Below are 144,179 nucleotides of genomic sequence, written 5' to 3' on the forward strand. Positions count from 1 at the left end.
TATGAGTAAATTCTATTCTTACGTTATTTTTCACAGATGAGAAAACTGAGGCACACCGAATAGTTAAGTGACTTAGGCAAGGACACAAAACAACTTAAGTCACATGAATCTAAACTACGGTACTAATATTACTGAGTCCTTCTTCCCCCTAAGTCTATTGATTTGAAGATACCCTAAAGAATCCTATGCCCTGATCCTCTCAGCCCTGTTCAGTAATTATAGTTCTAATTACTGTAATTAGTAATTTTATTGTCTTCCTCACTGAACTCTTTGAGGACAGGGACATGTCTTGTTTGTCTCCATACTGCCAGTGCCTACCTAGCGTAATCTCTGACACATGGTAGGCATTCAATAAATGTTTATAAAATAAATATTAAATAAAACCCTACTTTACAAATGAGGCTCTGAGATATTAAGAGTCTTGCTTTAACTCACCCAGAAGGTAATTGTCAGAATTGGTGCTCCTGCTAATGCACCACTCTTTAGTTCAACTTGTAAACGAGTGCTCGAAGAGCAGTTTTTATGAGATGAGTCTACAAACAGTGCAACAGGGATTCACGTGTATAAAGTCCTACCAAAATATTGTATTTCTTTGCTTTCTGCCGAAATGTTATCATCTCAGTGTGACCGTACAGATCATCTCATGTTGATTAGATGCTGGAATCTCACATTTGTCTCTGATTAATAACAAATGGAAAGCTTTAATTAGTAAATGCAATTTCTGACAATGTTTTGAAACACTGGGAAGTTACTACATACTTTCCTTGGTATTAAAACATTTGTAATGCACTTCTCTTTACCCATATAAGTAGAGCTTTACCCATATAAGGTTCTTTTTTTTTTCTTTATTATAAGGAGAAATGAATGTTACATAAATATTTGGGCATCAGAAAAAAAGTTTAAAATTTTACATAGAAGTTAAAATTATGAAAGGAAAGAAGGTAGGCTTGGAATGGTTTTCCGCTCCTGAGATAGATACTCATACAGCAAACAATATAAGGAAATAAAATAGAATAAAATAAGCAACCTAAAGAGACGCATCAACCAAATGCAAATGTGTGAACTCTGTTTTGATTTTGAATTGAACCAACTGATATAAAAGACATTTTGAGCCAATCACGGAAATGTGAATGAGGATAAGTAATAGATTATTATGGAAAGAAATCCTTAACTTAGAAATATATATTTACGTATTTATGTGAAATAACAAATTGCTTGAGATTTACTTTAAAATTCTCCAGGGAAGGTGAGTATGGGTGGCAAATGTGTGTCTGTGTGCACTTTCATGTGTGTCCTGATGAAACGAGATTGGTAAAATGTTTATAATTACTGAAGTTTGTGCTGAATACATGGGGATTTATTATACTCTACTCTCCACTTCTGGACATGTTTAAAGTTTTCAGCATAAAAAACTTAAAAAATGGCTAATTTTCCCAGTGTTGTACTAGGTATACAAAGCACCTGATCATTCACACATATACTGGCTACAAACGCAGTATCACAACCCAAAGCAAAAAATTATTCTCATCTGTGTATAGACTCTAAAATTTAAGAAAGCAGTTACTTCTTCTTCTGGGAGAATTTTATGCAGTCTCTAGCTGAGAATCAAGGAAGCTTTTTCCCAGTTGTCCATCTCTTCTGTGTGTATTAGAAACCTCAAGTTTTCTGCTAATGAAAGGACTCTGTACCACACTGGGCAGAGTGTGGGTCTTCTCTTATTCACTCCTGCTTCTCCTAGATTGGTTTTTTACAGAGTACCAGGTGATTCATTAAGTGCCAAGCCATCCTTTATTTTAGTAAGATAAATAGCCCCAAGAATCCTTAAAGTGAATATCTCAATTATAAGACACATATTCCTTTAAGGACACAGAATATGTCCTTATGCAATTTAGATTAAAACACAGTATAAAATATGCTTTATATTAAGCACTTTTTATTTCTGGCCTGCTTCCTGGGTATTTATTTAAGCATGACTTTTTCTCTCCTGATAACATGAAAAATCCTTCCAAAATGTGAAAGAAAATGTTAATGATCTTCAGGACCAACTAGTTTTACTGTATCTATACCTATACCTTTCATCTGATTTTAAGCTGGTAAAAAGTCAAAATGTGATATGCAGCAAATAACAAGGGTCTCAAATACTGAACAGGAAACAAGCCTCAGATTACAATGTCCTGTAGACGCACTAACTCAGAAATGTAGGTCAAATCCTTTTATAGTATTTTCATGAGTTCTTAATTTTTTTTAAATTAATATATGCTTTGACAATGGAAAATGGATTAAGGCATTCTGTTGTTAGCTATTATTTTATTGCCTATTTAAAATATATTGCAATGTTTTTCAAATATTTACGTAACATGGCATTAATGTTTAGAAAAGCAAAATTAGCAATTGATTCCACAAACAGATACATCTAATACCTTGCTTCAATGAAATCACTGCTGCTTCTTCAGCGCAATAATGGCATAACATCTGGGAGATTTCACAGGATCAAACAACTTCACAAGTGCAGACCACGCAATATCATCCTGCAAATTGGTAAGTGATTTAAATAGGCAACTACTTGTTGAAGATAAATATGAGAGATGTTAGACTACATACTGGAATATAAAAACTACATGAAAAACAAACTATATAAAAGAAAATTATTCTTTGTTGAATAAAATTAACATTTAGAAATTCACCTTCAGGAATTTATGTTGAGGAAATAATTAAAGATGTGCATAGAGAGTGAACCACAAGGCTACTCCTTGCTGCAATTGTGAAAAACTGGAAGTGGCTAGAGACAACTGGGTATTACTTAAATAAATTATATGATGAAACATTATTCAGCTTCTGTAGTACATTTAATGAGATGGAAAAATTCTAAATAAAACAAATGAAACAAATTAGATGCAAAACTGCATTTACAATTTGATTCCAACTTTAATTAAAGTAGAAATAATATGCTCATACACATACATGCAACAAACATATATTAGAAGCTCTAGAAAACATATCAATAATTTAATAGCTAATGCTGAAAGGTGAGATAATCATTACTTTTAATTTTCTTCTTTATATTCTTCATTTAAAATTTTCTAACATAAGTGTGTATTACTTTTATAATAGTAAAATATTATTTAAAATATTAACAAAATGAACAATTATATGATTTCTATCACTTCATTACCAATCTGTTAAACTTGGTGCATACTGTTTTGCCTACCTATTTTATTTAGGTCACTGGAAATTGTTTTGAAAGGGAAATGATGAGTACCTAGTAAAATAAGGCTGATTCTGTGACCTAACAAGTTGAGAACCAAAAGTTTCCAGTGATTTTGAATTAGTTAGTAGCTTAGGAAAGTACATAATTATCTAAATATTTAAAAATTGCCTTTCTCCATAAAAATACCATTTATTAAAATCCATTTGTTCCAAGTAGTTTGCTGAAAAGAAGTAAAGCTCTCCATATGATAAAACAAAATTATTAAAATAAAGAGTTTATACTGGAAACAAGGCTGAATCCACAAATGGGCTTAATTTTAAATAGCTCAAAAACATAATTTTGATCATAGCTTAGAGTAGAATCTGAAAAACACATTTTTCCCAAAGATAACAAAAAATCATATTTTTTGGTCATTCAACAAAGATAAAACAAATAAGACTGTGAAAAAAACAGAAGCAATTATCACTGATGAGAAAGAAATTTCTACACTGCAGAGTGCATATGTCCGAAAATTCAAAAGTGAATTAAAAGGTGATTCTTACAAAATGAAGCATATAAATGATATCTTTTACATCTGGCCTTTATTAATTTTAGCTATACAATATGTCATATATGATGGTTTGTGTGCATTGTCTACTGTATAGTAATTACCATAAAATTAAAAGAATGTAAACTTTATCATAGTAGCTTTGCTGGAAACATCTGTTGTACATATGTTTTTGTTTCAAAAGAGATGGAAAGAATATTTAGACTTGGAAAATATAATGAGAAAAATTATCTTACTAGTTTTATGTGAAAGAATGTTATCCTAGTTATAAGCAGATCTGTATTACTGGGTTTAATAAAGATATTTGTTATGCATTTAAAATTAACATAATTTACCTGCTCTTTCAGGTAGCAAAGTCGATCCAGAAGAATCAATGTCTCTATGCAAGGAGCCAGAACAACTTTCAACTAAAAGAAAGAATAAGATAGGACAGTGGTACTTTAAAACAAACAAAAATACTAGCTTAACACTTGCTTAAGAAAATGTATCTACAGAAACTCATATAAGGCCAAATCTCCAATACCCATTGTACATCTTCAGAAAATAAATACTTCAGAGATCAAAAGTTTTTCTTTAATAGTAAAAGGAAAAGGATGTCCTTTGAGTGACTTTGGGGTAGAATCCAAAAGCAATCATACATATGTGATAGAAAGCTTTTAAAGGGGTACTAAGAATGAAATTCATTAAAAGGAATGCTTGTGAAATAACTGCATTGAGACCAATATGTGTTCAAAGAACTCTAAAACTTCTTTCCATGCATTTATAATACACTTTAAGAGAAATCTACCACGTGTTCTCTTTATTACATTACTGACACCTAATATAGTTCTAAAACAGGAAATGATACAAAACGGTTTTTCTACATTAAGAGAAAAACAACACAGATTGGTTGGCCCCATAAAAAAATTTAATAGGATCTTACTCAACTCTAGCAACATATTCAACTTAGTATGTTTAATTCTGAGATTTACCATATTAAAAGCCTCCAGCTCATTCATTCTAGGCTTATACTTCTCGTAGTAGTCCATTATAATTTTTTCTGGCAGCTTCAAGATAAAACAACAATAATAAATTTAATAACAGTTAAAAATATTTTTTTCTAATCAAACATACCCTAAAGTAAAACAAACATAACAATTTAAAACAACCTTAGGTGTCTGAAAAGCTCTAAGAATATTCATGAAGCAAGTCAATATAATTAAATTCTTTCATTTAAATCTTCTGTACCAATATAGGTTATTCAGTATATCATAAGTAAAACCACCAATAACAACCTATTAACTTTGTTTGATTTCAACAAGTAGTGATGAAATACTTACTTTCACTTGTTTCTATGCTTGGGGTGCACAGTAGGTAGGAGCTCAATAAACAGTTCTTGAACAAAATTAAAATTTAAACAATATATCTAAAACTATATATCCTAAAGAATAACTCAAAGGCAAAAGGAATACAGTAAGGACATATAGTCATATTTAAGGTAATTTCTTCTAACATCCACTTAACAAATCCATCAACAGGCATTACTTTCTGTTTTTTCTCTAAAACATATGACACCCATAGTACACTGAACCTTTGCGGTTAGTAGGCCACTTTCTAGATCATTTACATGTTTCTCTTCCCACCAGTTGAGCTTTATGCCTACTGAATTAATTGTATTTGTTCCTAAACTTGTTATTCCAGTTATATTATTATAATATGACATGAATAAATATTACAAAACCAATGAGATATAAATGCAAAAGGAAAAGTTGTTTCTCTATAAGTTGAATGCCTCTGTGAAAGGCCTGATAAAGGAAAGTCACCAGAAGAAATTGCTGTCAAATTATATGTGGTCAAAACAAATGAAAGACTGAATAAAAAGAATCCAAAATCTGAAAGGATTTGTATTCAGATTTCCTTGAAAATAACTAAATATTTTTTCAAAGCCCCTATTATTTTTCTATTACATGAAATTTCTTTTGAATTCAAAAAATACAAAAGGGTAGGTAACAGTGACAAGTAAAGCTTTGTCTCATCCAATTTCTAGTGTAGCTTTCCCGAAAAGATCTCCCCTTTGGTATAGAACCCAAGCAGATTATGGCCTTCTCTCCAACCCTTTTTAAAATTTTGCCCATCTTTGAATCAAATGAGTACCTCCTGGACCAAATTTTTGCAGTAGAGTATATTGGACTAGATCTAGGTCTGCACTTCAAGCCAGCAAAAACTCTCATCTCAAAAAAATTGTGTATGTGTTTGAATTATAGCCTTTAGTCTTCACTTCTGTCCTGTCATGTGAGATCAGCAGTTACAGTACAACTCAGAACTCACAATCTTTTTTCAATCCTGCCTCATCAGCATACTGCTTCCTACAAACATGGTTTTTCAATGTGATTCCTTGGGTTCTCCAATATTCTGTCTCCCCTTTATGTCAAACTGAGAAGCACCACCCTGGTCATCAATTGCATTTGTTCCAAACTAGGAATTGTTGATTTTTTTCCTCAGGATATGCTACTTTAAAGAACTATATTGTTGGTTTTGTTGGTGATCTGTAACCCTGGGCAATTTCTCTTGGCATCTTTCTGCATCCCTCTTTACCTTCACTGTACTTCATAATGCACATGGTTTGAGATTTAATATGCTTTTTGATTTTGTCAAAAAAGGAGTTTGTGTTTCTATTTCTCTTTTTGTTGCTTTTGTGTAATTCTGAAGAGAAAAAGTGAGAACATCACCTTTACTTTCCTATTTAAAAAAAAAGTGGAAGTCTTTTGCTTTACTTTGAGTAATCCAAAGCTGGATACTGTAAACTATGCATTACAGGTATGATTGATGGACAGAAGTTAAGGTAGAAATCCAACTAGTAAAACTATATGCAAAGCTGTGTGCAAAAACCATAACAAAATAAATGGCCTTGTTCTTATACCAAAAGTTTGGTGGATATAATTATATTAATATGTTTCTAAGTGAAAAATTCAGTGTTTAAGATATGATTTCATGCTTTAATCAACTTTTTCAATCAAATGCTCAACCATCAGCCTCATAAGATTAGATCAGAGAATCTATGGAAATTTTATGAAGACATTGTTTTTTAATTCTAATATCAATTTGTAACATATGTATATTCATGCTCTTATTTTACAGATGACATTATTGAGTGTTAAATCCAGTAAGAGCCAAGATAGGGCAAACATCCTAGAGATAAAGGAGGCGTCAGAATTGAGGAAGTGCCTGAGTGTAGATCATACTTAGGCAAGGACATACATGGAAACTTATAAGATGAAGTGCACATTGAATGGCAGCTGGGAGTTCTGGTCATGAATTCCATTGCTCCCTGCTGCCCATCTCCTAGACTCCAGAAAAAGGGATTAATATTAGTTAAGCTGTATAACAGGGCCCTAGCTCAGTGAGCTGTCATTTAGGTTCAGGGAGATATCCAGTCCTAAAGAGAAACTGGGTGAGAGACAGTAAATGAGCAGTCATGATGAGGAGCTTTAGGTTTTTTCCCTTACTTTTCTTACAATTTTTTTGACATTTTAACTCCAATACAGCTTACGTGTTAGATCAGCGGTCCCCAACCTTTTTGGCACCAGGGACCGGTTTCAGGGAAGGCAATTTTTCCACGGATGGGAAGGGGGGTCGGTGGGGGGGTGGATGGTTCAGGCGGTAATGCGAGCGATGGGTTAGGTGGTAATGAGAGAGATGGGGAGCGATGGGGAGCGGCAGATGAAGCTTCGCTGGCTCGTCCGCCACTCACCTCCTGCTGTGCGGCCGGGTTCCTAACAGGCCGCGGACCTATACCGGTCCTCGGCCCGAGGGTTGGGGACCCCTGTGTTAGTATATGTCCTACGATTCAACACACTTCAAATACTTGATCAACTTCATCCTGTCTGCAAAAGCTTCAAGAATCAAAGTTCTGGATATAAGCATCTCTTCTTTAAATGCTTCAGTAAGATTCATCATTCCTTGAGTTTCTTCTGCCTTTATTTCAAACCTCAATTCTTCAATCTGCTTTAGAAGTACATTTATTTTGTCTGTTGGCAAGCACAGAGTTTTCTCTTTATTCTTCCTCGTAGGCTTATTTGTCTGATGAACACTAGTTTTAGAAAAATGCTAAGCATTCTTCTTGAGCTCAATGTCTGTTAATAAATTATATGAATATGACAAAAAGGAGCATTGGCTCTACAGTTAGACAGACTGCATTGGAATCCTTCCTCCCCAATTTCCTAGATTTGAGCTTTAAGAAATCCACTTAACCTATGTCTCAATTTCCTTACCTATAAAATGAGGATAACTATTCATTTCATAAAGTCATCCTTAGCATTCAGTGAGATAATATAAACAAAGCTTTTAGCACAATGTTTGGCACAAAACAAAGGTTCAATAAACATTAGCTTTGCTCACATTATTTTTAAAAAATAAACATATTTTAGAAGTTTTAGATTTACAGATATTTTGAAGATAACAGAGTTTAGATATACCCTATATCCAGTTTCCCCTATTATTAACACCTTACAATACAGTTATTTGTTATAGTAAATGAACCAATAATGATATATTACTATTAGCTAAAGTTTACATTTCATCCAGATTTTCTCACTTTTTACCTAATATCCTTTTTCAGTTCCAGGATCCCATCCAGTTTACTACATTGTATCTAGTCCTATTGGTTGTGACAGTTTTTCAGACTCGCCTTTTCTTTTCTTTTTTTAAAATTTTTATTGGAGTATAGTTGACTCACAAGACTTGCCTTGTTTTTGATGACCTTGACAGTATTGAGGAGTACTAGTCAAGCATTGTGTAGGATATTCCTTCACTGGGATTTGTCAGATGTTTTCCTCATAATTAGACTGGGGCTATGGGTTTTGAGAGGAAGACTACAGAAGTAAAGTATGATATTCCTCACATCATATTAAGGGTACGTACTATCAATATGATTTATCACTGTAGATACTGACCTTGAGTACTTGGCTGAGATAGTATTTGTCAGGTTTCTTCACTGTAATGTTCCTCCTTTTCCCCTTTCCACATTGTATGCTTTGGAAGAAAGTCACAACTTGCAGCCCACACTTAAGGAGTGAGGAGTTATGCTTAAGGAGTGAGGGTGCAATATCCAAATAAATTATTTAGAATTCTTTTCCATGGAAGATTTGTCTCTTCTCTTGCATTTATTTATTAAAATCATCTTTTTATAGATCTATATAAGGGGGCCCAGGTACGCAAAGGTGGACCATACTTCAACTGCATGGGGAATGGGTCGTATGATTGGATGAGAGATACATAGTTGTTCGGAGATTCTCCCCACACACTACCTGATCAGAAGATAGGTTAGCAATTGACCTTATTTTCACCAGTAGATGGTACGACTGAGGCTGCTGATATACCCTTGGCTAGAACTCAAGGTAGGTGGATGTGGTACCAAATTGAGAATGCAAAGGAAAACTTCTTAAAGGAAATTAAAAGTGCTACTCTAGTGAACATATGAATGATATGAAAACAAAAGTCTTATTGCTGATACTGAGAAAGTTGTAGTGGTCTGGATAGAAGATCAAACCAGCCACAACATTCCCTTAAGCCAAAGTCTAATCCAGAGCAAGGCCCTAACTTTCTTCAATTCTATGAAGGCTGGGAGAGGTGAGGAAGCTGCAGAAGAAATTTGAAGCTAGCAGAGGTGGGTTCATGAGGTTTAAGGAAAGAAGCTGTCTCTGTAACATAAGAGTGCAAGGTGAAGCAGCAAGTATTGATGTAGAAGCTATAGTAAGTTATCCAGAAGATCTAGTTAAGATAATTAAAGAAGGTGGCTACATTAAACAACAGATTTTCAATGTAGATGAAACTGCCTTATATTGGAAGAAGACGCCATTTAGGACTTTCATAGCTAAAGAGGAGAAGTCAATGCCTGGCTTCAAAGCTTCAAAGAACAGGCTGAAATCTCTTGTCAGTTAGGGGCTAATACAGCTGGTGACTTTAGGTTGAAGCTGACCTCATTTACCATTCCAAAAATCCTAGGGCCCTTAAGAATTATGCTAAATCTACTCTGCTTGTGCTCTATAAATGGAACAACAAAGCCTGGATGATAGCACATCTGTTTACAACATGGTTCACTGAATATTTTAAGACTATTGTTGAGACCTACTGCTCAGAAAAGAAGATTCTTTCCAAAATATTACTGCTCATTGGCAATGCACCTCAAGAGCTCTCATGGAGATGCACAATGAGATTAAAATGCTGTTTTTATGCTGCTAACACAATATCCATTCTGCAGCCCATGGATCAAGCAGTAATTTTGACTTTCAAGTCTTATTTAAGAAATACATTTTGTAAGGCTATAGCTGCCATAAATAGTGATTCATCTGATGGATCTGGGCAAAGTAAATTGAAAACATCCTGGAAAGTATTCACTATTCTAGATGTAAGAACATTCATGATTCATGGGAGGATGTCAAAATAACAACATTGACAGGAGTTTGGAGGAAGCTGATTCCAACTCTCATAGATGACTTTGAGGGGTTCAAAACTTCAGTGGAGGAAGTAACTGCAGATGTGGCAGAAACAGCAAGAGAACAAGAATTAGAAGTGGAGCCTGAAGATGTGACTGAATTGCTGCAACCTCACGATAAAGCTTTCACAGGTGAGGAGTTGCTTCTTACAGAGGAGCAAAGAAAGTGGTTTCTTGAGATGGGATCTACTCCTGGTGAAGATGCTGTGAAGACTGCTGAGATGACAACAAAGGATTTAGAATATTACATAAACTTAGTTTATAAAGTAGCAGCAGAGTTTGAGAGGATTGACTCCAATTTTGCAAGACATTCTGCTGTGGGGAAAATGCTATCCAACAGCATTGCCTGCTACAGAGAAAATGTGAAAGGTCAATCTGTGGGTCAAACTTCACTGTTGCCGTATTTTAAGGAATGGCCACTGCCACTCCAGCCTTCAGCAGCCACCACCCTGCTCAGTCAGCACCACCGACATAGAGGCAAGACTCTGCACCAGCAAAAAGACTAGGACTTGCTGAAGGCTCAGATGATGGTCAGCAGTTTTCAGCAATAAAGTATTTTTATTTATTTATTTTTTGAATTTTTGAATTTTATTTTTTTATACAGCAGATTCTTATTAGTTATCTATTTTATACATACTAGTGTATACATGACAATCCCAATCTCCCAATTCATCCCACCACCACCCCTGCCACTTTCCCCCCTTGGTGTCCATACATTTGTTCTCTATATCTGTGTCTCTATTTCTGCCCTGCAAACCGGTTCTTCTGTACCATTTTTCTAGGTTCCACATATATGTGTTAATATACGATATTTGTTTTTCTTTCTGATTTACTTCACTCTGTATGACAGTCTCCAGATTCATCCACGTCTCTACAAATGACCCAATTTCGTTCCTTTTTATGGCTGAGTAATATTCCACTGTATATATGTACCACATCTTCTTTATCCATTCGTCTGTCGATGGGACACTTAGGTTGCTTCCATGTCCGGGCTATTGTAAATAGTGCTGCAATGAACATTGGGGTGCATGTGTCTTCTTGAATTATGGTTTTCTCTGGGTATATGCCCAGTAGTGGGATTGCTGGGTCATATGGTAATTCTATTTTTAGTTTTTTTTTGTTTTTTTTTTTTATTCATAGCTTTTTTTTTTTAAACATCTTTATTGAAGTATAATTGCTTTACAATGGTGTGTTAGTTTCTGCTTTGTAACAAAGTGAATCAGTTATACATATACATATGTTCCCATATCTCTTCCCTCTTGCATCTCCCTCCCTCCCACCCTCCCTATCCCACCCCTCTAGGTGGTCACAAAGCACCGAGCTGATCTCCCTGTGCTATGTGGCTGCTTCCCACTAGCTATCTATTTTACATTTGGTAGTGTATATATGTCCATGACACTCTCTCACCCTGTCACATCTCACCCCTCCCCCTCCCCATATCCTCAAGTCCATTCTCTAGTAGGTCTGTGTCTTTATTCCCGTCTTGCCACTAGGTTCTTCATGACCTTTTTTTTTTTCCCTTAGATTCCATATATATGTGTTAGCATACTGTATTTGTTTTTCTCTTTCTGACTTACTTCACTCTGCATGACAGACTCTAACTCCATCCACCTCATTACAAATACCTCCATTTCACTTCTTTTTACGGCTGAGTAATATTCCATTGTATATGTGTGCCACATCTTCTTTATCCATTCATCCGATGATGGACACTTAGGTTGCTTCCATGTCCTGGCTATTGTAAATAGAGCTGCAATGAACATTTTGGTACATGACTCTTTTTGAATTATGGTTTTCTCAGGGTATATGCCCAGTACTGGGATTGCTGGGTCGTATGGTAGTTCTATTTTTAGTTTTTTAAGGAACCTCCATACTGTTCTCCATAGTGGCTGTATCAATTTACATTCCCACCAACAGTGCAAGAGTGTTCCCTTTTCTCCACACCCTCTCCAGCATTTATTGTTTCTAGATTTTTTGATGATGGCCATTCTGACCGGTGTGAGATGATACCTCATTGTAGTTTTTTTTTTTTTTTTCCCCTTTCCACTCAAACACTCAGTAACTTCATTTCCCTTTGGCTGGTTTCTCAGGAGGGGATGGGGCTGGCAGCAGCCTGGGCTTCATGCGCCCTCTGGTGGGCCTCAGAGGCAAAGACCAGAAAGGACTTGACAGTCTGGAGGCCACAATCAATACAGTCTAGGGGAGGGTTGCAGTGTTCCTCACCACTGCACCCCGGAACCAGCTTCAGGAGTTGGGGCATGATGGGAGGAGGCCCTGAACCTCTGGCTCTCATACTCGCCCGTGTTGGATGCCCGCATGTTCTGCAGAGCCTTCATCTGCTTCAAACGGTCCTTGTCCACTTCCCGCTTGGTAAGGATGAAGAGGAGGATACCACAGGGGAAGCCGATGGCCCAGGCTAGTCCCACAGCTTTCATTGGGTTCTTGCCCCTCTTTCTGGGAATGTATTCCAGTTCAGGGGATAAGGGCTCAGGCTCCTCCTTGCACTCTGGGGAGCTGTGGCTTTGCAGTGCCCGGGTCCTGTTCTGAGAAGCCTTGTTAGCTGTGGCTCCTGAGAGAATCCCCCGGAGGATGCAGGCATTTCTCACCCCCCGGCCCTTCAGCGCCGTAGCAGCTACCACCGCCGCCATGTTCAGATCCCACCCTCATTGTAGTTTTGATTTGCATTTCTCTAATGATTAATGATGTTGAGCATTCTTTCATGTGTCTGTTGGCAATCTGTGTATCTTCTTTGGAGAAATGTCTGTTTAGGTCTTCTGCCCATTTTTGATTTGGGTTGTTTGTTTTTTTGTTATTGAGCTGCATGAGCTGCTTGTAAATCTTGGAGATTAATCCTTTGTCAGTTGCTTCATTTGCAAATATTTTCTCCCATTCTGAGGGTTGTCTTTTGGTCTTGTTTATAGTTTCCTTTGCTGTGCAAAAGCTTTTAAGTTTCATGAGGTCCCATTTGTTTATTTGTGTTTTTATATCCATTTCTCTAGGAGCTGGGTCAAAAAGGATCTTGCTGTGATTTATGTCATAGAGTGTTCTGCCTATGTTTTCCTCTAAGAGTTTGATAGTGTCTGGCCTTACACTTAGGTCTTTAATCCATTTTGAGTTTATTTTTGTGTATGGTGTCAGGGAGTGTTCTAATTTCATACTTTTACATGTACCTGTCCAATTTTCCCAGCACCACTTATTGAAGAGGCTGTCTTTTCTCCACTGTATATGCTGGCCTCCTTTATCAAAGATAAGGTGACCATATGTGCGTGGGCTTATCTCTGGGCTTTCTATCCTGTTCCATTGATCTATATTTCTGTTTTTGTGCCAGTACCAAACTGTCTTGATTACTGTAGCTTTGTAATATAGTCTGAAGTCAGGGAGCCTGATTCCTCCAGCTCCATTTTTCGTTCTCAAGATTGCTTTGGCTATTCGGGGTCTTTTGTGTTTCCATACAAATTGTGAAATTTTTTGTTCTAGTTCTGTGAAAAATGCCAGTGGTAGTTTGATAGGGATTGCATTGAATCTATAGATTGCTTTGGGTAGTAGAGTCATTTTCACAATGTTGATTCTTCCAATCCAAGAACATGGTATATCTCTCCATCTATTTGTATCATCTTTAATTTCTTTCATCAGTGTCCTATAATTTTCTGCATACAGGTCTTTTGTCTCCTTAGGTAGGTTTATTCCTAGATATTTTATTCTTTTTGTTGCAATGGTAAACGGGAGTGTTTTCTTAATTTCACTTTCAGATTTTTCATCATTAGTATATAGGAATGCAAGAGATTTCTGTGCATTAATTTTGTATCCTGCTACTTTACCAAATTCATGGATTAGCTCTAGTAGTTTTCTCGTAGCATCTTCAGGATTCTCTATGTATAGTATCGTGTCATCTGCAAACAGTGACAGCTTTACTTCTTCTTTTCCGATTTGGATTCCTTTTATTTCTTTTTCTTCTCTGATTGCTGTGGCTAACACTTCCAAAACTATGTTGAATAATAGTGGTGAGAGTGGGCAACCTTATCTTGTTCCTGATCTTAGTGGAAATGGTTTCAGTTTTTCACCATTGAGGACAATGTTGGCTGTGGGTTTGTCATATATGGCCTTTATTATGTTGAGGAAAGTTCCCTCTATGCCTACTTTCTGCAGGGCTTTTATCATAAATGGGTGTTGAATTTTGTCGAAAGCTTTCTCTGCATCTATTGAGATGATCATATGGTTTTTCTCCTTCAATTTGTTAATATGATGTATCACGTTGATTGATTTGCGTATATTGAAGAATCCTTGCATTCCTGGAATAAACCCCACTTGATCATGGTGTATAATCCTTTTAATGTGCTGTTGGATTCTGTTTGCTAGTATTTTGTTGAAGATTTTTGCATCTATGTTCATCAGTGATATTGGCCTGTAGTTTTCTTTCTTTGTGACATCTTTGTCTGGTTTTGGTATCAGGGTGATGGTGGCCTCGTAGAATGAGTTGGGGAGTGCTCCTCCCTCTGCAATATTTTGGAAGAGTTTGAGAAGGATAGGTGTTAGCTCTTCTCTAAATGTTTGATAGAATTCGCCTGTGAAGCCATCTGGTCCTGGGCTTTTGTTTGTTGGAAGATTTTTAATCACAGTTTCAATTTCAGTGCTTGTGATTGGTCTGTTCATATTTTCTATTTCTTCCTGGTTCAGTCTCGGCAGGTTGTGCATTTCTAAGAATCTGTCCATTTCTTCCAGGTTGTCCATTTTATTGGCATAGAGTTGCTTGTAGTAATCTCTCATGATCGTTTGTATTTCTGCAGTGTCAGTGGTTACTGCTCCTTTCTCATTTCTAATTCTATTGATTTGAGTCTTCTCCCTTTTTCTCTTGATGAGTCTGGCTAATGGTTTATCAATTTTGTTTATCTTCTCAAAGAACCAGCTTTTAGTTTCATTGATTTTTGCTATTGTTTCCTTCATTTCTTTTTCATTTATTTCTGATCTGATCTTTATGATTTCTTTCCTTCTGCTAGCTTTGGGGTTTTTTTGCTCTTTTTTCTCTAATTGCTTTAGGTGCAAGGTTAGGTTGTTTATTCGAGATGTTTCCTGTTTCTTGATGTAGGCTTGTATTGCTATAAACTTCCCTCTTAGAACTGCTTTTGCTGCATCCCATAGGTTTTGGGTCGTCGTGTCTCCATTGTCATTTGTTTCTAGGTATTTTTTGATTTCTCCTTTGATTTCTTCAGTGATCACTTCGTTATTAAGTAGTGTATTGTGTAGCCTCCATGTGTTTGTATTTTTTACAGATCTTTTCCTGTAATTGATATCTAGTCTCATAGCGTTGTGGTCGGAAAAGATACTTGATACGATTTCAATTTTCTTAAATTTACCAAGGCTTGATTTGTGACCCAAGATATGATCTATCCTGGAGAATGTTCCATGAGCACTTGAGAAGAATGTGTATTCTGTTGTTTTTGGGTGGAATGTCCTATAAATATCAATTAAGTCCATCTTGTTTAATGTATCATTTAAAGCTTGTGTTTCCTTATTTATTTTCATTTTGGATGATCTGTCCATTGGTGAAAGTGGGGTGTTAAAGTCCCCTACTATGATTGTGTTACTGTCGATTTCCCCTTTTATGGCTGTTAGTATTTTCCTTATGTATTGAGGTGCTATGTTGGGTGCATAAATATTTACAATTGTTATACCTTCCTCTTGGATCGATCCCTTGATCATTACACAGTGTCCTTCTTTGCCTCTTGTAATAGTCTTTATTTTGAAGTCTATTTTGTCTGATATGAGAATTGCTACTCCAGCTTTCTTTTGATTTCCATTTGCATGGAATATCTTTTTCCATCCCCTCACTTTCAGTCTGTATGTGTCTCTAGGTCTGAAGTGGGTCTCTTGTAGACAGCATATATACGGGTCTTGTTTTTGTATCCATTCAGCCAGTCTGTGTCTTTTGGTGGGAGCATTTAATCCATTTACATTTAAGGTAATTATCGATATGTATGTTCCTATTCCCATTTTCTTAAATATTTTGGGTTTGTTATTGTAGGTGTTTTCCTTCTCTTGTGTTTCTTGCCTAGAGAAGTTCCTTTAGCATTTGTTGTAAAGCTGATTTGGTGGTGCTGAACTCTCTCACCTTTTGCTTGTCTGTAAAGGTTTTAATTTCTCCATCAAATCTGAATGAGATCCTTGCTGGGTAGAGTAACCTTGGTTGTAGGTTTTTCTCCTTCATCACTTTAAGTATATCCTGCCACTCCCTTCTGGCTTGCAGAGTTTCTGCTAAAAGATCAGCTGTTAACCTTATGGGGATTCCCTCGTGTGTTGTTGTTTTTCCCTTGCTGTTTTTAATATGTTTTCTTTGTATTTAATTTTTGATAGTTTTATTAATATGTGTCTTGGTGTGTTTCTCCTTGGATTTATCCTGTATGGGACTTTCTGTGCTTCCTGGACTTGATTAACTATTTCCTTTCCCATATTAGGGAAGTTTTCAACTATAATCTCTTCAAATATTTTCTCAGTCCCTTTCTTTTTCTCTTCTTCTTCTGGGACCCCTATAATTCGAATGTTGGTGCGTTTAATGTTGTCCCAGAGGTCTCTGAGACTGTCCTCAGTTCTTTTCATTCTTTTTTCTTTATTCTGGTCTGCAGTAGTTATTTCCACTATTTTATCTTCCAGGTCACTTATCCATTCTTCTGCTTCAGTTATTCTGCTATTGATCCCGTCTAGAGTATTTTTAATATCATTTATTGTGTTTTTCATCGTTGCTTGGTTCCTCTTTAGTTCTTCTACGTCCTTGTTAAATGTTTCTTGCATTTTGTCTATTCTATTTCCAAGATTTTGGATCATCTTTACTATCATTATTCTGAATTCTTTTTCAGGTGGACTGCCTATTTCCTCTTCATTTGTTAGGTCTGGTGTGTTTTGACCCTGCTCCTTCATCTGCTGTGTGTTTTTTTGTCTTCTCATTTTGCTTATCTTACTGTGTTTGGGGTCTCCTTTTCACAGGCTGCAGGTTCGTAAGTTCCCGTTTTTTTTGGTATCTGTCCCCAGTGGCAAAGGTTGGTTCAGTGGGTTGTGTAGGCTTCCTGGTGGAGGGGACTAGTGCCTGTGTTCTGGTGGATGAGGTTGGATCTTGTCTTTCTGGTGGGCACGTCCACGTCTGGTGGTGTGTTTTGGGGTGTCTGTGGCCTTATTATGATTTTAGGCAGCCTCCCTGCTAATGGATGGGGCTGTGTTCCTGTCTTGCTAGTTGTTTGGCATAGGGTGTCCAGCACTGTAGCTTGCTGGTCGTTGAGTGAAGTTGGGTCTTGGTGTTGAGATGGAGATCTCTGAGAGATTTTCGCCATTTGGTATTACGTGGAGCTGGGAGGTCTCTTGTGGAACAGTGTCCTGTAGTTGGCTCTCCCACCTCAGAGGCACAGCCCTGATGCCTGGCTGGAGCACCAAGAGCCTTTCATCCACACGGCTCCAAACTCCGGAACTCCACACTCCACAGGCCCTCCTTTCCACCTGCTGCCTCTCCCCTTCCCTGCAGATCCTCGATCTGGACTGGAGGGAGAACCAGGAGGTGGTGCCGGGCTCCGTCCCTACTGCTTCCCCGTGAGGACCAGTGCACATACGTCCTCTCGCTGCCTCTGCTCTTGGAGGGGCAGCCTGCAACACAAAAGGGGTGTGTGGGTGTGGGTGTGTGGGAGGTTTTCCAGGGCCACCAGCTGGTCCCAGCTGGCGGCCCCCACCCTACACACACCCCTTCGGGCACTGAGCCCCCCTCTCAGTTGAGCACCACCCTGGGTGGGGCTTGCCCCGGGCGCAGTCTCAAGTTGCCGCTGCCAAGCGCTGCTGCCGCCGCTGCTTATTTTTAGTTTTTTAAGGACCCTCCACACCGTTCTCCATAGTGGCTGTATCAATTTACATTCCCACCAACAGTGCAAGAGGGTAGCAATAAAATATTTTTTATTAAGGCATGTACATTATTTTTTTAGACATAATGCTACTGCACACATAATAGACTAAAGTACAGTGTAAACATAATTTCTATATGCACTGGGAAACCAAAAAATTCACGTGACTCGCTTTATTACGATATTTACTTTATTGCAGTGCTCTGGAACTGAACCCACAGTCTGAGGTATGCCTGTGTTATTACAGTGGTTGTAAAAAGCAGCAGGAACTTACTTATGGGAATAATGCACATGTTCTTTGCATATCACCAAAGATGACAGGCTTCCTATATATTTAAACTGTATCAGGAATTCGCTGTTTCTTTAGGGTCAGATGACCTCATTTAACGTAGATCATTTCTGGATACAGTCAGTCCTCCATATCCATAGATGTGGAACCCACAAATACAGAGGGCTGACTGTACTATACCATTTTATATAAGGTACTTGAGCATCCTTGGGTTTTGTTATCAGTGGGGGGTTCTGGAACCAATTCCCCACGGATACCGAGGGACCACTGAATATTACTACATGGAAGTTTATGAGCTCCTTGTATTTTTTGTTGCCCTCCCACTTGTATTGAAACCACCAAGTGATTATGATTACTACTAATTAATCTTTGATCTAATGTCCAAAGATCAGTTTATTTGGTCTCTCCACATGTGCCTAGTCCTTTGGCCTCATCTCTCACCACTGTCTCCTCTACTTGCTTTATCCTCCAGCTGTGCTGAGTCCAGAATCATGTTTCTTACTCTCTGTGGTTTTGCCCAAGCAATTCCCCCCACCACACACATCTGAAGTTCCTTGCTCCCTACCTTCCCACCTTGTTTGCTTAATGAACTCCTATGCATCCTTCAAGACCAAGCTAAGGCATCAATGTCCTCTGAGAAACCTTACAGGCAGAGTGAGTCACTCCAAGCGTACATACTTTATATATGTCTAATGTTGTAAGTTCATGCCATAATTACTTGTTTTCTTTTCTCATGGGTTATGTCTTAATTATCTTTGTAGCTCCAGAGTTTCCACTCTTCTTGGCACATGGGAGATTCTTCAAACTGTTTGCTGGTGAATAACTAAATGATTTTGGTCTAAAAAGTTTTGCTTTTGCTGGCCTGTTTTAGAGAAATATTTAAGGATAATTTTCTGAATTATCCTCTATCCCTTCCACTAAGGTTCTAGCTTAGTGATTTTCAACTTTGTCCATTCAACAGCACACACCCCACTCCCATTAAATCACCAGTTTTATTGTCTATTTCATTCTCAATATCTGAGAGTAATATTTATTTGAATATTCATCATACGTATACAGCACACAAACACACATACATGCAAGCTCTAGAACATAAGCTCCTTTTATTTTCCCTTCTTATGGACAAATGCTCCAGCTCGTTCTTTGTCTAGCAAGCAATAGTAGTTTTGCTGCTTTTAAAATCTGATGCTTTAAAAATTTACGGATGTGTGTGTGTGTGTACGCTCATGCATCCGTGTGTGTGCAGTACATGCATGTGGAAGGAGAAAGAGAGAAAATTAATACAAAAGAAGAAAAAAATGCTGTGGACCATGAATATGAAACCCTGAATACAATTTTAAAGGTTTTCTGAAATTTGGTGAGATACCAAAGTTTGGGACAGAAGATAAAATTTACAAATACCTAATTTTTTTAAGGACTAGGTAAAGTTAATCACTAGGATTTTGTTATTTTAGACAACTGTAAAGTTCTATTAAAATATTTTACAAAGAAGTAATTGAACTTTACTCAATTACAAAGAATATTACTGTAAAATTTCATTCTAAGCAGTCCATCTATTATAAACAGTATACTTGCTGATATAAGGTAGCTGATGTTCTGCCACAATTTATTGTTTTCAGTGGCTTGGCTTTACTGTGAAATCTAAACACTCTTCTTAAACAGAACTGTATCTTATGCAGGGGTGAAACAATATCACCCTTAAATGGTTAAGGCTATAAAAAATTAAAAATCAAGGAGGGGATCATTTTGATAAAAAGTCTTCAAAATATAAGAACAGAATCACTGCTTTTCCCCACTTCCCCACTCTATGTTTCTTGGTGTAACATGGCATTTTAAGATAATATGGGGTCTATAATGGGAATGTTAATGGAATCACTAAAATGACAAATGCTTGAAGACAGCGGATCTTAACTGGGGGTGATTTTGACCCCCAGGACATTTGTGGCAATGTCTGGAGATTTTTTTAAAATTTATTTATTTTGGATTGTTACAATTAGGGTGCTACTGCGGACACCTAGTGGGTAGAGGTCAAAGATGTTAAACATCCTCCAACGCACAGGATAGTTCTCCACAATAAAGAATTATCCAAATGTGCTGAGTTTGACAAAATCCTGCTCTGAGAGGAAATGTCCAATGCTGTCTGTCACAACTGACTACAGGACTTATGGATTGATATTTTAAGCTGTGTATGAACCACTTATATATCCAGCACATGCTGTTCTGGTCTTTGGAATGATGATTTGTCTGGGAATGTTGTTTTTCTTCATGTTGACATGATTTCTTGTGACTAAGAAAGTATCAGAGCACGTTAGGGGATTTCTAGGCACTTCACTTGCTTACATAGTTTTGAATATGAAGAGATGTGCTTTGAGAGATCAGAAACACATCAGTGGTATTCACCACACTTTCAATTATATATAAAAGTTTGTTAATAAATGATTATAAATTTAGTCAAAGATCTTTTAAACACTTTGGTATATCTAATACTTTAAATTTAAGTGGTTTTGATACTTTTTAGTAATTAGAATCTCGTGAAAATTAATTTCATTTTTTAAATAAAACTATTCATAAATCTCTTCTTATTGTGTTTGTGGTCAAAACCTTCATTTTAGCACTGATATTTCATAATGTGGGAGAAAAATAATAGGATTTTGTATTATATCAGAAATATAAGCTTGGTTTTAATAACTTATCCTATTTCCAACCACTCTGGCCTGACAGACACAACTCTCAATTCCTCTTGTTTAACATAAAAACAAACAAAAAACCTCTCAAAACACGTACTCATCTATTTGCTTCCTCCCACCCCACTACCTTTGAAATGCCTTATTAGGTTCTGTACTTTCCTCCCCTTCCAGCTTGGGTTTCTTGTTCCTTTTCTTTTCCTCACCCATTTTATTCAACATATTTATCTTTCAATGAACTTAAATAGTTTTAAGAGAAAAATCAGCAGGGCACTATTAATTGTCTTTACTAACTAATAAAGGTAATCATTTAAGACTGATATTTTATGGTGATACTTATCTACATTAGTCTTTTTCCTTTTGTTTTTAATTTCACTTCTCAATACAGTGGTGGCTGACAGTGGAGGTTCTGATGTAAGTTGAATCTGCATTCAAGTTCCAGCTCTGCCACTTGCTCTTCAACTCTGAGAAAATGACTTGCCTTTTTGTAAGCCTCTCTTTCTAGATCATTACATTGGGAATAATAATAGTATCTTACTCTTTTAGTGAAGAGTAAATGCAATAATGTTATGATGTCTTTAGCATAATAACTATAACATAGTAAGTGCTTAGTAAATATTAGCTATTATTAATATTCTAATCAGTAATATAATAAGCATATTAAGAAACATTTACTATGGTTATTATTAGAGACAAACCTGGGAAGAGAAAGCCATCACGAAAAATAAGTAACATTCTTTCTGGATTTTTACAGTTTGGTTTTTGACAAAGGATAATACATTTTTAGTTTAAGTAAAAACTTAGCTCTATATTTGTAAGAATTATGCTTAGGTTTGTGTTCTTGATAGTAAATGTAAGACGTGGAATTGAGACATGAAGTAAATATATGCACTAATAAAGACTAATTGGAAGGAAGACCAGTCTGATTAAAAATATTTTAAAAAAACAGAAATAAAATAACTAAGATATACTGTCTATTCTTATTTATTTATGCAAGACTAGAAGGATCTTCATTTTGGTGACTAAATAAAAATGTTTATAGGAGTCATATCAATTGTATTATTATAAGCAGTACATATACAAAGATAAGAATCATAAAAACTAGTATTATTTAGTTAGCACTTACTATGTACATTTTATTGAGCATTTTATGTCTATTACCGACCTCATTTAATTTTTCTTAAATCCTATGAATTAGAAATGCTTTTTCAGAGCTATTTTACAGAGGAGGAAACTTATTAGTACCAGTCTAATTGCTTTAAGTAATAAAGCAACTGGGGAGTAAATGGATAACTGGTACAATAAACAATAATACCCTCTAGCTTTGATATAACTTAACCATATCTGTGTAATTTTTCTCTTTCAAGAAGAAACCTTAACCACCTTAATCACCATTCCTTAACCAACTATTTTATGCTTTATTTCAATTTATAATCAATTCAAAATACACAAGTGATCCAGATTCAACTTAATATTTTAGTTAATAACTCATTTGAATCATGTTGAGTTATTTTTTTCTCAGTGTTAGACTATTTATTACCACTAGTCCATCAACTTACCTTTTGTGGCTTAACAATATGTTCTCAATTATTACCTTGGGCTTTCTATGACATTACCACTTTCCAGGATTCTCCCATTCAAAGGGTTTTTGAATTTAAGATTTTAAATTTTAATGCGTTATACAGCCTTTAAATACACGCAGTTTAAAATTAAAACCATCGTCTCCTGCTGTACTTACAATTCCCATTTGTTCTTGCTTTTTAAGTCTATTTTGATTTGAAAATTGGCACATTTTTACCTGAATAAACCTGAAAGGGGAATCACTCTGGAGGTGTACAACAGTAAACTATCCGTATAATATTGACAGAAAAGGTGAACTGGAATAAAGGTAACTGAAGTTTGGCTTCAATATAATTTAGATGTTTTTCATGAATAAGAGAAAAGTAGAGGGCAAATAATTTTGTATTATCTCAATTCATAACCCTATAGAAGTTCTCTTGTTTCTTATAAAACAATGGGTAATCATATACTGACCTTGGACTCATCTAATCCAAGCTTCTTTAGAGACTTTCTGACATAATCCAGAAAGGAAGAGGATTTGGAATAAATTTTACCAACATGCCGATCACTGCAAAACAAAATTGAATCACTCTTTAGTTTTTCCAATTTAAATTATAGATGATTTTAAATTCAGTCATGAAATATTTTTAAATACCTTCTGTGCATATGGCGCAAGCTCCACATGTGATAATAATGTAGTAATATTTTTGTGAACACTTTTAGTTTACATATTATAAAAATATTCGGGATCTGCTTTTGAGAATTCCTTCAACATACAACAGTGGAAGACAATATCATGAAGACAATACTATGAGAAAGAAGTTGTAAACTTAGTATTAAAAAAGCCTCATTTTTAAAGGGAACTATAGGTATTTCGAAAGGTTCCATTGTGCTACAAAGCACATTTTCACTTTACTGGCTCAACATTACAGTGCACATTTCACGGCAACACCTGCCATAGTGGTGACATCCAACAGCCATGCAAAAAGAACTTCAATGCCAGCCACTGAACAAGCACCATATGCTGCTGAGTTGGGTCTGACTTGATCTCATTTATGCCCTGCAGATTTTCATTACAGTATAAACAAAATATGAGATGGTTTTAAATTTAAATAATGCAATGCTGGACTATCACATCTCACAATTTTGGTTGCATTTAGGTATAATGTAAAAATCAAGAGAATAAAAAATTTACCACCTCCAAGTATCAAAAACAATGAATAAAAGCTCATTTACTCTTGGCAGTATAAATATTAATCCCTATGCTTCGTCAGACATGAAGCTCTATCAATTCTTCCATTGAAATATACCTCAAATAAATAACTTCAGCTCCACTTCTAGACGGCCACTTCAATTACACTTGTTATTACCTCATGTCCTAATTATTACAGCTACTTCCTAATTAAAGCTGATGTTTGTCCCTTCATTCCTGCCTACATTGTCACGCTATCTTGTTAGAAGAGCATTTCCATTTACCACTTTCCTGCTCAAAAAACTGCTTTGAAATAATAGTCATTTGAAAAGGTATAGGTTCCAGGAAACAGAAATTATATTTTTTATTAGTTTTTGTGTAATTCTCAGATCCTACACATTTATATGTAAGAGATATCATATAATCGATATGGACATCTTATGTATCACAGTATATTGAATTGATAAACTGTGTAGCCAGAAAAAGAAAAAAAGCCATTTAATATTAACTTCCTGCTCCTCATCTTAACAGGTTTTTAAACTTTTATTATTATTTTTTAATCCAGAGGGGCAAGCAATTCCTTCCCATGAGATAGTGATTTTGGTTCTTATTTTATACCATCTATCACCACCTAGTGGAGTAGCTTAAGAGAGAAAGCAGAGCACAGTAGATAAGAATGTAGCTTCCAGTCTGTCTCTATCACCTACTAGCTCCCTGTTTATAAAAACGGGATATTAATAGTACCAATTTCGTAAAGTCACTGTGAGGATGAAATTAGGTAACACATGTAAGGTGCTCAGAACTGTGCCACCATGTGAGTTGTTTTCTTTGCTATCATGATTGTTGTTTTTATCATGATTGGAATTATCATTTGGATTTTTCTTCAATTACAAAGTTAAAAGAGCCAGAGTGAGAAGCTCACAGGAAAGTGCTAACCATTGTAAGCTGAAGACAGTAGACAGTATAAGTGTAGGTGGTATCGACTTGTTTCCTGGGTTTTGTATTTCAGATTGCTTGAAAATAAGAGAAACATTTAAAATTTTAATTTGCCTTCGTCTTACTTTTTCTTTTCAGAATATACTACCCTTTTTCTGTTACAAAATCTCACAACATGATTATGAGATTACTTTTAGTGTATTAAGCAATAATTTGCTACATAAGGCTTGTCCCTTAAATCCTCTGTTGAGGTATACTATTTTGGACCTGTTTTTAGCAGCAACCAGTAAGGGAGAAAAATATCATCCAAATAGAATTAGAAAGGTGATTATCTGATCATGTTACTTCTCTTTAAATTCCTCCAGAATTTCCCATGACTCTTAGAATTAAGATCTAAATGCTTAACATAGAATATAACAAGCCTTGTACCACCTGGTCCATTCTGACAACCTCTCTAACACTCCTAGGACACTGCCTCTCCATTCACAATGACAGTCTTTCTAGTATCTTGAACACATCATGCTTTTGTCTATAAACACTATTTGTGTTACACTTCACCCCTGATCTTTTTGCCTAGGGAATCCCAAACTCATCCTTTCAGATCCTATCTTAAATGTTGCTTCCTTAGGAAAGTCTTCTCTGGCCTCCCAGATGAAGTTAGGCTCCTGACACAGAACTTTTCCTTCACATGCTTACTCTCTTTTGTTTCTCTGAGTGTCTTTATTTTAAGTCAGTGGACTCCAAAGAGGGGTGAACATACCCCAAGGGAAAGAGAATATTAGAATTTTAATTTCTATTTCTATTTATCTTTACCTTTTTAATTTCAATTTTTCAGTTTATTTAAAAATCTATACAATAGACTAGTAGAAAGACACATATATCACTTATAAATAATTAAGTATTCATTTTGGGGGTGTATGCTTGAGAATGTTTATTGACAGAGGTGTGAAATTTAAAAATATGTTTGAGATCACTGCTCTGAGCAGCTGGAGAGCAGAGTTTCCACCTGCTTTGCTCATGACCATATCCCCTGTGCCTAGCGTAGACGCTCCAATATAGCAGGATCTCAATAAATGGATTAAATAATTAAATAAATATCTCTTGCAGCTTCTAGAAACAAAAACATCTAGTCAGACTATAACATGAAATGCGTTAATACAGTAAATAGATCTATTTGCTAATCAAGTAGAGTTAGGAAGGCAGGCTTAACTATACAAATAAACAAGTGTGATTTAAAATATATATAGAGAGAACTACTGAACAAATATATAAGGAATAGTGCAATGTAAACAAAACAAATAATAACTGTTAATATTTATTTCATGTTTACGATGTGCCAGGGCTCTTAAGTCCTTTGCTGCATTTACTTATTTAATCCTTCCTACTACTCCATGTGGTAGGTCCCACTATTATTCCCATTTTAAAGATGGTGAAACTAAAGAACAGAGAGGTTAAGTAAACTGCCCACAGTTTGAATTCAGGAAGTCTGGCTTCAGAATCTGGGATATTAACTACTATTAAAAATTAACTCCGGCACTGTTCGTCAACAGGATTTATACTCGATATTGTTAAACTTTAGATGAAGAATGTCTACCTCTGTGTTATAGACAAAGAGAAGTAGGCAGACTCCATGTGAACGCAAGACTGAAATAAGTTTGATTCCTTGCTCTACCACGTATTTACCGCTTAAAAACCTCTCTTTGCCTCTCCTTGTTCAGCAGTAGAAGGCTGAAGATAAGAGAGTCTATGTATGCACCATGCTTGGCTCAGTGTCTGACAAACACTCAATGAATGGAGGTCATTTTCCTGTTATTGTGCTGGGTTCTAGGGGTAGAATCATCCACAGTTTATAAAGGAAGACAGGTGAACAAATGCTATAATTCAATGTGATAAGCACAAGATGGTGCTCAGACTAGAGCACAGAGTAGGGAGTGCTTTAGCTGCTGGAATTGACTAGGGTAAGCTTTCTTAGAGGAGGAATTAAGTTTCAAAATGTCTCAGTTTCCAACAGTACTGCGAACAGCAATATTGATAAAACAAATGATTAAATTATAAAAGTAACATACTAAAATTAGGCCAACACATAAAATATAGAAATAGGTTACAACAATTTTTTTTTAAACTGTCCTCCTTAAGGACTCCAAAGAGGTACTTTAAAGGGTTACAATTTTCCATAAAATATGAAAAGAATAATTGCATCAGAAATAAGTCCTTTCCTAAAATTTATTAAATTTATTTGGTTCTATGTAAGACTGTATTTGAAAATGGAGTGCTATTGTTAAAAAATTCAGAAAAAACGGTTTTATTACTTTCACGGTATAGAAGAAGGGAAGTACCAATAAGTCCATTTTGGTTTAAGAAAAAAAAAGTATATTTTACAGGAAACAGAATGTCAATTTAAATATTATTACCAAAGCAACACAAGATTTAGTATAATGAATCAGGCTTTTAGAACTTTTGGAGGTAAAAGGTTACTTTTGCAGGACATGGCACTAATCTCTATAAAGTCTGGGTGTCTTACAAATCAACCTTCTTAAAAATAATAGCTGTAAAGAGAGTTTATGATGTAGAATGCAGTCTGCTCTTTTGCAGCTACAAGAAAGAGAATATTTCACTCATCAGACTTTAGAAGGGTCTATAGTTTTAAGGATAAATACTGCAATTCTAGTAATTAAGAAATGAGAAAAAAAGAGGCAGGTGCAAAAAAAATCTCAAAACTTACCTATATAGTAAGTAAAAGCACAGAATAGGACTGTTAACAAATGGAATATGGGGCAATCCCATTTTTAATTTTTAGTAAGTGCCTATTGCATTTTTCTCATTATTTAACACTAAAGATTTGGAGTCTACCTTTTACTGTTATACATTATGACATCACAGAATCACTGCAGTCTTAATTTTTGCTGACGTGTGTGAAGATAAATAGAAATCCTTCTCTCTGTTAATTAGTTAATATAATTAATATAGTTAATATAATTGCTTTCCGTAAGAAAATGCCTAAGATCAGGGATCTGGATGCCATCTTGTTCTGCCTCCTCTGATGTATCTTCAACTTCTCTTTACTCACTGAGTCTTTACTCTTATCATTGGAAAATGCTCAAGTTTCTCTGTCTGAAAAAACCAAGCAAGCAAACCAAAATCCCCCATGCCAAACAAAACTTCTTTCTGATTCTATATCCTAAAACTGCCTACTATATGGTGGTTGTCACATGACCAAACGATAAAGAGCTGAACGTGAGTTTGCCTGTCCAATCACATAAGTTAGTTCACGTGTCTGGTGTACATTGTCATGTGCACGCATCCTCTACAAGTGGTTGTGCTTTTGTGTATTTTACTATACAGTACTGTATAGAGTACAGTAGTACAGTATCTTCATTACAAGCCCAGGATGTCCAGAAGCAAGTGTAAAAGCAGCGGTGATGTAGCTGGTACTGCTAAGAAGCGCCAAGCGATAATGATGGAAACAAAAGTGAAAATAATCGAGAGAGTGGAGTGACAAGAGGAAGAAGAAGTAACTGAAGAACTGAAGAGATTCACATCGCAGGGAATGGCAAGGGGATTTTCTTTATTTGAGGAGGCACTGTTACCGTTTGAGGCACAGGACCTGAACGTAGAACGGTACACAAAGGTTGCATCAGCCGTTCAGAATGCAATCCATTGCTATAATGTCTTCTAGGACAAGAAGAAAAGAGCTACTACCCAGACATCACTGGATCATTTTTTCAAGAGGGTAGATAGAATTGAATCCAGCAAGGAACCAGAACCTGTGCCATCAACGTCAGGCGTGAGTGAAATTGCAGCTTGCCCTCTGTCTCCTATTGTGATGATCCTTCAGCTCTACCATCTCCCACCTCCTCTCCCTCCTCCAGTCAGTAACTCTTCTTGCCTGTTCACTCGATGCCAGCCCCTGTATGCCAGCTGTTGTACTGTACTACTGTGCTTTTCAAGGTACTGTACAGTAAGAATAACAATGTTTTCTTTATTTTTTGTGTTTGTTTTTTATGTATATTTGTGTGAAAAGTATTATAAGCCTATAATACAGTACTATATAGCCAACTGTGTTAGTTGGGTGCCTAGGCTAACTTTGTTGCAATTACGAACAAATTGGACTTACAAACGCACTCTCGGAACAGAACTCGTTCGTATGTAGGCGACTAACTGTATGGCAATATGAGCTAATGAGAAGCTGATGACAGAGGAGAGAAAGCAGATAAGAAATGTTAGAGAGGAGTGATGGTGGATATCATAGAGATGATAATTTTGAGTAAAGAACTAAAGAAAGAGAGTGAACTAGCCATGTGGATATCTGGTGAGGAGCATTCCAGGCAGAGGACACATTATATGGAAAGGCTCTGGGGTAGAAAGTGTTCCTGGTATTTTCAAGTAATACCAAGGAAAGCAGTACAGACATAAATAAATGGGAAAATAGTAGAAATGAGATCAGAGAGATAATGAGTAGCTCCATCACATAAGGCTTTGTAGGTCATAGTGAAAATATTAGCTTTACTTCCAAGTGAATAAGAAACCATGGGAAGACTGTGAGCAAGATCTCACTTAAAAATATTAACAGGATCACTCTGGCTATTGTGTGGAGAATAGACTCTAGGGGGCAAAAATAGAAGCAGGGAGATCAATTCGGAGGTTATTACAATAATCTACATGAGAGATGATGGTGGCTTTGACCAGGGTGGTGGCCCTGAGGATGGTTAAGAAGTGGCAGAATTTTAGATATATTTAATTAGACAGACTATAAAATTGTTGAAGGACTGGATCCAGGCAGTGTGAGAGAGAGAGGTCAAAGTTATCCTGGCCTGAGCAACTAGAAGAATACGCTTGTCATTAACTGGACTGTAGATTTGAGATTCACCAGCATATAAATGGTAGTGAAAGCCATGAGACATGATGAGATCACCTAGGTGGTAGGAACTGATAGAAAAAAGCACTCCAAAAATGAGAGGTCTGAAAGAGGAAGAAGAGTCAGCAAAATAAACTGAAAAAAAAAAAAAAAAAAAGAAAAAGGTGACTATCTTAAGAGGGACTTTCTCTAGCATATGCGAGAAAGCAAAAAGTGGCAAATTGTGTGAAATACTTATGGCAGGCTCAGTAAGTTGAGGATTGAGAGCTGACCAGGAGATTTAGCCACATGGGGTCATTAGTGCCCCTGAAAAGGGGAGTTTGACAGAGTGATGGAAGTAAGGTCTGATTGGAATTCAAGTGAAATGGGAAAGAAATTGGCAGCACTTTCAAGGAGTTTTCCAGTAAAGGAAAGAACAGATATGGGATAGTAGTTGGACGGGAAAATGGTTCCAAAGAGGATTTTCAGAATCTGTGCTCTTAACCACTATGATAGATGACTTCAATTAATAAAGCTGAAAACTGGCCATCAGGGCTCACCAGGTGGCAGAGGAGTAGACACAAACAACTCATTGTACATTTAGATTCAATAAGAGCAGTGAATCCCAGATTAAGTACTATGGGAGGAGAGAGTGAGAAGGAGAAGGGAAAGATACCAGAGATGTCTTCCAAACTGGGTTTTAAAGAATGCCTAGGATTTCACCTGCCAGAAACAGGGAAGGAAAAGATGCAGAAATGGGGAGGGGAATATTTCAGGTAGGCAAAGGAGCTCCAAGGAAGCATACGAGGTCCAAAAATAATTGCATGAATGCATTTATGCATTGATGCATATGAAATGATGAATAATCCAGTATACAAACAGTGTGCATGGGCAGCTGCTTGGGGTGCAGAGAAGGAAGAATGGGGTGATGAATTAGGCTGGAAAGGACATTAGTGGCACCTTAGAAATGGCCTTGAATGCCATAATAAGGATATTTTAGTTTTTGAGTATAAAGAAGAGAAATTATCAAACATTTTGAAGTGAGAAAAGTGACATGACTGTTTCTGAAAGATAAATGATGGGACTTGAAGAACAGATTAAAAGGGGGCCCTCTGTCAGAATAAAGCACGGTTAGCATGCTAAAAAGGAATCAGTATTCTTCCTTTTAATAAAAGTGAATGCACTAGATCTAATTAAAATTCTACTCAAGTGAATCCAACACCACCCACATGCTTTCCCCAAAATACAATTGTAAGAACATGGTTTCCTTGTAGCATTTTCCAAAGAAGCAACATTAGTTTAGGAAATTATAGGAAAAGGTAAAGTAGACATATACTAAATAAAAATAAGCACGTGAAGGACAGAAAATATCAAAGTTCAGTTTCTCCATCACCAGAAAATATTTATGAAGTTATTTATTTTGTGTTTTATATGCTAGTACCTACTGAAAGACTTAAAGGACCTTTAAGTATTTCTTAAGACTTAACAAAAATTTTTGCTGAAAATGGCAATCACTTAAGGAAGTTACAAAAATCTTCAAAATACTCTTCAATTTAAAAGATACAGACCTGCTAATCTGACCACATATTATGGACTAAATAAGTAGCTTTAATTTGGTGAGCCAGTTTTCATGATCTGGTTTTTCACATACCTATTTGATTACTGCAAAATTAAAATGAAAGTTAAACTAATTTATAATTACAGGCATCAAAATTTATGTATTTCTTCTACAGCTGTTTACAGTACTCATTATGGAAGAGAATAATAAAGTAAGTAAAGTATACACATCAATTTCTCTGCTCTCTTTTGAAGTGTTCTAAAGGATTTTTATCCCATTAAATGCTTTCTTTGGCATTTTATTCCCTTAGAAAGTTTCCAGATAAGGACTAATTATAACATTTTAAAAATTATATAAATTATTGAGTTTTAACATAAGTGTTAAATGCTAATTCACAACTACAACAGAGTAAAAATGCTATAGTTTTTAAGTCCATGAAAAAAGTTTACTTCTAATCTTATGTTATATAAACGATTAAACTTAAAGAAACTTTCAGAATAATATTTCAAGTAGTCTGAAACAGTATATCACTGGAAGACAATTTATTTAATTAGCAAGGAAAGCTAAACAAAATGCAGAAGAAATAATTCAGTGATCTTATTTTCTGTCTTTAGTACTCTTGTTGGCCAGAGATTCCAATCAAGTTAACCTTGTTAACAATGCTAATACAAGGAGACCTATAACTCCACTCATATTAAAAATATCCCAAAGAATTTAAACTAAAAAGAAGCATGGGATAGCAAAAAGAAAACTTTTTTGTGGACTATGAATTTGGTCCTAGCTCTGGTTCTTTCAGGCTGTACGACTGAAGACAAGCTTTTAACCACTTTATCTTAATTTTCCTTATTACTATAATGAGGTGACTGGAACAGATACTAGGAGTATAATATGTAGTTCAACTAACCCTGGGGTGTAGCCTGAAATGAGATTATAATTTCACTGCTGTTGAACACAAACAAGTATTTACAAAATACTATGTATAAGGTATAAAGAATGTCAATAAAATGAACCCTTATATGCAACACCAAACTTGAGAAATAGAACATTAACCGTCTCTAGAAATTCCTATGTGCCCCTCATCTTCCCCACCTCATCACTTTGTCTACTCAGTTGTCCTCCCTCCCATAGGATACTATACCACTGAATATTGCTTGTGTTTATCATTCTTATGCTTTTCTTGATTGTTTACCACATATTTACACTCCTGAATAATTATACCGTTTGTGCTTGTTTCCAAATTAAATAGGAATTTTTCTATAACGTTTAGATTCACAACATTCATCCACTTGGATGCGTGTAGTTGTAATTCATACATTTTCACTATGGCACGGTATTCCACAACAGTTTATCCATTCTCCTATTAATGAAATTTTTATTCCTAGACTTTTGCTCTTATAAACATTGCTGCTATTGATCATTCTTTTTTGTTGTTGTTATTGCTGTTTTATTTTATTTTTTTAAATTTGGCTGGGCCGAGCCGCGCGGCTCCGGGATCTTAGTTCCCTGGCCAGGGGTCGAACCCGCGCCTGGGCAGTGGAAGCGCTGAGTCCTAACCGCTGGACTGCCAGGGAATTCCCCTTTTCCGTAGTTAAGAAATGGCATCTGGGGGAAAATGAAGCCCTAAAAGCTGGCTTCATTTCTCTTGGTTTCCATCTTCTCCTAGATATTTGCTGTGTAATTTTTAATTTCCTTGATAGTCTCTGATGTTCTCAAACCAATTAGAAACAAATTTAAATACACACATACTTGTACACACACACCACACACTTGCATATATACACATCTCTAGCATTTTTAGTTTTTCTCAGAAAGAGGGTTAGCCCTAATTACTTAGTCTGCTGTTACTGGAAGCAGGTTTCTATCATTTTCTTTGGTTTCTGCACATGCCATCCTGACTAGAATATGAAAGACTCCTGTGTGGACACTACATCCTATGCATTCAGAACCTGATAGGCTGCTTGCCCCACAATAAACAACCGCTGGGTTAAAAAATATAACATGTGCAAGTCTTGGCAACTAATTAGAATGTGTGGTTTGATGATGAGAAAAGAAAAGAATCGAATATGATTTTAAGATTTCTAAAGCTTGATAATGGTCATGCAATTCCCCAGAAATGACAAAAGAAGTCAAGAGACAGAAGAAAGAGGAATAGAATTGGTGGGAAGCTGACTTTGTTTTTTGGCTGTGGCTGAATCTGGTGTATTTTTAAGGTGCTTAAGGTACTTAAGTGAGGCTGTTCAGAAGCTGTTTCTCTATATTGAGAAATAGAGATTTGAACTTCAAAAAAGAGGTGGGAGCTGGATACATGATTTAAGTTATTTGTTGTGAGGGTAACTGTTAAGAGAAAGAGGAAATATAAAGAGACAGCAGCTAAGTATAAAACACTAGAGAATTTCTGGATATACCAAGGGGATGAGTAAGAAGAAAAATGCTTACAGAAGACAGATGAGAGTTCAAGGTAGGAAGAGGAAACTTAGAGGAATGCAGCTTAATGGAAGACAGTGAGGACGAGAGTTTGGAAAAAACAATTATTACATGATCAAATATGGCTGAAAGCTCAATAAAGATCTGGAATGAAAGAAGTCTTAAATAACATCTACTGAGTAATAAAGGCAGGCAGGAATGTGGAGGGTTGGAGAGATGTGAATTTTTCAGTGAGAAGGAAGGTTCAGAAAAGAGTGTAGATGATCTTAAGTGGTCATCAAGGAACAACAAACACAGTAATGAACAGATTTGAGGTCTCAAAGGAAGGCAGGCAGTCAATATTTGAGTAGACATGAATTTGCACAATTTTGTGACTTTTTCCAACAAGGTTAGCATCTTGGGGTGAGTTCAGGGAAAGGAACCAGTTTTCAGTAAACCATGAGAAATTCACTTTCAGACATTTTGAAGATTAATATATGGAAAAGAGAATGGAGATAGGGACACAGATTTGGGAGTTATCTACCTAGAAATGACAATTAAAATCAATGGTATATGTAGATATTTGTATGTCATAATTTCTTTTAGTAAAAAAATAGACTATTTTTCTTAGAGAAATTATACCTAATCTGAAAATAGCTTCTACTTCTGTTAATAAGTTTGAATTTGTTTTTGAGAACTTGAAAACTACCCTATCTTAGTTTGAAGAATAATCCTATTATAACCAAATGGCAATCAGAATCCTAAAATTATAACTAGTACGAAGAAACATTCATGAAAATTGAAGGGACTGCAGATGTATGCTTGAGTATGGCAGTTATTAAACCAATATTATGAAAAATTCTCCTAATCCTTGCCTTTCTGTATAGGCAGCCATTATTATCTGGGGAAAACAGAAACAAAACATATGCAAGAAAAAAAAGAAAAAAAAAACATATGCAAGGCTACTGTTCTATCAGTAGAGACATGAATGGCCACACTGGCTGTTTAAGATTGATATCTGTTCTAATTAGTTAAGTGTTTATGCTATAGTGGTTGTGAAATATTTTAAATATAACCCCTGCTCATATTATAATATTATATTCACTGAATTACTTACATATAACATTTCAATACTTCTCAAATTCTAAAGTACATTTTACATATATTTCTTTATCATCACAACAACCTTTCAGGACAAAAGGGAATCATTAGAACCCTTACTTTAATAATGATTAACCTAAGATACGGTTGCTGCATAGTTCTTCATTACTTACTGAAATCACGCTCAAATTCAAAGCTTCTTCTACTAATAACAGTGACCCTGAATGAATTCACCTGAAAACTAAAAGTCACTTCACTTATAATACAGGATAGTTATTCTTATTGAAATGAAATCATCATACCATTTGGTGATGCCATAACAATCTTTAATAATATCCTGAAGTACGGCACGATAGAAGAGTGATTCAGTAGGCAGCTGAAAAAAATGCAGATATACATGAGCACAAGAACCAAATAAAAAACAGAAATCAAATCAACACTTGAGAGTCAGAACCATAAGTGAATGTTAGAAACCTGAGTTTGTTGCTAAACATAGGTGATAATTTTATAACTTTTCTATTCTAAGTTAAAATGTACTTGGAGGCTAGTTCTCACTGAGAAAATAGAAGAAACTACGAAAGAAGTAGTAGTGAATGAGGAAGAAAAGGAATATTCAAAGAAAAATTAGCTAATGTCCCAAATGGAGTGTTTATCAGTTAAAAACGTAGAAATAAACTTCATGACCAACCAAGTCAGGTCTGTATAAGAGAGCAGACATGTAGGATGTGTGCAAAAGAGATAAGAATGCGCATCTTTCCTAATGGTGGTGGATTAGAGATATTACCAAGTATTCACAGCCAGAGAGAGAAGGTACTACCCTAAGTAAGGACATACTAAAATATGTCTGAGGCCTAAAAGATCACAGCATTGCTACTACAGAGTTGAAAAGAAGGGCCTTGGAAAGGACATGAGATCAGAGACTGAAGTCTCAGCAGAACTTCATTTCCTGGGGAAAAAGAGGTGGGAAGTGTCCATGAAGGTGCAAAGGTAGGAAAGAAGGAATGGCTGAAGAGAAGGTCCCTAATGACACATAAGAGTTTCAAAGTAGAAGGTAAAAAAGTACTATACATAAAAGAAAGTGCTTCACTGTAGCAATGTAAGAGGTACCCTTAAACTAAGAAAATACAAAAAGTTGCCAAAACTCCATCCACGTCCCCATCCAACAGAGATATCAGCAACAACCACCTTGCTCCCATGCAAAGTTATTATTGAAAAAAAAAAGAAAAATGAGCAAGTATGGAGGGAGGTTGGCAATATTGAATGCTTTTGAGAAGTCAAGTAAGTTAAAAACTAAAAACTCTCCAACCATGGGTAAAGTTTTAAAGATAGAGTTCAGTGGAATGTGTACTTCACTGAGTTATCCTTTTGTAACTTCTATTCTCCTTCTGAGCCCCAAATTGTTATCTTCATTTGTTTTCAACGAGAACACATCTGGATTCAGGTGGAGTTTAACAGAAAATAAAATTTTGCCTGTGTGCTCAGGCAGAAAACCTACTCTACTGTCCCTTTCCCCCATCTAACATCAAGTTCCTACACTATGGGCCCCAGGTGCTGAGACCACAAAAAACCACAAGTTGGGAGTCGAGGGTCAACCATTATTTCTTGGGTCTTCACCCGACGGCATTGCCTTCTTAAGTCACTGGAGAATGTCTGACTTGCAGGGTCTTGACAGAGCACTTTGAACAACACAAGTTATATCCTCTCTGGATGTTGACAACAGTGAGGAGGGTGACTCCAGTAGGAAATGGTGTTAGGGATACCACAGTCCCCAACTCAACTCCTAAAATAACTCACTGAAAGCAGACACAAATACATACTTGAGTGCCCACACTAAAATTTATAACCTTCAAAAGGCACACTCCTTATGTAAAATCTCTTTCCAAATACAACTTCTTGACTTGAGACAAAATCTGATTTCTAAACTTCCCTTTCCTGAACATTTCTCCAAACATTTCATTAAGAATTTCCTCTCTCTGGATATATTTTCCATTTGATGTTTTTTCATCTTGAGTAATTTTTTTCTTCAGTACCCCAAATCTCTACTTTATCATCTGCTCCCCACTTTCCCCAAATCCTTTCAGTTCTCTCACAAAAATGCTGAAATCCCTTTTCATATATTAACACCTACTCTTATACTGTTCTACTGAAATTCAAGGCATTTTGGGAAATAAATAATTACATGAAGTGATATATTAGTATTATAAATGGCTTACAAAGTTCTTAACTTTTTAGTTGATTAGCTAAAATAGGTAGGAACTTCATTTTTATTTATTTATTTATTTTTAACATCTTTATTGGAGTATAATTGCTTTACAATGGTGTGTTAGTTTCTGCTTTATAACAAAGTGAATCAGTTATACATATACATATGTCCCCATATCTCTTCCCTTTTGCATCTTCCTCCCTCCCACCCTCCCTATCCCACCCCTCTAGGTGGTCACAAAGCACCGAGCTCATCTCCCTGTGAGGAATTTCATTTTTATGTAAATTTTATATGAAACTCCTAAAAATAGTCGAGCTGTTATTTGAACTGAAGAAGCCTAGCTCTGATGTCCCAGTAGTACCAAGCCATGATGCTATTTTGCCTCTCTGACACTTTGGCAGGGATAGGGTATCATTAATTTTTTTATTATATACTTTCATTTAGGAAAGCAAAGAAACTCTTAAAAATAAAGCTCTCCTTTCCCATGCCTTTTAGAAAAATTATGTAAAATGGTATCCAAATAATTTAGAAATAAATGTATATTTATATTGTTATTAAAAACTGATTGTAGAAAGGCCACCAAAAGAGACCAAGAAATGTATTTTAAGCAAGAGAACATACAAAAATGGAATGCACAGAGGAACACAAACAGGATAGAATAAATCATCATTCCCAAGTTACCCTGAGTAAATAAGAGCTTTACAGTTGTTTCCTAAGAGAAAGGAGAGTTATGAAGTGCCTTCGAATGTGCATTCCTGGAATAACTAGGACTATCCATCCTGATAAATACAGATGGGGGTAAGTGGGAAGGAAGTCAACATCTCCCGAGCAGCCTGTGCCTGACTACTCCAGGAATAAGCTAGATGTGGCTCAGAGTTTACTTTCTTTCCTTCACAAGTGATAAATCAACTTAACAGTTTAATGCATTTTAAAATGGGGGGGAACAGAAAGAGTACACCCTTAAAGTGTGTGTGTATATATATATATGTGTGTGTGTATATATTAGACATGCATTTTACAGGTCTAGTGGAAAGGGCACTAAGCTGAAAGAACTCTGCAATTAACTGAGCTAGAATGCACTACTAAACTTCTGCTGTATATCATGTTCTCATGTAAGTTTGGGGAATACCCAACTCATAAGATTGACTGTAAACATGAACAAGCCCTTGGGAAATTGAAAAACAGAGCACAAATGCATTGGGGCACTGTTATGATTAAGGCTCTTTCCTCTTCCAGACCCCTAAGGAACCACTATTTTGATCTGTACTATAGTTAAGAGCTAGGGCTCCAGAGTCAGAGACTCAAATCTCAGTGTTCACTACTCAACAGTTTCCTCATGTGTATCATGGGATAACAGTCCCGATCTCACAGGCCATGTATGCAGCACTTTAATTGATGAAGAAAACTTTGAACAGTACTTTGGTAAGCTCTGTGTTAAACTTAGGTATTATTTTCATGATCATAATTATTAACCACCTGTAACAGTAACAACAGTTGATATTTATTGAACACGTACTACGTGATAGACATTGTTTTAAGCATTTTACATCTTTCATTCATTTAATCCTCACAAAAACTCTATGAGGAAGGTATTATTGTTACTCTTATTTTTTTAGTAGTATTATTATTTGTATTTTAAAGATAAAGAAATTAAGCTATGGAGAAATCATGATGTGTCTCTGGTCACTAAGCCAGTAACTGATGAAGACCAGCAGACTGCTGATGCAAACCAGCAGTCTGAGACTAAAGCTTACACACTTAAACAATATGCTCTAATGCCTTTAAAAAATCAGTTTTTATCAATTTTCAGATAGGTATAATGAGTATTTTTTAAAAAACCACACAAAGTTCTTAGCATTGTGTCTGGCCCGAAGAAAGCACTCAGTAAATGATACTTGTTGCTACTATTATGCTACTATTATTTTTAAAAATTCAAATTGACATATTAATCCTCCCTGAAAATAAGCAAAAGAGAAATTTCTAAAATTTAGGTCCAATAAGAAAACTTTTGCGAAAAATTTAAAAGGAACTCTTAAAAAAATACTTTAAAATTCCTAATATGTTTCATAAATCTTAAGGTAGAGGAAAAGGCAATTACATGAATATGTGAAGGATACATTTAACATTTGTTTATATGTAAAAACCCATTTGGTTGTTGCAACTAATGACTAATGAAGTCAATAAAGAAGAAAGTTAAAAAACAACCAACTAAAATGTGTGGTTTGGACTATAGTTAAAAAATAAATTGAATGCTATACCTTGTTTATCTTTGCTTGAACTAAGCCCATAAAAGCCTGACAGTCAGCAATAACATTCTTTAGAAATATTTATAGACTGTTTAATATAGTATAAAGAAATGAGACATTAGTACAAGAGTATAACGTGGAAGTTTTCCTAAAAGTTCAATTTACTTTTCCTGAGAATTCACTTTCTCTTTTAAAGTAAACTTACAGAAAATGTGTAAGTTTGAATATGAATAGGTGACAAGAAGAGGTGATATTTATAAAAATCCATCAGGTTTTAGGTTCATCAGCAGGTCAAGTATGAAGAGTACTTTGAGAAAAACTATCACGTTCATCAGTTGGATTAGAGTAAACACGCTCACTTACCCCTTGGCCGACTGCAACGCGCTCCAGTGCCTTTAAGGAGAAAAAAATAAGACAAAGACAGCTGATATATTTAGTCTTGCCTTATAACACTTATATACACTGTATAAGGGCTTGTGAAAGTGACATTTAAAAAGATTAATTAAATGATAACATATAAGTTTATACACTTAAAAGTGTTAATATCATTAAGGAATGTTAACTGGTACACTTATATAACTTAGGGCTGATATATGGATGTGTGTCATGCAGACAAACACATACACACCCCAACTGTATACACTCCTTGAATTTTAGGAGGAATTAGAAAACAGGAAAGAAATAAAATGACATATTCTTGGCTCACTTTTATTGCAGCTAAAACAATGAAATCCAAAACTATTATTATGTATAGACATACATATTTATATACGTACTACTTTTTAACTTATTTTCTTCCAATTTTTTATAAAAGTATAATTTCATCTTTTATTAAACAAGATTATATTGAACTGATTATAGTTGAAATCTTAGTTTAGAAAAGTACATATATTTTTGGTCTGCATGGTCAAATTCAAATCAAATTCACATATGATCAAGTCACCATAAGAGAAAGTAATACATATTTTTGCAATTTTATATGTAGCTGGTTTTACATTGATATTTATTTAAAATTCAAAACACTTTTATAAAAAAAATTTTATAAAATTTTCCCAATATTTTATAAAATTTTCCCAATATTTCCCATAAATACTCATAATCTAACATACATGAAAGGATTTGTTATAATTTAAAAATGGAATAGGGCCTTCTGAAACTTTCAATTTTTTAGACATGCATTTCTACACTTACGTTGTTTTATAACTAAATTAGATATAACATTTTAGCTAAAATTTTATTTTTAAAGTTTTTGTTAGAAAATATTTCAAACATAAAGAAAAACAGTAAAATGTAACAGTGCATATACTTCCTACTCAAATTTAAAGTACTCATATTTGCTTCAGATGGCTGTCTTCATAAATAATACTTTTTAGATACAGCTGAATCATGTACTTTTAAAACTGAAAGAAAATGTGCAGATTATCCCAAGTGCAATTTTCTCAGATGCACAAGGTCACTGACAATGGCAGGGTCTTGCCACAAGCTGCACAGCTAGTTAGCAGGTGAACAGGAACTAAAAACTTGTTTTCTGAACCCCGGTTTACTTCTCATGCCCTCACACCATGAAGAGTTAGTGGGAAAATGAGTTCATGGTATAAAAGCTTGCTTTAAAGAAATTGTTTGAAGAAAAAAAATGTAATTTTTCCATTGACTTCAAGGATACCTTCATGAACATCTAGAACCAGAGTGTTATGAATATAGAAGATAGTTATTATATAATTTTTATATTAAATTAAGTAGCAACAGGCCCAGAACAAGTATGTTATTGAAGAAAACACTGAGTTTTCATTTACAGTACTGGTTGTGTTCATTTCAGATTAAATTTTTGTGTTACTTGCTTTGCTAAAAGGCCGAACTATCAATAATAAAGAAACAAAAGTTTTTAATAATAAATGATTTGGCATCAATAAAAATATCATATAACACAGAACTACTTTTGGTATGTGTTACTGATGTGTTTGTTTTAGAAATACCAATGATAAATTCTGATTACATAATAAAAGATAATCAGGTAGGTGATAAGCAGTTTCTTACAAACATTAATAATTTTTCTTGGCCAATAAATATACCAAGTGTTCATTTCATACCAATCTAAAATATTTTACAGTTTTATCAGGCTAAAAGTATGCCGACAAGATTGCACTAGTGTAATTAATTTTTCCCCTCTGGTTAGTACCCTTAACAATTTATCTGAAAGTGTCACCAGAAAGGTATACTTCTCTCTCTCTCTCTCTCTCTGTGTCTCTCTCAACCCCTTAAGCTTTGAATATTTGTAGAAAAGGTCAGTTATGGAGCAAAAGGCAATAAAACAAGATGCACCAAAAGAAATATGTTCCTTAGACTTTCCTAGATTACCCTAGCATCAAAAAAAGAAGTCAAGGTGAGCAAAGACAGGGATAGAGTTAAGGAGAGGGGCATTCCATGAGAAGCTGACATTGGTCAGGCAAAGTTCTTTTTTTTTTTTAAATTAATTAATTTATTTAATTTATTTTTGGCTGTGTTGGGTCTTCGTTTCTGTGTGAGGTCTTTCTCTAGTTGCGGCGAGCAGGGGCCACTCTTCATCGCGGTGCGCGGGCCTCTCACTGTCGCGGCCTCTCTTTGTTGCGGAGCACAGGCTCCAGACGCGCAGGCTCAGTAGTTGTGGCTCACGGGCCTCGTTGCTCCGTGGCATGTGGGATCTTCCCAGACCAGGGCTCGAACCCGTGTCCCCTGCATTGGCAGGCAGATTCTCAACCACTGCGCCACCAGGGAAGCCCCAGGCAAAGTTCTTAAGTGCGGCACGGTTGACAAATTCTACATTTTGGAATTTATTTTTCAAAAACTCTTCTTTTTGGTTTGTTGAATGTTTATTTTTATAGCAAACATTTTTATTTTGTGGATATATTATTTTATCTTTCTAAGGGATACTAATAGTTATTTTATTTTACTTTGGATAGTATCCATTTCCTCCAAGTTGCTACTTTTCTATTTGTTTATCTGATCTCTTTTCTTTCATGTTAGACTTCCTTAGACAACTAATGATTCTTGGCTTTTTGATAATTAAAATGCGGTAATCATAATCTTGATTAGAACCACTGTGCTTATAAGTGAGGACTTTTAATTGTGGGTCTCACCACAAAGGTCCTATTTCATTGTGAAATCCCTAATGCCAATATCTTTAGTCTTTTCTCTTAGGCTAATCAGATTCCCTATAAAAGACTATTTCAATTTCTTGCCTAGAGGGTGTAAGCTGCCAGCATTCTGGGAACCAAGTCATTCCAAGAATGACCTCCCATTCTAACAATACCCTAAATGAGTATCATTTACAAATATAATGAAAGAAAGACAAACTCCCAGAAAAGTATTTTAAGAGGACTCACAAAAGGAAATCATTATTTGAGCATAAATAAGATTTCAAAGTTAATTCTCAGATATGTGACCCAGAACACTGGAACACTTTTTTATATTGCTGTGTTACTGGCAATATAAAAAATATTGAGATAATGACCACAAAATAGTTAATTTATCTTGGGATTGGACATTAAACACATTATTTTAAAAGCTATATTTTAAATTTATGATGACGAAGTCCATTTATACCATTTAACTGGCATCTGTTCCTTTTTAAACCAACATAACACCACAAACAGAGAAGACTGTGGGCTAAAGTGTTCTAGGTCTAAGGACACGAGCTAAATAAAGATTTCACTTAACTAGATAGTTACTTCATATCCCAGGTAGCTTAATAATATTTTTCCTATTTTATAAAAAATTAGGAGACCAAATGATCTGCTACAAACAAACAAACATACCACAGAGCTGTGGATAAAGCACTAAAGTAATTCTGTGTTTAAGACTTGGTTGTTGGTACATTTTATATGATAATTAAAGTAATTATATGTAAGAAATTAAGTACTATAATGTAGAATTATAGTATAATTATAAATTGTTACCACACTGCATGAAGAGTGAGTAATGTTGGAAGGGTAAGCCATTTTTTTCCTCATAATTTGCAATGCACAAAAAGATTAATAATGACACTGCAAAATTTGGCATTTAATGAAGCCAAAAATAAATAAATAAAATTCTGCAACATCTGGATAAAGCTCTAAGTCCAGGAAAAAAAAAAACAGTCATACCAAACATGCTGACATTCTGGCATTCCGGCCACAGCACCATCTCTCTTCCTTTAAATAGTGGCACATTGGAAATCCCCACTTTTCTTGGGTATATTCTGCAGAGGGAAGAAAAATATGGATGATTTAAATAAAATTCTTCCTCTTTTAGTTAAAGTAAATAGTCTATTGAGAAAGCAAATCAGTCATTTGAAAGTCAAACAGTAGTTAAACATGTAAGTGGTAATGTTTAACAGTTCATTCCAGTATGTTAATTAAAAGCATACTAATGCTATGAAAATGGTATTTTCTCAACAACAGCTGTTTTGTATTTAAGCTCCAGGTCTGATACCAACAAATTCGCCAAAATTATTTCTCAAATATTTAGCAAAAGCAATTTAAAATGGAAATACTTCGCATGCTCAGTGTAACTACAGAAGATAAGTAATGAGATACTGGGCATTTACTGCTGACCTGACTTTCTAATAAAACGGTTTATTAAATGTGACATTTGGCAATTTATTATAGAACAATATTAATTCATTCCTAACAATGTTGAAGCACCAATTTCTTTTCCAGCCACGATGTTCACTTTCCAGAAAATGAACAGCTGTATAGGCTCTTATTATTTCACTACATTGACAGGCTGTAAGATTTTCAACTGTGATTCAGTTTGGCTCAACTGCATTTATGGTTCAAGTAACAACAAAAAAATCAACATTTTCTGCTTAATCACAGGTGTATCTGCTGCCCAACTCACTAACAGAGTTACACGTGCAACTTGCGGATGTGTAAGCCCCTTATGTACAACTATTAACTGCACAGGGTTTCTCAAAAGGAAAAAAAAACATTTCTATTTTAAATTAAAGTCTAGAAAAGCTTAAGCCTATCAAAACTGTGGCAATTAAAAGAAAACTGAGATGAATATAAATTTTCTATTAGGTTAAGTAAAACAGAACTAGAAAACAAGAAAATGCTTTAAAAGAAAATACTGTTGAGGTAGATTCCACTAAATAAACTTCTGTGTTATGAAAGGTCAAATGATTTTTTATTAAAATAGAGAAAATTTAAATTTCATGCAGATCATAAGCCTGTGATAGTGATTTCTTTCAGGTATTAAAGTAAGATTTACAATAGACGTTATTGATACTCAGATGGAAGATACTGACCCTGCCCCAGGAATACAAATAATAATAATGCTAGTATTTATACAGGACTTAATATTGTTAGGCACTATTGTAAGTGCTTTAAATGCATTAACTAGTCCCCACAGCAATTCTGTGAAATAGGTATACTATTATTCTCATGTTTCAGATAGAGAAAGTGAGCATGGGGAGGTTAAGAAAACTGCCTAAGTTGCAAATCTAGCACATGGCAGAGTTGGAATTTAAACCCAGGCAGTCTGACACCAGGGGCCATGCTCTTAACCACCAGGCTATATAAACAATTTCACTTTACAAGTGCCCAGGAATCATGGAGCCCTTGAAGCCTATCCAGTAACTAGGGACCCTGGACTACTTCCTCTGTCAATTTCCAAGATGCCTTGAAACAGCGGTTTGAGTTTTACTGAAGGCTTTATGATTTAACTGAAACATGATTATTGCTAAATCAAAGGGTTACTCTAAGTACTTCAATTTTTTTCTTACAACTGAAGAAAGAAATATCTAAACTTTACTGTAAAGGGTAACGGGCTAGAGAAATGGGGTTGTGGTCTTTTATTGAGAGTGTTAGGAAAAGAGCTAACCAATAAAACAGCTAGTTCTTTCCCTTCCCGCATCTGTTCTCTCCTTCTTCCTTGTAGTAACAGCACTCAATTTTTACCTGGCTATTCAGCTGCTCCGGTTAAAGACTGCAATTCCCAGACTCCAATGCAGTCACTAGGATAGCTAGAGGGTAAGTTTTGGCTAACTGGATGTGGGCAGAAATGATGTGTGCAAATGCTCAAAGAGGAGTGGGGGGGGACATGAACTTTCCCCCCCACTTTCCACCCCACTTCATCCCTCCCCTGTCTGGAATGTGTTCATGTTGGCAAGCAGATGGTGGAGCAACAAAATAGAAGGATTCTGGGTTCTTGGAAGGCTTTTTGGTGCAGAGCTCCCTTACTAACTCTGTCTACCTCTGGACTGAAACAGAAATATCCATCTGTTTTGTTGAAGTCACTGTTACTTTGGGTTTGAACCCATTTTGCACCTAAATCTTTATCTTAATTTAATGCTTCCCAAACTTTTTTTGTAGCTCAGCCCTCTGGGAATATGACAAATTTTGTACATCACAGTGGAATAAACAGATAACTGTGTTGAGGCAAAACCCATGGGATGAAGGAAGCAGTATCCCGGGAACTCCCATATAGCATCCACAGCACACTAGTTGAATAGTTCTGTCCTAATAAATACAGAAGTCTTCTCTGAGGATGTGATATTTGAGCAGAGACTTAAACGAGGAAGCAAGCCATGCAAATATTAGGGGAAGACAATGAAAAACAAACAAACAAAGTGCTTCCAACAGGATACAGTTAATCTCCAAAAACATAATACCAGAATATTTTACCATTTAAAATGATTAGCCAGCAATTTCTCAACTTCTAATATCCCAACCAAATACCTACAAAATAAACTACTAATAGGGGAAAAGAAGAGATGAAAGTAAACTTACTACAGAACACGAAAATAATCCCACTTAAGAAACAAGCAATGGATTTGTAATGAAAAGTATAATTAGTGCACCATCATTGCTCTGCAATTCACCTTATGTTGCCAGGAAAAAAGCAGGTCTACTTGCCTGAAAACAGGTAGAAATTTCCTCTGCCAATAATAATCTAAAAAAACTGACTGAGAAAAATTACAACTTAACATTACATTGAAATGGGAAGAGTATTTCTGGAAAATATATTACAATGGAAGGGGTATATTATTTCCAGGAAAAAAAAAAATCTAAGAAATCCATGCCAAAGTTACTCTCAAATTTTTGACCTATAGAAACTGTAAGAGATAATAAAATTTATTCTGTCTCTAAGCCATTCAGTTTTGTGGTGATTTCTGAAACAGCATTAGATGATACATACAGTCTTGAAGTAGCAACAGAGAGGCTAATTACCTCATACAAGGGAACTGAGACAGAAAAATGCACTGCTCAATGAGGATGGGAAGTATGCTTCCTCAAGAAAGAGCTAAGTTTTGATTAGACAGTAAAGGAATTTTCAGAGAATAGGCTGCAGATAAAGACACTTTTAGTAATGAATGACCAAATTCCAGAAAATTTTGGAATTGAGGAGAGGTAGAAGACTAGTCAGAACAAAGGACATATAGAGATACATTTGATGAGAATCCCAGAAATCAGGAATGAATCGTGAGGCCAGGGTTTCTGGTGAGGGCTGACATGAATGGGGATCAAAGGCACGATGGGATTGGTCTTTACCATCCCTAGAGAGATAGTGGTGAAGCTGTGAGTGTTGCGGTAGGGGCGGAGGAGGGAATTTTTCGGGGGAATACAGAGTTCTGGGCTTGACAGTTGATAAAGGGAAGATGCAAACAGGGATACACAGGACTCCTGGCATTCCTCTTGATTTCAGATGATATAGCGTGGAAGCCAGCAGGGGAGCAGTCATGCACTGAGCACACAGGGCTGTCACTGAGGAAATGGAGGCTGAAAGATGGCAAGCATGTTCCCTAACTTGTGTTGATGAAGGTGACGAGGTGGGGAGAAGGGTTACTGTCTTCCTTAGGGCTCATAAAACTTCTCTTTGCCACCACAATGAAGGCCTACAGAAGGGTATCCTTAACCTGTGTGTAAGAAAGTTCCCCCTTCAACCCTACATAACAGTGTGAAGGACAGCTGAAGGGCAGTCTTACTCCATGCACATGGCTCCCCAAATCTCTATCCAAAACACCCATGAACTTTAAGGTCCTAGGGCAGTTTACAGCAATTGCCAGCCTTGGCTCAGGGCTATGTGAAACCACATTAGAGACTCACTCCTCTGGACACCCAGTGATTGTGTAATCACCTTGAAGTTTTCTGAGTCTGCATCAGAGTTTCCTCTTTGACTGAGGTCACGGTAGCCTCACAGCTCTGTTCAATTTGTAAGGGAACAAGTGCAAAGAACTGATACAGAGAGACACCCTCAAAGTCAAACAAAGCCTTTCATATACTGATTCAATAATAATAATAATAATAATATTATAATAATATTATAATATAATAATAATCTTTAGAATCTATTTCACCAGCTTCATTCAGACTGCAGTGAAGAACGAGGCTCCCTTCTACATCCTGAATCAAAGTCACTGTGTTCATCATTTCTATTGTTAAGTCTCGGTCTCCTATTTAACTGTTCATATACTTATATTCAAATCTAGTCAAACTGGGCATTAAACTTCCTTATCAGTGAATCAAGTTGCTTTCCTTTAGGAGCACTTTCATGCTATCTTGAAATGATAATTTTGGAGTAGATGAAGCCTCTTGTTTTTTTCTTCTATTTCATTTCTTAGTCTTTTTTTTTTTTTTACATGAGATACAATTTGTTTTTATTGGTTATCTATTTTATACATATTAGTGTATATATGTCAATCCCAATCTCCCAATTCATCCCACCACCCACCCGCCCAGCATTCCCCCCTTGATATCCATTGGTTTATTCTCTACATCTGTGTCTCTATTTCTGCCTTTAAAATGGGTTCATCTGTACCATTTTTCTAGATTCCACATATATGCGTTAATATACGATATTTGTTTTTCTCTTTCTGACTTAACTTTACTCTGTATGACAGTCTCTAGGTTCATCCACGTCTCTACAAATGACCCAATTTCATTCCTTTTTATGGCTGAGTAATATTCCATTGCATATATGTACCACATCTTCTTTATCCATTTGTCTGTTGATGGGCATTTAAATTGCTTCCATAACCTGGCTACTGTAAATACTGCTTCAATGAACATTGGGGTGCATGTGTCTTTTTTTTTTTTTTTTTTTTTAAAAGAGCTAATACTTTTTTTTTTTTTTTAACTTATTTATTTATTTATATTTATTTTTGGCCGTGTTGGGTCTTCGTTTCTGTGCGAGGGCTTTCTCTAGTTGCGGCGAGCAGGGGCCACTCTTCATCGCGGTGCGCAGGCCTCTCACTATCGCGGGCTCTCTTGTTGCGGAGCACAAGCTCCAGACGCGCAGGCTCAGTAGTTGTGGCTCACGGGCCCAGTTGCTCCGCGGCATGTGGGATCTTCCCAGACCAGGGCTCGAACCCATGTCCCCTGCATTGGCAGGCGGATTCTCAACCGCTGCACCACCAGGGAAGCCCGCATGTGTCTTTTTGAATTATGGTTTTCTCTGCATATATGCCCAGTTTCTTAGTCTTTGCTGGCTTTAGAAATGCATTACTCTTGTAAATGTAGATGTTCTACTAGTTCTTCCTTCTTGTGTTAATAATATTATCCACTTAATTAAACAAGTTTGAATTTTAGAACAATCTTTTATTCTTCTCTCCTTTAATCTCCAAGTTCTTATATACGCATCCTCTTAATTATATCTCCTTTTCGTTTTCAATCTTCATTAGCTCTTGACTGGGTAAATGTAATACCTACTAAAAAATTCTTTTTCCCTTTCTTTTTGTCTTCTTGTCCTTCCTCTATATTAAGAGTAACAGTATCTTTCTGAAAAGATCTACATAGGCCACTCAAACAGCTCTTGTTTCCATCATCACCAGCATCTGAGACCAAACCCAATGGGTATTTTTCTTACTGTAGATTTTCAAGAGCTTCTGATACTCCCTCCTTAAAACATTCTCTTCATCTGGCTTCCATGGTATCATTCTCTCTTATCTGTGGCCTAATGCTCTTCATAGCCCCTTGATAGCTCATTATTTTCTGTCTATTAAATGTTCTTAAGGCTTAATCCTTTCACTCCCCAAGCCCCTTTTATACTTCTTTGAATAAAGGCTCATAAACTCACATGCCTTCATCTGGTAAACAAAAGTATGAAGCGGCTAGGTAGAATGTAATGGGTTCTAAAAATTTTGTATGGTAACCAAGTATCACATTTGCCTGGTCTTACTGCTTTTTAAAGTAAAATTTGGGCATAGTAAGTCTATCTAAATTGCCTAAAATTAGTCTGAACTCTTGCCCTATCTATACTCTTTCCCTAGACAATCTTGTCCATATCTCAGTACGTACTGATGATCCCTGTAATACCTTCCGAGGGCTGCCATAACAAATGGCCACACACTGGGTAGCTGAAAACAACAGAAATGTATTCTCTCACGGTTCTGGAGGCTAGAGGTCTGAAATCAAGGTATCAGTTGGATCATGCTCACTCCCAATGCTCTAGGAAAGAATCTCTGCTTGCCTCTTCCTAGCTTCTGGTGGTTGCTGGCAATCCTTGGCTTGTAGGTGCCTCACTCCAGTTTCTGGGCAATTACATCTACTCCTTTACATTTAATTCCCACATTATTTCAGTCTGAACTTCTTTCTGGATTTTGACGTAAGAATTTTAAACTATTTGCTGAACATTTCTAAAATGAAAACTATGCAAAAGTAAACTCATTTCCTAAGCCCACAAATCTGATCTTCCCCCATAATGATATATCATGATGTAGTCAACCAACCTAAAACCTTGCCATCATCTTTAGCCTTCACCGCCACCCTCACCCCGACCCTACCACATTTCCCTACCATTGGTTACCATGTTAGTTGGTTTTATCTCTGAAAAGGCCTGGTAAATTGTTGTCTCCTCCTACTGTTCTTATCTAAAGTATCCTTGCTTTGGACTCTTGTAACTACTCCCTAACCAGTCTCCCTGTCTCTGATCTAGCTCCATGCCAGTCTATCTTCTATTATGCGAAAAATTACTACTTTTCAGAAATGTAAATGAATGTATGCAACTCCTTTGCATTAAACACTCAAAAGTATTTTTATGGAACAAAGTATACTTTGCTTTCTACTGAATAATATTCTGAGACCTCAGTATAGCATTAATGGCTCTCATAATATGGCCCTAATTTGTTTGTTCATCTTTCTAAATGAAGACCAAATGTCACCTTTTTTAGAAAGCTTTCCTTTATCCCTTAGTTATGAAAAATTACTCTCTCTTCTAGTCTTAATAGCATTTGGTTTATACATCCATCACTCATTACTTCTTTCATTCATCTTTTCAATAATTCATATCTGTAGTTGGTTAAGATCTACAGGTCATGAATATATCACTCTCAGACGTGCATGAAAGTTCTACGTAATTGCTTGTGAATTCCTCACTACATTATGAGCTCCCTAAGGGGAAAGAGAGTATCTCACTTATCGTACATCCTCTACTGCCTACTACAGAACTTTGTTGAACTGAATCAACAGAATTACATAGATGAATCAAGATTATCTACATGTCCTCACTCTACTTTGAAAATACACGCTTTTGAAATTTCTTTAGACCTAAATGAAATCTGACATATAATTTTATCTAGGAAAAATAAACAGGTATTATGCTGTTAGAGACAAATTTTTGTCACCTAAATTAATAATCTCAACTTACATTATACCTTTGTATATAGTGGGTTTTAGACTATCTTATTTAAAACCACAATGACTATTATTGAAAGATAGGAAAAAAAAGATAGGGAAAAATATATAGTGATTTTTGAGAGATTTTGCTTTACTCTTCACATATCTTACCCTCCTCTCCCTGTTTAGTTTTTCTCCTGTCTATAACCTGACATTATGTATTTATTTATTTGTTTTTCTATTCCCTGATGCCTTCTATCAGAGTATAAACTTAATGAGGATAGGGACTTTGTTTTGATCAATCTTGTATCCCTGGTCCCTAGAATAGTGACTAGCATGTGTCAGGCACCCAATAAATATTTCTTATATGAAGAAAAAAAACCCCAACAAAATCCTTAGGAATAAACCAAACTAAAACTGGGCAAGATTAACACAAATATCTGAAACAACCACCAAACAAATGAAACAATAATTTATATTACAAAGAGAAAAAAATATCAAAGACATAATTTATTCCCATAATGATCTTTAAGTTCAATGCATGTCAATAAAAATCCCAACAGGCTTTTTTTTTTTTTAATGGACTTTAACAATCTGATTCTAAAACTCATTTGACACACAAATTACCAAAATCAGCTTTTACTTTAAATCTGGTCAGCAATGTTTATTATGATCTAAACATTATAAAGAAAATGAGATAATTTAAAAATCACTCTTTTTAAGCATAAAACATTTTGCAACTTTTCTATGAATTTGCACTGTAAACCACATATACTTTAATCCCAAATGAAAGACTCAAGTAAACTTTTCTGCCTAAGCCTTATTAAATTGTTGATGTGATCAACATTTCAATTTTCCTCTTGCCAAGATCTCTGGATAAATAAAATATTTCATCATCAAATTTTAAAATGCTTCCTAATTGTCAATATTAAATAAGCTTTTTTAATATTAATTATCTCCTTCTCTAAAAGATGGTCTACCCTTTTCGCATCTACACTAGAAATATTAGAAAGAGCTCTAGCAAAATATGAAACAAAAGCCTTATTGTTTGACTTTCCTATCTGGCATTGTTCGCCATATGTGCACTGAATATCCTGGCTTCCATTGCTGAGCCCAGACAATAAATGAGCTGCAGTCAGCGAGCCCTTCATGACTGAAATCTCTTCTTTAGGGAAACTCACTCAGTAACCCTATATCTGGTCTCTAAAAAATATATAATTGCATCTGTATGTCTTACACAGACCAATGAAGCAAAATGGTCACTCTTTTTAAAGTAAATAAATAAGTAAAACTCATATAAAAGAGAAAAATGCAAGAGGTTAGCTAAGAAAATTCTGAAATATAAGAACTTTGGGGGACTTGCGCTACTGGATTTCAAAGGTTCAAATAAACTACAGTAATTTTAACAGTATAGTATTATCACAGGAACCAACAGATTAAGGGAAAAGAAGAGAACCTAAAAATGCACTATCTGAGAAAGGTGTCATTTCCTATCAATGTGTGAAAGCATGGATTATTCAATAAATAGCATTCAGAAAAATATAAAATTAGAACCATTTTGCAAATCATAAACAAAAATAATCCAGATAGATTATGGAACTACATAAAACAAAAATTATAGTTAGAGGAGAAAATTAGAAAACAAATACCATCAATATAGCAGAAGCAAAATAGAATATGGTACATCCATTCCAAGGAATACTTTGTCCTGTATTAAACAAATTTAGTAAATCTATATATGTTAACAATGGAGAGAGCTCCAAGATACATTGCTAAGTAAGAGATCAACACTGTACTGTTCTTTCTTATTAGGTCACTTTGCTGGTCCTCCTTATCTTCCCAAACTCCTTTGGAATATTCCTAGGTTCAGTCTCTGTACTTCTTTTCAACATTTCTGCTCCCTAAGTGATCTCAGACTTACTATCTATATGTTAATAACTCAGGGATTTATCTTTAACCCAGATTTGTCCTCAGAAACCCAGAATTATCTATCCACTGATAATATAGCCTTGAATTTTTAAAAGGAAGGTCAAACTCACACTGTCCAAAACTAAACAACTTCCACCTCAATTCTATTCTTTCAGCAGTCGTATCCAGTTCACTAAATGACAACTCCATTTTCCCATTGTTTCAGGCCAAAAATTTTTGAATTACACTTGGCTTTCTTCTTTCCTTCACACCGCCATTGAATCTGTCAATAATTTCTGCTAGCAATACTTTAAAAATAATATTGAGAATTTAACCATTTCTTCTACTGCTCCTCTCTGATCTAAACCACCATCATCTCTCATCTAGATCAGCTTTCTAACTGATCTCCCTGCTTCTGATCTTGACACTTTGCTTCATCCATACTGGTGTCTGCAGTGTTCCTTGAAAAAGGCAAGCAAGCTCCTCCCTTTGGGCTTTTTACTTGCTGTTCCCTCTGCCTGGAACACTATTTCTCCAGAATAACTGCATTGGTCCCTCTCTCATCCTTCAAATGTCTGCTCAAATGTTATGTTAACAACAAGGTCTTCCCTGGCTGCTTCATATAAAACAGTGTCCCTTCACAAAAAAAGCCTCAACAAATTTAAGAGGACAGAAATTATTTCAAGCATCTTTTCTGACCACAACAACAGGAAACTAGAAATCAACCACACAAAGAGAAACAAGAAGAAAATGATTACATGGAGACTAAACAACATGCTACTAAAAAACCAATGGGTCAACGATGAAATCAATGAGGAAATTTAAAAATACCTTGAGACAAATGACAATGAAAATACAAACATACAAAACATATGGGATGCAGCAAAAGCAGTCCTAAGAGGGAAGTTCTTAGCAACACAGGCCTTCCTCATAAAGCAAGAAAAATCTCAAATAAACAACCTAACCTACCACCTAAAAGAATTAGAAAAACAAACAAAACCTAAAGTCAGCATAAAGAAGGAAATAATAAAGATCAGAGAGGAAATAAATAAAATAGAGATTCAAAATTAGAAAAAAAATCAATAAAACCAAGAGCTGGGTTTTTGAAAGGATAAACAAAATCGACAAACCTCTGGCCACTCACCAAGAAGAAAAGAGAGAGGACCAAATAAACAAAAAAAGAAATGAAAGAGGAGAAATAAAAACCAATACCACAGAAATACAAAATAAAAACCCACAAGAGAATACTATGAACAATTATATGCCAATAAATTGGACAACCTAGAAGTAGTGGATAAGTTTCTAGAAATATACGGCCCATGAAAACTGAATCAAGAAGAAACAGATAATTTGAACAATTATCACTAGACTTGAAATAGAATCTGTAATAAAGAAAAAACTTTGCAAACAAAAGTCCAGGACCGGATGGTTTCATTGAGGAATTCTACCAAACATACAAAGAAGAACTTATACCAATTCTTTTCAAACTCTTCCAAAAGACTGCAGAGGAGGGAACACTCTCAAAGTCATTCTATGAAGACACCATTATCCTAATACCAAAACCAGACAAAGATACTACCAAAAAAGAAAATTACAGGCCAGTATCTTTGATGAACACAGATGCGAAAATCCTCAACAAAATATTAGCAAACTGAATGCAACAACGCATAAAAAGGATTATATACCATGATCAAGTTGGATTCATCCTAGGGTCACAAGGATGGTTCAACATACACAAATCAATCAATGTGATACACCACATCAACAAAAGAAAAGACAAAAACCACATGATCATCTCAATAGATGCCGAAAGCGCATTTGATAAAATTCAGCATCCATTCACAATAAAAACTCTCACCAAAGTGGGTATAGAGAAAACATATCTCAATGTAATAAAAGCTATTTATGACAAACGCACACCAGCATAATACTCAACAGGGAAAAGCTGAAAGTCTTCCTGCTAAAATCTGGAACAAGGATGCCCACTCTTACCACTTCTATTCAACATAGTATTGGAAGTCCTAGCCACAGCAATCAGACAAGAAAAGAAATAAAAGGTATCCAAACTGGCAGGGAAGAGGTAAAATTGTCATTATATGCAGATGATATAATAGTCTATATAGAAAACCCTAAAGACTCCACATAAAAACTATTAGAACAGATAAATGAATTCAGCAAGGTAGCAGGTTACAAGATTAACGTACAGAAATCTGTTGAATTTCCTTACTCGAACAATGAAATATCAGAAAGAGAAAGTAAAAAAAAATCCCTTTTAAAATTGCGTCAAAAAAAAAAAAAAAAAGTAGGAATAAACCTGACCAAGGAGGTGAAAGACTTACATGCTGAGAACTATAAAACATTGATAAAGGCAACTGAAGATGATTCAAAGAAACAAAAAGATATCCCACGTTCTTGGACTGGAAGAATTAATATTGTTAAAATGGCCACACTACCCAAAGTAATCTACAGATTTAATGTGATCCCTATCAAATTATCCATGACATTTTTCACAGAACTAGAACAAATAATCCTAAAATTTATATGGAACCACAAAAGACTGAGAATTGCCAAAGCAATCCTGAGGAAAAAGAACAAAGCTGAAGGCATAACCCTCCCAGACTTCAGACAATACCACAAAGCTACAGTAATCAAAACAGTGCGGTATTGGCACAAAAACAGACATAGGATCAATGCAACAGAATAGAGAGCCCAGAAATAAACCCACACAGTTACAGTCAATTAATCTTCAACAAAGGAGGCAAGAATGTAAATGGAAAAAAGACAGTCTCTTCATTAAGTGGTGTTGGGAAAGCTGGACAGCCGCATGTAAATCAATGAAGTTAGAACACTCCCTCACACCATACACAAAAATAAACTCAAAATGGCTTAAAGACTTAAATATAAGACACGACATCATAAAACTCCAAGAAGAGAACATAGGCAAAACATTCTCTGACATAAATTGTACCAATGTTTTCTCAGGTCAGTCTCCCAAGGCAAAAGAAATAAAAGCAAGAATAAACAAATGGGACCTAATCAAACTTATAAGCTTTTGCACAGCAAAGGAAGCCATAAACAAAATGAAAAGACAACCTATGGAATGGGAGAAAATATTTGCAAACAATGCAACCGACAACAGATTGATTTCCAAAATATATAAACAGCTCACACAACTCAATATCAAAAAAACAAACAACCCAATCAAGAAATGGGCAGAAGACCTAAATAGACATTTCTTCAAAGAAGACATACAGATGGCCAATAGGCACATGAAAAAATGCCCAACATCTCATTATTAGAGAAATGCAAATCAAAATTACAATGAGGTATCACCTCACACCAGTAAGAATGGCCATCATCAAAAATTCTACAAATGATAAATGGTGGGAGGGTGTGGAGAAAAGGGAACCCTCCTATACTGCTGGTGACAATGTAAATTGGTGCAGCCAATACGGAAAACAGTATGGAGGTTCCTTAAAAAACTAAAAAGAGAGTTGCCATATGATCCAGCAATCCCACCCTTGGGCATATATTTTGAGAAACTCTAATTCAAAAAGATACATGCACCCCAATGTTCATAGCAGTACCATTTACAATAGCCAAGACATAAAAGCAACCTAAGTATCCACTGACAGATGAATGGATAAAGAGGATGTGGTACATATATACAATGGAATATTACTCAGTCATAAAAAAGAATGAAAAAATGCCATTTCCAGCAAAATGGATGGACCTAGAGATTATCATACTAAGTGAAGTAAGTCAGAGAAAGACAAGTATAATATGATATCACTTATATGTGGAATCTAAAAAAAAAAAAAAATGATACAAATGAACTTATTTACAAAACAGAAACAGACTCACAGCATAGAAAACAAATGTATGGTTACCACAGGGGAAAGGCGGGGTGGGGGGTACATTAGGATACATTAGGATATATATATATACATAGATAGATAGATATAAATCTACCTATCTATCTATCTATCCATCTATCTACATATCTATTTGCTTATTACTCTGCTGTCTCTACCCACTAGGATCGAATGATAAGACATGACAGCAGGAACATTTTTCCTTCCATTTCTCTAGCTCCTAGAAAAGTACCTGGCACATTGTAGACATGCAATAAATATTTGTTAGAAGAATAGGTAAATGAATTAGTGAATCATTACATTTATCTTAAATCCTAAATATTTATACATATATGTATTTGTATATATGTACATGCATAGAAAGAAATATGAGAAGCCGGTGTCACTGTGGGTAGTGATGCCAAAAAAGGGCTTTAACTTTTTATTGTATATGTTTGTATACTGTCAGAATTTTTTTATTAATGATAATATATCTATGTATTACTTATGTTAAAAGCTAAATAAATAAATGCTTAATATTTTTAGTCTATTCACAGTATAAAGCACTTTATTAAAATTTATTTTGTGTGCATGACATGCATCTGTGTCATTTTTATAATGCTTTATAACAATAAAAATAAAATTTAGGTTGATAGGCACCTTATAGTTTCTCACACACAAAAAAATTTTTTTAAGTCCAAATATATGTCATTTACCAACGCTTTTGTTTTGAAGTTCCGTCTCTGTTTCTTGTTATCCTTTTCAAGGATCGACTAAGACTCCCTAGGCTTCCTTACAAATACTCTTCAAGGGTATCTGAAGACTTGCCAGGTAGAGACTGACACACTCTCAAGTAAAGATAACATTTGAATTTTAGTTGTAAAAGTTTGTAAACTTATTTTCCACCTTAGAATGTTATAGCTTAAAATAAGCATCAAAGGCTATAGCACAATTCTATGAAAATTTCTTCATATTCATTTTAGCCTTTAAATAAGGTTAACTGGTATTCAAAATATTATCTAAGGATAACAGGCATATTGAAATTATACTGAACTGCCCAGATTTCTGAAGCATTCATATCTTACCAGTTTCTTGAATATATTAAAACTAAAAGGATAAATATAATTCAACTATGTAAATCAGACCTATACTCTTATGAAATAAAATTTGTATTTTATGGCAAGACAAGAAAAATTTAAACATAAAAAAGTCTTCTCTGTCCTTTGGCCTCCTCTCCCTGCACTGTGCATTGTGTATCTGCATCATGCATCGACCAAACCTCCCCTATTGGCAGGAATACCTGCTCAACCATAAAGAGCAACATTCTCCTAGCATCAACAAGACAACTCCTTAAAAGATAACTTACCTTCTTGATCTTGTAAGGGGCCAAGATGACGCTTAGATCTGGATTGTGTAAACTGTCAATAATATGCCATTTATTTAACATCTTTATTGGAGTATAATTGCTTTACAATGGCGTGTTAGTTTCTGCTTTATAACAAAGTGAATCAGCTATACATATACATATATCCCCGTATCTCCTCCCTCTTGCGTCTCCCTCCCACCCTCCCTATCCCACCCCTCTAGGTGGTCACAAAGCACCGAGCTGATCTCCCTGTGCCATGCGGCTGCTTCCCACGAGCTATCTATTTTACATTTGGTAGTATATATAAATCCATGCCACTCTCTAACTTCGTCCCAGTTTACCCTTCCCCCTCCCCGTGTCCTCAAGTCCTAATATGCCATTTAATGTACATCTCAAAAAACTAACTGTGCCTTGACTTTTAATGGGTAGAGCAGTTCGCAGAGCTTTCTGAGATGCTATTCCCAGGTTATAATCTTCAATTTGGCTCGAATAAAATTTTCCATTTCTTTCTTAGATTGACTAATTTTCATCAACCCTCTTCAGTTAAAGAATAAATTCAAACTAGTACAACCAGAAGAGGAATAACTAGATAATTTAAAAGTAGATAAATTCTAAAAATTGATCCACTCTCTTAAAATGCTTAGAATAAATATGGATATAAAAATTTGGTAACTTAAAAATATAAAAGTTATGTGTTGCTCTCAATAAAGATTCAAGTTGTAAAAGAGGTACAGAGAAAGATCCTAGAATTCAAGACATTTAAAGAAAATCACAGCAGAACAATCCTATGTTCACATTAATTAATTAATCAATTCCATAATATGAACTGAGGCCCTACTGTGTCCTCTCCTTCTGCCTTCAGCGGAAAGTATCTTCATTTTAAGTCACTGAGATATATATTCCATGCATGGTCTTTTGTTTCACAGAATACTCTAAAGAGGATAGCTGGTTAGTCAGTGGTAAAAGAATAATTTATTATTTCTCATTTGTTTCTCTCTAGACAACACGAGGTTTAGCCCTTTTTACATGATCCTATTTTCTGCTTCTCATCTCCACTTGTAGCTCCATTACATAATCAGTGTATTAATATTTCACTTATCCTTTGGTTAAAAGCACAGCTAGAAATGTAATCTCAAAGGAATATGTAAATTACAGTATATACACAAAAGAAAAACACCTAGTTTAAAATGTATATATTGCTTTAATAGAGTCATATCTACATTCAAATACTGTTTCTTAATGAATCAGTCTAAATAGTACTGCCTTGGTATTTTTATGCATGACTATAAGAATGGCAAAGTTCAGGTACTGACAGAAAACACTGCACTGGTCTGGCAAACACTGTGATAGCAGCTTCTCACTGTGCATGACTGCTCTTGATACACTCTTTATATTCAAGACTCCAGTCTTGATAAAAGAGTTTACATTGAGACACATATGGACCATCTGAAACATTAAGTCAATGAGACAATCTTTACACTAATATTATGAATCACATTGTAACTTCATTCCTATGAAAATTTTGCTCATTGTGCCAGACTGATGAAAGAAATTTAGACAACTTGCTTATAATTTATCATGTGAAAAAAGAAATGTGAGAATACAATATTTATAGCAAAATATTTTTCAACATCCTTTGCTATATAGTATACAAATCCAAATTTGTATATAAAACTAGTAGAATGTAGTTTTTTTTAAAAGCCTGTTTTATATTAGTTTGATTGTAAACTTTCTGATAAGAATTTCTATCAGCTTTGATTTCATATTATCTTATATTTGAAGCATATATTATTTCTATTTATTACTTCTTTTAAGTGGATATATTAATTTTGTTTTAGATTTAATTACATTCACGAGCACAGGGAGAACTTGTTTTTTGCTGAATAAATACAATCTGCATGAGCTTCTAAAACCACTTTTTATTAGTCACAAAAAATAACGAAGCTCCAATTAAAGAAAGGGGAAAATGTATTAAAACTCCATGTCTAACTACTTGTAGGCAGCAAGAAGATGCCCTATGGCAAAAGTAAAATCAGTGCCAATACTCTAGGAAATGCACAACTGACTGAAGATCAGATACAGCTGTCTGTGTGAGGTGACTGTGCACCGACTGCCAAGTACATCTAGAAATCTCTGCATTCACCCCATGTTAACTGGCAAGAATTTTCCTGAGACACAAGCCCAGCTGAACAGTGAGAAGTAATGTGATGTTGTAACTAAAGCTTATAAACAGCTGAATCTACAAGGTTGACAGTAGAGTCTACTTATCTGCTCTAAGATTACAAGAGCAATACCTTCTTCAAGCCAAGATGGCTCCTGATAGTTACTGAGTTTCTGAACAGGTAAATAAACTGTTAATATTGATAGTTAAGAAAATGAAAACTTAAATATGAGTTTAACTAGGAATTACTGTTAGATAATTATACCTCAACATAAAACTTTGGGAAAATTTATGGCCATTCTTACAATGTCATAGATTTAAAAGTATGATTTTCAAAAACTCCCCATTATCCTACTCCAAATGCAGAATCAAAGCAGGAAAGCACAGTATTTGTTTATGCAAACCCTATATAATTAAGAAGAAAAGAAACTAGAACTAAATCTAAATGTTGTGATAAATATAGGTGAAGTTCAGTTTAAATAAAAGACACGTTTTGGAAAGCTACATTCAAGTCACAGAATCATATTATTAGAGTCATAAGAGAGACCTCCAAGATAATCTAATTTAACACCTCTCTTTTTACTAATTTACAGATGATCCACAAAGGCAAACTGATTTATCCAAGGCCATAGCACTGCAGAGACAGAAGTAAAACTCTAGTCAGTTAAAGCATCTCCTCCCTATAGGGTATTTTTGGACTTCCTTGGGCGTTTACATATTACTCTCTCTGTGCATCCAACTCTAATAAGGAAGAGGGAAAATATATATGGCAAAGAACCTTGGATGGTGGAGAAAAAGCTGTCAAAAAGTTTGTTTCCAGATTGGAAATCAAGATGGAAAAGCAAAGAATTATCAATGAAGGAAGATATTTATGATGAAGATTTTCCCCAAATGGTAATAATGGAAAAAACTATAAAACAAAGTCATGAATTTTCACATTTTAACAAGGACTTGGATTATATAGAGAAGTTGGAGGGGAAGTGTGAAAATCAGGCAGAACATTTCAGACCAGTGACCCTCACCTTTAGAGAAAGTCCCACCGGGGAAAGTGTTTACAAATGCAATACGTTTAGAAGCATCTTGCCTTTAAAGTCTATTCTTTCTGAACCACAGAGAATTTCTGCTGAAGGGAAGTCACACAAACGTGATATATTTAAGAAGAGCTTACCAGCAAATTCAGTTATAAAAAATGAGAATATCAATGATGGAAAGAAACTTTTGAATTCTAATGAAAGTGTGGCAGCCTTCAGCCAAAGCAAATCTCTTACCCTTCACCAGACTTTTAATAGAGAGAAAATCTATACATGTAGTGAATGTGGGAAAGCCTTTGGGAAACAATCAATCCTTAATCGCCATTGGAGAATTCATACAGGAGAGAAACCCTATGAATGTCATGAATGTGGGAAGACTTTTAGCCATGGCTCATCCCTTACTCGACATCAAATAAGCCACAGTGGAGAGAAACCTTACAAATGTATTGAATGTGGGAAGGCCTTTAGCCATGTCTCATCACTTACTAATCATCAAAGCACTCACACTGGAGAGAAACCATATGAATGTATGAACTGTGGAAAGGCTTTTAGTCGTGTTTCACATCTCATTGAACATCTGAGAATTCATACTCAAGAAAAACTCTATGAATGTCGAATATGTGGGAAGGCCTTCATAAACAGGTCATCTCTCATTCACCATCAGAAAATTCACACTGGAGAGAAACCTTATGAATGTAGCGAATGTGGAAAAGCCTTTTGCTGTAGCTCACAGCTTACTCGACATCAAAGAATTCACAGTATAGAGAAACAATTTGAATGCAACAAATGTCTGAAAGTCTTTAGCAGCCTCTCATTTCTTATTCAGCATCAGAGTATTCATACCGAAGAAAAACCCTTCGAATGTCAAAAATGCAGGAAATCCTTCAGCCAGCCTGAATCACTGAATATGCATTTGAGAAACCACACTAGATTGAAACCTTATGAATGTAGTATATGTGGGAAAGCCTTCAGTCATAGGGCATCCCTGTTTCAACATCACAGAATTCATACTGGAGAGAAACCCTATGAATGTATTAAATGTGGGAAGACCTTCAGCTGTAGTTCAAACCTTACTGTACATCAGAGAATTCATACTGGAGAAAAGCCATATAAATGTAATGAATGTGGGAAAGCATTTAGCAAAGGCTCAAATCTTACTGCCCATCAAAGAGTACATAATGGAGAGAAACCCAGTAGTACAATAAGTGTGGAAAAGCCTTTAGGCCATATAAATCACTATACATGTGAAAGATCATATAAGAGAGAAACTGCATAAATGCAGAATTTGTCATAATATACTGTAGCCATAGATCCTCCCTGATTCAAAATCAGAAAATCTGTACTGGAGAAAATTCTTATGAATGTAATGAATATGGGAAACTCTTTAGCAATGATACAAGCCTTATTGTCTATCACAATTCACACTGCAGAGAGACTATATGAAGGCAATAAATGTGGGAAAGACTTTAGCCAGCATTAATCCCTTAATTGACATAAGTAAATCCACACTGGGGAAAAACCCTTTACATGTTACAAGTATGGGAAAGACATTAGGTGATATGAATCTCTTAAAAAACATTAAACACATACAGGAGAGAAGCAATATGAATATAAAAATTGCGGGAAGTCCAGTTAAAATGCATCCCTTTTGTTATTTGTCTTCCCATTGGGTTGTCAATTTCTTTATACTGTCTTATCTAGGTATCCCTGGTGTCTAGCAAAGTGGGCAGTTGGTGGGTACACAGTTTCCTGAGTGTCTCCTACATCCCAGCAATTTCTATGCTGAATAAAATGTTCACTGATATTCTCAATGCCCAAACTTGTTACTAAATCAGTTCTTATGTCTTCATAATTTCAGAGAATCTTCATTTTAATTTCAGGCTGATTTTAAATTAGTCAGATTTGCTAAAAAATTTCCATGCCCCAATATCCAGATTCTGGATCAAACAGTAATGATTTATAGAAAGACTAAAAGAAAGTTCATTGAAAAGAATTAATTTGAAATATTACCAACCATTTATAAATTACTTGTGTTTAAAACTTTCTTTTTGGGGGGTGGGGGAGGGAAGGATCTGGAGTTTGAGAATTAGCAGATGCAAACTATTATATATATGATGGATAAACAACAAGATCTTACTGTGCAGCACAGGGAACTATATTCAATATCCCGTGATAAACCATAATGGAAAAGAATATGAAAAAGAATATATACATGTATAACTGAATCACTTTGCTGTATAGCAGAAATTAACACAACACTGTAAATCAACTATACTTCAATAAAAATTTTTAAAAAATCTTTCTACAAAGAATTATTTTGAAATACAATCACTTATAATTTGTTTTTAATAATAATTTGTTTTCATTTTCTCAAATTTTATGCTAAAATTCTTTTAAAAATTTTAAGTAATGAACATGTGATATAGCAGGAAGTTATTAACAAATCTGAAAGATCTCTGTGAGGTTCAGTTGAGAAACTGAAGTCCTTATTTGACAAGTTGGACAACTGAAAAAGAAACAAACTAAGGAAGACATAAATATTCCTTTATATTTGTCAAAATAAAGCAACTCATTCTTTTAACAAATATATATTCAGCATCTGCTATATACCAGACACTGTTTGGGATGCTTTAAAGATAAGCTGATTTGCAGCTTAAATGAACAAATTCACTTACTTATAACAAACATAAATTTATGTTTATTTCAAACTGTGGGTTAAAGCCAGTGGTGCAGTGAAGTTGGCTCCAGAGAGAGAGAGATTGTGTCATCTCTTCCCAGTTCAGCATTCAGTGACAACAGGTTGATAGCTTGAAACTGGCCAAACTGGGTGTATTTATACCATGGAAATCAGGAAACGCTACATATTAGGGCTTTTATTCAGGGACGGAGCAAACCATTTAAACATTTAGCGTCACACCACTGGCTATGACCCACTACTGGATCATGAAATTAATTTAGTGGATTGTGATCAATATTTTACACAATAGAAAGAAATAGAATAAATACCAGCACACATTGTGTGTTGTGAGACCCAGTACCTTTCAAAGAACAAATATTAACTAAAAAGAATAAAAAGTACTTTTTAATAAAAGTTCGGTACCAGTATTATTTATCTATTTATCTATCTATATACATACTAGGTAGTGATATAAAATATATTTAATGTGGGTCTGAGTAAAACAAATGCAGAATCACTACTATAATCAAGAGAACAAATACAATTTTCTTCCAAGAACACGGTTTACAACTTTGTGGTCATCATATGCTTTGTGGTTAAAGATAACATGCTTGGGAGAAAAAAATTTTGTAGTTAATAGGTGAATATCTGAAATCTTTTTGTTTCTTCTCAAGGAATAACAAAGAGAGGAATTATAATTTATAATCTGAGGTTATAGAGATTTAAAGTTCAGTAAGACCTCTATCTCACCAGGGTAGTGTGCTTTCATCATTTTGCTCTAGTGATCTCTGGAATGTAAAACTTCCCTAACCTGTTTCTTAACTTTGCTATGAAGGGCAAAGCCAGCCTAATACCTTTAATTCTCAAACTACTTATCTCAACATAATTATTTTTTCTCAAGATGTCTTATCAAATACTTTTGTTCCTTCTTTAGTTTTAAACAGTGTTGAATCAATTTTTCCTTAATTTATAATTTCATTTCATGCCATTTCTTTAATTGAGCACTTACTATAATACCACATATTATGGTGAGTGTTAGGCATTAAAAGAAAAATTTTAAAGATAAGCTTTTTGTCTTAGAGGAGCTCAGAGTCTATCGTGAGAGATAAATACTAAACCACCTATGGTTGAATAATGTGGTGGTACCAAAGCAAAAGAATATATGGAGAAATCACTGCACCTCTCCTTTAGAGAGTTATTCCTCTCAATCCCCAAAATCAGGACACAGAGAGAGGAGACAGGGAAGAAGGAAGGAAGGAGCTGCTGGTAGGGTGGGCCGGGGGGGGAGAAGAAAAAGGATGTTTCTGCAGATCCTTTAAGAAGCTATTCAACAGTCATTTTTAACGCCTGTCTACTCTGCTTGCCCCACAACGGAAACTGAAGAAGTCAAATATTCACTTTGTCAGACTCCTTTGCAGCCAGAAGGTACCCTGTAAATTATGTCTAGACAATGAGACATGAGGCAATTCTGCTAAGAAATTTCTGGACGGATTTTTTTCCTCCTTGACAAAAGGAGAGAGATGCTTGAGAAGAAAGGCTCTAATTCATACCTACTTCTCATGAAACATGATGCTTACAACTGCAGCAGTCACCCTGTAGCCCGGAGAGGGAAGTCTAGATGTGAGCCCAGTGCCCTGATGTCAGGAAGCCAGTGAACCAACCCTAGAACTGCTACCTCCTGACTGCTGATTATGTGAGATAATGACTTTATTGCTTATGCCACTGTTAAGTAAACTTGTTATTATTTGTAGGCAAAAGTATTTAAACTGATACAGGTATGGTTAACCACTCTCTTGCTTTCCAAGATGTGGCTCTTCAGAAGTCACATACCTCTACATTACAGGCAGAATTCATCCTGAAGCTTTCTCAACCTCCTTTCTCTCAGTGCCCATGTAGCCCACACAGACAGAAAATGATTAGAAATAAAATAAGAAGCTAATTATGTAGTACAGGCAATAAAAGCAAAAAAGAAAGGAGAAATTAAAATAGGACAGAATTATTAAAGTCATGTCAATTTAATAAAATCTTAATCCTAATAAACAAAATAGCTGATATCTGCATACAAAGACAGCTTATAGAAAAAGTGGGAGATGCTACATTTATCTTACGAGTACCTATATTTACTGAACCTTAACACAAAATAAAGGCCTTTAAGGCTAGTGCTGCTCCTTCAGACAAAAGGTGAGCACTTTTACATGAGCTGGGACACTCAGAGACACCTCATCCTAACCATATTCCAGAGAAGGAAAACAGCATCAGGTCACTTTATTCAACTGTGAACAAGTTATAAAGTACAAAACTGAAGAGAGGGAGGCAGGGATTAGGGAACTGTCTTAACCCAGTATTAGCAAGGACACATTTACCGATCGCCAAACTGTCTCAGTCTCTGCCAAATCAATGTCCCTACCCAGCTGCTAAACTCAAACTAACCAAGCTTTTCCATATTTAAGGAGCACTGTTCTTAAACCCAGGTGAGGGTTAGAACTCATCTTCAGTTCTACGCTTGGCCTCTATTCTGTACCCTGGAAGAACTAGCATTTGTGCACTCCCTGAGGAGCATCTTCCCCTACTCACCCCTATTTATGCCCACACAGTCTGCCTATAATTTTGTCTCAGGTTCTCATTTAGATTCTAGTCCTCTGATAAAACTGGTACCCATTCAGAATGCTAACACACTGGGTTATAGACCTGATGGTTTAAAATTTAACAGAATCTCCCCAGAGGCCAAATCCTATCCCTCTACCCCAGCTTTGAGTTTTAAGAGTGTGAATCTAAGCCAGGATGACTGGGCTAAAATTCTAACCCCTTCACTTATTAACTGTGTGATCTTAGACAGGTTACTTAACCTCTCTGTGATTTAGTTTTCTCATCTGAAAATGAACACGATGATAACAGTACAGTCAGCCTTCCATATCCATGGGTTCCGCATCTACAGAATTCAACCAACTGTAGATTGAAACTATTTGGAAAATAAATTCCAGAAAGTTCTAAAAGGCAAAACTTGAATTTGCTGTGCACCAGGCAACTATATACATAGCATATGCATCGTGTTAGGTATAAGTAATCTAGAGATGATTTAAAGTACACAGGAGGATATGAGTAGGTTACATACAAATACTATGCCATTTTATGTAAGGAACTTGAGCATCCATGAATTTTGGTATCCACAAGGGTCCTGGAACCAATCCCCTATGGATACCAAGAAATGACTGTATTACTTTACAAGAGTATTATGAGGAATAAAGTAATTAATATAAGTAAAGTATTATATTTGAAATAGTGCTTCACTCATAGTAAATGCTCATCATTTTTTTTTTTTTTTAAGTAGAACTCTTTCGTTTTCACTGTCCAAACGTCAGTCAATATACTGGGAGAGCCAGAGAAAACCCTTGCCACAGTATTTATTAACCATCATGTGTAGTTTTACATCTGATCAGAAACTCCTGCTGCGTGTGCTCCAATTTTCCAATAAAACCCTTTGATAATAGATGTCAGCTCACATCTGACTGGAGTTTGCCTTTTGAATACCAGCGTCAGCAGCTAGCTACCTCCTTTGCGGTGAATGCTTCTCTTGCGTTAGTTCTCCTAGCCTTGGTCCCACGATTTCAGGTTTCCCCACTGTTCCACTGCTAGGGTCCCAGTGAATCTCATGGTCGAAAAATCACAGGCCTTAACAACTTCTGCTTTTGGTCATGTTATTGTTCTGCTCAAAATTCTCATTTCCAAAATGGACTTTCCATATGAGGTCCTTTTGAACTGACTCCTGCTTTTCTTTTCCACCTCATATCACGCTTCTGGACTTTATATGAATCAGGTTATCACCTAGAATATTCATCCATCTCCAATGAGTGCCCTGCCATGCCTTAACCCACCTTGTTCCTAATACTTGGAATGCTCCTCTCCACATTTTTGTCTACCTAAATCCTACCCCACAAAGCTCAATTCAAAAGTTACTATCTTCACAAAGCTCTTCCTGATTTCCTAACAGGAAATAATTTTTACCTTCCGGCTGGAATAGCTCTTTTAACACTTATCATGGTCTCTTTTTTTCTTACCTCTAAGAAATCACTTATAAATCGTATATGTTCATATATATAAAATTTGTTATTCTTTGTTGTTGCTATTATTGTCGGCTTGTTGTATATTCATAGAGCATAACAGTTACAGTCTCAAGGTAAAAGTTTCACCAAAGGAGAAGCATTCAGAACAAGACCTTAGATCCACCTGTACTAGATAGGGTACCACAAAAGAGCTGAGAACATAGGTTTTTAAATAAGAAATCTTTTTCTCTTGTCATAGTACAGAGAGAGGCAGGCAGTATAGAGCATGTTATCCAGAGACCCATATGGGTCAGGCTGCTCTGCCATCCTTAAACAGTTAGCTACCAACTTTAGTATCAAGGTGATTGTTATTCCTTAGCCAGTAGGAAGAGAGGAAAAAAAAATAGGGGGGCAAGCAGTTCCCTTTTAAATAAATTGCACACATTATCTGACTCACATCCTACTGGCTTGAATTTTCTCCCATGGGAGACAGGGACTCTAGCTGTGTGTCTGGGTGATGTTTGCTCTACTAAAACTAAGAGGAGCTATATTATTAAAAGAAAGAAGAGGACAATGGATATGATTACATTCTGTTATATTACCCACACTCCTTATCACTCTCCCCCTGCCAGGGACCTATTCATGCATTAATATTACACATGTGTGTATACACACACACACACACACAGAGGCAGACAATGCTACATGCCTACCAATATCCAGTTTCTCCTTCTTCGTTACTCACAGAATCTTGATTTCATTTGGAGCTGCAGTGTGCCCATCTAGGAGGTTACATTTCCCGGCCTTCTAGAGATGGCCTATGGAGGAGAGGAAGTTGTTGGGTAGAATTTCCAGGGAAGTTCTTTAAAGGATGCTGTCTCACATGGGAAAAGTTCTTCCATCTTCATATTTCTTTCCATTTGAACTACACTGGCTGGAGCAGCAGCAGCCATTGTGTAACCATAGTGAAAGGCCAATAAAACTGCAGAGACCTTGGCCCTCACACCCTTGAACCATATGAACCAATGTCAGCTACTACCTTACAGATTTTCTGGAAAATAAGAGAAAAATAAATCCTATGTGATTATGCTACAACAGTTCCATTTCCATGTATTTAGATGTCTGTATTTATAAAACTTTCCCAAAATATGATCACTCATATATAAAGCAATCTCAAATTATTAAGCATGTTCAAAACTTTGCCCTGAAACTTGGTCCTTCCTTAGCTTTTCCCATCATGTAAGCTGTACCATCACCTACCCAGTGGCTTGGAACAGAAATCTGATAATAGTCCTTGACAATCCTTCTCCTTTATCTCTACTCCTCTACATAATCTTCAATGTTTTAATCTACTCTATTTCTACTACAGCTGCTCTAACTTTAGTCCTTATCCTTGTGGTCTCAACTTACACGAGAGTTTGTCCTATGGGACTCCTCTCTGTGTTTGCCTAAGTGCAAGTTTTATCATCTGTAACCCACTCCTTGCAGGGCTTTGAAACCAAAGCTCAAGTTTGCCATGGTATACAAATACCCTTAGTAGCTTCAGCATTTCCATCATCTTTGTGGACTCCTACCTTCTCCTCTATATTGACCTGATAAATACTATGTACCTTTCCAGTATTTCAATGCTTTTAAGAAATGAAATTTAATTACATTCAGTATTTTTAGTTGAATGGGGTGAGGGGCAGGCAGGATACCTAGCCAGACAGATTTGGTGATTTAGCTATTTTTTTTTTTAAGTTCTGAGCTTACATTTGGTAGATTTTAATCAGTAGAAATTCCAAGGGCCAGAACTTGGGAAGTATTCCCCCACAAAGATTTGAATTTGCTTCGGCATGGGACTGACGGAAGACTGCCTTGTCTCATTCAAGGTCATGGCTTAGTATGAGCTTTTCAGGTCCAGCTCCCCCACCATGTAGGAGGGCCCAACGTTAGTCTCTAGATCCCAATGGGACCAGCATTTGCCTCAAGACAACCCCATCTGCTATCTTATGGCTCACAGTTCCCTGCTCTAGTTTCAACTCCTCTTCCTCTCTCTTCCCCTTCTCTCCTTTTAATTTTTTGGTTTTGATTTTTCTTGATCCGTGGAGATTTCCCTTATTTTTGTAGAGTCAGCAATGCTTAAAAAAATACATGTTCTAATTTAGGCAGGGTCTAGCTGAACTATAGCAGGAGAGCTCCTCAGAAAAATCATACACGGCTGGAAATGGAAGTAAAGTACATGCTCTTTTGAAAAAAGAAACCACACTTTATTCCTCTACATCCTCCAAACTTCTAGCATTAAAAGATGAAAGCAAACAAACAGATTTGTTTAATAAAATACATATTATATGAGATAGAAAATACTGTTAAATCTTTACTGAAAAGACAGCAATTGTGTGCATTGCTGCAATGATGAGATTAATTCACTACTATTTACTTGACTAAGAAATTAGTCATACCTTTCTGTAGCTACAATACATGGTGTAATGCTGATATTAACTAGCTAATACTATCTTAGGAGTTTTTAACAGCATATACTGAATATCCAAAAGATCTCAAAATATAAGATACGCTTATTTTTAAACAGTATGTTACATTTTCAAATAATATGCTCAAAGTATTTTCCTTCAACATCCAGATACCTTTCCAGGTGAAGTACCTCTAAATTTAAAGCAGTGAAACCAGTTGTTAATTCTAAAAGACATTGAAGATGACTATATAAGAATCTAGCCTCCTCCCTTAAAATTCCTACTGGTGACATAAATTGCGAAACAATTTACAGTAAGAAAGGTATCATATTCCCTTAACAAATTTCTATTTGATACAGAAATGGCAGGACCAGATTGAAAGATGCCGTTAGAAGATGATCTACAGCCCTCCTTTGGTTAAAAAAACAAAAAGAGATGGAGGGCTCTAGGGAGGATCACCTTAATACTCCGGTAAAACATTAAGGCCGGGGTAAACATGAAGGTAGGCCATAGGCTTTCAAGGGTTACACCACTTATATTTGACTCTGCAGATCTGAAGTATTTGGAGGCACTAATGATATTAGCAGACTCCCTGACACTGGGCTGGGAAGAGGTAGGGAGAGACCAAGCACAAGTCTCTGCCCAGAAAAGGGCTGCTTCTAGAAGGAGCTCCTATTAAGGCCACTCAATAAGCTCTACGAAACCACCTGATCTGCCTTTCTAGGATCCCAACTCTTTCTCTACTTGTGCTACACTCCTAGGCCTCAGATATGATCATATAAACATACAGGAAAAGAAAATTACCATTCATTCTTCAGACCAGGCCTGAATGACTCAGTTACAGCACTAACATCAATTTCTGACAGAATACACAGCAGGTTGATACGTTAGGCTGAAAAAACACATACAGATGATAAAGTCCAGAGGCAGAAAAAAAAGCGCTGCTTCTGTCTTGTGTTCACTTTTAACAGAAAAAAAAAAAATTTCCTAGGAAACTCTCTAGTAGATATGCTCCTCATTGATAAGAACTGTGTCTCATATCCTTTCCTAAATAAATGGAATTACCATAACTAATTTAGATTGAGAGTCACATATTTCTGAGGCTATAGCAGGCTCAATCTTCCTAATAACTGATGCTTGAACAAAATCATAGTTCAGTTAGCAAGGAAGAAGAGAGATGTGGATCTGGATAGGTAACCAGTAGTGTTTCCTCAGCATGTTTCTACCTTTACGGGAAAAACAACCAAAAGAAGTTCTCTCTCCAACTTCAGGGGGAAGAAATAATATCAAAATTTCAAATTAATTATGATAATGATAATCAATATTAAGACAAAACACTGAAACAAGTCAAGCTTGGGAAAACATAAATATTCTATAAAGCACTGCAATAAATAATACTGTTTCTGGTATTTTATGTTCTCCTAGGAACTACTGGCTTATAATGTATAAATATTTAAAGCAGTTTTTAAAACATATGGTAGAACTTTGGTATTCATAATTGCTCAGAGAGTTTTGGAGTATTTTTGAAAATTAACATTCATGACAGACCACCTCTATGGTCTACCACAGCATACTTGGTAAACATATTCATGTAAAACACATATTGTTTACATAGTACACATCATCATGAAAAGTTGCAGTGTACATACCAGACTTTTCTACTGTACTACGTTGGACTATTAATAACTCAAATTTACATCCCAAAGGGCAACACTGCCCCAATCCAAACTTAAAAACAGCTGTGCAAACAAACTGAGGGTTAGAGGCAGGTGTGTAAGATATGAAGGGAGAGACACATGACATACTTGATTATTCAGAAATATAACTCCATGGAACCTAGTCCTAGACATATGACAGGAAATACTCTAACCTTGTCCATGTGAACACCTTGCCCTATAAGTTATTTTAATAGAATGATCAAACTGTACAGTGGTGGATTTCTATTTTAGTAAGGAATACTAGGACTATATAGCATATGCTGTATATACAAAATAAGACCACATCCATATTCCATCTTTGGGAACAGTCACTGCTAAATAGACAAGAACAAACTGCTTGCTGTTGTCTGCCTTCACACACACACAGACATCACTGCTCATCAGTAAAGTTAAGTTATCAAAATTCTAGTGGTGCTCATAATAATTATCTTGGACATTCTTTTCTTGTTCCACATTTTTCCCCTTGATTTTGTCTAGTTTCTAACCCTTAACTTTATTGTGCATTTATGCCCTCTATGTTTGGTTTCCCCGGGTTTTCACTCTGAGCTCTATGCTTCAAGGGCTTTTGGGCGGGCGGTTAATTACTTTGCACTCTAGACTCTGATATACCCTTCTGGACCCTTCTGGACCCTTCTGGGTTCAGCCTTTGGTTTGGATATGCAAACAAGCACATGAGTAGAATCCACCTAAGTCTCTGCATGGGAGAGGTTAAAATAACTACAAATAACCTTGAATATATTTCTACAGAACATCTTCTAAAATTCTGTCTTCTTAGGAACCATAACAAACACTTGTTTTCAACGATGCTGTTCATCAGAATTACCTATAGTGTTTCTTAAAAATACTTGTATTCAAATCCCGTCCTTAGAGATTATACATTAGAAGGTCAGAAGTGGGTCCCAGGCATCTAGACACCAAAACCGTCATATACGATCCAACTGGGCAGCCAGAGTTGAGAAACACTGTTATAAACATTGCAGGAGATGGTTCATATCTTCTCTCCTTTTACTATAGCCAAGATAAGGCAAGGAAAATGGAAATGGGGTGTGGGAAAGAGAGAAGGGAGTGACTTTTGCCATCTGGTTTTTGAGATGAGAAAATGTGGCAGTCCAAAGCTAGGCAAAACTGCAACATGAACCAAGGTTGCTTTTGTTATTCCTATCACTTATTTTTCTCCTATCTCTTGGCTTTCCAACTCTTTCCTTCCAAAGTATTTGAAGGTACTCACATTGCATACATCTTCACCTAATTCATCATATCACTCAGTCCTGTTTCTTCCTGCTTATTCTTTGCTTTTCTGACAAGCAAGGCTCCCAACCCTCTGTTCTTTTCAGGTATTTATGAGGAAATCAAATAACATTAAGGTATTACTATTAGCTTTAGCCACTTAAGCTTAGTATTGTTTACCTGATCATCTCAATGATTCTCAATGGTTAAGATATTTTTGACAGGAAGGCCTTTCCATGAATTAACTCTGCCTGTAAGAAGGGAAGATGAGAGTTTGCAGCTGCCACTCACTGTCATTAACAAACCTTTCCAACGCTTTTTCTTGCCTGAGTCCTGGGCCCAAAGTCATCCTATCGATGCAGTGAACAAAGGCAACTGCCACTCGATTATCTATTCAACACACATTGTACAAACATTGATCAACATGAACCATGTTTGAGGCAATGTGCTTAGTTCTGAAGATACAAAAGTGAATAAAAACTAGTGTCTACACTCTACTCATAAATCTATCAAATCTTTCCATGGCAGAAACGAAGTGGGAGAGGCTGAAGATGTGGATGCACTAATCTTTCTTCTCCCTTCAGATTGTGCAAAGGCCTCTCTACTGAACATGCCTTATTCAGAGATATTTCTCATTTCAGTTTGAATACCTGGTCAATAAATACTTCTAAACAATTTAATGCAATAGTGTGTTAGAAAAGGTAACTAAAGTGGTCTCATAACCCAAAGGTCTCTCTCTAATCTTTCTATTTAGCTCTAAAAATATATATCTTCCCTTACGTTTGTTTATACTTTATTAAAACACATTATAAATAAGTATAATTAAGAATATTAAACAACTATTTGACTAGGGAAAAAAAAAGGTACCTAAAGACTGACATAAAATGGACAGGCACAGGAGCAACTGGCCACTCTCTTAATTTTTTTCCTACCCTGGCAAGTAGCTTCTGCCAACCCCCTTACAGAACAGAACTGAAGAACCAGACATCAGATGAAAAATGTACCAGAGACATTTCCTGGTTGTCATAAAATAACGATAGCCACTTAAATCTGAATTTCTTTACATACTCAACAAAAACCAGACAGAGGATAAAATTACTCATAAGCCACATGTACACTACGTATTTTGATTTAAGTGTAAGTGAAGAAATAAACATCTCAAACCAGCAGAACCAGCTCTGGGGATCACTCCAGAAGGAGAGTCAGATGTAGAAAAATGTGTGTGACAGAGAATAGAGCGCGCTGCCAAAAGAGAGGATCCCACTCATGGTGCAAAGTACAGAGATTAGGTCTGAGACCTGACGATACTGAGCAATGGCTGCAAGGGTCCAGCTCGACCAGAGGTGGCAGTCTTAAGATGTGTCACCTAAAGAGGAGAGGGAGGTCCTTTGGAAGGGGAAGGCATTGGGGGGGCATGATGATAAAGTGAAAGAAGGAAGCGGGCAACTGAAATTAAAGATCTTACACTGTGAGACAGTATCTCTGAATTGAAAGACACACCAAGTGGCTACACCTACCCTGAACTAAGCCAATTATTAAAAAAACCCATTTCATTGTACCTATAGAACAGGAAGCTCTTGAACTAAGAACAAAAACTTCCCTACCTAAAATTTTATGCTTGCTGATCCAGGAAAACAGTTTGCATTTAATATTTTAAAAGCTGTAAAACTGTGATTGTATTAAAGGTTTTTTTTTTCATTTCTTTTAGGAAAGATGCACAAAAAGGGCTATAAAGTAATGTAAATATTTGGGTATATACTTTAGAATAATTTTTTAGGTTCACTTCCCCCCCTCCAATTTTTATCTTGAAAATTTTTTTACTCAGAGAAAAGTTGGAAATAATGGCATGACAAACATATATTCTTCATTTAAATTAAACCATTGTTAACTTTTTGCCAATTTGCTTTCTTTCTCTCACTCTGTGTATCTCTATATATTGACAATTTTACTTCTGTGTACTTTTCCTAAAAGATACTTTTTAGAACCCTGACATAAAAAATTCAAATTCAATTGACTCTTTTCCCCAAAAACGTTTGCCAGTTTTAAGGATGACCTGTTTCACCCAGGCAATTTTCAGTAGAATCATACCATCATAATTTTTACCTGTTGGAAATGACTAAATGACAAATAATCAAATTTTTACAGTCATCTGGGTTTTAAAATTGAGAAAAAGAGCAAGCAATACCATCTATATTCACACAACTTCCTGACCTAAAAATTCTTAGCAAGGGACACTGGATGTTGATAAACACTTCACTAAACTAACAGAAAAGAGAACTGCTAATATTAATAGATAACCATCTGAATAACCATCTAACCTGAACCAGTGGTTTTGAAACCACGTGTCTAATAAGAGAAATAACATATAAAATGGATCAAAGAGAGGAATTTCAGGAGCTGCTCTGGAGGAAGGGTTGTAGGTGCTTTCAGTCCTGTCAACGTACTCTGTACTTTGCCCCTCAGGCACCTTCTCAGCCCAGGGAGCACAGTTTGAATACTATTATTTTAATACAATTGCACAGTTTTCCAGCTTTTTAAAATCATAGTATTTTGACCCTTCAAACTACAGTAAGAAACTTTTTGAGGGGACAAATATCAATATTTGTTACAAAATTGAGAAGGCTTTGGAAATGAAAACAAACCTTGCCCATTCTATATTTATGACAAAAAAACTTAGCTTTACTACCTTAGTAAATGTATATCTTACAAATATTTTTAAACAGAAGTTCTCTAAAAATACACCACACAAATATTTCACATATTTGCAGTTTTCGGCATTCCTTAAGACCATACTATGACTAAAAAATCTATAATAAAATACAACGCAAGTGATAGTTCATCAAATTTCATTTGATGTAACATTTCTAAAATTGCAAGAATATCAGATATTATCTCAAATGTTAATTCAAAGTGACAATAATGTCAACAACAACAAAAGGAGCGATACAAAGCAGCCATTATGCTCAAATAAATAAAATTATGGGATATGAAGAACTTGTACCTTTATGTGGGTTTTCAAACTCTTCAGATAAGAGGTGGTAGCAACAACCCACACTGCAAACTCCCTTGATTTCAGACTTGGAAGTAAATATTCGCAGAGTATTTGGAGCAAGATCACCACAAGTATGCAGACCTACCATCAAACAATCCTTAAAAAACGAGAATAAAAAAAAATGAGAAGGAAAAATAAATTTTGGAAATTAAAAGGAGGGTTAAAAAACATTTAAATGTTTATTAGAAGATGTAGAGCTTTTTAAAATGATGAAATTTTACCTAGAAAGTATTGTATGTCTTTTATTTTCATAACAAATAACTATTGCCTTTAAAGGCAAAATGACTGATCTTTTACCAAAACTGACATAACTTTCAGTTGATTTTCTAGTGTTTTTGGTTACTCATTTGAATTTTCTCTGGTTTCTTTTACAACTAATATTTGCTTAACGACTACTCAAATTAACGTTGGATCAATACAACGTAGCCTGCATTACTAGGACAAACTTATGATTTGAGACACATTAATACCTTACTAGTCAATTTTTAAAATTCACTTCTTCACCCATACCCATCGAAACTTATAAAACATTGTCATAAAAAATAAAATTAAGTGTTGCTAAGTCGGCATTTCTACCCCAACACCAAAAGTTTACTTAGTTCGTTCACTGCATCAAATATGACAAGATTAAATTCAATATAAAATTTTTGTTCTAAATTTTATAACATGAATTTTATGTAAAAATTCTATTTTTGGATAGAACTTGGATAATGTTCTCCTAATTATCCAAAGCGTAATTTAGATGTATACACATACAGAATGGGTGCATAGGCATGCACTCACAGAATCTTGATCAATATACCGTTTGTTTGTTTTAACTCTTCAGTTCCTTAGTTTCCTCTTCTGTAAAATCAGGCTAATAATAGTATCTTACCTCAATGGGTTATTGCAAGACTTTAATAAGTTAATACTGGTAAATGACTTAGTACAATCTCTGGCATCCAATAAAATTCAGTAAATGTCTTCTATTCTTACATCATCATCATCATGTTATAAATTCAAAATAATAGACATTAAGTTGTGAATCAAGTATATTTTTATAACTATCTTCAGAACAAATAAAATTTTTTCACTTAAGTTATTTTACCAAAAATGTGATTTTAGCCCATATGATGTAGACATAGACAGGGCTGAAGTGTTACCTTTCTAAAGAAAATAATTGTACCTGTAAGTTGCTTCAACCTGTTAGAACATTCTGTTGCTTCAACCAACATTCTCTTCAAAGCACAATTTCTGGAGTGTTGTGCAACTATTTTGCTTTTCTCAATGATTACATAGTTTGGGTAGGTTTTATTTAGACATTATAATGTTATAAATAAAAAGGAATTCAGAGAGAAAGGGCTTATTGTTAATTAAGGGTAGATAACAGAGACATAAATCTCTCTCTTTTAGGCTAGTTCTCCCTAAAGATAACACCAAAATATTTAATCTCATTTTTCAGTGTATTCATTACACAAGGTTAGTTAAAAATACCAGCAGGTGACAAACAAAAATACGCAATCAGCATATTATCCTAACAGTAAAATATTTAAGTATTGTATGTGTGTGCTGTAGGGTGGGGAGGGGAGGAGATGGGAGGTATTGGTTAACTCTGGTTATTAAATTGCTACTTAACTAAGGACCCAAGAAACAATCTTCCAGCATATCTTTTATAAGTCAAATTCTTATAAAAGTCTGCATACAGTTTTGATCATATATTTTCCAGAAGACTTTTAAAAACATAAATATATGATAATAAGCACTAAAAATGTATACATTTTTAAGTCAGGTTAAAGTAATTGGGGCTGTTTAACCCTAACAGAAGGTTAAGCTATAACTTAATTACTGATTTCATATATAGGAAAAACAATTAATGAGGATTAACCGGTTTCCCGTAATTAGTGAAATCCTGAAATATCTGGGAAAAAGAAAAATTCCCCATTCTAAAATGACAAAGTAACAAAACACTGGTTAGCTACCAAATAAGGATTTAAATTTATAAAGAATTCTGGTATCTTTTGTTTATTCATTCTTTAGGGAAGAATTTTCAAAAAATTTAACAAGAGTAGAATATTATAACATCAAAGGCCACCCTGTTTTTTTAAAACAATGAGTCAGGGCAAATGATTTCTAAAAACTCCTCTACAATATTGTTTTCACATACAATGTTGCCTTTAAGATATATTATCTCTGCATAACTTGACATACTTGTAGTTTAGAAAAAGTTCAAATTTTTTAAGAATACTCAGAAGTTGGTCTTGCTCAAGAAAATTGCAAATTTGGTTACCAAGGCTAACATTAAACATAATATTGCCCTAGGTACATCTTTACTTCAAATTTAAATAAAATGTAAGAGCTTTCTTGGATTGGAATTTTAACAACTCACAAATTGCATAACGAGAACTTAGCTGACTAGATTTAGTATTAGTACTTCTGTCTCATTTAGGCTTACAAATGAGTGGAGGGTACTCCCTTCTGGAAAATCATAATTGTCAGATTGTCAGATTTTGATAGCTGTGGAAATCATGAAAGCCTGAATATAATTTTATTTTCTTGGTCCTTTATATTAATGTAATCAAATAAGATACGCAGGTTAAGTAAGCTATCATTAAAACTTAATTCTATGTCTTAGAGCCTTTATATATAAATGAAATTAAGGAATTAAAAAAATAAAATTACCTCCAGATCTTTAATAATATCATGTAGTTCTGAATCAGCAGTGATAAAAGATGTTAAAGGTGAATATATATTGGATTCATTTGACTTTGACGTCATTTTTCTTCTCTCTTTATTTGCTTCACACATTTTTCTCTTGGGTATATGGGATGAAGAAGTAGGTTCTATGGCATTAATAGGCAAAAGGTCCCTAAGAGAAAAGGCATTTTCAAAACACAAATTTTCTTCTCGATGTGAATAAACATGTAGGTTTTCCATTTGTTTTCTGATGTTAGAAATTACAGAGGCTGAAAAATCTGGCAGAAAGTCCGAGGTCGACATCTTTTCTTGATTTGCAGTACTGCTATTACATACTCCCTCAATATCGGCTTTAAATTTAATTTCATCTTGCACTTTCCTTTCTTTTGCCATTTGTAATGCCAGTCCATTGACATCTAATTTTGACCGCCTACGATAGACTTTCCAATGTTTCTTCAGTTTCCTGTTTCTCTCCTCAGCTCCATGAGTATTGGTATTTGAGGAATCAATTCCATAAACTTTTAAGCCATACTTTAAGGACAAAAAGGAGCTTAGGTAGCCTTTTCCAGAACCCAGGTCAATTATCTAAAGAAAACCAGAATGAATTAAAAGGCTTTTAGTCAGATGGTAACTGAAAGCATTCGCGATATTTTTTTAAAAAGCAAGTAAAGGAATGTATAATTTATACAACCTGCTATGCGTTTTTTAATTATAATTTTTGATTACTATTAAAAACCAACAACTCTCATCATTTTTATTCAACATTTTAAGAGAAGTTCTAAGCAGTGTAATAATAAGTCAAGGAAAAGATGTAAAAGACATAAATATTGAAAGTAAAATTGTCTTTCTTCATAGATGACATGATTGTATCTGTAGAAAATTCTAAGGAATGCATACAAAAGTTAAAAGAACTAGTAAGTCAAGTTAGCAATGTGTCAAGATACAAGCTCATTAGAAATGAATAAAGAACCATCAGAACATATGCATTACAGTAGTAAAGAACAATTAGAAAATAAAATTTAAAACCAATTGAATTATAGCATAAAATAGCATAAAAATACAAATCTAGGAATAAATTTAACAGAGGTTATGCATGACCTATACACTGAAAACTATAAAACATTGCATAGGAAAAATTTAAAAGAGCTAAATAAAGATATACCATGTTCATGAAATAGTTAGACTCAATATTAAGATGGCAATTCTCCCAAACTGACATATAGATTCAATGCAATCCTAATCAAAATCCCAGCAGGGTTTTTAAAAGAAATTTATAAGCAGATATTACAATTTATATGACAAGGCAAAGTACCTAGAATAACGAAAACAATTTTGAAAAGAAAAAATTTGAGGATTTACACTGATTCAGGAATCAATATAAAACTACAGTAATCAAAACAGTGTAGTACTGGTATGAAAATAGATATATAAATCCATGGGATAAACAGAGTCCAGAAATAGACCCACACTTATATAGTCAACTGGTTTTTGACAAAACAACTAAAGTAATTCAAAGGAAAAGATAGTCTTTTCAACAAATGGTGTGGGTATAACTGGATGTCTGTATGGGAAAAAAAAGATTTTTGCATGTCATATGCCAAGCAGGCATATCTTTAATTCCTGCGTATTTCTGTGACATTGGGAGGGAAAAAGATTTCTTATGTAGGACATAAAAAGCATAAACTACAAAGAAATAATTTAAAAATGGACTTCATTAAAATTAAAACCTTTGCAATTCAAAATACATAGTTAAAAAGGGTAAGAAATATTTGCAAAACATATATCTGACTAAGGGTTTGTATCCAGAATATATAAAGAACTCTAACAACTCAATAATAAGACAAGCCACCAATTAAAAAATGGGCAGAACATTTGAACACACACTTCACAGAAGAAGATATACAAATGACCACTATAAAAAGATGCCCAATATCACTACTCTTTTGGGAATTGCAAACTAAAATCATAATGAGATACACACAAATGTAAAATGGTACAGTCACTTTGGAAAACATCAGCAGTTTAACATAGAGTTAAAGCATACACTTACTATACAACCTACAAATCCCACTCTGGGCTATTTACCCAAGAGAAATGCAAACATGTCCACAAAGTCTTGTATGTGAATAAATTCATAGCGGCCAAAAAAATTGGTAACAGCTCAAATATCCATCAGCCAATGAATTGAAACACAAATTGTGGTATATCCATGCTGTAGCATACAACACCCAAAAGTGAGGAACAAAGAGTCTGCACATAAAAATATTGATGACTCTAAAAACTATGCGCTAAAGGATAGTCAAACACAAACATCTACATACTATTTGATTCCATTTATACGATGTTCTAGAAAAGTCAAAACTACAAGCAGAGCAGTAATTCCTTGAGAATGGAGGAGGAAATATCTTGCAAAAGGGTATGAGGAAACTTTTTATGGTGACAGAAATATTTTTTATTACAGTGGCTAAACAACTGCATACAATTACCAAATGCATCAAAGTGTACACGTAGAATGGGTGAATATATAAATTATACCTCAATAAAACTAAAAATGATAAAAGACATATAAAATTACCAAGATTGTTTACTGTATTGTCATGTCATTTCATAAGAAATAAATGGACAATTACAGAAATATTATCATAGGAAGTCATTATCTAATCTCATTATATCTAATCTTTAATTCCTAAATTCAATTAAATCTGACATAAATATGAGCCACTCAAGGAAAATTTCCTATATTTGAAATAATGCACATCATCAATGAAATCCTCAAAAATTTCAATTCAAGCAAAATTGCAATTCATAGGTAAAACTCCAATAAATGATGTCCGCTAAATAAGTGTCTAGCTTACAAATAATTCCCTATGCCCCCTTTCTAATGTTAATCTCTAGGCTAGGTATTATGGGAAATACAGAAGCATTATATATCTTGATCCTAAGGAACTACAATCTAACTGAAGATACCATACTCATGAATACAAGGGCTATAGAGTAGAAACTCTATTAATCAATTTCCCCATATCTGAATCTCTAGAGAAAGCAAAGTTCTCCATTCCCTTCCTTCTACAAAAACACATTCACTGATGCCAATGGCAGGCTTAATGCTAGCAACCAATGGGTTGCTTGTAAGCACCAGGACATTTGTTCCCCCCAATACAGATGTTTTCTTACCAAGAGGTAATTTAATTGAGTTTGTTCCCAGATCTGCATATAATGATTCCACTTGTGAATGAGGAAAATTTTGGCTGCAAGTAACAGAATATCAAATTTCCATCACTGAGAAAAACTCACCTCACTTAAGAAATCTGGCAGTAGAGTAGTTGAACCAACCAGAGGCTCAACCACGTATGGCCTTTGGGCCAACGTATTTGTAATTCCTCTGGTTGCAAGATGGCTGGGGAAAATCTAAGAATCATGTCTTCACAATATAATACCTGAAACCCTTTTCAGTAATAGGCAAAATTTCCTAGAAAAATCTATCAGCTCACTTATATATTACTGACCCAAATTGATTTTTATCCCTCTCCAAATTGGCCTTTCAGTAATATATACAGTGTTAGCAAGAGAATGGCAAACTCTGCAATTAAAGGTTACATAAATCATACATATTTTTGCCTTCAAACTCTCTTATCTGAGTAGCAAAACCTCCACAATCCTGACCTCTTACCCCTTACTCACAACGGTCTTTTCCTTCCTGGATCATCTTATAGGTTTGAAGATAGAGGAGTCTCCAGTGTAATACCTGGTGGGAGGTATCTTCCTTGTTTCCTAATACTGCTTAGAAGACTTTGTCACAGAAATATTGCTACACATAGTGATTACATTTCTTAATATTAGGATTAGTATGGTACCATACTTCAGATAGGAGAGCTATATTTTGTTGACTGACCTGGAGATCTACCTACTATTACAAGCTAATGACTTTCAAATGTATAACTCCAGTATGGAATTCTACCATGAACTTCATATTCATGTCCACCAGTGTACCTAACATTTCCACTTGAATGTCTTATAAGCATCTCAAATTTAACATGTTCAAAACTAAGTTCTTGATAGTCTCTGTAAAACCTGCCCCTCCCATAATCTTCTCCATCATAGTTAATACTTCATACATCATAGTCCATACTTCCAGGTGGAGAACAAGACTCCTTTCTTTCTCTCATACCCTCCACCTGAATTGTGAAAAAATCCAGTCTTACCAAGGGTATTTCATACCAACTGCACCCTAAGTCTGGGTTATTGCAACGGCCTCCTCAATGACCTCCCTGCTCTCACCTTCCCTCCTTGAGTCTATTCTCAAGAGAGCAAGACAAAGACTGATCATACCACGCCTCTAAGTAAAATCTCTCATCACTTCCCTAACCTTATCTCCTGCTACTAACCTCCTTTGTTACTAAGCTTTTTGCCTCAACTCTGGAAGCTCATGCTTACATATGAGCTAATTTCTGAAAAGAACCAGCTTGAATGTTTACAAAGACCACGGCGAAGAGTGCAAAGGTAATGGAAATATTGGGTTGGCCAAAAAGTTCGTTCGAGTTTTTCCGTAACATGTTACAAAAACCCGAACAAACTTTTTGGCCAACCCAATATTTGCTTCATAACACTCCTCAACACGGCAGTCAGAGTGATCCAGTTGTTCCAATGGCTTCCCATCTCATTCAAGATAGAAGCCCAAATCATCACCATGGCCTCTAAGACTCTACAACTTCATGACCTGCTTCTGCCACCCGAACCTCAGCTCCTACTACTCTGTCCTTGCTCTCACCACTGGAGTTAATCTGGCTTCTTGGCTCAAGAATACAACAAGTGGGGCTTCCCTGGTGGCACAGTGGTTAGGAATCCACCTGCCAATGCAAGGGCCACGGGTTCGAGCCCTGGTCCGGGAAGATCCCACATGCCGCGGAGCAACTAAGCCCGTGAGCCACAACTACTGAAGCCCGCGCGCCTCGAGCCCGTGCTCCACAACAAGGGAAGCCCGTTCACCACAACCAAGAGTAGACTCCTCTCGCCACAACTAGAGAAAGCCCGCACGCAGCAACGAAGACCCAACGCAGCCATAAATTAATTAATTAATTAATTAATTAATTTAAAAAAAGAATACACCAAGTATATTCCCACTTTAGGGCCACTGAACGTGTTATTCCCTCCATCTAAAAAATCTTTCATCTGGATATTCTAATGGATAACTCTCTTACCTCTTGAAGGAGGTCTTAACTCAAATGCTATCTTTACAATGAGGTCTTACTTGCCCCTCTCTTCCTAATCAAAAGCTTTAATCCCCCATCCCTGAATTAGCTACTTCCTTTTTATTTTTCTTCTCCTTAAAGTATATCAACATATACAATAAAACATACTTATAATGATTTTATTATCTATCTCTCCTCATTAGAGTATAAATGCCATAAAGGCAAAGATATATTTTGTTTTGTTTACTACTGTATCCTCAGCATCTATAACAGCACCTGACACACGGTAGGAGCCAAAGAAATATTTAATAAATGAACGCATGCATGCAAGTGTGAATGAATGAACATATTTTAGAAATAAAAATTAAGAAGTAAGAAGCCTTGGTAATGGGGATGAGAGAGGCAAAGGTTTTTGGCATGTAGGGAGCAATGTGGTTGAGGCAAAAATAAATTGTTTTTTTTTCTTCTCTAGTTCTTTTTGGTCACTAGTAAAGTTAAGATTTTAGTATCTGGGTTCCCAACTATCCCCGTGAAATCTACGTTTATTAAATCTGCTTTTTAAAAGTTAAAATAGTACACACGTAATACATTTCAAACTTAACTATTTTGAGAATCAAATATTGCTATTAAGTAATTTCAAGAGAAAGACCCTGTAAGTCTTTTAATACAGGTTTTTTTTCACTCACTAGAAACAATCTCCATCGCTATGAAAAAAGTTCCCTTAGAGAAGGTCTAACATGAAACATTATGCTATTTCAAATTTTTTTTTCTCTGCACTTTAGAAATAAAATAAATCTGCTTTATTAATTTAAAGTTATTTATTATGTAATATTTCATATAAATAAAAGAATAAATGTAGTTGAAATGTAAAGTTATAAAGAAAATACCCCCTCGAAGATTTAAGTATAGGTGACTTATTTGGGAAGTGAAGAAAACACTGACAGGAAAATAGAGAAGAGAAAAAAGAAAAAGGAAGAAAGCCCAGTAAAAGGTATGTTCTTAAGCAAAATACCACTTTCGGACAACCTGGGTTAATCACACTGAGAAACTTGGAGAGCTACTGTAGAACACATACCTCACAGTCATCCCACCTGGAAAGTCCCGGAGTTGATGTATCTGTTTAGCAACGTGTATTAGTCATTAATTCAAGGATGCTCACAGGGAGGAATTAATCCCCAGAACTTGTATGCAGGCAGTGCCATGCTTCAGCAGACAGAGAAAACCCACAGGAAAAGAAATGTAGAAACTGCCAGGTGGAAAGCAGCCCAGCACACCATGAAATGGTGAGGCCCAAGAGTATCTGAATAAGGCATCCAGTAGCGTCTGCTATACCCGTGAACCCACCAGCCATCCTAAGAACTAGAATGTTAGTATTTCCAGTCCATATAACTATGTTTTCTTTCCATATCCCATCTCCCTGCTTCCCCTACCAGAGGTAACAACTATTCTCAAATGATTGTTTATGATTCCCTTGCTTCTTTAATGGTTTTTTTGCATGTATTTTTTGCATTAAGAATATACCATTATTTTGCTTAAGAGCTTTTTAAAAATGATACCATAAAATAACACAGTCTTCTGTAAATTGCTTGTTTTTCCCATTCATTTTTATGTTTCTAATATTCATCCATGTGCTATGTACAGCAGCAGTTTGTTAAATTTTACTGTGTACTTGCCCTTTTTACTCCGGGTGAGTATTACTGTCATGGTGAGCCCGTTACCGATCCTGACAAGTATTGCTTAGCTATGATACACTGGGGAAAAGGCTGAAAACTATTACCTCGGCTCTTGCCTTTTAGTTCCTACTCTAGAGATCTATGTTGCCATAAGTGGTTCTGCATGCCCGGCCCAAGCTGTGATCGTTTTCTAATCAATCTCAAACTCTCCAAAAGTCTGAAAGAATACATGGAAAAGATTCTAACACCTAATAAAAACTGAAGAAGGGAAAAAAATCCTCCATTACCCCCATAGATGTTCTTGCAGGGATAAGAAAAATAACTTACTGTTTTTATAAGCCAATGGAGGCAATCACTGATTTTATTTTAACATCTATTTTCAGACATTACTACCCTTCATAAAGGCTATTTTTTACAACAGGAATGCATTATAATTCTGACACTATGAAAGAATCCAAGTTTCTTTATGTTACAATAATGAGGCAGGTGCCCCAGACCACAGCATGGTAACCCAGGTCCTTGAGAACACCTAGTGGTAAACAATTTTGCAGAATGCCATCTTCATAATGCTGCCTCAAATTGGAGTTACAACATAAGAAAAAGAGAATTACCATAGCTTCTATCCACTCTGAAAAGAGTGAAATTTGTGGCAAAACATTAATAGTCGTATCTTATTTTTAGTATAAATTTGTTTTTATTGCAGTATATTGGGAAATGAGAGCATTTTTAAAGGATCAGATGTGATGTGACATCTCACATCAGCTATTACTTAATGACATTTTAAAGGCTAGACAGTGAGAGTAGAAAAGGAAATTTGAATGATACCCCCCCAAAATGGCAATAATTTTAACACATGAATATACAGGGAAATACTCTTACCTGCTTTATTCCACAGTAATCAGCAATACTGCTGATGAGCTCTGACATTGCCTGAACTTCATGAGATTTTTTCAAATTCATAAACTCATCTGGCTTCACATTTTCATCTGAACAAAAATAAAACAAAATTAAAGTACTGCTACTAAAGAAACAAAACTTAATAAGAATCATCAGTTGATGCTCATGTTTTCTATAAGTAAATATGAAAATAATACAGAGCTCCTATTGTGGTGTCTGTATGATAGATCTCTATTAGTTTAGCTGTTATGAATCAAATTTGAATTAATAAAATGAAAAGACTCATATAACATTATTAAAAATGTTCCTTGAAACATAAAACAATTAACTACAAAGGAAAAGACTGATAACTAGACTGCAATATAGGAAAAAAATGTGGAGATCTATACCTAAGTTTTTTGTTTAATATGGTGCACAATAAAACCTACTCATTTAGAACAAATCAGTCTATCAGGGCTCATGATATAAGGTCTAACAATAAATTAAGAACATGTTGGAAATATATACACATATGAACAATATATTGCTTCTAAATGCCTAAAAAACATACATACACACACACAAACACACCTACCAGTTCTCTGTTTTTGATTTCCACGAAGGGCTACAAGCAACTGTTCAAAAGGAGTACATATTCCCAAGTTTTGTACAGAATAATATTTAGCAGTCAGAGCGAAGGCTTCCACACTCACCAGCTTCTGGGAAGTTTCACAAAATGTTTTTGGAAAATCAGTAATATCTAAAATATCAAGATAAAAAGAATTGTTAGCAACAAAATAAATAATCACTAGCTAATTTGTTGGAGATTTAAAAAACAAAAAACAAAAATCACCGATCTTATAACAAATTATAATGTTTTCATTTTGGTGTGAATTTTGGCAATATCACTAATGGTTCCATTATATTTGTTATTTAAACTATTAGCTAATTGTAGCAGCCAGTTTTCTCTTTAATACACTATACCATTACACACTTAGATTCCAAATTAAAATTTGGCCTTTTTGTTTTTTTAAAAGCCAAAAAAAAAAAAAAAAAGAAAGAAAGAAGTTTAAAACCGTGCTAAACTGTAATGTACTCATTAAATTTATGAATGGTCCTGGCTGACGTACAGCTGTGAATTTAAAGGAGGTCAGTCCATCCAATGCCGTTACTCCCTGTCCACACTGCATGTAGAACAGCAATATTCTCAATGGTATAAATGTGATTGTAAAACAGTTCCTGCATCATTGGGACCATGTAGAATTGTGTGGGCGTGTGTGTATATGCGTTCAACGCACTGTCAATACGACTTCTAAAACTAATCAGGTTATGATTAGGTGAAAACAGTTCATTTTCTTCCCATAGTCAGTTTCAAACCAGACACTGTCTAAGCTTCATACAGAAACTACTGATAGTTGCTGAGAGCTCACTTTAGAAGAGTAAACTGCCACACTGTTTGCAACATCCAGTGTCCCTCTCTGCGTGAGGATCATTCACCCTGTTGAACTCAGATGTGGTTACATCTCGCCAAGGTGAACTATGCCATTTTCAGGCAGAAGTTTTAAAAATATCAAGAGTCACTACATTTTCTTTGCCCAGAACTGCAATTGTCAAGATAGAACCTGCCTCAGCCTGAGTCCCCAAGTGACGACAACAAAGGCATCACTGCTCTCAAACTACAATGAACATGTGGCATACATGAATAGTAACCTTCATTGTTTTTAGTCACTGAGTTTTTAGGCTTATTACTGTAGCATAATCTTGCCTATTCTAATGGATACACATCAGTACAGATTTGCTTTTTATTTGTTCAGTTTCATTTTCCTATAGCCATTTTTAATGCATATTAATTTATTTATGAAGGTTTAAAAAAAGGCATTCTGATATGTATGTAGTAGTTCAAAGAAACTCTTTGGATGGAGTAGTCCATTTACCGAAAATTATTTTTAATAATTAAAAAAAGTACATCCAGTGGTTAAATAAAGTATTCAAAATGTTCACCTTACAAAAGCATGGTGCAATTCTGGGAACAACTTAGGTCCTATCAGAAAAATCATACTGTATGTTATGAAGTTCATTCTAGCTAGCTGATACTCCAAAGTTACCTATGAAATTATAAAAACCTACTTAAACACAAAAAACAATGATGCTCCCTGGCAAAAATTAAAAGCAAGAAAATTGAAGAAGCCTTGCAGAATGCTAACTAAATAACTAAAAACTACATGTTTAAGACAGTACCTTTTGAAAGCTAATATCTATTAAGTTGATGGTAGTAATGTTTACCAAATTAATTAACTAGAAAATCAGCAGAGATGTATAACTTCCATTTCTGAATCTATTAAATAGAAATTTAAACTACAAGATTACTATAGTGCATTTATTTAAGATACATTTTGTGTATTATGTAAAGTTCTTTCGACATTTTACAAACTGAATTTACTAATGCAGCCAAAAAGTAATAAAATCCACATCAAAATATTTAGGCATGATACAGAGGGGAAAACTCAGTCAACTATTAAGTGAGCCTCTCAGGTTTAAGGGCAGTCTCAACATCCTCAAGTTCCAGGGCAGCAATTTCTTAGCATGTGATAGAATAAGAGTAGTAAATCTAAAAGTGCAGAGGGGCTATTATAGTAGTCAGTTATTGGACAATGTTGCCAACAGAAAGAAATGTGATGTTTCTGTTGGAAAAGTAAAGCTTCAAATCAATTTAACTATCCTACTGAAAATATTTGAAAAAATTCCAATCTAAGCCAAATTAATGTTGTTAATTTGCTTTTAATTACAGGCCTCCTAGTAATTTCAGAAATATGGAGATCTAAACTGCAAAGATATTAAATTTTTAACAATGTTTCCTTTTATAAAAAGGATAGTGTTCTGATTCAGTCCACTGGTTTATGTCATTTAAGGCTACACCAGTTTATTCAGATAGTCTAGAACTCTGTGAAAAAAATCTTTTTGAATTATGAAAATATAGCTTTTGTAACTTTGTTTTCAAATGATCCAGCCTATAACTTCCATTACTTGCGATTTTTAGAGATTCAGAGAGAGAGAGAGGTGTCAATGATCTTGTCTTTACTTCTATCTCTGAAACAGTATGTGAGAAAAGTTCCGTGGTGACGGTAATAGCATCCGTAGTCTTCATAGTGCATTCCCAGATACTCGCACACTGAGTTTGGGTTTGGCAACTAGCAAAATAAAAACCACAGTGTTACCCAACTTATTACTTAAATTCTTAATTAGTTAAATTTTTTACACAGGGAAAGCTTCATTTTTAAATTTGATACCCATTGCACCTGCATATTATATGGTTTGATTGTTTTGCCAATATCTCCCTCTACTGGAAGTACTTGTTCTGCTTTATTACATGCTCTGTCTTTATTTACTCTTATTTTTGGTACACCCACAGAAGTTTCTTACAAGATAGGTTATTTGGGCATGAGGGACCAAAGGCACCAGAGAGGCAAGGGAGAAGTTAATTCTATTAAATATGATATCAGTATATCCCTATCATTTTTTTTTCTTTTGTACAGCAGAGATCAATGTACAAGGAAAGATAGAAAGGTTATACATACACATGTTGGATTATGAAAATTTCAAGATAGAGAAATGAATAATAATGTTTCAAAGCTAAAAATAAAATAGAAACAATCAATGAATATACAATATTGACATTTAAAATAAATAAAATGTCAAAACTAAATGTCTGGTATTTTACTTGAATATTATCTAGCACTTTAAGGAAGACAGAGTACTGTTAGGGTTCACAATTATCTCACCACTACTATTGCTAACATTTATTGCACATATACTATGGGCCAGGCACTGTGCCAAACAGTTGACATTTAATGGAACGGACTTATAAGTTAGTTACATCGTGCTCATATCCCCACTTACAGAGGAAGAAACCAAAGCTTAGAGAGGCTGCAATTAAGCCAGGTTCGCACAAACACTAAGTAGCAAGGCATGTGAACCAAGGCTGTGCTCAGACCTTGTTCTTAATTCCCACATTTGATCAACATGCCACTGCAGTGAGTAACAAATGAAATCAGGAAAGACAGCAGTTAAAAAAGTGCTAGGCAGACTGACTGTCAGAATCAGGTCTAACAAGAATTCCCTCTGGCAGAGATCAATACATGGTAATATCTTAAGACAGTTTCAAACTCATTTATTTTCTTAATTCTTTCACTTCCCTCACTCCCCTCAACACCTCCCTCTTTACCAGAAGTGATTTTAAGATTTCATGAAATTAAAAGAGTAATTTCTACATTTAAAACAACTGATAAGTCTCTGAAAAGAAAATTTAACGTTTTTATGATAAGATGTTGTAGTTAACTATTTCTAGAAACAAAGTATCCCTACTGCTTCACGCCCAGTTGTAAGGCAATAATACCTTGCATATACCAGGTATTCAGTAAGCAGGGAATCAATGAAGGGATGAACGAAAGCAATTCCTCAATACATTTACTACTGTAGCATCACCAGGTACACTGAGAGAAACAAATTCTGATTCTGGGGTAGTAGTTTTCACTGAGGCCACTACAGGGACTTCAACAGTACTTCTGAGCCTGTTAGAAGAGTGTAAAACCTCATCTCAGCCCTAATGTTTACAATCACAAGGTGAGACAAAAGTGATTTAAAACATTTAGAATGTGATATAAGATAAAATACAATTATGTGCTAAATTCTGACATTTAACTATGTTACAGGGGTTAGGGCAAAGGTCACTACTGTTATTATCACACACCCTAAAAATGTCCTATGGTCCAGAATTTCAAGAAGAAGTCTACAGTGCCCTCTTAATAACAATCTTCACAAGGACATAGAAATGTTATGGACTCATTTCTACATGTCCTACAGATGTCTCCAATTCAAAAGGCCCAAAACTGAACTGAAAGTTCTCAAGCTCGCCAAACCTTTCCCTTTTCCTATTTGCTATCCTGTTTAATAGTGTCATCAGTCACCCAGTGCTGAAGTTAAAAGTCTACATTATCTTAAATGCTCCTTGTACCCTCAATGCACATATCCAGTCACCCATTAAACCTAATGTAAAAATGTCTTTCATTTGGGACCCCCCCTCCTCCCCCCATCACCGCCGTGGTTCAAACTCTATTAGTACCACCAGTGTTACCGCAGTAGTGATTTTTTTCCTTATCAATAAAACTCCCATAGCAGAATGCTCAGTGAGTGTTGGTTGAGCTGAATTGAACATGTTTTCTAAAACGGAAATCTACTTATATTCAATGCAAGTTTAATTATACATTTTAAGGCTTTGGCTTCTACCAACAGTTGACTTTAGGCTTCAATCTTTTATACTTGTTTAGCAGACTTCAGTCAAAAGTTAAAGCTGTCTTGCTGAACTATGAAAATTATATATAGGATATATTAAATTTTATGAATGGTTAAATATATCCATAACCCTATAATCTATTTAAGGAAAAAACAGAATATATACTGTTGCTTTTTAAAATAAGTCAATTTATATCACTCCATTATGTGCTAGGAAACTTTTTGCATAAGCTCCAACATAATTTATGGCTGCATATGAAATGAAAAAAATATGTTATCTCAACATGTAAACCATGCTCTTAGAAAGAATGATATAATTAACAAAAATTGACATGCATATCCTTATTGTGCCAATATTAACATCACACTGAATGTATAAAGTACACAGAACCATTTCAAAAGCATTTTCACATTTAACTAAGTTTTTATAGAAATCAAATTAAATATAAAAACAGGAACATCTAACCACAGTATTACTACTCTAACAAACCCTTTTCATAGTTTAATTTGAAGGAAAATAAAAATATCATACAAAGAAACAGAAGTTTAGAAAATTGATTTGGTATACAAAAAATAAACTTGTTAAAAAACAAACAATTCTGGGATGCCTACTATGTGCAAGGTAATAACTGAACCTGATAAAGCTAATTTGTTAACAACTCGTGATTCATCTAAGGGATATAGTGTCTTATCACTTGTGAGGCATGTGGGCAATGCATGTTCAGTGTGGATTCCAGAGGGCTCAGCAATTCCCAGTTAGAATTCTTTTGAGATGCCACATGGGATGCGCTTACTCAGGTCTTTGCACTTGTTTTTTCCTCTGATACCATCTTCTCTCAGATAGTTTCATGGTTCTCTCTCTCACTTCCTTTAGGTCTTTAATCAAATGTCACCATTTCAGTGAAAACTTCTCTGACAACCTTATTTAAAACTGCAACCTCACTCAACCCTCATTCCTCACTGATCCTGTATCAATGTTTTATAGCACTTATCACCGTCTGACATAGTAAGTGACATGCAAGAGGACACAGATTTTTGTTTACTGCTGTATCCTGAGAACCTAGAATGATGCTTGTCATAGCAGGTACTCAATGAATGAATGGGTAAATGAAGGAGCAAGAACTAGGTCTGAATTCTGGTTCTCAGACTGCCTCTCCCTCTGTGGCCATGAGCAATCTATTTATCTGCTCTAAGACTTGATATCTTCATCTATAAAATGGCGGCAAATATCTACTTCACAATATTTCAAGGAATACACATATACATGCACATAGGCATATATGTAAATATGTACATATACATATATACATGTAAGTATTTAATTACACACATACACACACGCACACACACACACACACACACACACACCATCCTAAAACAGTGCCTAGGGTATAGTAGGCAACTCCCAAAGCACAAAGTCCGAATTAAGTAACTGAGTGTCCTAACACAGCACTTGGGACTTTGTTGGAAGAATGTGGGGCAGAAAATACTCAAATATTTAGGCCCAGAATACCATATAGGCTACTAGAGAAGAACTTGAAACAATGATCAATATAAACACTCAGTTTCTAAACACGGGGCCTGCTGGGAGAAAGGAAGTTTGGGCTCTGGAAGTTGGATGCAAGCCCTCCATTGTTAGAATGAAAGCATGACTAGGGACAGGTAAGCTGCAACTTGAGGCACAACGTGCAAGTCCAACAGCCAGCACTGGGTTCTACAGTGTAAGCAGGTTGAAAGCAAGAATTTCTCAGTGTTTGGGAGCCCAGCGGTTAGCAGTGGGCACCATGTCCTAGAATCAGCTTGAAAGCTCAAGGGAGAATTTTATTACCAATGATATTTCTTACTAAATTTGAAGTGAAATTCAGTAGCTAGATTATAATCCTGACCATGCCTTAAAGACCTAATATAGTTTCAAGTCTGCTTTACTATCGTGTTTTAATTTCGTATATTAGAAGTCTCTATTTTCAGAAAATAACCAAAACCAAGAGATAGATTACTAGAAATTCCACAACTTCAAACTCCATTTAAAATTAGAAGCACTGAAGAATAAATTAAATAAATATTTGTAAATATTTTCTGAAAAATAAATTCAATTTAATAAACCAAATATGATTTTGTTAGCAAAATACAAAATAAATTTTAGATTCGAAAAGTTTAAAAATTGCTTTAAAATTGTAAAGAATACTTTAAAAACGAACCTATTTCAGTGCAGTAAGTGCTATGAAATCAATCTCTTTGTTCTTCTCTTGTTCCTACCACAGAGATCTCATTTCCTATTTTCAGCTGCCATTTTCTGAACACCACGGTAGGCTCCACTGCCCCACAGTGCCTCAAGGATGGCAGTATCTTAGTAACTAACACTGCCGTTGATCTCTTACTGAGAAGACCAGTATTCCCTTTCTATACACACATTGACTTGGGCCTAGACTTTCAGGCTTTCAAGAATAAAAAAAAGACTTTACAGTTTGTTTATTATTGAGGCAGGAAAAATAAAGGACTTTTTGTCCCAGGTAAACAGTAATTGTAAGTAAAATTAAATTACTAATAAGGGATTTTGAGAGAGTAAAATTAAGTCACACCTGTCTCTTAAAATTGTACTTTTTTCCATTGTACATTTTATTAACTTGAGTTTAATTTCATCTGCTATTCTTATTCTAAACTCCATTACTTACATTTCAACATTAACACAAAATAGATGTGAGTCTGTTCTCCTCAACTGAATTCAGTTATAATCATTTGCCAAGTAAAAGGAACTTGCAAGAGGAATCTGCACTAAATATACACTTTCTCTAGTTCCTACCGTGCCTCCAGCAGATCCTGCTCCGATCTTGCTCTTTACTTGTTTAATTTTTGTAAATGATGTGTATAATTCATAAAAACCAGATCAATTTTATTCTTTAGGGACCATTATTTAAGGTGACTGCAATAGAGAAAAAACAAATAAAATGCCCACCTAAACTTTACATTCGCCATTCTGATTTTAATGATCAAGAAAGAGGGAAGAATTCATTTTCAGTAATTGTTATTGGTATTGTCTAAAGATACCAGTCTAATACTCTGTGGCTATATCGGAAATGCAGTTCCCCTCACAAGGGAAGTTTCAGAACTTCATAAAGGTTAGTTAAAGAAATGTTTGAAAATATATATCATAATAAGGAACAAAAAGCGACAAGGAAAAAAAGAAGAATGAGTACAAGTGCTGGTCTAAAGCAAGATGAAGTCAAAGAGCTTTGTAATACTAATAATGCTTTCAACCAGCGGTTCTTATCCTGAGGTCTAAGAGCTAAAGAAGCTTATGAATCACGGAAAGCTATCTGTAAAGTTTTACATCTAAGTGTGAGCATATATGCCTCTTTTTAAGGAAGAGGTACGACAGTGTTCATCTGAATTAGCCTTTTAACAGGATTTGTGACCTAAGAGATTAAGAATCACTATCTTTTACTCTTCCTCACCTTTTACTTTACCCAGTGTTAATATTATAACAGACAATTCAACTAAGTATTTTTCCTCTGGCTTCTAGAGATCATTTAAAATATTTAAAACAACATAAAAATATTCTTTTATTCATTGGTAGATAGCTATTAATTCTTAATATAAATTTCATAGTTTTAAAATTAATCTAACTTTGAAAAGATAACACTTTTCTCTCCAGTATTTTTAGTACTAAACAGATCCTCTCTTATTGTTGATGGTCTAAGTTACTAGTCTGAGTTTTTTAGATAATGCCCATCTAACAAAAATAAATAATTTAAAGTACCAAGCAACATAAAATGAATATCTAAACAAATAGAAGACACATTTATTCTGATTGGCTAAATATAAGCATAATTTAAGTAGAATGAGGGAAAAAACTGCCATAGATAAGAGGAATCTTCATGAACTTTGTTTTACTAAACTTCTTAATAATTGAATGATATGGGGGAAATCAGAAGTTGGGGGGGTAACCATTAAAAACTAGAATATAAATTCAAGTTCTAAACGGCCCCATCTAAAAGGAACAATCGGAAAGCACTTTCTATATATCAAATAAATAAAATATGATGACAAATTATTCTGAGTTCCCAAAGATTTGCTTGCATTTTTGTCACCCTTACCCATAATTACAGCAGCAACCCAGGAACTGGGCTGACAGTTGCCACTATCTTTTTGTTGTGTGAAATTATTTCCACACTTGAAGTCTGCTAAAAAGACCCAGAAAAATATAAAAAGGGAAAATAGAGTTCAGGAAAATACATATGGAAAGTGAAAGGATAAAAGTTAAACACAACAGAGTAAAACAGACGACACTAATTATTTCTCTGTTGTTCTCACTTTCTATTTCCAACATGCTTTCTGGCTTCATGTGTTTCAAATTAAATGTGAGCACAATTTCAATGCACCATAATCACCACCATCACCACCAGCAAGAAAAAAATACTTAGAATGGCCAAGAAGCAATTTAATTTACTGAGATGCAATAAAAATACTTTAAGAGAAACCGCAACAAAATAATCTATCATAGGCAAAAACTTCCTGTGTTGTTCAATTAAAATGACAGTAAATTAATTATGCAGATGCTCACCAAAAGGAACCAATTCTAAACATTTATTCAGCACCCAATCCTGGTAAGGATCATGTAAGTGACGATAACAAGAAACAGGAGAAGTAGCATATGGCCTCAAGAAGCTGAAAGAAGAGAGTCAAGAGAGGCCCTGGAGGCTCTGGCAGAGTCTTAGAGCAGCCCTGGGCTTTGGCAAAGTCACAGAGGATGGCTTTGCAGGCACAGAAACCTGGATTTCCTGAGAGCTGAATAGGTTTTCCACAACTGATTCTAAGCAAAGTTTTAAGAAACGGACTTTAGAAACTTATTACTTTACATTGAGATAACCCATATCATTCATTTGATGAGACACTGTCTCCTATTTTAGAATTACAACTAGAACAAATAAAGCCAGATATTCTTAAAGAAAATTTTAATCAAGCTGGGTAGCTGTTTGAGTGGCCTGTGTAGTCATGATCTATTTTGGTTTCATAAAATATTTTGGCTATCCTAACTCAGAATCTCTTCTGTTTTGCCTTTTGGAAGATTTTTCTATACTTATGAAGACCAATTAACTCCTGAAGACCAAAAGATAATTCACTTGAGAATGTTACAGATTCATATATGTAGTCATTACTTCCTAAGGACACAGCCTAGTTCCCTTGAAGTGGGGAAAACAAAATCGTAATCCCTGAGATGAGATATAGGAGATTGTTTTATCAGTAAAGTATTTAGAAGCTATCACTACTGGCTTTTTTCTGCAGATGGTTAATCTCACCCATATATGTGATAAACTTTCAGAAATTTTAGCCTGAAATGATGCCTGCCTTGATTTTATCTCCAGATTCTCATGGTATCTTTCTGTAATTTTCAATTTACTGAATGAAGTACTGCATTTTCACACAGGAAAAGAATAGCAAATTAAGTTAAAAAACCTATGAGTTGGATCGAGTCATACAAAAACAATGATGACAAACATAATATGGACACAAATCACACCACAGCCATCTAGTTCAGTACCATATTTCCACGGGTACCTTCAATAACATTCTTTATAGATCTATGATTCACTTCATTCTTCAAGAATAATTTACTCATCTATATGCCAGAAACTGTTCAATGTGCTAAGCACACAAAACTGAAAAAGGCAAACACTGTACTTTTGCTTTTAGAGAGTTTATAATCTAGCTGCAGATAGGGACAAGCCAGTGGACAATGACACCAGGATGACAGGTGTTGATATGGGAGAGTATATGGGGTGTTATAGGAGCGCATACATTTCCAGAAGTTCTTGACAATTTATTTTTTCCAAGGAAAGAAAGATCTAATTACACCATCACCACCAACATCATCATTACCACAACCCTCATCTTTTATTAGCCACAACTTATTGAATCCATGCTATATTCCCAGTTCTATGTTTGGAGCCATATTACATCATTTTTCAGCTTTACTACAACTTTGTAAGATAGGTAATACACTTGTGAAAAAGGAAAAAAATAACAATCAGCTGTGACAGAGAGATAGCAGCTTATAGCTGGGGTGGAACTGGCGCTGGCACACGGACCACACTCTTCCCTACTAAATATGAAAGCATTTACGGTAGTACACCAATATCAGACCAAGTCTGTGACCATGCCAAGTCCACAACCATGACTGAGCACAGACAAAAACAAGAACATCGTGCAAACACAACGGATTCCATGAAAGGAGCCCCACAGAGAGGCTCACATGGTGAGACACTGAGGCCCTGTGCCAACAGGCAGCACCAACTACCCCCCTATGTGAGTGAGACATTGTGGAGGCGAGTTCCCCAACCTCAACCAACTTCAGCAACTGCAGCCCCACCAGCAAGTGGACTGTGAAACCGTGAGACCCTAAGCCAGGTCCATCCGTTCATCTGTTCCTGAATTCCTACCCCACAGAAACTGTGTGAGAGCGTGTTATCAGCAACAGGTCATGTGTAACATTAATATAACTGTCAATGAGTGTGTACTCTTCCAATGAAAACAATTATAAGGGAGGTCGTATAATTAATATTAATACTGTGTTTCCCTTTAATTCTTAGGCTGTTTTCTTCTATTTCTTTGAACATATTTATGATAGCCACTTAAATCCAACATCTGAGCCCAATCAGGATCAGCTCCTATTAACTCATTTTCTGCCCCCTTGGGTCACACTTTCTTTTAATTCTCCGGACACAGCTACTTAAATCCAGCGTCAGGGCTCACTTGGAATCAGTTTCCTGAGTATGAGTCATACTTTCCTGTTTCTTTGCACATCTAGTAGTTTTTGGTTGAAAAGCAGAATTGTGGATAATTTATTGTAGTGGATCTATTTTGTTTTTCTAAGGATTTTGTTGTTGTTATTCTACTAAGAAGTGAACTTGCTTGGACTCAGACTGAAATCTATCTCCCCCTCAGCGTGAAGCAGCTGGTGTCTCTGCTCAGTTGCTGATTTATTAGCCTGCCCACTGAGGGTATCCCTGAGCCTGTGTAGTTCAGCAGGCAGATAAAGATTTGGGTGGATTTGATAGTCAGATTGGGGGGCTCATCCTCTCTGTGGTTACATTTGTTTCCAACGCTCCCCAGCCTAAATTTCCAGTTGCTCTGCCAGCCCTGAATTCTGCCCATTGATACAGAAATTCAATCAGGCTTTTGATTTTTGCCACCCAAGCTGTGTACACAGCTTGGGGAATATACTCTGTCAAAGGTGCAGCAAGTCTGCACATCTTGCCAGGAGCTCTGTCTTTCAAGGGTTCACCATCCCCCTAGTTTCGTCAGTGTTTTTGCCGGATTCTCTTAGTCTCCCGTGCCCGCATGTGCACATGTGTGTGTGTGTTTGGGGGGGGGGGGCGGGTGTGTCTATACTTCATCCAGGGTTTTAGCCAGAGTTTATACTCACATCTTAGATCTCAGCCCTTCTGTGGCCCTCCTTCCAGAATGCGCTCCTTAAATTTCCATCTGCTCTCATCTCTGAACTCTGTCATGGCCATCTTGAGCTGGGAAGAATGTCGTTTTCCACTGCCAGATCTAGGGGGGTTTGGAGCACCCCCAGCAAGAAAGTCATGAATTCACAGTTCTTCCCAATCAGTAGCAGTTTTCCAACAGCAAACTCTGCTCGTATTTCTGTCCCCCTTTGGTCACCTTCCAGAACCTTCCAATAGTTTTTAATAATCCGGTCAGTGTTTGTCATTGTTACCTGCTGGAGGAACTGCCTGACCTCTTCAAGCAGCCATTACCTGAAGCCCACCCTGGACTATTTTAATAGCCTTATCCTGTCCTCCTGCTTCCACCCTCACCTCCTCCTCCCTCACCTTCTCCACAGAGAAGCCAGAGTCATCCCTCTGAGACATAAATCACACAGCATACCCCCTCATGAAGTCCTTGAAGAGCACTCCATTCCACTCAGAGTAAAAGCCAAGCCCTCAGTATGGTTTGCAAGTCCCACATGAAGTTGCCTCAGGCCGCCACTCAAACCTCATCTCTGATCAATCTCACCTGGATGGCTCTGCTGCGCTCCCAGCACGCCCAGCATGTTCCCACTCGGTGCCCGCTATTCACTTGGCCTGACACACTCTTCCCTCAGATAGACCATTTTTCACTTTCCCTTCCTGGAAAACGAGTGTGTGTATGTGTGTGTGTGTGCGCGCGGATACAGTTTTCTGGGTATCAACCTTCACTAAAACATAGGCTCCACATACGCAGGGATTTTATTGTGTTCAGTATCATAACAGTAGGGTCTAGAACAGGGCCTGGTAGGTAGAAGGCACTCAGTAAACATTAGTCAAGTGAATGCATGGGTTAAGTGCCGCACTTTGTTAGGCATTCCGCTTAACCCTTACCATGTATTTACTCGCATAACTTTCAGACTGCCCCGTCAAGTAGGTACTATAATTATCCCCATTTTATGGATGAGGAACTGAGGCACAAAGAGTTGTAGCCCAAGCTAACCAAACGAGTAAGTGGTGAGGCCAGGACTTGAACCAGGCAGTCTGCAAAGCCCACTGCATTAGTCTGCTCAAGATGCCATACAAAATGCCACCGACTGGGTGGCTTATACAACAGAAATCTGTCACAGTCTGGAAACTGGAAGTGCAAAATCAAAGTGCTGGCAGAGCTAGCTGGTTCCCGGTGAAGCCCCTCTCCTTGGCTTGCAGACAACTGCCTTCTCACTGGGTCCTCACATAGTTTTCCTCTGTGTGCACCCTTCTGGCGTTTCTTCCTCTTCTTATTGGATTAGGGCACCACCCTTTTGACCTCTTTTAACCTTAATTACCTCTTTAAAGACTATCTCCAAATATAGTCACATTGGGGGTTATGGCTTTGAATTATGAATTTGGGGGGGGGACACAATTCAAACCACAACACCCATAATTTATGCCCTTAAAATACAGTTATTTTCACCATCTTTCCTTTTTAATTGTGGAGAATTAAGATTGTTTTCTCTCTAGTTCTTTTTAGATGAACAGAGGAAAAGAAACTTTCAGGACTCTGACCAGGCCAGAATATGACCTGGCAAGAGAAATCTACTGAAATGGCTACACTGAGGATTTTCAGAAACAACTTGGTCTCATAAAATACCAAATGATTATGCCAAACATATGCTACTGTACTTTCACACACTGTGCATTAACTCAGTGCAGCTCTGGGAACTGTGTTTATTTGTAACTCCTCATATCAAGCTGGCAGAAAACCATACTTCTTGTGAGACCCTAATGGAAATCCATTTAGGTCTCCTTGCTGCTCCTTGATCACACCATGCCTGCTCCCACATCAGGGCCTCTGCGCTCCCTGTTCTCACTATCTGGAATGCTCTGCCTCCAGATAGCTTCATGACTCAATTTTCTCCTTATTTAGATTTTTTGTCCAGAGTTATTTCCATGAAGTTTTGCTAGGACAACCTATTTACAATTGCAAACATATCTTCCTCCTGCCCATCCCCTTATTTACTCCTCTCTTTGCTACTTGATTCTTCTCTGTGGCACTTTAAAAAAATTATTTCTATTCCCTCTAGAATGCAAGCAAGATGAAGATATGGATTTTTATTTGCTTTATTTACTACTATTTCCCTAGCTCCTGAAAAAGTACTGGCACACAGCAGACACTAAGTAAATGTTCCCTGAATGAATGAACAAACTTCCCCAAGGTCACAGAGCTGGTAGAATTGGAATCTGTACCCTGTCTGACTAAACAGTATAAATATTAAGTGCTAAATTATACTTATAGAGAAACTAACAATTCTTTAATAAGACACAAATCTGGTCAAAGAGCAAAAAATACTCTTCTCTGACACAAACAATAGACTTCATATAGTAATGGAGAAAATGTCCATATTTACATAATCTTTACATAAACAAAAATTAATATTCCTTACAAGCATACATTATAAAAAATTCATTATTTTTAATACTGGAGGTGGCAGACCATTTGTACAACTGAATATCTTGTATATAAAATTTGTCAGGGTCAGAGACATTTCAAAGGTGAATAATCTAGTCTAGATTCCATTATTGTTGAATTGACACAAAATTGGTTCTGTTTCCCAAAAGATGTATTTTATTCCTAGCTGAGAGAACAAATAAGTCGCATTATTCATTTATTTATTCGTCAAATATTTATCAACCACCTACTCTGACCAGGTACCATTCTAGGCACTAAAGATACAACAGTGAACAAAACAATTCTTACATTCTTGAAGGGGAAACAATAAAAACAAAACAAAAAATAAGAAATGTATCCATGTCATAAAAATATCAGTTTTGATAATAAATGCCCTTTGTAATTCAATCTTAAATAATCCAGAAAAACCTTTATCACAGTGGTAAAGACCTCAGACTCTGTGGAGTCAGATGACCCAGGCTTGCGTCTCCATTACAAGCTGTGCCCCTAGTAAATTACCTCCTCAACTGGCAATTTCACAAATGGGGAAAACAGAACCCATCTTGCCAGACTAATGTAAATATTAAAAGAGAAAATATGCAAACAAACAATACACTGCAGGGAAAATAGTAAATATCAATTAATCCTATTATTGTTATTATTAGGATAAGTAAACAATCTAATTCTTCCATTGTATGAAGCCTAGGCTAAACCCATATGAAAGTCTTGGGCTTCATATTTAATTAGTTTCTTTTACTCTTTTGGAAGCCAGAATGAGTCATTCATTAACTCATTCAACAAATAGTCACTGAGTATTTAATTATGCATGCTAGGTATTTTACTAGGTGCTGGAATACAGCAGGACAGACATGATCTTAAACTCTTTTGGAGTTTAAGTTGCCACGTTATCATAGGTATTAGGCATTATGAGAGTGGCGACCCAACACTGGAGCCTACCCAGCTCTTTGGTGGGGCTAATGGCGGACTCTGGGAGGGCTCACGCCCAGGAGTACTTCCCAGAACTTCTGCTGCCAGTGTCCCCGTCCGCAGGGTGAGCCACAGCCACCCCCCGCCTCTGCAGGAGACCCTCCACCACTAGCAGCTACCGGCAGGACCCTCATCCCCCGTTACTTTAGCACTGTGTCTGTAATACTGACCTGTATTACATTCTCAAACACTCGAAAGAATCCTACCACAGCTCATCCAACACGGTGGACTGAGGCCAGCGTGCAATGGTCACCCAGCACGGGAAGCCCATGTTTACCAAGGTGTGTACGGAAGGCAGACTGATCTGGGAGTTCACCTTTGATGATCTCATGAGAATAAAAACGTGGCACTTTACCATTAGACAATACAGAGAGTTAGTCCCAAGAAGCATTCTTGCCATGCATGCACAAGGTCCTCAGGTCCTGGATCAGCTGTCCAAAAACATCACCAGGACGGGGCTAACAGATTTCACCGTCAACTACCTCAGGTTGTGTGTAATACTGGAGCCAATGCAGGAACTGATGTCCAGACATAAAACTTACAACCTCAGTCCACCAGACTGCCTGAAGACCTGCTTGTTTCAGAAGTGGCAGCGGATGGTGGAGCCGCCAGAACCCACAAGGCAACCGACAACGAAACAGACAAAAAGAAAAAATTCCACCAGCAGCACCTCCAGCAGCGGCACTGGGAACACTGCCAACAGCACGGGCGGCAAGAAGAAGACGCCAGCTGCCAACCTGAGTCTGTCCAGTCAGGTACCTGGGCTAGGAGCGATCCTGAACTGCAGCCTCAACCCTGGGAGGGATGGAGACCTGTGTCATTCAACAGCAGTGACCCCTTCTGGCCAATTTAAGGAGAAGCCTTGAGGGGCCCTGAAGGAGTCACTTCCAGTCCTCCTCAGAGGATGTGATGGTGGTAGGAGAGCCAGCTCTGATGGGAGGTGAGTTTGGGGACGAGGACGAAAGGCTAATCACTAGATTAGAAAACACGCAGTATGATGCAGCCCACGGCATGGACGACGAGGAAGACTTCACCAGTTCACCCGCCCTGGGGAACTGCAGCCCATGGAACAGTAAACCTCCCACCACTCAAGAGACCAAATCAGAAAACCCCCCACCCCAAGCTTCCCAGTAAGATTGACCAGCTCCAGAATCCACTGTCAATAGCCCCTGTGAGTTACAATCACTATTTCAGATCCTTACTCACAGCAGAGAAAGGAAGAGACATTAAAACTTTTCCATGCAAATACCTATTTCTAAACCACAGGGATCTGAGTTTCTTTCTTTTTTTTAATTGAGAGGATCGTTCCAAATAAACTCCCATGACCCCTCCCTGGAGGCCTTCACAGGTAACACAGATACTGGCAGTGATCGTAATTAAAATAAGAGCAAAAGCTAGGCTTCTCCTGGCTCTGTTTTAACCACATTTGTTAATTTCATTCCCCCCGTCCCTCCCCCCCCAACCATCCAACAAACGCCATATTGTCAATAAACCCTCAGTGCTCAGGATCTCATTCCATGCCGAACCAACTACAGATAGACTTTTTAATATCGTAAAATATTTTCTGCTTTTTGACTTGCATCTGAGAGTTACTTGTTTCAGTAAAAAAAGAAAAGGAAAAAAATCCACTTTTGGTAAGTAATTTAAATGTACCTTTATTTTTTTTTCCCCTTCACCTTTTCTTTCATTGGGTAACAGCTAAGAGGGCCCAGCAGGGTAATTTATGGCCGAGCTAATGTCAATTGGTCCTCGATCCTGAGTTGGTTCAATTGAGCCCGAGTGCTGAAACAAGAAATGTCTTTTTGTCATCAAAGACACCAAGGCAGATTTTTATGTAAAGAATGGCACTTGGCCCCTTGAGAATGTAGGCGTTTGTAAAATTTGTTGATCCAAGTATTTTCAAGCCATGTAATCCATTAATTTTGTGGGCAGTTTAATAAATCTGAAACTCTTTTGTGTTTTTTTTGTTGTATCTGAGTTGACTGTTGTTTCTTTTCATAGTATATTATCTGTATAATATTTTGTAAAGCCCTAACCTGGTTCTTTTATGGGGACTTTTCTTTGGGAGCAATTCCAGTGTATTTATGTGAAACTTTATAAAAAAACTAATTTTCCATTTGCATATTAATGCGTTTCTCTATACGTGTAAAGACACAGTGGCTCCGTGTATTATACAACAGCTGTATGTTATGTATGCTTTACTGTAAAGTGTGCCAATAATAAACTGTGTTAACGACCAAAAAAAAGAAGTGCCTAACTTTCCAACAATAAACAGTGACTTTAAAGAAACCATTATTTACCAAGATTTATCATAGGAAGGCCCGCTAGTGGTGCTTTGCCTTCAGAGAATGCTCAAGTGAATAAAGTTCACTAGCAAGGGCAAGGTTGGGACCGCCTGGAAACAAAGTAGAAGAAATTCCAGGATCCTGCTGGTGTCTTCTCATCATACTACTTCCAAAATGTACTTGCCTTAGTAGAATCTAAGTTTCAGTAGTAGATATTTTATAAACAGTTTTCAAAAGAGATAGCAAATATTCCCGGTCTTCACTACTACCATCCCAGCCCACAATCGTCTCATCTCTTCCTTGTATTACTGAAATGGCCTTCTAACTGGCCTCTCAGATTTGCCCTACTAGTCTGTTCTTCAAATAACTATCACAGTTATCTTTTCAAATGTAAAGTATATTAAGGCACTATATTGACTAAATGGCCCAAAGCCTTCTCACCCTACTTCAAACCCAGTATCCTTCCGAGGCCCAGAGGGCCCCGCGCGATCCGGCTCTGTCTACTTCCCTGGTCGCACCTGCCACTGCCCGGCACCTGGCTTTAGCCACTCAGGCATCTGAACCTCAACCCGCCCTGCTCTTTCCTGCCCAGGGCCTCCGCGATTCCGTGGGCTTGAAATCCCTTCCTGCGGCTCACTGCAAGCCGGCGCCTTCTCATGCTCATGACCAACCAGGTGAAAGCAGCCTCCTCACACAGTCGCTATCACAGTTGACTAGTTTTATTTTCTTCTTGGCCATAATCACCATTTGAAATGATCTTGATTATTAGGTGTTGATTTACCTTCTGCTGTGCTCCACGTGCAATCTATAAGCACTGTTCCCCTCCAGTTAAGAAAATGACTGTTGAATTACTAAATGAAGAAAGGTCCTAGCAATGTTTCTTGCTCTCTTTAAACTGTGGAAATACACAAGCACCCATGGAAGACAGGGGATTCGGGAGGAGCGTCCCGCCGCACGCCGCCAGGAAACGGAGAAGGGACTCCGCGCCCTACCAGGCAGCGCATACCAGCCCCGCCAGTGCCAGCCCCGCCGCGTACCTGTTTCCGCTCGACTTCCGCTACGGGACACCACCCTTCACTGGGCGGGACGTCTCTCCGCCTTCCTGAACGCCCCGCCCACCCGCCACTCACCTGATCCACGCTCGGCTTCCACCTGGAGGCGCGCCTCCGAGGGCTGGGCCTCCGCCTCCGCCGCCGCTCTCAGCGCCGCCAGCACCGTCTCCGGGGGCAAGTCGACCACTTGCTCCCACACGGACTCCGTGTAGAAGTCCACCGTATGTGCACTGGAAATGGACAGGGCTTCCGTCAGGAACCGCAGCAGCCCCTGCAACTTGGCACGCAACGTGGACAGGTCCTGGGTCACCGGGAGCGGCCCAGAAGCCGCCATGACGCCCACCCTCCCGGGCTGTAGGTGGCGCAAACGTGGCCGCAAGGCAAGGGCTCAGTGGAAAGTATAGGCCGGATAAGTAGAATTCCGATCTGGACTGTGGGTGGGCGGCTGATTGCTTCTGCCTGATGACGTATATTTTACCGCGCCAGTTGTGTTTTTCTGGCGCCGCGGTTGGTGTGCCATGGCGCCGGTAAGGCATGCAGCGAGGGGGCAGACAGGGAGCTTTGGGACGCGTGGCGAAGGAGTTTCACTGGTCGGATTCAGAAATAAGAATATGAAACGGAGGACGTGGCGACCTAATCATCCGCAAGCCTTCGCGGGGAGCGTTCGCGAGGGTATGTATGTAAGAAGGCAGCCTTTTACAAGTCCTCGGGCCTGCGAAATCTTAGGATACGCGATCCGCCCAAGCTGGGAAGGGTTTAGGAACCAGACCGAGCCGTACTTGGGGCAGAGAAATCTATTCTTAAATCTGCTGAAGCCGTGGGCTTCTCAGAGTTCTGGATGGGAAGGCGAGGCAGTGTTGCTCTAAATCTTTCAACATTTTCCTCGACTTAATCCCATTTTTTAATGGGAACTCTTTTCCTGTACATTTTTCCCGTGAAACCGTAAGCAGAGAGAATCTATGAGTCCATTTGTGCATGTACTACGGTAAAGGATAGAAGGCGGGGCCGGAAATGTACTGCCCCACCCTCTTGCTGATTACAAATACCCCAGAGCCCTCCAGTCTTCTCTTATTGTGTTTATTTGCTTCGTTTTAGTTTGTGTTTTTCATTTTGTCTTGCTGTTTGTAAGTACTTTTAAAACGTATTTGGAATGTATAAATCTTAAATAAGTAGTTTTCTGATAATTGCTGTTGAGAAAGTCATACACCGTCTTTCCTCGTTTGCGTTGAATTACTTTAGAAAATCAGTCGTAGAGTATTTTCTCTAACGTAAGGTAATAGATGTGAGGGTTTTTTCGCGGAGGTATTTAGTGAAGACCTAGGTTAAGTGTTTTAGATGAATTAAGAAATCTGTTTGATTTGTGAGTACAATAAGTTGGAGTTGTGCAACACTCTAGTCTTTTTTCCTTCTTTGAGATTCTTTAGTTCTGCATAATTACTGTTAGCCTGGTCTTTTTGCGAAGGACCAGTATACCGTTCATTCCATTAGCTTAAACTTGTTTTCTTGAAATAACGTTTTAAAGCAAAACATAATGTAATTCTAGCATCTAAACGTGATGATGTAAAACGTTTTTAATTTTAATTTAGCAACTACATTTTTCATGCAAATTATTTTCTCAGAAAGTAATTCATGACTGATACATTCTTCAACAGGACAAGGCTTTGCATTTCGAAGAAAACTAAAAATTCAGCAAAATTACAAGAAATTGATATGGAGGGAAAAGAAGGCTCAAACCTCACGGGAATCCCAGTTCACAGATCGGTACCCTGATCATCTGAAACATCTCTATTTAGCTGAAGAGGAAAGACTCAGGAAGCAGCTTAGAAAAGCTGACCAGTCTTTGTTAGAACAAGTTGACCAGCCTCTGTCAGAAGAACAAGTTGATCAGCCTTTGCCAGAAGAGCAGTGTAGCATTGACCAGGCTTTCTCTGAAGAACACTGTAGCATTGAGCAGCCTCATGCAGAAGAACAGTGTAGCATAAGAATAAAGTATGTATTACCATCTTTTGAAATTCTTCATTGTAGATGTAAGTAGGGTTTTAGGAAAGAGATTACAGAACAATTTCTGTAGTAATTGGGATTTTTCTTAAGGGATATTAGAAGTCACAGGTAATTATGTGAAAATATTTTCATGGAGGCTTTCATGTTAGCTTAAATGACTATAAATTAAGTCAGGTAGGCTTAATAGAAGAAGTAAAGGAATGGGAATTAAGAGACCTGGGTTTTAGATTTCAGCCTCTCAAGTACATTTAACTTACTTGGACCATGGTTAACTCCTGTTATTAATGTATGTTTTTTAAAAAAATCTAATTTTTGAGAGGTATTGTAGTGTAGTGCTTAACATCGTGGACTTTGGAGCTGGCTTTAATATGTTGGTGCCCAATGTCCTCTTCTCTAAAATGCAAATAATAATAGTAAGTATGTAATTTATAGCTGCCATGTTGTACAACCCCCAGAATGGATTATTTACAGACTATGGTATCTTAGACCTATCTCAGATGTTGTGAAGATTAAATGAGTTCATTTATATAGGTATTTAAAAAGGCATGTTATACATGGGAAGTGCTACATGAGTGTTAACTGCTACTACTACTGTTATTATTAACCTGGATTTTTTTTTCCCAGAAGACATAGACTTGGTTGCAATTAAAAAAAAAAAAAAAAATGAAACGGAATAGAGACAAGTTGGTCAAAGAACTTTGGGATTAAAGTTCATGTACACCCACAAGGTCCTTCATAACGTCCTTCAAATTAATGCCTTTTTCAGTCTGTCATTTCTACCATTCATATGCTGGTTTCCTGTTTTTAAACATTTTCAGAGCTTTCTGTATTTTCCCTGGTTGAAATATTTCTCCAAGACTTTCCATTTACTATTTTCTATATCTTGAAAGCTGTAACAAAATTTCTAATATGTTATTTGGACATTTTACTAATAAAATTAATGTCCTCTTTCTTTCAAATTCTCTTCACCCCCACCCCTTAAGTTGCATTAGTGAGATTTGACTATACAAGTACTATTTGACATAATTGTGTCATAATTTTGGTTATATTATTTTTAATACTTGTGATTTGTTTTCATTTATCTTGCAAAGTTCCATTACTATTCCAAAGAAAAATAAAAAGAAAACATCAAATCAAAAAGCACAGGAAGAGTATGAGCAGATACAAGCTAAGCGTGCTGCTAAGAGACAAGTAAGATCTACTTTTAAAATATTTAGATTCCTGTTTCTTCATCCTAAGTGTATATGTAAGCTTTTCTTCTTAATATGGGGCACATAGTATGCCCTCTGTAAATATTTGCTAAGTAAATGAATAATCTGAGAAGAGCTGGAGAATTTCAACATTCAGATTCCTTGATTGTTTATATTACCCTTGAGAGGTGATAGTAGTAGTCAAGAATAGGATTTTAAAGGTACTGCTCGTAGGTTAATAATATGAGCATCTGGGACAGTGTTTCTCAAGAGTAAGGTCCAGATAGTTGCATTTTTTTTAACAAGTGCCTCAAGAGATTATGCATAATAAAATTTGAGAACTACTAATTTTAAAAAAAGTAGATGATTTTCATAAATTTACATTAAAGAGTTGGTCTTGCTTATTAAAAGCCTTACTAGATTAACTTAGCAGAAACTTACCACACTTTGTTATCATTCAGAAACCCAAAATTATAACAGCCTTTTTCAAATGAGCAGAACAAAAGTATCCACAGCTTCAACAAAATTATTTTATTTGTGGTTAATTCTTGTTTCTTATATTGAAGCTATATTAATCTATCACTTTAAAAAGGAGAGCACATCAATCAAAAATACCCCAAAGATGGCGCTGACATATAATTTATTTTATGTCTTAGCTTTACAAATTGTGTAATTAAGAAATCTGGAAGTTTAACATCTAAAATTCGTATGATTATTCTTAAACTGATGGCAGACTAGGGTAAAGCAGAAACATTTCTCCATGGAAAAACTGGACCTTTGTTTCATAGTTTAAGATTATGCATTTTTTTAACCAACCTTCTGACACCTGCCACCTTTGGAAATAGTATACCAGATGAAATATGGACCATTATACTGTAAAACATTTACTATTTCAAAAAAACTTCCTTTATGTATATATAAATGTTACATCTTTGTAATCGTGAAAATTGAGTATCAGCCCCTTATCTGTAAGGTGAAGATAGATCCTAGCATAAAAAGTTTTAAAAGAATGGAATATGCTGTGACATATATGAAAGCACTTTGTTAATTATGTCACCATACAGATGTAAGGCTGTGTCATTTGGGGGCTATATGCGTTACAGGGGAAACTGAAAAACAGTTTACATATTGCATTATTTAAGAATTTTTAACTTTTATATTTAAGAATATTGTATTTCAAGTAGTGATTTTCAGGTCTATATAACTTCAAATTATTTTTCTTTAAACTCCAATGAATTTGAGTCTTTATCTTAGCAAATCAAATGAGCATGATAATTCTTAAATAATCAAAACCATAATATCTAGCACAATATTTTACATATATATAGTTTGTAGTCAATAAATGCTTCTTGAATTAAATCTGGATCAGATGGCAAATTTAAAAGAATACCAGATATTCTGGAAATGATTTGTGTTACATGGACTAGATAACCTCTGACGTCACTTCTGACTCTTCAGTGGATCTAATTAAATGTGAAACCATTAAATAAATGTGCCTCCTTTCTTCTGTGCTTTAATTTTATTTGTATACAAATAATTAAAATTGTTTAATAACTTTACATTATTCTATGGCATACCATGTATCATAGTGGCAAAGAGGGTACACTGCTGCACTTACGAGTAACACTTCACATTTTGCAAAATATAAGACAAACCTGAAGTGTTTGCAATGGTGATAGCTATTTCAACAAAATTATTGAACAGTATCTATTGTTTGTTACTAATGAAAATTATATATGTTAATAATTTCAGGAATTTGAGAGGCGAAAACAAGAGAGAGAAGAAGCTCAAAGGCTCTACAAAAAGAAGAAAATGGAAGTGTTCAAAATATTGAGCAAAAAGACTAAAAAGGGGCAACCAAACTTGAATTTACAAATGGAGTATCTTCTAAAAAAAATACAAGAAAAAAATTAGGTCAGACATGTTGCCTGATTAATCAAGTGTTAAAATATCTGCTGGCTATTGAGTTCTCTTGTATATGTACTGTCCCTCCTAACAGTTAACTAAATTTGTCAACACAGACTGGATTGCTAAGCTATACTAAATATAAAATGTCCAAATATTTTTGTTTTTCTAAAAGAAAATTTTCTATATATGCTCTGCATTGTATATGATTTGTTTCTTATTTATTTGCTACTGAAGGAAGGTTGGCCTTAAAAACTGAAAGAGGGAACTTCCCTGGCAGTCCAGTGGTTAAAACTCCATGCTTCTACTGCAGGGGCCGCAGGTTGCATCCATGGTCGGGGAACTAAGATCCCGAATGCTGCTTGGTATGGCCAAAAAAATAAAAGGAACTGAAAGAACCTGCTATTTGAGCAACAGGTTCAAGCATGTAATAACTTTTATACCATATGAAATTCAGATGAAATAAAGTGTTTTGAAAATAAGGAAGCAGAGCTTTCAACAAATCATTTCAATCAAATGTTTAAATTTAGCTATCAACTATTACGGTTTTGAAATTCCATAGTAATGGAATGGTGAAGGAGGCAGAGACTCCCCTTCGACTTTTTAATTTATTTTAAATTAAGTACATTTTATAGGGGGATGGTCTTTCCAGAAACCTGCAAGCAGGTTTCTACCTTCGGCCCCCACCATATTATAGTGAGGTCTTTATAAAGCAGAGTTTGATATTTATAATCTTTTCCTTAAGTGGATGTACATAGCTTGCTAGTGTAATATTTTTTGAATGATGATGGTAACCCAGCAGTGTCACAGCAGGAATTAAGCTTTCCAGATCCTGTGGGACCCTAGCATGTAAGAACATTGTTACTGGACCTTACCAGTGTTGTCTCTGTTGGTAGGTTTGTGAGCGAAGGGAAAGTACTAGAATACTGCTTCTCCTGCCTCCTTGCAATCACTGCAAAATGAGAAAGGCTTGGTTATCATCATTAAAACAAAAGAACTGCAATAATATTTGTAAAACATTGCATAGTAAAGTGCAATCCTTTATAAGTGGTAACAGATGCAGCCCAATATTGCGTTACGGTTTTGGTAAGTCCTCCCACTCTACTGAGCATTCTGCATTTAAAAAGTACAAGGAGGGAGACGCAAGAGGGAGGAGATATGGGGATATATGTGTATGTATAGCTGATTCACTTTGTTATAAAGCAGAAACACACCATTGTAAAGCAATTATACTCCAATAAAGATGTTAAAATAAATAAGTAAATAAATAAATCATGCCAGTCATAAAATGCAGTGTAAAAGAGCAAATTCTGAATATAAAGAGATTTTGATTATACTAGATAGGAAAGATCAGGACCACAAATGACACCTTGTGGTTGGGACTGCACCACAGCAAGTCTATACCTTGCAAGATAGTATCAGTGTTGGAAATGCCAGAGACAAGATACAGTGTGCCATGCTAAATGCATGGTGATAAATCTATCTTCTTGCTGAAAAATTTCTTCCAGTTTATTTGAAGTGTGCAGGGCATGGACCCCTGACAATTGGCATAAACTGGTTGGCATTTTGATGAGGCTGAAGCCATCCCCAGTTAGTTATCCTCCTTCCTACAGACCCACGAGTTTCTACTGTAGAGTTTGTACTATGAATTGTCTTTGACAATAACAACTACTGGGTTCTGGGAACATAATTTTGTCCAGGATAACTGCTGTGTAAATCTGGTGAGTGTGAGGCAAGTGTTATAATTACTTTGGATGTGCTATTCTTTGGACCTTTTAAAAATTGAGACACACCATAGACTTGATGTTGAATTAATATTAACTTTTGAGGAGCTGAATGAGCTACATCCATTTCCAAGGAAAACACACAGGCTGCAGCTGCTGTAGGAATCCATCTAGGCATTAACATTTCTGGCTGTGAGTGAACAACATAAATAAGAAACTGGAAGGGACTTTAATTTAGTTGGACTTTTGCCTTATAAGGGCAAGAGAATTGGATTTTGGGTTTTGAGTTTTTTGCCTTTAGACATTAACTTGAAAGGTAATTTAATATATGGACTTTATTTTTTCCCTAGGAGTTTGAAAGGGAAATATTTATACTAAAATGTGGGACATCTGCATTTTACTGGCAGTTTAACACTGGGCTCTCTTTAAGTATTTGGATAATTGCCATTGAGAACACTTGATGGAGTCACCCATGGAGCTGAGAGCCTTACATCAGAGATGCACACTTCATGGGCCTAGTGACCCTGGGTTTCACAAATAGATATATTGAGGTATAATCAATTGAACATATTTAAATGTATAATTTGGTGAGTTTGGGCACATGTATACACTCATGAAACCAACACCACAATCACAAATCCATCACCATTATCTCCAAAAGTTTCTTCATAGCCCTTTGTCATCAATCCTATCAGGGGCTCCCCAGATGGGTCCCTAGCAGCCACTGATCTGCTTTCTGTTACTATAGATAATTTGCATTTTCAAAAATGTTATAAAATTGGAATTATCTACTGGGTACTCTTTTCTGTCTGGCTTCTTTCAGTCAGACAAATTTTGAGATTCATCCGTGTTGTTGCATTTATCAATAGTTCCTTTTTACTGCTAAGTACTCTATGGTATGGATGCATCAGCATTTGTTTATCCATTTGCCTGTTGATTGACATTTGGGTTGTTTCTAGTTTGGGGCTCCCACAAATAAAGCTACTATGAACATTGTGTATAGGTCTTTGTGTGGACATATGCTTTCATTTCTCTTGGGTAAATGCCTAGGAGGGAAATGGTTCAGTCACATGGTAGGTATAAAACATTCTAGGAAATGTGACATCTCTAAAGAGATTAAGGCACTGGAAAAGTGGCTACCTGCTGAAACAGACGGGAGCTTGTGAAGTCAAATTAGGGCCCCAACAATGACAAGATATAGCATTGTCTGCGTTATATCTATTTGTATGCAGGCCTTTCAATGCAGATGCTTCATTTTCTGTTTTAAATCTCACCACTTACCTCAACCTGTTCCTTGGAGTACTAATAAAATAACTGGGGAGGTTGTCTCCAAAAGACATTGAAATCTATGATCTTACTAGTCTTGCAACTTTTACTCATTTCCATTGTGTGCCTCTGCTCCAGCAAGCTTAATTGAGACTTGCTCTGTAACAGCATCATCAAATTAAAGGTTTGCCAGGTGGCACCACATCAGAACAACCCAAATTATAGCAGTTCATTCACATGTACCGTCCTCTCCGGTGCAATGTTAGATTCCTTCTACTCTTTGGATTAGACGTGAGTAGAATATTGACTCTACTGATGTGAATAGAATATTGGAAAATGACCTACTAAGATTCAAATGAATCCTTATAACCCCCCACTGAGGTCATCCCAGTATCCATTCAAACTTGAAGAAATCTCAGGAATCAAATTCATTTCTCTGAGTATTAGAATAAGGATGGCCATATCTTAGTCCTTGCAATACTCCCACACAGCCAGTTAAGAAGCCGATCAGAAAAGGCTACCCCTATTCAGGATCTCAAGGTGAGCAAAAGAATTGTGATCCCTAGATTCCTGGTAGTTCCCAACACAAATATGCCCTGTCCTCCGTCCCTGAAAAAGTAAATATTTCACAGTGGTCAGTTTATATGCAGCTTTCCTTACTAGACACATAGATAAAGACAGTTAATATTTGTTATTTTTGTGGGAAAATTAACAGTATATCTAGATGGTTATACCTCAGGGATTTATAGAATTCTCATATTTCCTTCCATCTAAACAAGTCAGTCTAAACAAAAGGATTTAATTTTTCTTTGAGAGTTCATCCTTGTACAATATGTAGATTACTGTGCCCTCTTAATCTAAGTAGTTCACAAGAAGACTTCATATAGCTCTTTTCAATATCAGCTGAAAAGCTTTACAAACCATGTAGAAAAAAAGCTATAATTTTGTTAAGAAATTGTATAAATTATTTGGGTCACAATCTGTCAGCCATGGATGTTTTCCATTCACCAGAACAGAGATGATTCCATTTGACCAACGTTCTAAAGTAAAAAACAATGAAAAGAATTTTGGGGGTATTAACTGGTTATTGCGAGCAATAAATGCCTAATTTAAAAAAAAAGTAGCTCAGTCCTCTCATGAACTTATTAAAGCAACAATTCCTGAGTCGCTTCCATGCGAAGCAGAAGTGAAAGCAGCTTTCTCCTCTTTCACTGCTTCTCTTCAACAATCCCCCACTTTGGGTACCCCTAACCATGTCGAACCCTTCTCCTTTTGTTCACGAGAGACAGGATGATATATTAGGAGTATTAGCTCGCCGGAGCCTGTAGGTTGCCTCTCTTAACCTAGTCCTTGGTTTAGTAACCAAGGCATACTTTTTATGCTTGCAGAACTCGGCAGCAGCTGTCAAACTGGTTGAAGCCTCTGCCAATATGTTGTTTGCTTCTCACTGACTCTGTGGTTTGTACCTGCTGAACAATCATTGTTACTTTTAGACAACACTCAAGATTTCTCTATCAGCAACTTTTCCATTTATGAAGCCCTTTTTATCTCTTTTACACATCACTATTTAACATAGTTCAAACCTTACTCTTGTAATTTGATTCCTTTTCAGGATGAAGGGGAAACGTGACTCTAGCAATAACTGAGGAAAGCATGCCCAGGACTGATCTTACAGAACCCCTTTTAGTTCATCTTGATTTAATACGGTTTATAGATGGATTTTATTTTAGAAATTACAAAGGCCTCCTCTTTTGTTGTATCTGTTGCAAATGCAGCCATTAAGGGGCTCCATTTCATAATATTTGATCTTCCCAGGTAGCAGAATTAATAGCTCTGACTGAAGCCTTTATTGTGGCAAAAGACAAAAGATATGCTTTTAGAATTGCTCATGATTTTGAAATGTCATGAAACCTAAAGGATTTGTGACTTCTTCAGATATTTTGACTAACTGTGGGAACAATATCAATGATTTAGTAGAAGCTATTCAAAACTCACAAAGAAAAAATGGTTATTAAATAGAAGCACATAGGCAGACCAAAAGCCAACGGCAATGCCCTTGCAGGGCTACATGCTAAATGAGCAGCTTTTACCACCCCAGCTGTATGAGATGCTTCTCTCCCCACCAAGTTGACGTCCTTCCCCATCAAACCTTCGGATGGATAACTGCTCAATTTAAGCCAGCTACAGTTGACTCACAGCAATCAGACCAACCTTCTGAAAAACAGAATTGTCCATCACAGGGATGGAGGATAGAAGTCTGAAATCAAGGTGTTAGAAGAGCCATGCTCCCTGGGAAGGCACTAGGGAAAGATCTGCTTCACGTCTCTTCTAGCTCTGGCTCCTTGGCATGTATTAGCAAACTCTAGTCTTCACGTGGTGTCCTACCTGTGTGCATGCCTTTGTTTCCAAATTTCCCTTACGATAAAGACACCAGTTGTATTAGGACTCACCCTAATTACCTTATTTTCACATGATTACCTCTGTAAAGACCTTACCTCCAAATAAGGTCACATTCTGAGGTCCTGGTGGTTAGGACGCCAATATATCCTTTTTGGGGGATACAATTCAATCCATAACACATATCAACTTGAAAATGCTTTACGACATTACTGAACACCATTTCTGTTCTTATTATGGGCTCATGTTTCACAGTGCAAGCAAACTGCCAACCAAGCTACCAACTACCAAATCAGTGGATTTCTACTCACATGAGACCTTAAACTGAGGCTGAGTCAAAAAAGTCTCCAGAAGCAGACAAGAAGCAGTCACTTTGCCCAAGAACTCTGAACCAAGGAGATGACAGTGGATATATAGCCCATGCCTGAAACTGACAAAATAAGACAGCTGAATGAATTTCTTTAAAACAATCATTCTCTTTTTGTAATTATTGTTCTGGTATTCTTGGTCATTTAACCCAAATATCACTAGATCATTGTTTTCTCTCAGCATAGTTGAGTTTAACCATATTCAGTTCTTGGTGTATTCGAAATACATGGTTATAGTTAGCCTGTGCCTTTGCAATAGCATTTAGTGCAGAAAGGCTTGGGTATATGGGAACTTTTTTTTTTTTTTTTTTTTTTTTTACAGAATATCTCCATGCTACCAGTATCTTGTAATTCTAGTTATTATGCAAGGCATCTGTGATTACTCTAGTCCCCAATGACCATGATCCATATGAGGTTTGGGAAAACTTTCCTGTGTTTCTCTGCAGAGGCCCAGTTTACCTGATCAAAAACCACACAGGCCATGAGGTCTAAGTGGGTACAACTTTTGTTACAACTCAATTTCAGAGGCTAAAAACAATAATAGATAATGATCAACACAAATACATATCACTTTCAGGTATGTTCAAGAAATAAAAAATAACATAAAAACGATAGTGGGATACAATACCAAGGGTCTTCAGTGCAAGTTTTCTAAGGATTGATTCTGAGTTAACTCCTTCCCTATATCAGGTTGGTGAAACCAGGGCTTATTGCATGTTACCTGTTAGCTGATTAGGCTTAGAAATTTAGCCTACCTTATGTCAACCTTACAGATTGTACAGAATCCATTAGTGAAGGCAAAGCAATATTCCATCCACCAAAATTAGTTCACCACTGGCTAGAAGAGTTGCTTGGATCAAGGAAAACTTCTACTTGCAGTTGTGTTTATGGTAACACAATACAGTTGTATAGGTTTCAGAGAATTGTTATCTTAATGAATCAGCTTTATTGCTGAACCTCTGATATATAGTGACACTCAAAGATGATTCTATGCTAGAGTAGACTGAATTCCTTATGGTCAACCTTTCTCCTCTGGGATAGAGGGATAACCACAAGAAGGGACAGATGAACTTTGACCTCCTGGGCACACTACATACAAAGCAGAGGCAGCCAAATGCCATAATCCCAAATTGGGGAAATCACATATAATGCAGAGGTGCTTCGATGGTGGAATCCTAAAATGGGCCCCATACAAACACTAACCAGCCTAGGGCTTACTTAACCCACCAATCCAGATATAGCCATCCAATGGACGTCACTGAGAGATCTTGTCTTCCTAATATGGAACAGAGATTGTTCACCATCTCATGGTTATAGAAGACCTAACTCCATTTCTTATCCCCCCAAACTTTTTTTGTGAGAGCCTCCTATATTTGGTCTTTTATTATTATATATATGCATACTAAAATTATTTTATTATCATATACTATTATTATAGTATATGTAATATTAATACAATAGAAATAGAGAAACTAGTAGAAGGAGCTGGTTTCACAGAAGTGGAAAAAGTCAAGTAGATCTTTAATACCATCCACTCCCACTTGCCATCCTTAGGAGAAAGTCTTTTAGAAATTCTGCTTGAGTTAATACCATGGCAGTAGGTTTTGAAGGTGACATTTTGTGCTTTTAAATGTAGATTAAAACCTGAATTTGTTTAAAAAGCATTAGCATATCTGTGTGACCTGCATTTTATGCTTGCTTTTTGAGAAGAGTAGTTTGGATTTCTTTTTTCCTAATCTACATATAATTTGGTGTAGTATCAGTGTATCATTTTAAATTGTAAACATTCACAATAACTGCTTCCTTTATTAAAAAGTGATAAACTACTGCTAAATTCACTTATTACATTTACCCCCAAACTGCTTTTCCAAGCAAATTTATTTTGATATACTTTATTAACAAATTAATTAAAAAAACAAATCTAAGTTTTGAATCAGAGAAGAGAGGCCTAAAATTTAAAGCAACCCATGCCTAGCCCTTTAAAATTATTTTTTGAGATATATTCTGTAATATGGATTAACACAATTTATAATTCTGGATATTTCTATATGCTTCCCAGGGTGTATACTCTATCATCAACTCTGAAGGCTTAGCCACATTATTTGATTTAATAGAATGTTTTTACATTAGTGGCCTAAAAAGTAAGCCATCCACAGGAGTCATGACAACAACCTTTTTGTATACAAAGAAGTTTTAGCAATAATGGAATATGTATTGTTCTCGAAATCAGAAACCACTAATCTAGTGGGAAAGGAGAGAATAGGTCTTTGCTCTTGATTGAAATAGTTTAAGAGTTTGCAGTATTCTACTGTCCCAATAATGCCTAAAGCTGGGAAACATTAATAATTTATGTAAAGTATGACAGGAACAAATATGTTTGAATTATCAACTTACATATTTACAATTTGACTAAGGATGGAATTTATGTTTAGAGTTGTGATTACAAAATTATTGTTTTGCCACTTTTAAAAAAGCTATTAAAGAGTTGGAGAACTAGCTTAAATGTTCAATCTTGGGACACACTGTAGATGACAATTTCGAGTTTGGCTTCTGATACTATGAAATGGGACAAACTGCTTCAAGATTACACATTGAAATAGTAATAAATACTACTTTTAGGCCTTACTAAAAATGGCTCAATTAACTGTACTCATGTACATTTATTTCATTTATATTTCATAGAAACAGAATTCTAAATATAATTTAGAATTTAGAAGTGGGAATCTATGAAGTAAAATACTACTTATTTACTCAAGGTCACACAACGATTTGGTTTCTAAGCCAGAGACAGAAACTCAATTTCCTAACATCTACCCCAAGCTGCTACATGGATAACTCTAGAAATTCCATCTGTGAAATTTCAATCAAGACAGATATTTAAGCCCTTTGAAAAATTTGCTTACCCTGTAATTCCACATTTCAGACTGATTATTATACAGTAAGCCACAGTTGGGTTTTTTTTTGGATAGTACATGCTGGCACAGCATTTTGCACCACTTTGGAGTAACCATGACACACACACATTTGAATAAATTAATGTCTAGTCTCAACTGACTCTTCTCAGTTGACCAGTATAATCTCCTCTCTAGAATATAAAATGATTTCTTAGCTAGTTTTTCTTTCCTTTTAAAATGACACTCATATCTATAGGTGTCCATCTAACATTCCACGTCTGAGACTTTGGAGTCAGTGGAAAAGGAAGAAATGATGAGAAAACCATTTAGAACCATGTTAAATGTTTACATGAAAATTAATCACAAGTCTACTACTTACAAGCTGTGTGACATTACAAAATAACTACTGCCTCTGTGCCCCAGTTTACCTTTCCGTAAAATGAGCATGATAATATAGGTTCATAACTTATTTTCCAAAACCCTTGGGTCCAATGGTGTTTCAAATTCAGAATGTTTTGGATTTTAGATAGGTAACTCAGTGCAAACACCATATATTTACATAACAGTCACAGTAGGGTTTCAAGCAGTATATTAAAATATTAAAATTCCCGCAGCAAAATGAATAAATATTCAAACTAAGAGATAATTCAAGAATAAAAATAGCCTCATATCAATTCAGGTCAGATTTCTGCCTGTGTGAAAAAAAACCAAAACCAAACAAAGTTTTCAGAGACTTTTGCCTTTCAAAATTATAGCTGAAAGATCGTAGACCTGATATAATATGTAAATCATAGAGTAATTTAAGTGGATAAATAAGTTATTTCATGCAAAGCATTTATACTGGTAACTGACACATAGTAAGTTACCTAATTATTATTTTAATATTGTGTATCTCATTTTTTCTTTGAGATGTTACACATCAATTAAATCAACTTGTTTGCAATAAAATATAGTCAGTTGCCCAAAATTATACTAAGATCTTTATATACACTATCTCATTTACTCCCCTTACCAGTCCTCTGATAAACACTATTATTGTTGCCATTTTCCATTGAGGAAATTATCATTCTTTGTAATATACTCCCTTAATCAAATTTAATAAATTGATGTGCAAGCCATGCTTCATACATTTCATACAGAGAATAGTATTCACCTCAAATAAATTCCTCAAAATTTGTTCTTTGTGAAAAAAGTTTTCAAAATTGCACTTCAGTTGATTCAAGCATCTTGTTTCCAAATAGGAATGATATTCATTACTTATTTGATGAAAGTTTCTTTTAAGCCAGTGACTCATTTTACAATTATAAAAATGAAGAAAAGATATTCAAAGTTATCAAACTCACATATAACATGTTTCTAAAAAAATTATAGTTAAGAAATATCTACACTTGTCTTTTCTTATTTTCCAGTATCAGATGTATACACAAAAGGGTTCTCTTAGCTATCTGGTGGCCAACAAATTTTTGTACAGTATGAATTATGCTAAAGAATAAGCCAAGAGGCAGTACATTTAAAAGATGTATAAGTAAATGAATATTATAGATTTTCCCTAAATATTAGAGTCAGATGAAAATGCAGATTTTTTATAAAGGAAAATTATGTAAAATTATGAACTACTAATGCATTGGTATACATCTTCCCTGTATAGTGTCTTATATTCCACTTACTATATTACAAACATATTTTTATATCATTAAATAGTCTGATAAATCCTTATATTAATTATTTATAGGTAAATAATATTTAATATAATGTTGAGCCATAATCTTCTAATTAATTGCAAATTATTGACTTTTAGATTATGACTATCCTAAAATGAAAAACAATGTAATGAAATTTCTGTATAAAAACCTTTAAACACTTTTTGAATAAAATTTTCTTTAGATTTCTGTCTTATATAAAATATCTATACAAAAATTCATAACACATTTTATGTTAAACTAAGCCATAACGTGTATCAGGTGGATGTTACAAAGTATTCCTTTTTGTGCTTTAAAAAAAACTCTTTTGGATCACACAAATATTCAATTTTAGTGGAAAGAGAATATAGAAAAAGAGTACTGTATATCTTTCAGATCTGAAAGAGAGTGAAAAAAATATGATTATTTTTTCCAACTCCTTCTTACATAGGCTTATTGAAAGATGAAAGCTCCTAATTATATTGTTTTATCATAAAGCTATGATAATTACCACCATTTTTAAAGGAAGGATATCTTGTTTTAATTAATTTGAAATGGTAGTTTGTACAAATGGGAGATAGAAAAAAAAAAAATCACTTCGTGCAATTGGCTCCAAAAAACATGAAGCTCCAACACCTGGATTCAGATGACATGAATACTATACATAGAAAATCCTAAAGATGCCACCAGAAAACAATTAGAGCTCATCAATGAATTTGGTAAAGTTGCAGGATACAAAATTAATACACAGAAATCTGTTGCATTTCTATACACTAACAATGAAATATCAGAAAGGGAAATTAAGGAAACAATCCCACTTACCAGTGCATCAAAAAGAATAAAATACCTAGGAATTTATTCCTAGGAGGCAAAAGACCTGTACTCCAAAAACTTTAAGACACTGATGAAAGAAATTAAAGATGACAAACAAACAAACAGATGGAAAGATATACCATGTTCCTGGATTGTAAGAGTCAATATTGTTAAAATGACCATACTACCCAAGGCAATCTACAGATTCAATGCAACCCCTATCAAATTACCAATCGCATTTTTCACAGAACTAGAACAAATAATTTCACAATTTGTATGGAAACACAAAAGGCCCGGAATAGCCAAAATAATCTTGAGAAAGAAGAATAGAGCTGGACGAATCAGACTCCCTGACTTCAGACTATACTACAAAGCTACAGTAATCAAAACAGTATGGTACTGGCACAAAAACAGACATATAGATCAGTGGAGCAGGACAGAAAGCCCAGAAATAAATCCACACACTCATAGTACATTAATCCATGACAAAGGAGGCAAGAATATACAATTGATAAAGGAAAGTCTCTTCAATAAATGGTGTTGGGAAAACTGGACAGCTACATGTAAAAGAATGAAGTTAGAAGATTCTCTAATACCACGTACAAAAATAAACTCAAGATGGATTAAAAGACTTAAACATAGGACCAGATACTATAAAACTCCTAGAGGAAAAACATAGGCAGAACATTCTTTGACATAAATCTCAGCAATATTGTTTTGGATTCATCTCCTGGAATAATGGAAATAAAAGCAAAAATAAACAAATGGGACCTAATTAAACTTAAAAGCTTTTGCTCAAGAAAGGAAACCATAAACAAAATAAGAAGACAACCTATGGAATGGAGAAAATATTTGCAAACAATGAGGCCGACAAGGGATTAATTTCTAAAATCCCAACAAGGGATTAATTTTGATATTAAGCTCATACAGCTTAATATCAAAAAAACAAACAATGCAATAAAAAATGGGCAGAAGACCTAAATAGACATTTTTCCATAGAAGACATATAGATGGCCAACAGGCACATGAAAAGATGCTCAACATTGCTAATAATTAGAGAAATGCAAATCAAAACTGCACTGAGGTATCACTTTACACCAGTCAGAACGGCCATCATCAAAATGTCTACAAATAATAAACGCTGGAGAGGATGTGGGGAACAGGGAACCCTCCTACCCTGCTGGTGGGAACGTAAATTGGTGCAGCCACTATGGAGAATGGTATGGAGGTTCCTTAAGAAACTAAAAATAGAGTTACCATATGATCCAGCAATCCAACTGCAGGGCATATATCTGGAGAAAACTATTTGAAAAGATACATGCAACCCAATGTTCATAGTAGCACTATTTACAATAGCCAAGACATGGAAGCAACCTAAGTGTCCATCAACAGATGAATGGATAAAGAAGATGTGGTATATATATACAATGGAATACTACTCAGCCATAAAAAAGAATGAAATAACGCCATTTGCAACAACACGGATGGACTTAGAGATTATCATACTAAGTGAAGTAAGTCAGAGAAATATCATATGATATCACTTACATGTGGAATCTAAAAAGAAATAATAATACAAATAAACTTATTTACAAGACAGAAATAGACTGACTCACAGACATTGAAAACAAACTTACGGTTACCAAAGGGGAAAGGTGGGGAGACATAAATTAGGCTTTGGGGATTAAAAAATACACACTACTATATATAAAATAGATAAACAACAAGGACCTACTGTATAGCACAGGGAACTATATTCAGTATCTTATAATAACCTATAATGGAAAAGAATCTGAAAAAGAATATATATATACATTTATATCTGAATCACTTTGCTGTATACCTGAAACTAACACATTATAAATCAACTATACTTCAGTAAAAAAAAAAAAAAAGCAAAATAATTACCACATTCCTTTTCAATAATATCCTGATATATTGTAGTATGTTTCTAGAAACTTTCAGTTCTCTAGAAGATTCAATCTTATACAGATATTCTAGAGAGGAAATATGCTTTCAGTAAATATGTTTTTTTGTTTGTTTGTTTTTGTTTAAAGCAATTAACATGAGGTCTCAAAATGACATTCTGGAATTATAAGTGCCTTAAATTTAAAAACAAAAAGAATGGATATCCAAATTGGGGAACCCAAGAATGTGGGTTTGATGGGCAGAGGTTATAGGAAGAATGGGGACCTGGACCATGTATTTCTTAAGTCTGATTTTTTTCCCCTCATGTGCATATAAAGAACCATTAACAATGTAATGATTAATTTCAGAATAACAAAAAAGTCCAGCTATGATCCTGAGATTTAATGAGCCCTTTTCTGGAACACATGACATTTGTTCTTTCCTTCTAACAGATAAGTCCTCTTTGAACCAAAGCTAGACAATTGTAAAAGGCTGTCTGGCTTGAAGAATCCCTTATGGACTAAGTAAAAAACTTGAATTTAGCTTACATTTAATTTGTAAGTAATGTAACAATCCACACTTTATATTAACAAATGTGTAACAACACAGGTAGGCGACCAATCGTTATTCTTTACCCTCACATTTTGTAGTTAACGTAGTTATATATTATATTATAGTTAATATAAAATAAACAGGCAATACAGCATAGGTAGGGAGAGCTGTGGACATGTTTCACCCCGATACTTTATAGTTAATAAATGGTACTATATTTGAGATAGGGAGACCTTTAGACAGGTTGGCCTTCTTCATCTCATGTAATGCAATTGAACATTTCCCCAGTAATACTGATCAAAATGAAGAACAAAGTCTATATGTTCTCTGAATTGTGTTAAAGTTTGTAATTCCCTGGTTATAATACAGATTGACCTTTAATATAATGCATTTTGTTTTCTAAAATGAGATGAGAACATAAAATTTGCATTATCTAAAGTCACAGCATGAGACTGCTTAAACTCTGCAGCTGGATGTTTATAGCTGCTTTTCTCCTAATTCTCTTCGTAGTGCTGTAATTGGATGTGCTACATATTAAAATTCACATCTTTTGTGCTGATGTTGTATTAATGCATTTTCTCAAGTTGAGTGTTCAACTGTGACAACACAAATAATATGAAAATATAAAGGGCTCTGCTATCCCTGTTTTCTTCCTTTTGCTATGAATTAAAGAAAATGACCTCATTATGACAATGGATTTCTCCATGACCTACTACTTTCTTATTTCTTTAACGTCCTCTCCTGATGGTCCTGTATATGCAATTTATGTTGTACTAAAATTCTCATGATTCAGTAAGAATTGAACCGTGATGCCACACTAGGTAAGAACAATGTTGTAGGGAAGAGAAGTTATTTTAGATGTACTTAATTAATTGAAAGTGGGACGTAATAGAAAAGGGATAATCTTGGATGACTTCCAAATTTGTATTTTGTGTGACATAGTGAAATGAAGTCCTAAGGGCAGGGTGGGAGGGTAAGAATTTGGAAATGACATCATATCATATCCTGTGGTTTCTCTACACCTTGCCTGTACCTGTGTAAACAGTTTCCGTATGAACCTCTTCTCCAGTTTATGTCATCTGTTTCCTGCCAGGACCTTGACTGGTATAATAACTGGTACCCAAATTGGCCTCAGGAAGCAGAACTTCAAATTTTGGAAATAGATTGCTCACATATTTGAGGAGTGCTGGGAATGGACACGGGTAATCCATGACATGCAGTGACATTATGATTACTCAAATGATCACTTATTTTAGCATGTGATGAAGTATATGGGCAGGCAACAGTATTGGGAACTCAAGTGGATGTAAAACTCAGTTGCTATAGCAAAAACAGTGATTATAAAAGTTGTGGTGTCACCTGGCTCCTTCTGATGGCCCTAGAGAGTAAATACATGTAAAATGAACAGTTGAAAACTAAAAATATCTGGCATGGATGATTAGAAAGCTTAAAAAGAAGTCTTGAAGGAGTTCCTCATTTCCTATGGCCAGAGGGTGAGAACCAAGTCCAGGGTCCAATTCTGAGGATTTCAGAATTCAAATAAATTCTCAAGTGCACCAGGTCTCTTACACTGATAGAAAAGTATTGGTGGCAGAAGGGGTGGAGTTTTAAACCACGAGAAAGGGTCATCTGAGTAGCAAGGATGAAGCTGGGAACTTTGATGTTCTCCCCACTCCCACCATCAATTCATTGAAACATAAGACACAGAGGAAAAAAAAAAAAAAACTCTTCTGTATAAAAGCCTTTCAATGACTGCACTTGCATCACAAACTAATTCCCCTCACAACCCACCCATCACTGCTTCTGGACAAGGATTGCTCTATGAGGAGATGGCCCACACACCCAAAGTAGTTCAGGACCTCTCCAATCTTTATTGGCAAGAAACTAAAGAATGTGTGCGGGAGTGGATTTTAAGGGATTAGACCAAGAAGGATAAAATATAAGGCATAATCAGGCTGAATCACTGTCATGGATGCATTCAGCCAGAATATGAAATGTAATATATTGGCCTAAGCATGTGAAAAGTCGTTAATAATCTGATGAGTTGGCTCATTGAAGCCTGGACTCATCAATAACCCACATTTTACAATGTGGAAATGCCTGACCTTTGCTGGTATACTCTAAAGGAAGAAGTCCGAAGGCTCAAAAAGACAGAAACGTTGGAATGAATCCACTCAGCCCCTTCCAACCATATCCCAAAGATGGATACTTGAGAATACTTCCTTCATCAAAGCTCTAAGAAATGTGTTTATTACTGAGGAGGCTGCCAGCCTGGTAGGTGTGGAATTTTAACTGGCTGCTAACCACAGCCATTATTAAAAATTAAATTAATTATCCCAGAAGGCTATTAAAATAATTCTTCTTTCCCCAGCTATATATATATGTGAAGCAGGAACTCCTTCATATACTTCAACCAAAACAACATATTGCAACAAATTGGATACAGAAACATATATGGGATCCCAACCATCTTTTATTAAGTCTGAAAAAAATAAAGAGATTTGCAAAAATATGGAGTAATGCCATTTTTCTTATTATATTTTTTATTTTAGAAAATAGTTATTTTTCACAAACTGCATTACTTATGTTAGCATGTAAGCCTCTCTACTATCTGATTTATTAATTTTAAATAAATAAATATTTTGAAATTGTGTGATTTTAACTTATAATACAGTGAATGGTGAGATATACGTGTATGTGTCTATGTATAGTAAAAGACTTCTTTCCTTAATAAATCTTAAGAGTTTAAAAAGAAGGGGTTCAGAGATAAAAAATGTTTAAGAACCAGTGCTTTAGACCATTTTTCTGCCAGATAGTCAAACAGCTCCCTCTCTCATCTTTCCTTAGGTCTTTATTAAAGATCACCTACAATGACTATCAGAAGTAAAATTGCAATTCTTTTCCTCCAAATATATATCTCCTATCTCCCTCCTTTGCCTTATTTTTAAAAACTTATCATTAACTTACACGTATCTTATTTATTTTATTTACTGTGTGTCTCTTCAGGTGAATATTATAAGTTTCCTCAAGGCAGGGAAATGGTATGCCATATTTACTACTGTATCTATAATGTCTAGAAGAGAGCCTCGTATGTGGTAAATGTTTAATAAATATTTTTAAAATATATATTGTCTTTTGAATAAATATTTTGTTGAATGAATAAATGAATTTCAGTTATCAATTCTATGGATAGACTTCTCTGACTTCCCTAATTAGCTAGAGCAAGGGTTCTAGTTTTGTGCCATGGACATGTCAGAGTATATTTTTCTAAAGTTTAAGAATATTATCATAAAATATCGAATGAACACTTGTCAAAATGTATTCAATTCATTAATGAGGTAACTAGCAGGAAGGTTAAGTTTGTTCAAAGGAACAGATGTTGGGTTGTCATTGGAAAAACAATACCAAATAAGCTTTCTGGTTAGATACAAAACTGGTTAATATCCTACAGAGCAATAAAACCATAATTTGGGGGATTATATTTTCTACTGAAAGAAAATAAACAGACAAACATACACAAGTTAACATGTAAAATCATACGGTCTGGGTCTTTAATTGATAGGTGATAATGACAAACAAACAATAGAATTACTGATTCCTCTGGGTAATAAAATATTCTTTGGATTTCTGTTAAACAATATTCCAATATGACATTGAAAGGATATTGCTCTCCCATCATCTTATTTCCAAATTTTAGACAGTTTTTCTCAAGCATTGTCCTTGTATGATCATGAGTAATCTCCAAAGACTATGCCTAACCACAAAAATGGTTGGTGTCATTGTGTTTTGACCTGATTATTTACATAGGCTTACTGTACTGAGAAGTGCTAATTAATAAAGCCTCATAGAAAATACAGGGTTGAGCAAATTTAGGCTAGAAAATTAACTTTTATCTAGAAATTTCATAAGGAATATAGGATTGGACTTTTAAAATCTTTATTTGCTCTTTTATTTTGAATCTAGAAAACCAAGCACAAAAGTCTCTTTGTATAAGATTTCTTGCAGTCCCTATGAATTTGGGTGAACTCTCTTTCTGAAATCGCCCAAATAGTCTAAGAGCCCCGGCCTACCAGGAAGTGACTTTTCTTATCAGTTTGGGACTGGGATCTTGTAATTCATATAATAGATGCCAGTTCAGTTTGGTGTGAGTGTGTTGTGGACATTGGTTCCATATGTGAAGTGAAACACTTATTCCTTAATGGTGAGCTTCTGCGACATATTATCAAATATAATACTCTATTATGACCTTGGTTGCACTGTCAATTTGTCAAATGTGTCTGGGTAAAATGAAAGGTGTATTTTTATTGAACCTGTGAAATAAATTAATTGTCATGAATAGTAAGACTAAATGAAAGCATCTATTTCTAAATTCTAGAGGTCAGTGAGACTCAGATATCATTTTCTAAAGGTTTCATTTCAATTTACAAGAGCATAGTCTACTAAATTGAGGGCTAGAAATGGATTAATAAGAAAAGGAAAGGCATCCTCATAAACCCATCAGAAAATAGATATTTAGAAATAATAATAGCAGTATGCCCAAAGAAATAACCACAAGTAAGTATGCCTCATTAGTGTATTTGATTCTATGTAATTAATTCCTGTTCTTCTGGAACTGTTTTCTTGAAATCTTCTGCTTCTGAATGAGAACAATTCCTGAAAATCATTATCCAGTCCTCCGGGCTGCCTAAAAATTGTCTGAGCAATTTTCACTTAAACTCCAAAGGCTGTAACCATGAGTCTGTCTCTAAAAAGATTACCTGGTATAGTCCCTTTCAATGAGTCTCTGAGACTGCCTCAATTTTTTGTATGTAGTGTATAGCAGAGCCCTCAAGAAAATATGAAAGGAAATAAGAAATTATCATTTGATGATAAGACTGATGAATAGAAGTAGTTAATTATTAGAACAACCAAAAATATTGGAATGAGGAGAGATTATCAAATAGACCATAAAACCAGATTCCCACTTATTGATGCTGCAAATTGCGTAAGAATAGACATAAAGATGAATGGAATAGCATGGAGCCCAGAAACAGACCTATGTAGAAATGATCAGGTTTTGCTTTTGTTTTTATTTTTTTTTTTGCATAAGTGACAAGAAAATTCAATGGGGAAAGGATTATCTTTTCAATAAATGGTGCTGGACCAATAGGATAACCATATGCGCACACACACACACACATACACACACACACACACACAAAGAAAAGAAAAAGAAAAAGAAAGAAAAAACCTTGACCTATATAAAACTTGAAATGGCTCATAGGTCTAAATGTAAAAGCTAAAAGTATAAAACTTCTAGAGAAAAACACAGGAGAATCTTTGTGACCTTGGCTTAGGCAAAGGTTACTTGGACATGACAACAAAAGTGTGATCCAAAAAAGAAAGCATTGATAAATTCAACTTCATCAAATTAAAAATTTTGTTCTTTGGAAGACATCATTAAGAAAATGAAAACACAAGCCACAGAAAGTATTTGCAGATCATATATCTGATAAAGGACTTGCATCCAGAATACATAAAGAACGCCCACAACTTAATAATAACAAACAACCCAATTAAAAAAGGGGCAAGGATTTGAATAAAGACATCACCAGAGTAGACATAAGGATGGCAATAGGTACATGAAAAGATGCCCAGTTTAATTAGTCATTAGGAAAATTCAAATTAAAATCACGCCTATTAGAATGGCTAAAATCCAAAAGGGAAAGTGCCAAGGGTTGATGACGATGTGGAGAAACTAGAACTCTCTGCCAAAAACCATGAAAGGTCTGAGATTTTACCCTACTTGAAAGATAACAAAGTAGCCTTCCACATTTTGTGGATGCTGGCAGAAGACACAAGACCCCTGACTCTGAGACAAAGGACAGTTTATCACTTAAAACAGTAACAGTAGCCAGAGTATTATTTTCCTGCATCAGGTCCCTGAGCCCTAATTCCCACAGAGTGATGGCAGTAAGGGCCAGGTGGATGCTGTGAGTGCAGTGGATTTTTATCACAGCTGAAAAGCCCTAAGCTCAGGGAATCTGAATCTTCTGAAACTGAATCTTCAAATCCGCTGATCTTTGCCTCAGAGGAAGACATTATCTTATTATACTAGGTAGTAAGCAAACGTGCTCCTGGCTTTTTCAAGGCTGTTCACTATACAAAGATACTTAAAAAGAGATAGCCTGAGAAAAAAGATCAGTCAATTGCTCTGCTCACAAAATGTGCAGAAACATGAAAGATACATGAAAATTGTCTCAGTATCCTCAAACATTACTGGTGAGAATGTAAAATGCTACAGACATTTTGGAAATATTTGGCAGTTTTTTAAAAAGTTAAACACACACCATACAATTTGGTGAGTCTATTCCAAGGTATCTACCTAAAAAGCAGAGAAAAAATATACAATATATCCATACAGAGACTTAGATACGAAAGTTTATAGAAGAATCATTATTCACGATAACCCCCAAATTATACCTCAGTAAAACTGTTTTTAAAAATTCATGGAAAGAAAAAAAAATACAGCAGTGTGTCTAAAGTTCCTGGTTTTAAATTCTCTTCTATCTGGCAACAACCATCTTCTTACCTCCTTCAGGCAGTCTGGCCGAGGCATGCAGCGGATTCCAGTTAACTGTCTCAGCACCAGGTTTAAGGCGCTTAACCCTGTTAATGGTTCTCAACCCCTCCCCATGCTTCAGAATCATCTGGAGAGCTTTTAAAATGTACTAACAGAGGAGAAACAATCCTCAATTCCAAGATTTTGATTCAATCAGCTTGAGCACACTATTCTTTTGTTTGTTTGCCCCCCAGTTGATTCTAATGTGCAGCCAAAGATGAGAAAAAAATACTACACTACTTTTCTAGAAAAATTTTGACGCTATTTTAGGAGTCAGTATTGCTGGCACCTGTGATCACAGCCAGCCCCCAGTGAAACTCATGGTAAGCAACTGAGGAGAAGGTTTTCCCTACTTAATCCGTAAAACTGTAGTTCTCAGCACGGGATTGGGGTTCAATACCCCTTGGGGAGTTTTCTCAAATATGTGTGCTTGGCGTGTCATTGTTCCCCTACTCCATACTGGAAATTCCCCTGCCATTTTTCACTTCTCTCCACCCAGATTTCATAGACACACACTGCTGGGTGGATAGAATTTCTTTTACTTTTTTGAGGGGCGGGGAGGAGGGAAGGCGAGAAAAACAAAGAAGAATTAAGATAGAGCCTATAACTTAAATATGTACAGAATGTACTTTATGTCCTGAAAGATCAATACTTCGTATTAATTCTTTCTTTTCAATTTTATCTTCTTTATTAAAATTTCAAATTATGAATGTATTGGTAATCATTTTAACTAATTAAAAATTCAAAGATATGTAAATGAAGTTAAAATTCGCTCCCACTCTCTTCATTCCTACCACTCGGTAGCTACTCTAAAAGGCCTAGTTCTTTTTCTGCCTCGATGTCTTCTATGTTCACACGAACATAAAAAATCGTATATAAAAAGCCTATTGTTATTATGGCTTTTCTTAAATTCATCTTAATGATTCATTATGATCAATACATATCTCTTTCTGATCAAAATATATGTGTATAATTACATCTTCCTTTAAATAATTGCATAAGAGAACGACTGTACCAAAGTTTTTTGATGGATATTTGAACGCTCCCTAGTTTTTGCCATTACAAATATATCACCTTAAATGTCACTAAATACATAGCCTTACATGTTTGTACTGTGGTACTTTTATTTTTATTGGATAGACTCCCCCAAGTAGTATTACTTCATCAAAAGGTGTGTGTGTGTGTGTGTGTGTGTGTGTTTGATTTATAGATATTGCCAAATATTTTTTAAAAGATTGCAGCAGCTTGCACTGTATGTTACTGTATTTTAAAATTTTGCTAATTAGCACAAGGCTGAAGATAATTATATTATTAATGACTTGTAACCTTCACTGTGCATTTCATTTTCATTTTTTATATGTTTCAGGTGTACAGCATTATGGTTCAACAACTGTATACACTACAGAGTGATCACCACCACAAGTCTAGTTACCATCCATCACCATACATTGACACCCTTCACTCATTTCACCTACCCACCAACCCTCTTCCCCTCTGGCAGCCATTAGTCTTTTCTCGGTATCTATGAAGTTGTTTTTGTTTTATTTTGTTTGTTTCTCTTTTTTTTTTTAGATTCCCCATATGAGTGAAATCGTATGGTATTTGTCTTTCTCTGTCTGACATTTTTCATTTAGCAAAACGCTCTCAGGTTCCATCCATGTTGTTGCAAATGGCAGAATTTCATTCTTTCTTTGGCTGAGTAGTATTTCATTGTGTATATATACCACATCTTTATCCTTTTATCCATCAATGAAGACTTAAGTTGTTTTCTTATATTGGCTATTGTAAATAACGCTGCAATGAATATAGGGGTGCATATATCTTTTCGAATTAGCATTTTCTTGTTCTTCAGATAAATGCCCAGAAGTGGAATAGCTGGGTCATATAACAGTTCTATTCTTAATTTTTTGAGGAATCTCCACACTATTTTCCACTGTGGCAATGCCAATTTACATTCCTACCAACAATGTATGCGGGTTCCCTTTTTTCCACATCCTCTCCAACATTTGTTAGTCCTCATCTTTTCGATAATAGGAATTCTAACAGCTGTGAGGTTACATTTCACTTTCACTTTTCTCGACTACCTGGGAGTTTTAGCAGCTTTTTGTATGCTTATTGACTATTTGGATTTCTTCTTTTATGAATTTCCTTAAAGTAAGACTTTGTTTTTTTTTCTATTAGGTTCCTCATATTTTTCTTACCAACTTATAAACCCTTTTTGTGTCTTAGGGAATGTATGTCTTTTCCTATCATATCTGTTGCCATATTTGCCTCAAATCACTTGCCTTCGACTTTGTTTATGGCGTTTTCCTCTTATGACAATGTATGTGTAGTTAAATATGACTACCTTTTCCCTAATAACTTCTGAATCTCCTGTCTTGTTGAGGAAGACTTTTCCCATCGAGAGCTATGAAATTTTCCAAAATGTTATTCTAGTGTTTATATGGGTTTAGAGTTTATATTTCAAGTTTTAAAATTTCATCTGGAACTTACCTTTGTACAGAGGTAAAGGTTTAATCTTTGCTTTCTTCCAGAAATGTGACTAATTATGTCACCATTCATTGTTATCAAAGTCCTCATTCCCCACTTGATTAAATTGTCATGTCTGTCATTTATTAAATTCCTAATACACTCTTTTGGATGCTCTACTCTACACTTTTTGTCTTTTCTTGTGCCTGCCTCAAACTGTTTTGATAACTGTGATCTTATGTTAATATTCTTTCAACACTCACTTCTTATGATACTAAACTGTAATTTTTTTAGCCTGAAATAGAATAAATATGCTTATTTTTACTTGAATTATTATTATAGTTGAAGTCTATGTAACATTTAAAGTGTTTCTGTTTTTTCTATGCTAGATTACTATACAAATATATGAATGTCTTGTTAAAGTTAAACTATTTCTTCAAGCCAGCAGAGGGTGTACAAGGTACTGTTTTACTAGTGAGGAATTAAAAATCATTTAAACGTGTTCTTTTACTGATTTAGGGAATAAATTTAAGAATTCAAAATATTTATTCCATCAAATATCTTTATTATTAGAAGTTTATGCCTATATAATCAAAACTTGCCTAAATATTTGTTGGTCCGCCATAAGTCACATAATTTTATTATTATTATTATTATTATTTTGGCCACACCACGCAGCTTGTGGGATTTTAGTTCCCCAACCAGGGGTCGAACCCGGGCCCTCAGTAGTGAAAGCACGAAGTCCTAACCACTGGACCACCAGGGAATTCCCACTTTTAAATTATTATTATTATTATTTTTTGGCTGAAGTCACATAGTTTAGAGAAGAACCTAAATTTTCTTTTGAACAAGGATAATTTGTGGCATAAATTTATACATACAATGCAGATAATACAAAAGTGAAATAATGTATGGAGTAGAGTAAATGTAATTCCAACTTATTTTTGAAAATCAAACTCATGAAAAATTCAGAGAAAGTGACTGTAGAATAGTTAATAAGCTTACTATTTTGTCACTTATTTTTGATCACATGAGCATGCATTTAAAATGCTAGAACGTACAGATAAACACAGGAAAGTCTTGAATGAATACATTTCTAAACATTTTTGATGTGCTTCTTTCCTTAAAGTGTAAGAAATTAGAAAACACTGCAAACATGTAAGATAAAAGGGGGTTGTTGATTTAGTAGGAACTTATAAAGGGGCTAGTTTATATTGGATATTTTGAAAAAGCTGTGTTATTCCAATGAAAGATTTTGTCTGCAGGCTGCTGCTCTTTGATATTTGGAAATATCAGAATGATGGAGACTGCTGTGAAGTAGAAAATGCTTCACTGAATCTCTCAGTAGCAGTAATTCAATCAAGCAAAGGTTGCAAAAGCCCTGTGGGCCACTTGTTATGTGATAGCAGAGGTAGACCTGATTTTCTTGTATCAAATATTTTTTAAGCCAGGAAGCTTAGTGTTAAATTTAAAGCTCTATCAGGGTAACTCTATTACTCTGAGTTTGATATATCCATTTCATTTTTGCTCCACATTTTTTTCCTGTTTGTTGTCAGTATATATTGTGTGCTGTGTAAATGACGTAATGTCTAATTAAGAATGATGATGCAAAACTGTTTAAACATATGTTGTGTATTTGTGTATAGACATATAGCTACTGACACACATACCTTCAGTAAATAACCCTAATTTTACTTACATTTGTAAGTTAAAAATGTCCAGGAGGAAATATACCAAAAATATAAAGAGAATTTAGCGCTGGAATGCTGGTTGTCAGGAATACAAGTGGTTTATTTTTCTCTTCATAATTTTCAGTTTTCCAAAATTTCTACAAATAAAATAGATATTAATTTTTATATTTACAATTCTATTATTATCAGAAAAATAAATAAAAATTAAATAGAAGCACTCCTAAGAATTCATTAAAGTAAATCAATGGTGTTACTAGGTGTTACTACTAATTCCTATCCTGTAGAAGAATTACTGGTAGTGGATAAATAACATATCCTGGGCAGATGAACTCAACCTGGTAGAAAAGTTTGCTTTGCTCACAGTCGTCTATGAATATGGGTGTCAAAACAAACATAAAGGCTTAACTTAGAATTTCATTATGTTTTAGAATCATCACTGCCTTAATGTTCAAACATCTATTTAAGTTCTCCTAATAAGGAGAAATGCATGTTCGTTTATGGCTTTTGGTATATATGCAGTGATCTATGGCTTTAAAAAAATTCTGTGTTTCTGTGACAGTGTTTGTTAATCCAGCCAATGGAATTATTTACAGAAAAATGGAGCATGTAATAGTTCTTCATGTACAAGTAAGAACTGTTTCCCCCCAAAACCTTAGTTACCTGAATTGTTCTAAGATTATTTGTAAAATCTGAAACTCAGTGATTAAAGAGAAGTGAGAATTCTACCTTTTGTGTGAATTCTTCAACATACTCATAAAAAAAAATAGAAACAGTCCTTATAAAGGATTTACTAGGAAAGTAAGAAAAATTAAGTTTCAAGATGGCACAGTGATTAATCACCAATTTTATATCTAACACCATTATGTTTATTCTCATGAAATTTTTATGTCAATCTGCTCAGGAGGATGTGGAGTCATTTGTCCCTGGAGGTTTTCTAAAAAAGATGAGAGAACCATTCTGTTGGAAAGTTGAGAAATTCACCTATCTGAGAACAAGGGAGTGGGGCTTATGCACTGTAGCCTCCCTTTAGTCAGTCTAAACTGACATGATTTCAGCATATTGCACATTTTATGATTCATCAAAGGCATATTAATTAAATAGGAAAGTCTCATCATCTTTTCTTGACTCTTCTTGCTTTGCTGTTTTTAAAATTTGACACTATTATGCTCACTTTTTGGATTCTGCCACTTTCCCTTACCATTAGTTCATCAATTAAATAGGTATTCATGGAGTGCTACAACAGTGCCAAGCTCTGTAAGCCGTGAGTTTGAATTTGGGAGATTATCCTTGCTGTTTGGGCACAGGTGCTCACACCGGAGGCTTGTGTTTGGGCTGCCTAAGAACCAGCATCCTCTGTGCACCAGGCTTACAGCACATGCATGGCCATGTCCCCTGAGCACAATAGGCGCCACACAAGGGTCTGGCCTGTGTCAGGATTGCATGGGAGCCTTGGAGGGACTTGTTGAGAACAAAATCGTTATAGACATTCCTGGGGTCTTGTCCTCATTTACTTGTACCTTGATTGACTGGCGTTGGCTTGCGACCTTGGAAGCTTCCCAGGTGAAATCTGAATGCTCCCTGCCCCAACACACACAAAAGGAGGCAGCTTTTTTTCTCTTTTTTTTAAATTTACTTTTTATTGAGGTAACATTGGTTTATAACACTACGTATTATATATGTGTACAATATTGTATTTCTACTTCGGTATACACTACAGAGTGCTCATCACCAAAAATTTCGTTTCCACCTGTCACCACACAGTTGATCCCCTTACTTATTTTGCCTTCCATCCCCTTCCTCTCTGATAACCACTACTCTGCTTTCTGTATCTATGTGTTTGTTTTTGTTTGGTTTGTTCATTTATTTTGTTTGCTTGTTTTCCATATTCTACATGTGAGTGAAGTCATATGGCATTTGTCTTTCTCCATCTGACTTATTTCACTTAGTATAATACTCTTCAGGTCCATCCATATTGTTGCAAATGGCAAGATTTCATCTTTCTTTATGGTTGACTAGTATTCCATTGTACATGTATATATGTATATATATATACCACATCTTTATCCATTCATCCATTTATGAGCACTTAGGTTGGTAGGTGGCATTTTTTTTTTTTTAAATAAAGCTGTGGCTATCCTGAGGGAGATCTGTACTTTCTTTTTCTTTTTAAAATATTTATTTGGTGGCACCGGGTCTTAGTTGCAGCTCACAGGCTCCTTAGTTGCGGCTTGCCGGCTCCTTAGTTGTGGCACGCAGTCTCCTTAGTTGTGGCATGTGAACTCTTAGTTGCGGCATGCATGTGGGATCTAGTTCCCTGACCAGGGATAGAACCCGGGCCCCCTGTATTGGGAGCGTGGAGTCTTAACCACTGTGCCACTAGGGAAGTCCTGGTAGGTGGCAGTTTTAATAAGCAAGGGAAATTACATATGAGGCTTGTCTTGGGTATCTGCAAGATGAGTAGATCTCCACACCCACACACCAGAATCTTAAAAGTTTCTATAGAAGCCTTAACTGGATTCAGTCAGGTACACGGTCCAGATGGTCGCAACAACACATTGTTCTCTCAAGGCGTTGCTCTTGAAAACTGCTCCCACTCTGGGAACGGTATGCAGAATGGACATTTTAAAAACAGGGAAGGGGTTGGGGAGTCTACAGTTGCCCAGAGCCAGCTTGGGGTCAAGCAGTGGTCACATCCTCTCAATGACCTCCAACAACCAGGGTCCTAGTGCAAGAAAACTGTATAGAAGCATATTCTCCGAGGTAATTGGCCATATCCATTAGATAATTCTGAGAGGAGGAGAAAGATAGAGAATTGAATTAAAAAATAGTGAATTATTCCCCTTTTACTATTTTAATTCTAATGTTTAAATGCTGTTTTATGCAATTTGTAATGCTTTGACAAGTGTTATATATGTAAGAGATTTCCCTGAGATATAGAGTACAATAAAGTCAAATATACTTTTAAAAAGATACTTTCATGTTTATTAATAACATGAATTCATTGAGGCAAGGAAGATTTGATTTGCAAACCTTACCTATATTATTGGAGGCATAAATGAAAGCATTTTTAAAAAATTTACTGATTGTTCTGTCCTACTGTGGACATTAGCCAATATTAGGCCTTTTATCACCAACATGAACACTTCCATTTTTAGCAACACTGTTCGTCATGAAAATCTACTAGTGTACCTCTACGGAAATCTATTGGACTGCCTCTCAGTTAGCTTTCGAAGTCCATTTCTCCAAAAGCCATTTAGCACATCAATGATCCCAAGAAGCTATTTGTATCAAATCACATTTAAGCTGGTAAGAAGAGCCACTTCCCTCATCCTGCACAAGACGCTGAGTACAACTCTGCTGATGACCACTAGGGCTGTGGGAACCCCCGCCTCAGTCTTCCAGTGTGACTATGTCAGTCATGCGTGCGGAAAACAAGGATGTCTCTGCTAATATTCTCTCTCTAGCTTGCTCTCTGGTTCTTCCATTTATCTTTGGTGATATTTATAAATTGTAAAAAGGAAGGTTCAACCTTAAGATGGAAAACCTGAATTTTTTGCATGCAATCTCTGATGGTTTGGAGGTGATACAGTCATCTACCAGAAGGAAGACTGACAGAGACTAAGCCTCTGACTTATTTCAGAGGATCCTATGTTTTCTATGGGTTAGATTTTTTTCCAGGTTAATTTTAGTGTTTCTACCCAGGGATTAAGAACCGTGAACCATATCCTGGATAAAACACGCAAGTCGGGGATATGCCATATTCACTGTTATAATATCCATCATGTGCCTGACATAGCAAAGAATTGCAATAAAATTTTCTTCAGTGCACTTCAGTTCAAGTCCCAGTGTGTCACATAGACCTGGGCCAGCCATTTAAGGTCCCTGAGGCTCATTTTCTCCATTTTAAAATGGGTATTAAAAAGTTTTTGTTGCTCCATTTTGAGGAAAAACCAAGCTAATGTTAATAAATATATTTTTAAAAAAATTTTTTTAGAGAGAATGTTTTGCTTATCTCTTTTTTTAAATTTTATTTATTTATTTATTTATGGCTGTGTTGGGTCTTCGTTTCTGTGCGAGGGCTTTCTCCAGTTGTGGCAAGTTGGGGCCACTCTTCATCGCAGTGCGCGGGCCTCTCACTATCGTGGCCTCTCTTGTCGCGGAGCACTGGCTCCAGACGCGCAGGCTCAGTAATTGTGGCTCACGGGCCCAGCTGCTCCGCGGCATGTGGGATCCTCCGAGACCAGGGCTCGAACCCGTGTCCCCTGCATTGGCAGGCGGACTCTCAACCACTGCGCCACCAGGGAAGCCCCAATAAATATATTTTTTAAGCTATGGTTTTACATGGAAAACCAGTTATTACTGTGTACACATGTTATAAACAAATACTGTAATGTTGAGGTTATGAAGTGAGGTTAAAAGAGGCTGTTGGAATATCCAATTTGAGTCCTGAGCAGGGACATTGGTGCATTATATGTCTGTAATTTTACTCTCTTTAACTTTTCTTCATAGCACTTATATCCCATATTTTTGTTTGTTTTAAAATATCTTTCTAACTAGTTATTAACATTTACTAAAGTAGAGACCTTGCCTGTCATCTTCCTAGCTGAATCCCAAGCATTTAAAACGATGTCTGGCACTGAGCAGACACTCAACTATTCTTAAAATAAATCAATGCCACCATGTTGCAGAGAGCCACTCACCACTGGGTCTCTGTCTGCTAATGTTTATGGCTGGTCAGTATTTTGAATCTACTTGAGACTACAGATTATGAGTGATAAGAAAATCACAATTTTTATAACCTATGTAAATAGAAAAGAAAAATATTAAAATACTGTGCTTAGACAAGTATGATTTGCTGCTGCAAATTAGGGGGATTATGCAGGAAGATATAACGATTGAATCACAATCTTATCATAGGCAACATGTGTTTTACTTCAGATCGTCAAACTTAACCTTTGTGTGATTAATATCATACTTTTATTTATGCTGCATTTTCAAAGAAATAGATTCCAGTGTTTGATATTTAAAAGCACTGTTGGCTATCCTACTAAGAGAAAACATTTTTTGAATGAAATTTTATAAATATATAACAAAATCTTATCTTTGATCAGTAAATCCAAATATTGTTTCATGTTTATTCAAGCATGCACTTAAAGTAGTTGCACATTTTTGGCAGCTCTGGTCAAATTATTTTGTCTTTTCAGAAATGTTTAAACCAAGTTGACAGTTTGGACTATCTGACAGCCTTTATTCATGATTGTCTAATTTTTTCACAATATGAACCAAATGATTTTCTTGCATATAAAGTTAACAAAAAAAGGGTTGTGTCCCACAATTGTTACTTTGCAACTTGAGAATATATGGAAAATCACAGCTGCACTCAAGGACATGACATATGTAGCTATTATGAAATGTTCCTGGAAGAATCATGTTAAGAATTTTAGGAACTTTAGGAATTTTCTCTTATACATTCTACTTTCTCTGGTAGGAGTAATTTACATGTCATTCTGAATTTGAACATTTTGTTTGCTTGAGTTGAACAGTGTTCCATTTCTCTGTCTGAATATCATTATACATTCTAATAATTTGTTCTCTGGCTGATATGAATTTTATTTTAATATTTTAAATGTTAGATGACTTGATTGGTCATTTGGCACTTTCTCAGTTCTTAAAAAAATCTCATCATTGTTTGTTTCTGTTTTGGCAAAAAACTTTTAAAAATTTACAATTTATTTTCACTGGAGTTCATATAGATTAATGGAATTCAATTTTTTAACTTTGAGAAAAATATCCAAATTCTTTAATACCATTATCTTCCTTTCTTTAATATTGTGATAGCAATTCCAGATCAAAATAATTTTCTGTATCAGTATATTGTGGGCAGGGAAAATAAAGTAAGGCCCATTAATGTGAGAAACTAGTATATTGTGTTGGACTCTATATTGCATTTTACTTGATAGAGAAATACTATGGAATTAATTAGTATGATTGCCTTAATTAATATTTTATTGATTGCAAACAGAAACCAACTTGAGTGAATTTAGGAAAAATAGGAACTGTAATGGTATATACTGAGTTACCCAATGGAACTCAAGAGCAGCTAGGGGGTCTCAAATCACTTAGAGTCAAGATCAAGAAAGCCATCAGGACCCTGATCTATAATTTGTCACTTTTCTCTGTTTTGCTCTAAACGTCTGCCTCACTTTTTTTTTCCTTTGTAGACTGGCTTCTCCTACTTCCCTATGACCATAATGGAAAAATTACTCACAGATACCAAGTTTATATCAACATTGCTTCATCTACCTTAATTGGCTGTCTCTGACCTTCAGTTCCAAGTTCTTGATAAAAACTTCCTTTATTAATTTGGCTTTGACATTGTGGTAGACATTCATTCTATTTCCCAAGTATTTACAGATTTCTTTCCACCTTGCAAGCATGTAATAGGATTGCACTTCCTAGTTCTGCGGTAGTTGGGTTAGACCATGTGCTGTCTCCTGGTCAGTGAGGTGTGAGCTAGTGAAGTGTGTCATTTAACTACCAGTAAGAAATTCTCTAGAGTGTGCTCTTCCTCTGGCTGGATGATCTGCAGTGTTACAGTTAATGGCTACTTCTTTGGCTTGAGTTCCTGAATGAAGATATGCCAGATTAGGGTTCCCATGTATCCCTCAATGGAGCAAGAAATAAACCTTCATAGTTTTAAACCACTCAGATGTTGAGGTTGTTTGTTATCTCAGCATAGCTAAGCCTATCTTGACGGATATACAAATATACCTAGAATTGTACTAGATTTGCAACAGTTTCATTTAAATTTGATCGTTATTTAAAACTCAGCCCTAGGCCCCTGCTTTGTTCCTGTTTGCCCTGCACTCACACCATTTTCCTGTCCCTGGCTCAGTACCCATTTTCTTCTATAATGCTGTGTGTTGTAAGAATTCTCAGAGGACATATAGTCAGGCATTAAAGTGTGTTGGAATAAACACTGGCCTAGGAGTTAGAAGACATACATTCTTTTACTTATTATTCAGCTACGATCATGTGGCAATCTATAATTTTGAGACTTGGTTTCTTCATATGAAAATGCATATATTATACTCTACTTACCTCAATTATAGTGTATAGAGAGTAAAGTACTATATTATACAAATGTAAGTTATTGCTATCTATCAATCAATTATCTATTTGTCATCTTTATGTAAATTGCTTAGGTGTGTTTTCCCAAGGAAAAGCTGGGCATTGTTTTACTTGTTCAAGTTAGCCAATGAATATGCAAGTGTACAAATTCATAAACGATGATAATGACGTGTAGCAAATTAGTTGTGATTCTTTTAAAATTCTTTTAAATTGCCTCTAAACCTTTGTTTCCTCGGTAGCTCTTAAATTATGCTTTAAGACACTGATGAAACCAAATGATAATGCTAGTTACGTACTTCAAAACAGTATAGATCACATCCAGGTAGTGATTGAACTATGATGCCCATTGGATGCCAGTGTCGGCACTAAGTTATTCCCATGTAGCCATGTTTCTAGTTGCACAGGGGATCTCTCCATGTGCACTGGTGTCAGATTTGGGAGGCAGAGGCAAGCTTCCTGTCCACTTTGACTGTTCTTCTGTGAGAAATAAAGTCATGGAGATGTGAGGTGCTTCTGCTGTTGTGTCTCAGGCTCCACTCCACAGCTTCTGGTACTGAGAGGCACATAGGTGGAAGCAGTAACAGTGGTTTCTGAATTTCAGCATCCTGAAGGTACAGCATATGTTCTTGAGATCAGTTGTTCCAGAGGTGGACCCAGAGGTGGTCATTCCCTAATGAGTCAGTTCTGTTCTGTTCTTTATTTCTGGAGACCCTGTTCAGAGCTTGTTCTTGTAGCCTTCTCAATGATTCTGTAAGCACCTAACCTGTATTTCATTCACTCTTCCATAAAATATCTTGAGCAGTGGTTCTTAAACTTTAGTGTGCCTCAGAGTGACCTGGTGGACTTGTTAAAACATACCTTACCTGGCTGCACTCCCAGAATTTCTGATTTATTAGGCATGGGGGTAGGATCCAAGAATATCAATATATAAGAAGTTCCTGGATTGCCGAACCAGAGACCACACTTTGAGATCTAGAGTATTTTCTGTTTCCTACTCAGAATCTGTAGTGAAATAGGCCTTGTCCCAGAGTGTATCAAATAATCCAGGCTAGTTACAATCGTTGCTCAAAAGTTCAATAATTGGACTCATTAAGTGCTGCATCACAAATGGAGAATATAAATTGGATTTATAATGAAATATATATTAAGCAGTGTTAATACATATCTGATAATTAGTAATGTATATTAGAATGTCTATGTTATGTTGAGTATGTATTTTTATTTTTATGCTTTGGAAGAAAGCCTGTCTGGTTGATATTATATAGTAACATTATCATACAGTAACATACACTTTTTTCCCCCCTGTCTGAATATAAGTTCAACACAGACAGATCATTTGGAGCTTTTCTATAATTTCTGATTTGAAAATAGAACCTTAAACAGAACTACCATTTACATTTAATTATTATCCTTTTACATTGCATATGTTAGAGAATCTTTTTTTTTAAATTTTAGCTTAATTATCTACTTAACTTAGTTCAGGTCAATATTTTTTACACAAACTATTT

The 144,179-nt window shown here is 35.7% G+C and overlaps 4 protein-coding genes across 6 annotated transcripts; 2 read left to right on the forward strand and 2 right to left on the reverse strand.

Annotated features, from left to right (window-relative positions):
* Positions 1 to 2,121: 2,121 nt before the first annotated feature.
* On the reverse strand, positions 2,122 to 106,485 carry METTL25 (methyltransferase like 25). Of its 2 annotated transcripts, XM_061204647.1 has the most exons (12): positions 106,161 to 106,485; positions 87,165 to 87,329; positions 86,573 to 86,679; positions 78,817 to 79,416; positions 76,108 to 76,255; positions 43,223 to 43,317; positions 39,468 to 39,497; positions 34,958 to 35,031; positions 23,106 to 23,199; positions 4,727 to 4,801; positions 4,091 to 4,162; positions 2,122 to 2,528 (listed from the first exon to the last, which is right to left on the reverse strand). In XM_061204647.1, the coding sequence occupies exons 1-12, from the start codon at positions 106,414 to 106,416 to the stop codon at positions 2,436 to 2,438; spliced, it is 1,809 nt and encodes a 602-aa protein (XP_061060630.1). In that variant the 5' UTR covers positions 106,417 to 106,485; the 3' UTR covers positions 2,122 to 2,435. The 2 variants fall into 2 exon arrangements, with proteins under 2 accessions (XP_061060630.1, XP_061060631.1); XM_061204648.1 differs by lacking the exon at positions 4,727 to 4,801.
* On the reverse strand, positions 12,289 to 12,875 carry LOC133101174 (probable hydrolase PNKD). Its single transcript, XM_061205849.1, has one exon. The coding sequence runs from the start codon at positions 12,873 to 12,875 to the stop codon at positions 12,447 to 12,449; it is 429 nt and encodes a 142-aa protein (XP_061061832.1). The 3' UTR covers positions 12,289 to 12,446.
* Positions 102,972 to 103,909, forward strand: LOC133100495 (LIM domain-binding protein 2-like). The gene is made up of 2 exons (XM_061204651.1): positions 102,972 to 103,500; positions 103,649 to 103,909. Exons 1-2 carry the CDS (start codon positions 102,991 to 102,993, stop codon positions 103,877 to 103,879), a joined length of 741 nt encoding a protein of 246 aa, XP_061060634.1. The 5' UTR covers positions 102,972 to 102,990; the 3' UTR covers positions 103,880 to 103,909.
* Positions 106,183 to 113,862, forward strand: CCDC59 (coiled-coil domain containing 59). 2 transcript variants are annotated; one of them, XM_061204649.1, is made up of 4 exons: positions 106,184 to 106,754; positions 107,735 to 108,071; positions 109,175 to 109,274; positions 111,026 to 113,862. In XM_061204649.1, exons 1-4 carry the CDS (start codon positions 106,601 to 106,603, stop codon positions 111,185 to 111,187), a joined length of 753 nt encoding a protein of 250 aa, XP_061060632.1. In that variant the 5' UTR covers positions 106,184 to 106,600; the 3' UTR covers positions 111,188 to 113,862. The 2 variants fall into 2 exon arrangements, with proteins under 2 accessions (XP_061060633.1, XP_061060632.1); XM_061204650.1 differs by lacking the exon at positions 109,175 to 109,274 and having other exon boundaries at positions 106,183 to 106,754; positions 111,026 to 111,205.
* The last annotated feature ends 30,317 nt before the right edge of the window (positions 113,863 to 144,179 follow it).

This window comes from Eubalaena glacialis, chromosome 11 (genome assembly GCF_028564815.1).
Source record: "Eubalaena glacialis isolate mEubGla1 chromosome 11, mEubGla1.1.hap2.+ XY, whole genome shotgun sequence".
NCBI lineage: Eukaryota > Metazoa > Chordata > Mammalia > Artiodactyla > Balaenidae > Eubalaena > Eubalaena glacialis.

Bases quoted from the DNA above. Each gene is read 5' to 3' on its own strand.
- CCDC59 (XM_061204649.1), top strand. From the start codon at position 106,601: ATGGCGCCGGTAAGGCATGCAGCGAGGGGGCAGACAGGGAGCTTTGGG. The intron at 108,072-109,174 runs GTATGTATTACC...TATCTTGCAAAG, and splicing joins CAGTGTAGCATAAGAATAAA to TTCCATTACTATTCCAAAGA. The intron at 109,275-111,025 runs GTAAGATCTACT...TAATAATTTCAG, and splicing joins AGCGTGCTGCTAAGAGACAA to GAATTTGAGAGGCGAAAACA.
- LOC133100495 (XM_061204651.1), top strand. From the start codon at position 102,991: ATGGTCACCCAGCACGGGAAGCCCATGTTTACCAAGGTGTGTACGGAA. The intron at 103,501-103,648 runs GTACCTGGGCTA...TCCTCCTCAGAG, and splicing joins ACCTGAGTCTGTCCAGTCAG to GATGTGATGGTGGTAGGAGA.
- LOC133101174 (XM_061205849.1), bottom strand. From the start codon at position 12,875: ATGGCGGCGGTGGTAGCTGCTACGGCGCTGAAGGGCCGGGGGGTGAGA.
- METTL25 (XM_061204647.1), bottom strand. From the start codon at position 106,416: ATGGCGGCTTCTGGGCCGCTCCCGGTGACCCAGGACCTGTCCACGTTG. The intron at 35,032-39,467 runs GTAAGTGAGCGT...CATTTTTTTCAG, and splicing joins GCGTTGCAGTCGGCCAAGGG to CTGCCTACTGAATCACTCTT. The intron at 4,163-4,726 runs GTAAATCTCAGA...TCTTTCTTTTAG, and splicing joins AGCTGGAGGCTTTTAATATG to TTGAAAGTTGTTCTGGCTCC.